The sequence below is a fragment of the Dermacentor variabilis genome, chromosome 1, assembly GCF_050947875.1.
Source record: "Dermacentor variabilis isolate Ectoservices chromosome 1, ASM5094787v1, whole genome shotgun sequence".
In the NCBI taxonomy this organism is placed as follows: domain Eukaryota; kingdom Metazoa; phylum Arthropoda; class Arachnida; order Ixodida; family Ixodidae; genus Dermacentor; species Dermacentor variabilis.
Genome location: NC_134568.1, coordinates 3239231 through 3373680, shown reverse-complemented (window position 1 = coordinate 3373680; position 134450 = coordinate 3239231). Strand labels below are relative to the sequence as shown.

The 134450-nt window shown below is 46.6% G+C and overlaps 1 protein-coding gene and 1 pseudogene across 1 annotated transcript; one reads left to right on the top strand and one right to left on the bottom strand.

The window, feature by feature from the left end:
- Positions 1–76532: 76532 nt before the first annotated feature.
- On the bottom strand, positions 76533–115480 carry LOC142569781 (uncharacterized). The gene is made up of 5 exons (XM_075678628.1): positions 115351–115480; positions 101724–101842; positions 101563–101652; positions 81389–81622; positions 76533–76811 (listed from the first exon to the last, which is right to left on the bottom strand). The coding sequence occupies exons 2-5, from the start codon at positions 101798–101800 to the stop codon at positions 76661–76663; spliced, it is 552 nt and encodes a 183-aa protein (XP_075534743.1). The 5' UTR covers positions 101801–101842; positions 115351–115480; the 3' UTR covers positions 76533–76660.
- A 6214-nt stretch (positions 115481–121694) lies between these two features.
- On the top strand, positions 121695–122580 carry LOC142574914 (NAD-dependent protein deacetylase Sirt6-like; annotated as a pseudogene).
- Positions 122581–134450: the final 11870 nt, after the last annotated feature.

The window sequence follows — 134450 nt, the reverse complement described above, 5'->3', positions numbered from 1 at the left end:
TGTTGTTGTGGAATGTATCATGTACCGACGTCGCCAGCAGAAGGAAAACGCAAAGCCGGATAAGTTGGACGGGGCTTCTTTTTATGTTGTATGCAAGAAACATTATCGGGAGGACCAACTTCTTGCCCCACCAGTTACGAGTCTGGTGCTTGCGGGCTTATGGCAACAGAAGTGAGACCACGATGACAGTGACGATGGTGATATGACGGCAAAGGAAGAACCTTTATTCCGGCCGTCCGACGTTAGTCTACGAAACGCTGACTGTCGATTTTTACATAGTACTGAACGTGGCGTACACTCCAAACTTCCCAAAGAGGTTGTTGGCTTTGGCACAAGAAATGTCTGCATGCTACCGTACAATATAGTGTCGAGGCCCAGGGCAAAGTTTTTTCAAGTTTGGAAGTAGCGAGGAACCAAGACCTCGAGGAGCACAACGCACGAGACTGACGTAGTGGCCGCGTCGCGGTAAAAGCTTGTCCTCCCTGCGTGGAGGGAGCCTAACCGATTCTGCAGCATTTTTAATAAAGTTGTTCTCTCTCTCTCTCTCTCTCTCTCTCTCTCTCTCTCTCTCTCTCTCTCTCTCTCTCTCTCTCTCTCTCTATCTCTCTCTCTCAAGTTTGTAAGGACTTGGTCTCAAACCAATTGTCAAAGCATGTTTAAATAAAGTGTACACTCACTCTAATCTCACTAAAAATGGCTTCAACAACGAGGATTGTTTGTACCACGGGCGAGAAATGACATGTTCTGCAGAAATCCTGTACAGCTGGAACATGTATTTGTCGAATGCTACGACTATATTTTGCACTGGGACCTCCTACAGCCGAGAATCAAAGAAGTGTTACCCATTTACTCATGCATATTGTTGCATGCTTAATGCGAACACAGGTGGAATTACATACGGTCTAATAGTATTTTTTCGCCTGCATATGTCGTGAAAAATGGGGCTGCAGATACGGCGGGGATATATAAACGTGCGCTAAGTTCATGCGAACATTGAAGAAAACATGGTCTTATGCGAGAAAACGACCGTACAGTTCTTGTACCATCCGAAGGGGTCATTTTTCTTGAAAAATATATTTTTAATGATTTCAGTCCTGTGCTAATAGTCTATCAACGGCGAAAGACTTATATTTGCCTACTGTTTATTTTATTTATCTGAAAGAAGACAATACAATACAGAAAAAGAAGCGACGATGGGCGAATAACTGGAACATTGGTCTCCACTGCAAGTTCTTCGATCCCACCGTCGTCCAAACATTTGTATCTTGAAGAGGTCCAAAGCAAGGCGATACTGGATGCTGCCTGTTTCCAACTCAAGTGCGTAGAATTAGCCATTCGCGATAATTGCCGTGTCGGGACTTCTTTAATACGACCCCTACCAGGCCAGGACGGTTTGATTATCTGACAAGGATGCTTTGTGTTGTGTGGAGGACTTATTCGTCGCCGCTCACGGGGATGTGGAAGCGGGCCCAGCAGTCTACCTGCACGTGAGTGAAGAAAGAACTTCTAATTAGTAATTCTTTTCTATTCTGTTATAATTACTATTTTATTCATAACTATTCTGTATACGTCCCCTCCCCGACGACGACGTTTTGATCATCTGACAACCTCCTTAGGATGTTTTGTGCTGTCTGAGTGCATAATTCCTACCCCTCACAGAGGACTGCAAGAGGACCATACAATAAATACAGTATACCTACACGTGAGTGAAGAAAGAACATCGGCGCCTAATTATTTTAAAGATTTTGTCAACAAAGCGACGCATGACTAAAATCACGAGATTGAACTGCTACGGCATCGGTGACCTCGTGTACACAGGGGCACCGATGTGCTCGTCCAACATGCAACAGACGATCAGTATTAATCTTGCGAATGCTGTAGGAAAGCTCTGCTGAGCACTGATCCTCGTTTCTTGGTAACACAAGCTGTAATAAATTATAGCCTGAGGCAATGATGGAAATCGAAAGCCGGCCACCCAAAGCCCTAACTATGTCAGCAAGAGAACCTCGTTTGCTGCAGAAACAGGTAATAGGTACAGCCTACGAGGAAAGCACGGCTTAATCATACCCCATTCTATATATTACGTGATCTCACTTCCTTCTGTTTACCGCTTACACAAAACGAGAAAGTTCAAGGGACGTATTCACAAAAAGTTCATACGCTCATACTGTTCGTAAGAGCAAATGCTAGCCAATTCTCATTCTTGACATATGTTAAGCGAAGTTCATCGGTCGATGGCAAAATACACTTTCGAACAGTTTTGTGAATTTGGACCCCAGTGTTCTATCTAGCTACCACGCAATGAATGAATGTGCTTTATCGCGCGCAGGGGGCAGGTCCAGTACGCCGTATATATATGGAACTGGAGAGCATACCTAATAACTGCTAAGAAAGTTTGTGGATTTGGTTGTTTTATTGAACGCCACGAAGAGCCCAGATACCGGGTGTTTCAGCAAATGCTTTCAATTTTTTTTAAATATTGCCTGTCGCAGCTAACACAATTATAGTTCATGAGCTGGTCTACTCAAAGAGGCAGACATTACTTGCACAAAACATTGAAATGCATAATCACTAATTTTTTCTCTAATTACCTTATGGCCCAAATTGCAATTTACACATTATAGCAGGGGAGCTCGCAAGGCGGATCCACTTGGAATGAATTCATCTAACTACAATATTTGAGAAGTTTAATCATTAAGACTAGTTATGTAATTAGTCAGAGCGCAAAAAATCATCTGTGCATCTCCAAGCCAACGGAAGACATTACATTTGTTCTATCCAACTACGAGGCATTTGCAAAATTTTAAACCTTGGTGCATGACAGTTGGGACGTCCTGTACATGCGATGTAATAGTGCATATGTGATTCAGGTACCAAAGGTTTAGACATATTATCATCATTACATTACAGATTTAATAAAATAATCCACTACAGCATCTTTATTAGTGCGCTAATGAATATACGAAAGTTCATGCTTTGGTTGAAACTATAAGAAACAAATAAACTTAGCGATTACAAGGCAAGCGACCACAAATCTGCTGCTGTATATAAAAAGACCAAAAAGTATGCCCACATGTATGGCTCTTTTAGCACAATCTCAGTAACTGATTATGTCACGTTCACAATTGTACCCCGCTATGTCGAGGTGCTATTCAGCGACCAGGTCTTGAAGAGATATCTGTGGCCGAGATGGTTGCCACCACGTTAAAGCGTTCCTGTCGACACGGTGAAACTCTGTGAGGGTCGGACTCCGTAGAGGAGAGTTCTTTGCCATGTATTTTGCGCATACTTCTTCTAATGCAATGGAACCACAAGTGAAGATGCAAGAAATATCGAGGCGCGCCTGTGTTCCAGCATCAATGAGTAACTCTTACTCGTCTCCAAGTGTGCAATGTCTCGACTGGTGAGAGTTGTACCTCGTATTGATAAAGTCACAACTGACCGCAATTCCACGTAAACCCTGTGACACGTATTCAAGGTCCTCTGATTTTTATCTGTCTCAGGGGCGTTATTCTAGGTCGCAAACGTGCTGTACGTCTAAATTCTCAGCAGTTGACTACCTTCTAAAGCTTGCCCTCTTAATTCTGTGCAGCAATATTAATAAGTGCATGATGGAGTGCAACGGCAGCGATGTAGTCTATATAGACGATAACAATGCATCTATGCTACATGTTCACTATTCAAGAAACACATGGTGGAGCCCCTTTCCACTTCGCTCAGTCCGTTTTCTTTAGCTCCGAAGCGCTTTCTTGAAACACTCACTAGCTGCACATTTCCTTCATCGTCATCTTGGTCCACCTCGAGCTGGAGACCAAACTTCCAGAAGAGGTAGTTGCATGCCAAAAGGTGCCGCGTCACATGGCAAACGCGAGTGTCCGCGGTTCTTGTAAAAGGCAACTGGAATTCTTTCTCAGTGTTGCATCCGTTGCCGAGCTGGTTCGTGGGCGGCCAATGCCGTAGGATATTCCAGCAGTTACACATGACTCGCATCTCGCCGGGATCCAGTCTTTATCTGGTCTTTCTGCTACTGCCTGTAGAAAGCTGACTTCTAGCACGGCTGTTCTGCTTCAGTTGCCGATGCACAGCTGAAGGCTCTTGCAGATGGTTTGTCACAGCAGAAAGACGGCAACTCGGAATGATCATCGGATCATCACGAAACGCTCGGCTTGAAGCGAATGGACGAAGATAGGAGAAGAGCCACACTCACAGACAGTTGAACAGGAAGGGGCCCCGCGTGGAACGCTTTCACGTGCTGCTCGCCAGATATGGACAAAAAAAGAGAGAAGTGTTCGAATGACTTCGTTGCTGTTCGGCCTGGCACAAGTCAAACAGGGGGCGAGGCACGTGCGACGCCGCGACAGCCGCTCTTCGTTCACGTCTTCGTCGAGCTGCACGCTTTTTCATGGCATCTGAGAACGTCCTAAGAATAACACATCTTAAAATGCGATATTTTGTTGCGCCATGTGGAAGCACCTCTTATGAGTTTCACGCGGGAAAAGCGTAGGATTTACTTTTTTTACGTAACGCTAACCACGTCCTGCAGGATTTTGTCTGTTCTCGTAACCGTTAAATTACAGAATATGTAATTTTTATACTTCGTCTTCATTTTTTTCATTAATGAGAATTTCCCAGTTCTGGATTTCGTTTTTACTGCTGATTTTTCTTTACTTTCTGCGTCTATTCTTCTATAGCCTTAATAGCTCAGCTAACACCCTAATCATCGGGGGTAGCAGCATGTCAGGCATTTGGCTAGGCTAACATCTGCAGTTCTTCAAAAAGACCTTGTGCCTTCCTTTTACGTCGATGGTTGAGTTGTCCATGATATTTGTTATCAAGTAACCAAAAAATGACGAATCCGCATGACCGCGCTTTAATGTAAGCATTCATTTTCGCATTGATGTAAAGGGGTAAAAGGACGTTGTTGGATGCAGGCGAATTTTCTTCAGTCAGCTCGTTTAGTATATTATCTTTAATGCGAAACCACTTCACCACAGCTGTGAGGTGGTGAGGCGACAAGAAATGATAAATTGTTTCGTCCTCATTACAGAAAAAACAAAGCGCACCAGGCGAGTCATCTGAAGAGAAAAATGCCTGGCAATTTAATTTCGCCAGGTATATTTCGCTACGCACAAGACATAAGAGATGTTGTCGATACTCAGAAAAAGCAGTGAGTACATAGTCAGACGAGTGGTATAGTTTGCTTTCTTGCTTCACAAACCATTGCACTTGTTCACTGAGGGGTATTTTTCAATTCGAAGACGGTTAAAATCACGAGGGGAGCGAATGTTTCAAAAACAAAGTGAGACAAGGGAAAGTGGTAATCGCTCAAATGATAACATATCAGACTAATTCCAAGACACTAATTTAGAAAGACTGGTTACTCAGAAAAACGTATAATCTAGTGAAGGATAGCATATTGCGAGTTATAGAATATGGAATTTTGTATGGCCAGCAATTTTGTTAAGGAATAATTGATTACTAAGACAGTGAACATACTACTCTACAGTGAGTCACCCTATCGGATGCACGAATGGATGGATGCCATGAACGTCCTCTTTGAAACGGGTTGGTTGGTTGCGGCACTAATCTGTTGTTATTATTTTGCCTCATGTCTTACCTATCTTTAGAAGAAAAAGAAAATATTGACCCGTCGTGGTTGCTCAGTGGCTGTGGTCTTGGGCTGTTGAGCACGAGATCGCGGGATCGAATTCCGGCCACGGCGGCCGCATTTCGATGGGTACGAAATGCGAAAATACCCGTGTACATAGGTGCACGTTAAAGAACCCCAAGTGGTCGAAATTTCCGGAGTCCTCCACTACGGTGTGCCTCATAATCAGAAAGTGGTTTTGGCGCGTAAAACCCCATTATTTATTTTAAAAAGAAAAATTCCCAGCCTCATATTTTCTGAACCACAATTGGGAATTTTTTTGTATGCCTCCATTGTTTGTAGTCTGCCTAGTTTTCTGTCTACAAACTTACAATCGCCTCTTACTAATCTCTATTGTGGACATGTTTATTTTCCCTCTGCTATTGCTGAACCCAATGGCTTCAAGGAGGCCAGAGTAACCTGGACCGACAGCTGGGCAGAGATCTTTACATTCTACTAAGACATGCTCCATCTTTTTCTCAGCTTTACCGCAGCAAGTAAATGGTTGTTCTTCCTTGGTGTACCTCGCTTTATAAGCATGCGTTTTAAGGCACCCTGAACTCACATTGAAAAGTAAAGAGCTTGCCTTTGAGTTATCATAAATTGTTTCATTCCTGGTTTCGTTTATTCCTCTCAGGTAATTACTCATAGCAGGTTACTTTTCCGTTGGCGCCACCCATGAAATTGTCTCAGCCTCGCTGACTATGCGTTTTACGTTATTAGTTGCCATGTTGAAGATTGGCCGGCACGAGAGGGATGCTGATCATGGAAAGAATGTAATTGAAGTTGCGAGGGAAGTAATGAACACCTATCAAGATAATGAATTATTGTGCGTACCTTTCGTCATGATGACCACCCATCAAGACAATAAATTAGTTCGTCCCTTTGTTCAAAATTATGCGTCACCTCCGTGTCGTGTGCTAAACAGCTTCCCTGGTCAACCACCTTCACAGAGTGGAATGGCTCATAATTTTTTTTTAAAGAACACGCTGCTTTATGCATTGAAGCACAAAAGTATAACTGGAATGCCGCGGCATATCGTTGGACACTTTGACAATTATATCTCGAAACTGGCACAGTCCTGCTAATTTGTTCTAAGACGATGTAGCTTGCAAACCCACTAACTACAATTCGTAGATTGAAATATGGACCCTAATGTAATTATTTATAAATTATAAACGTAATGTTAGTAATTATTCAATTAAGCATTTTGACTTCTCGTAGAAGTAATGGCTACCTCATCACGGGAGCAAAGCAGATGACGATTATTGCTGTGGGACAAGCTAAGCCCCAAAGGGTGCATTCTTTTTAAAGAGTACAGTGGGTGGTGCTTCCGGTGCTTTCCAAGAAGAATTGAATGCGACATAACAGTCCGAGGCAGTCCGAGACTGGCAGGGACCGATAACCAAAGGAGCCCACTGTTTTCATCTAGCCACTGTTGTGCCATACGACGTGCTTACCATCGAGGCGACGGGAGCTGCCATACTACGTGCCTATCATCGAGGCGACGAGAGCTCCCATTTCTCCGCGATGAATCAAGAATTGGACACGGGAGGGGACTTCAAGAAGCACCCAGCCACCTCCATCTGTTGACTTAATCGTGATGTGATTGACATGTCCCGTGCTTCACGGAGCACAACATGCGTATATATGTATATATATATATATATATATATATATATATATATATATATATATATATATATATATATATATATATATATATAGTGTGTGTGTGTTCGCAATCACAAAAGAGTGCGAATAAACTAAACGAATGAAGATAATTGTCGCGACATCATGTTCGTTTACACTAATTGAAATTGTTAGTTGCGGTGAAAGTTTGATCAGGTAGACGGTCGTATCGAAGCCGCAATCTGGTGTTATATATTGCGTGGAGCAAACGGATGCTTTCAATCTACATGTCTACTTTATTTATTTGCAGGTGTCGTCGGCGGTACATGTCAGATAAGGACCTTAAAACACCTTGTAAGACAGTATTATACCCAAGCAAAATTTGTGTAGTGGTGTGGTGGTTGCACAATACTCGGCTCGTTACTTGTTTGGGCCTCAGTTTAGCGTTAACCCTGCAACCATATCGCATATGTTCTCGACAGCCCAGACGCAGCAATAAGAAAGTTGTTTGAAGAAAAGTTTAAGCAAACGACAGCTGCTCCTCACTGAAAACTTGGGCTTTAAATTGGACAGCTCCTGCAAGCGGCGCACTTGCCAAATTTTGTACCCGAAATGTATGAGGGTAAACTAAACACGGCTTTTGGCCATTTGACCCGGTTGCATCATGAGGGGCAGACAAGACGATAGACACAGAGAGGGATGAATTTATGGCCAACTTTTTTATTTATTAGACGTACCGGCAACAAGCATTAGACGTGGCTATGATCGGCGAGGGATAGCAGGGTTGAAAGAAAGACGGAGGGGGGGGGGGGGGCACGGGGCTGACCCCGGGAAGGAAAACTCTGGGAGGATTGGGGGAGCTCGCCCGCCTCTACCCGTGTAGTCCCGGAGTCCCTGCCGTCGACAGTAATCGTGAGATGGGTTCCGCAGGAATTTTTGTCTGGGGCTATTGTAAGACACAGCATCAATATGGTAATAGCTGAAGAACTTGAAAAAAAGTTTTTCAAGTTCCACGCTGTGAAAGCTGTCAAAAGAACGAAGCTGGTGGTCGCTTTCTCAAGTTCGAACTCGTGTTCAGAGCGATTTTCACGGAAGCCTTTTGTCTCGTTGTCGTCGTTTTGCTAGATTCGAGCTTAGATTCCGGATTGCGCACACTCTTCAGTTGCGTGAGGTTGTGATCAAAGCACAGTCTCTCACACACCCAGCAGCTGTGGCCACACTCACGGTCGAGGAATTCCCTCTTTATCCGTCCATCGGCACCCTCCGAGGAAGTAATCTCTCTGCGTCGACGTCTCTGCTCGGCCCCCTACTCTGGAAGTTGGGGGTTAGCTTGCCTCTGCTGGTGCTTGGCTTGAGTTGCCTTCTCTTGAAAGTGGGGGCTGGCTTGCCTCCACCGGCGCTTGGATTGCGCTTCTCGCTTTTGAAGCTCGGGATTTGCACGACGCCACGCTGCCATTCTCGTACGAGCTTCCGCTGCCGCTCGTGCCGAGCGGAATTCATGGGCCAAAAGGGCGCTCACCGGCGAAACACCTGCTTCTATACCCCTATCCTCCCCCTTCCAAATCGCGCCCTCTGAGTGATCCGCTCTCATCCTAGCGGGGCTCCGCTCCTTAAAGCCCCTTAATAATTTGAAAGCAGCTACACTCGCCTGCCCACGGCGCTTTCCTCTTCGATCTCGTCGCGCTCCGGCTGCGCGCTCTGCGCACGCCACGCTTTTTCTCCTTGGCGCCCGCGGACGGGTCGAAGCATTCCATGCAGGCGAATGATTTTGGGCCAGTTGCGCGCCTCAATGGTGTAGAAAATTTTGAAAAATGGTGATAACAGCCATTAAAATGCTGAAGGTGATGTTTACGAGGAGGTTTGTCTTCTCCTAAATCTGTATAAATGGGGCACACTGACATGAAATGAGCTCTGAGGCTAATTCTATACTCAAGACATTTTTTCTGTCACGTGCTAAGAAACATTACATTGTGGATCTGATCTTGCATTCACTGTGGCACATCACTCTGTGTTTGGCTTTAATGCGAAAGCATTATTTTGCTCATGAGGCGGACAATCCGGTGTTGTCGCCGCTGGCGTGACCTCGATGGTCCAAAAAGTCAAATGAGCCAATCGAGGCAGTTGATGACGTCGATTAGGGCAAAGTAAATTCAGGTAAAATTAATCATGACAGAGTAAATTAAGGTGAGGCTAATTAACTCAGGTCTAATTAAGATATAGCTGATTATGCACTCGAACCCACGACCATTAGCGGGAGTCTAACCTAACCAGTTTGTTGTTAATAAGGCACAATTAATTAAGGCAGACTTAATTAAAGCATTCAAATACACGACCTTTGTTGGGAGTCGAATCCTAGACTTTCGGTGGTAATGAAGAACGTGTTAGTTAAGGCACATCTAAATAAAGTATAGTTAATTAAGACACTCGAGCCTATAACCTTTCGTGTTAAGGCGAAATTAACTGAAGACAACTGGAAGTGCATTGGCATCGCTCGATGGTCGTGTAATGCTTTCGCGTTCATCCACGTAGGGATAATTAAAGCCCCTTGAATTTTTTTCTTACCTGTGCGCGCACGTGCACCGCAGGTATTATTTCAGCATGCCTTAAAATGAATTAGTAGCGAGTGCATGGTCCTTCAATGAGATTGTCTCCTCAGTGTGCAAGTAGCCTTTGCGCTGCGGTCTCTAAACTGAATAAGACGGCTGCGCAATTTTAGTGCGAGCAAGCTTGCATGATCATGTGAACACCCCCTGCAGATTGCCTGTATCCGTCAGAAAACCAAATAATAATCGTGTCCCACTCATTCGTGCATGACAGCCCAATTCAAAGCGAATTCAACGACTGAAAAAAAAAAAACGGAATGTGGACTAGCTAGCGCCCATCATCCGCAATACCATGGGTATTCTTGCCAATAATTTTTTCAGGGCTTGCAGTCATTGTAACTAAGTGACTGAAGCACACATTGAAGTAAGCATGAAAGAAAGCTCCTTTACAAGCCGCTTTTTCGATTTTCAGTCAAACAGGTAAAGGATCCTAACAATCACGAAAAGTGCGATCGAGAGGCTGTACTTTCGCGCATATTCGATCACAGGGGAAAGCAGAACCAATGCTGCTGCATTTCCAACTGCATAACCGTTTACATCCGAGGTGATGGAGTCCAAGCAGAATATTCAGCATACTGGGGAAAACCCCATTTTTACGCAACACACAAATTATGAAGCAAAAACGATGATGAATAAAGCGGAAGTGTTTAAAAAAAAATGCAACCTTAAGGGATGCTTTGATGCGAACTATAACAAAGGCGCCGTACCTCGTGAACAAGGCCTTTGTCTCTTTGTCGGAAGAAAGTTATTTCGGCCATTGTTGGTCAGCCACTGCTTCTCGCGCAAGCCGTCATGCTTTCCTTGTGGTGTCATTAATACTGCATAACCATCTTCTGATTTCCTGCTGCAGCTATATGCGCTACCACACGGCATAGCGCCAACACAAAGCCGCTGGAGAAAAATGGTGCCATGCACCGAAAAAGAAAAACATAAGTAAAGCTAAAGAGCCGCGCGTTTTCAAGGGCAACGGCAGGGAAACCAATAGCCGTGCATGAAAACGGGCGCAAAACCTGTTCCCGTGGAGGAGGCGGGCAAGGGGCGAGGAGGAGGCGAGGATGTAGCGCGGCGGCGGCAGAGTTCAAAGAGTGGCGGTACTTTCAAACTATCGAGGTTCTTCATCGCCCTTTAAAACCCCTAAATAAAAAAAGTAACGACTTCCTCTGAACTTTGCCGCTTTCTCACTCGCCTGCCGCGCCTCCGGAGAGTCGACCCTCCTGTTGGCCGAAGCGCCGTGGTCACGCACTTTTGTGGTCAGTAGCAGACGCCGGCGCCATTCCGGGATATGGGAATCGCACTTCAGCTGGTTTCTGGCGGCGGAGTTTTCGCGGGAAGCGTTTCGCTAGCGCTGGCGCCGTTTACGTACTGCAGCGTTGCCAAGCCCGCGTTGTGCTTATGAGTGCAACAACCGACGCGGCTAATGGAAAAGACTTTTTTGTTATTCCGTCCAGAAAAAGCAACGCGGCTCGCCGAGAGGTATGGCTGCGCAGGATCGGCCGGACAAACTTTGAAAATGCGCGGAACCAGCGCCTTTGTGAGGAAAGTGGCCGCTCATCAGAAGTCACTCGTAATTTTTCGGACGATTTGGTGAGAAGCGCGAGCGTCTGCAGTCTTTGTTCGCACTAAATAACGTCCGGCATTGTTGTAGTTGGAGACGTGCTCTCGCTACTACGAAAGCCGTGCTTCATGTTGTCTGAGTCTCGCCCGTCACGCTTCTGGTTCGGCAGGCTTCATTATAATGTTGCGCACATTGCCTGGCGCATTCGTTTCGTTGTAGTTGAAACCGTTGCTGGGCTCAGACACGAAAGTGGCGCTTCATATGTCAGTTTGGCCCCGCCGTTCAGTGACGCGTATTGAGTACTGAAGTGTCGCGTATTGCTAGACGTTTTTTTTTTTTCTGAGTTGGACAGCGCGCTGCCGAAGTTGAGACTAAAACGGCGGTTCTCGTCGTTTGAGACCCCGCTGTTTATGCTATTCGCAGTGCAGGTCTAGCTTTTCTGTAGCGCGCATTGCTGCGCGTATATTGTATTTGCAGAGTTGTTACCAAAGTCGGCAGTTACTTTGCCTAAGTGGCAGCTATATCTTGAGTACGCCATATCTGCGCACATAATAAATCAGCATGCTAACTTCCGTTAAATACAACCGAAAAATATTGGGTTCAAAGATGTCATGCAAATCTAAGCTGGTTCAAACATATTTAACGCGGATAGGTCGGGTAAAAGAAACCTCTTACGAAGGGTTGCGCAATGACCCAGAGCATTTTTAACGTTCGACGTTGATAATATTTTGTGGCCGCGCACACGGCGGGCTGACATATCAAAAGCTTTTATTTTCGAAATTACTTGTGAAATGTCACGGTGTATATTTTTCTTACGTGCCTTGTATAATTTCTCAAAAATTTGTGATAAATCTTAGTTTATTCACCTTAGGATCACTTCACCGAAGACCAATTTCAAAGTCAAATTTCTAGTAAGTACGGCATCAAAAAATTAAGGCCAGATGCATTACCAAGCCTTTTTGAAGTACGAGCAAACGCGCCTTTGACAGAACATATTTTGGAATTACTACACCACCGTCTGTTCACATAAAGCCTAGACCAGACGTCTGTCTCTTAAAAAAGTAAAAGGTAAGCGTCCACATACAAAGCGTATGTTGCTCCAATTCCTCCTGGCTGCGTTCAAGTTCAAATGAAGCTGATCATAAGTGCCGTTCGAGAAAAAAACATTTCTTTAGCTCGCTTGCGCACACCACCTCCACCGTTGACACTACAATCGAAGTGATCGCAGTGGAAGGAGCTTCGATAAAGCAGTGCAGCGTGGATCCCAGCAGTTATTGGAGTAACTGATTTATGAAGCTCTCCTGTCATAAACGCAACAAGTAAATCCTTCAGGCGCGCTGTGCACTGCGCGCCGAAGCGGCGAACGCAGCTGTCGTCGGCTAGCTGCACCCGGCCGAGCTGCCGCCACCGTCGGGGTCAGGTAGGAGCCGAGAGAAGAAGCGCCGGCGTAGGAGGAGGAGAGTGGAGACGTCGTTACTGTTAGATCATTTAGGGGTTTTATCGCTCCTCATAGAGTTACTATACTGACTCTAGAGGACAAGCTACCCATAGGGCCCAATGCATTGAAATGAGGAACCGCAAGAGCGCCGCCTTGTTGCTACGAGCCAAGGTTACGAGCCAAGGCAGCCGTGTGGTGTGGGCTTTATAAGTTGGTTCTTTATTCTATGTTACGCGATGGTGTGGGTGTGGTCGATGTTGGCTGTGCAGGTGGCACTTATGCAACCGAAGGATGGTCCTGTTGAAGTTTCCGGCGCTATGCTGTTTTCAGCGGTCACGCCTGTTGCAGCAGTGTCACTCGACGAGGTTATGAGTTAGGAGCTCGAAGCTGCGGTCAGATCACCTCAAACTCTTGCCATTGCTTCGAGTTGTGGACAAATGCGACTTCGCCCTGCCATCTGCTAGACACTTAGTTAGCTCACATGGTAGAGCGGCTGCCCCGGAAAGGCGGTCGTCCCGGGTTCGAGTCCCGGACCCAGGACGAATTTTTCTTCAAGTGCGAGGCTTTTCTTTCGAGGAACCCGCATGGGTTTCCTTTGTAGCAATTGCTACGAACGGGTGGATCTCTGATTTTCCCTTTATTAACCTTCATAAAGACTTAAGGTGTGCATTTTTAAATGGCAAAACATCAGGTGACCTGTACTTGTTTACAGCTCTTTCAGTAGTAACTCCGCTGGCCAGACTGTCCAGTAGCAACACGGTGGACGCTCTAGCAGTTCCCACTTTTTCGGGCTAGCTTTTCTTCTAGAGTTGGTTATATTAACTCTATGGTCGCTCCTACGCTCGGCGCGCCCTCTGGTGGTGAGCTCAGGAACCTGCCCCCCTGTGTGACACCGCACGACGAAGGCTCGACTCAGAACAGCTACACAAGCTGCTAAAAGCCATCTTGTTGCATGGTCCTTTTTTTCGCGTGCTTCTTCGCAGCGAAGCAGAAACCTCTCATTAGACTCCCAAGTACCGGGTTATAGAAGCTCAACATGGCACGGCAGGGCAGAGATGCATGTCGCTATACCTCCCTTTTGTTCCCTAGCGAAATGCCGCAACTCACTCTGGGGGATCGGCCATGGATAGGGGTGTAAAAAAACTGTTATTTTCTTAATAAATTATAAATAATAAATAAAAGTTAATAAATATTAAATCAACTGTTTGAATACAGTTGAAAACCTCACAGATTTCTACTTTCTCGCGCATCCGTTTGCCCAGCGTGTCGGTGGCAGGCATGGCATTCAGCAATAATCGCCATAGTCAGGCGCTACGATACTTAAGACCACCCCTGATGCAATTCCTAGAGGCACATAGACTTGCGGAGTGTAAAATCTTTCGTAGGTTTGATGCTGCCTGCCTCTCAAGAGCAGCGTGGATTCTATTTAATATATCTAGTGGTGTACAGATAAAATTATAAACCACCGAGCACTTATCGCCCGAGTTTGACTCGAAAAGCCGAATCTGCTGTCTAGAAAAAAAAACGCTTTTCTGTCAAATCTTTGTGCAGAAACTTTACTAGTAATCGAAACTACATTCAGTGATTGTTTTAGGTGTAAAGCTTCTATTAGTAAAGCTGTACTCATCATCTTAAACCTTTTATTGAACGGCATAACATAAAAATGCGTTTAGCGCGTACATCATGAGCCCGACATTTAATACCACTTATACCATAGCGAAGTCGCCCACCTACGCAATTACTTCACAATTCACAAAAAATGGTCCTGTCGTTTCCGGTGATGGCACGAGACGTATGTTCTGTGTAGCGCGGTTGCCGCCTGTGCCGCTTTTGACGACACCGTCTTCCCGGGAATAAAGGCTGCGCTGTTCGGGCGCTGTAAAGAGAATGGCCAGTGCCACGCCAAGCTAGGGAGTAAGAGGTGCAAAGCCGGCCTTGAAGATCTAGCTGCAACGAAACAGCGCGCAGCAGTGAGGAGAGGGAGCCAAGAAGAAATACGTCGTTGTTATATATTCCTTCAAGTTTGCACTTCTCGGATTCCAAGGAAGCTTTCGACCTGGCTGGCCTGCTCGTGCTGCTCTTGCTTTTCCGCCTCGTGCAGTGCGCAAATCACGGCACGCTGAGCCTGCTTCTCCCCGACGGCGGGCATCGCAGAAGATGAGATCTCGTCGATGGTTCGAAGTGCGCTAGGACCAGTGCCGTCTGCTGCGCTGCAAGTGGCGTTGTATGGCGGGTTCATCAGGCTCGAAGCGGCACTCGCATTCATCGGGCGCTTGTAGTCGACGCCTTGTGGAGTAGTGTTCCTGTCGGAGTCATCGCCTTGCTTTCCAGCGCCACGTGGCTTACCCCAAAGCAGAATCGTCGCCTTTCCCGTTGGGTGTCCCGAAAAGCACCCTCGTGTACTTGGCTGCAGGAGGCGGGCGTCATGAGCAGCCCCACTGTTGCCAACGGGACGAAACTTTAACAGCAATGCGCTCCGTCCTCCTCGCCTTGAAGTCGCTTGCGCGGCTGCGTGATGGGCACGCCTTGTCGCCTTATCAAACTGGCGTAAGTGCGGGGGTAAATCACGTTCGCAGCTCCAGACTAGACAGACGTGATATGTGCTGCGCGTGCTTTGGAGTTGGAATGTTCCCGTGCTGTCCTGAAAGCGATGCCCTCCGTTTCCACTGACAACCTTCCAGCAGTGCCGAACTGGGCTAGGCATGAGGCATCGCACGTAGCACCTTCTCGTCGTGTTCTGTGCCAACTCCGGAATCAAGGACTTTGTAGTCGCGCTAATAGCAGAGTGGCAGCAGAATCTGAGCTTCACCTTTGCATCGGCGTTGCCTACCAATTCTAGAGGTTGAGCGTCGCGTCCACTATGCTCGCAGTGAAGCCAGTGAAAAAGGTATTCCACTGCGCCGTGGTCACCAGGTGCTTGTCTCTTGGAAAACGTGTCAGGTCGGCGAAGACTCAGGGCGTAGCGACAGTGGCGATGGTCGGTAGAAGTGAAGGCGCCCCACCATCTGGAGCGAACTTGAGAAACGAGAGCCGGTCTTGCACATTGCTGTGGGACGGCTTGCCTCGGTAGATGCCCAGTGGACGGTGCAAGAGTGGCAAGGCGACATGAAACAGCTTTAACAGGGACACGTCGCCGGCGACGCTCGCATATCCGTTGATGTGGCATTGCTTGGCACTCCTGATGCATGGGCAGCCGATCAATAGCCTGGCAGAGGCGGGCCGGATCTTCGCACCTCATCTTCGGGACAGCAGCTAGGGGAAGGGCACGCCGAGTCCGGTGGGTCCTTGAGTGCGCTCTCGTTCGAAAGCTGCGTGTCCTTGCGGAGTGGCTCGTGGCAGCGTCCGGTAGATGGACTGTATACGCGATGAACACGAGGCACGCGGAGGAAACGTCGTCGTCTCTCCTCAGTCCGAGTGTCACGTACATTCGCTGATTCCTTTCAGTTCGCCATCGGAAGAAATTCCGGTAAATTGCAAAAAAAAAAGACTGGCATTTTAAATCACAGTTTCTCGGCTAAAGTGACGAATGTATTCCTGTTATAAAAAATGACTGCCGAATTTGCAAAGAAAAAAATTCTGCTCGGTAAAGTCGCACAGAGAGAAAAATAGCGATGAAAAACAACCTTCGTGAGAACTATCCTTTCATAAAGCACACGATTTCCTGCGAGGAAAAAAAATGTCTGCAACGCTAGTTTGTATTATTTCTTGTACAATATTAATTTTAATCCGACCTATGCTTGTTATTTAATAATAATAATAATAATAATGCCTTTATTTTCCATCCCAAGGATGAGGGAGGGGGAGAGAAAAAGCTAGATATCCAGCTTGACGGGCTCTCGCCTCCCCGATACAATACATGATGTTTAGAAAGAAAAGGCAAACAGTACAAGCATGTGAGTACAGACAAAATATCACGATATCACAATATCACAAATGACAATTTTTACAAAAATGTACAATTCCAAAAAAACAAAGCGATGTGCATAATATCATATCGTATATTTCAAACAGAAAGTGCTGCCCTTCCACTTATAAGTGAAACAAAATGACGCAAATCTTTTGACCGGGTGCGTTGGATATTTAAATTGTAATGTTGGCACAGGTTTAAGAGATGTGGAAGAGTGTTTCTGAGCATATGTTGTCCGTAACCTGTTCTGAATGAATGTATGTGCCAAATATCGGTGTTTCTAGTTGCGTAAGCGAAATTTCTTATCTGCAGTGATGCCAGTTGTGCAATGAACGAGACGTTATTTTTGACCTCGGTAATGTATTTAGTGATTAGAAGGTATGCGTACAGATCATGAATCGGCATTATGTTGTCTTTCATAAAGAGCGGTTTAGATGGGTGGTCATATGCTACATTGTATATTATTCTGAGCATTCTTTTCTGCTGAACGTGTAATTTTCGTAAATTCGCGAAGGATGTTTCCCCCCAGACGAAATGACAGTAATTTAGATGCGAACAGAACAATGAATTGTGAAGGAGCAATTTCACTTTTATAGGGAGGATGTCCTTATGAGTGTAAATCGATCCGATGACACGTGACAGTTTAGATGCTACGTAATTTGTGTGGTCATCCCACGTCATTTTCTCATTGAAAAGTACACCTAGTACTTTAAAGGAATTTACTATCTCTATTTTAAAATTATTAAGAATGATATCATCGTTAATATGAACATCCTTGTTTTTTGGACGGTAAATAATGGCCTTTGTTTTGGAAGTGTTAATTTTTAGAGCGTTATATTTTGTCCACTTCTCAAGCTGCCTAAGTGCTGTATTTGCTTTCATGACCACGTTCGAGGCAGACGAGGCTGAAAAGAATAAGCTGGTGTCATCAGCATATATGACCATTTTTGTTTCTCTGTCTATTTGTGTTATGTCATTCACGTATATGTTAAAAAGAAACGGGCCCATAATGCTGCCTTGCGGTACGCCGGAAGTGAGAGCTTTAACATTGGATCGGTGACCATTTATTTCAACATACTGTTGTCGACTTCCGAGATAGCTGCTCAAAAGCATCAATGACGTTCCTCTAAAGCCATATACTTGAAGCTTTTTTAAAAGTAACTTGTGGTTCAGGTGGTCAAAAGCCTTCGAAAAATCTACATATACTCCTAATGCTAAATTCCTGTCATCAAGAGATTTTATAATGTATTCTTTTTGTTCTAATAAAGCGAGTTTTGTTCTCAAGCAAGTTTTCTTTCCTATTGCCCGTTTGACCACCGGTTGCCTTGCCAATCCCCCGTAGTGGGCACACGTCATATTTTAAGAAGCAAACAAGCAGTAGCGCAGATCAGCCCACATTTTTCTGCTGCACAATCTCTGGGATCGGCCCATGATAAGATGGTAGAAACATACCCAATACGGAAAAGTGGTGGTAACTCGCAAAGAAACACGCTGTCTTTAAAAACAAAGCGCAGGTGGATAGGTCCGCTTACACAGGTTACATCGTCCCCTTACATCGGCTACTGTTATCTCGTCACTTTGCTGTCATGGCTATAGTGATGGGCCCCCTCACTATAGTGAGTCACCCGTTAGAAACCGAATTTGCTTGATTTCTGGGCGAGTTGTGTTCAGCCCATTGTGATTACTGAGTGACGACTAAATGCATTTGTTTATTCGACAGTAGACCTAAAGAAAGTGTCCGCAGATTACAATACTCCATTAAGTGAAAAGCCAAGAACGTGTGCGTAAGATCTGTGCTCTAAAAGGAAGCCAATCTGAACAAAGTGTGCCACACAACACGCACGAGGCAAATATACGCCGAGTATATGCGAGAATCTTACAAACCAAGTATATTCGCAGGAATATGTATTTCGTGAATATATATATATATATATATATATATATATATATGGTCATCCGCAACACACTGCAGGCAGACGCCGGGCCAGGGTGGCAGCACTTCTTGGATCCGTCGCCGGTGATCCACGATAGTTCGCGTTCGTCGACGCCGCCCAATACGGTTCGTCCTACCCGCTCGTAGCGGCCGTGGTAGATCACAGGGGGAACCTCCTTGACGCCGCGCCGGTGCGGAGCTCGTCCCCAGCACTGGAGGAACAGATCACGGTGGCCCTCACCCTCCGGGAGGGGAGCAGACCGCAGGTCTACACGGATTTCCAGGCGGCGGTCAGAGGCTTCCCCACGGGTTCGGTCTCGAGGGAGGCGGCCGCCCTGCTTTGCGGCAGGCGCGTCACCCCCCACGTCATCACTTGGTTCCCGGCCCACATGGGGCCTCGGGTCGCCCTCGTCGTTCGCAACGCCAACGAGTTGGTTCACGCCCGCGCGCGCGAACTCATCTACCGCGCCGGGGAAACGCCGCCGGCGGGCAAGGTCGCGGACGGTGGGTTTCACAAGGACTCGCTCTACATGTTCAACGAGATTATAAAGCACTATCACCTCGGCAGGAGGGCCTATCCCCCGCCCAAGGCCAAGCCCTCCAGGTCTCAGTCTTCCACCCTTCGCACGCTGCAGACCGGGTCCTATCCTAGCCTAGCCAGGGTCAGCAGGTACGCGGACTCATTCGAGCCAGATTGTCCGGATTGTGGAGATCCCTTCTGCACTTTAGAACACATGCTCCGGAGGTGTCCCTCGTTATGGGACCCCACAATCACCTCACCACGAAAGAAAAGTGGGAGGAGGCGCTCAAGAGCTCCAACCTCGCCATTCATCTCCAGAGGGCCCGCGGCGCGGCTGTCAGACACGGCCTGCCCGTCCCAACGTGGGAGCGGCCCGCGACGGCTCCTCCCTCGTAAGGGGGTCTTGGAGTCGCTCCTCAGGACGTGAATAAAGTTCACTGCTTGTCTGCCTGCCTATTTTCAATGGACGTTTCAAATCCGTTGGAAAATTTGTCGCGACAGTCTTGAAGTACTCACGCCAAAATCACGACATCACCACTCGCTGCTCAACCTATTGCAACAGATACGAAGATGATCAGACACAGCGCATGTATATCTACATCTTCCGAGTCGAAAAATTCTGGCCTTGGCTAATATGCAACAATGTACAATGCGTATGGACGACCAGAAGGACAACAACAAGTAATCAGCCTGTCGTGCGGTAATTCGCCTGTCATGCTCGTGTCATTGCTACGCGGTCTGGTTGAGCGAGTGCTGCACGGGGATGCGCTTTTCTGCCCGTATAGTTAAGGTTGATTCAGCTTAGGCAAGGTGTATGTAAAACGCTGATCGGTCCCGGATTGTTGAAGGTATATTGAAGCAGCATGATGAGACGAGGCCGAAAAAGACACACAGTAGGACTAGCGCTGAGTTACAACTAAACTTCATCTGAAGAAAGCACCAGCCATATATTTTAATAATAATAATACTTCGGGTTTTACGTGCCAAAACCACTTTCTGATTATGAGGCACGCCGTAGTGGAGGACTCCGGAAATTTTGACCACCTGGGGTTCTTTAACGTACACCTAAATCTAAGCACACGGGTGTTTTCGCATTTCGCCCCCATCGAAATGCGGCCGCCGTGGCCGGGATTCGATCCCGCAACCTCGTGCTCAACAGCCCAACACCATAGCCATATATATTCTGGCGAAAAAGAAACAGCAAACGAAAATTCGAATGGGCACGAATGCGCACATGCGTGCTATCGTTGTGCTCATTCACAAACGTTTCCTGTGTGATACGCTTTTTCAGCGAACCTTCCTCGAAGTGGCTTTTGCTGATATTGCATTTAGTGTTTGGGACTTTTAATTATTTCACGTGCCTTCTTCCCTCAACTAGAGACAATCACAGTTTGTCAGTTCCTAATTAAAGTACTACCGAGTGGATTGCGCAAAGCGTTAGCGCCATAGCAATTAAATTTAGTGGCTTGACTCCGCACGATCAAGAGGCCAACTTGAGTTGTACTTGCTCCGATATATTTTTATAGGTTACGTTGTTTAGTGCTTGATCCACCCGAATGGCCAATTTTCTGTGTTATAAATGCTTTTATTGGCAGCAAAACAAGAACGTTAACGGATGGTGATCACGCGTCCTTGAAAAATAAAAAGAATATATTAGGAAGCTAACATGTAGAAAATAAAGAGCAGCTCGATATGGCCCCTTTGCTTACCGCTCAAGACGAGGAATTTCGAGCATAAATCGCTAGCGCCACCGGCTGGTAGCGGCTGCGCAGCAGTCGCGTCACTCAAAGGTGAACGTCTTTTATAAAGTTAATCAGTGTGCAACAATTTTTCGAGAACTCAATACGCTTGAGTGCCGTCACCTATACGACACTCGTTCACGAAGCGCCTATAGCCTCGCTTTATTGCAGATCTCTTTTCGGTTCCATGACCACATTTACATATCCAATGAAACTCTATAGTTATGGTTTTGCTTTAACGCTGTCATCAGTGCAATACAGAATCATCCGCTCAAGTAATTCTATGCCCAATGACACACTCTCAGTGCATGTCTTGCTTGGTTTTATTCGGGAATGTCACCAACGCGACAAATGTTGGAAATACGCTTTTGCGGCAAAGCTCTGCGTAGAAGCAGTAATTTACGCGAGCATCATCTGTCGAAGCGCAGATCAGCTAGCCTTCTTGAAGGCAGGAATGAAGAGCTAGCCTTCGCTCAAAATCACTTTGGGAAAGGAACTTTCAAAAGAGATTCATGAATAAGGCATCTCCATCGACTGCTGTGTGTAAAGAGGAACTGTGTCCAGACCTGTGCGTTGGAGCAGTAGTTAGCGCATCCATCGCCCACCAGCACTGTCGCCGGTACATTATTTAAATCCATGGGCGGCTATGGGGAACGAATTCACCAAGCTTTTCATTCGTAAAGAGTTGGTTTTTGGTTGGCCAGCTCCCATTGCTAAAAATGTGTCCAACGTCGCCTTTGGTTTGACAGTGTGTTTAGAAAATCTTATAGCGTAAAAACATTTCGTGAATAAGAGTCCTGAGTCTGTTATATATAGTAGTTGTCTTCAATATTGAAGAAGCAACAAGGAGTTCTTCGAAGTTTAACTCTATGCATGTGTGTGCTTTGGCATCTGTAACCTGTTTCTCTCGCGTAAGTGCAAAAGCTTGCCCTCAGCTTTTATATATATATATAATTATGTTGTTCGGGTTCAGACTGCTTACTTGCATGCATACCAACTGCTTGCTCCGTTCGAAAATAAAAAGCAGCACCGGAGGTGTGTATGTTCAGGTGTGCTTATTTCAGGAATTTTTTGTTACCCACGCATATGCTTTCTCCGCAGACACTAGGAAGAGAAAGAAATATACAAATCGCTGCAAACAGGATCCTAAACAACATACCGGCCCATGAACAGAAGCTATGAGCCTTGGAAGTAAATGATCGACTCCGTGCACTTAAAACTATCATGGTAGAGTTAATATCTTTAAATTGTCATCCTTAGCTGACCATTCACTGTATCTATAGCTCTGGTTCACTAAGTAGCTACTTTAGTGCGCTTTGAAGACTGCGTAATAAGATTTGTGGTCAAACAGTAATTCATGCTGTGCCGCATTCCTGACTCTGCGACGTCTCTTTCCCTTAGCACGCTTTCTGGTGCTCATGTCCCAGTGCCTTTTTTTTTTCATTGGCGGCTCCAGAGCCTGACACTCTTCCTGAATTTCTCTCGGGGAAATCAGAAAGATTTCCTCCTCCGACTTGACTACGTTTCGGGAGCTAGCTGTTTCGTCGTCTTTTGTTTTGTTTTTTTTTTTAACTTTGTTAATCGTCGTAAGTTATCTGCTAAGCTAGTTGGCGTGTTTTGGACTTCGCCAAAGCCATGACCTGAGCTTCACCGAATGTGCACCCACATTTATTCAGTAGCGACTCTGAGCTCTTCGATAAAAGGTAAGGGCAGCCTTGCGGTAGAATGGTAGAGACTGCTGCCCCTAACTCGATGGCTCCGGAAGGTCCCTCAATCTGTACCTTTGCTTTAGGTAGGCACATTAGGTCTTCGCTAACGGACACTCTTATCCACGCGTATTCCGCCCACGTAGTCTTCTCTTTTCTCGTACTTAGGATGGACGACATGCATGGTGGCCATGGATTCCCTGAGTACCCTACACCAGTGGGTCCTTACCATTACATCCAACATGTATGGCTTCAGAAGGTTCACGTTACTCGCATGATTGGTTATGCAAGCGAATACTGGCCTTTCACTTGGGTAGTTTTGGGCGAAGTCACCCGTCTCCTTACAGTTATAACCTGCCAACAGAACTCCCGATTCGAACTCTTCCGAACGATTTCCAGGTTGCTTTCTATCCAATTCGGGTGCTTCCGCTATGCCTTCAGTGCGCGCCCAACAGCAACTAGCATTCTCTCGTTCTATGTTTTATTTGCTGCCCTTGAGGGTAAGGATTTGGCCGTAGGGAGGGCTTTTGATAGTACTGTGCGCTACTGTGCAGTGGCCTGAAGCCACGGCTTGACACATACTCATCGGCCAGCTGTGTTGAGCTCTTCACAGACACACCTTGCTGCCTGTCCTTAACCCAAAAGGCGCACGTTATCCGCCATGCTCTCATAAAGCTGCTCTAAGCAGAATAAATACGACAGCTTACTGACGTTATCTGCCCCTGCTCGTTTCACCAACTTTGAAAGATTATCCTTCAGGCTACACGCAAACTCAGCAAACCTACTTTCTTTCTGCTTCCTTTTTTCCAGCCGAAATCTCCTTCGGAATTCCTACGTGGAAAGCTCGTACTTGGCTAGTAAACTCGACTTCACTAAACTGTACACGCCTGCCTCAGCTACGCTCAGTCGGGCTACGACTTGCGAGATTTCTCTCAGAAGCAGCGCAAGCAACCTCTTCGGTCATGTGTCTTGGTGAAATGATTGCTTCTCACAAAGGCGTTAAAAATTATTCAGGTAGAGGGCGATACCATTGCCTATATTGTACGGCTGACTCAAGCTCGTCATTTTGATGCTTTCCGTTTGCCACGACGCCGCATCCGCATCTCGAGCGAATCTCGCTTGTTCTCGTGTTTACAGCGAAGCTGGTAACGGCCACTTTCCCCATGGTCGTGTCCGCGTGTAGAAAAAAACTATCATCATCAGCAATGGCACGAGCGTCGTCGTCTTCTTCCACAGCTGGCTCGTTAGCGTTATTGCGACTCGGGGTTCGAAGACGTAGGTTCACTTTTCTCGTGGAGGAATTGAGATGAACGTTAGGCTGGGTGCGATATTCAGGACATTGGACAAGCACGTATATATTTACATAAGTACAAGAAAATGCAAAGTAAAACAGACAAATGCACAGAAATACAAAAAGTTGATGATAAAGTGGTAGTCGCCGATCACTCCCGTCGTCCGTAGCTCCTTTTATGCCGTGTGTGATCTTTGTTTAGTCACTTCTTCCAATCCGATACCAGGCGGTCGATTACATCAGGTTCCACCAATCTGGAGGTTGGCTGCCCTTTTCGCCGACGTTGACTCGCTCAATGAGAATGTCATACTAAGCGGGTTATACTGAGCGGGCCGGGTCATACTAAGCGGGTTATACTAAGCGCATCTCTGTCTTGGACACGTCAGTTTGTGCTGCTGACAGGTGACAGCCATATCATTGCTAGTCGCTGAAACCTTTCATGAACAAGGCATCCCGCGCTGGCCATGACTCATCCATGCCGAGAACCATGCCGACGGGGTCGTCGGCCCTTTCGCCATAATCGTGCGAGCCGTGACCGAGGGGTGCCGCGGGGCGAACGGCCGATCATAACAGCGCCCCTCGGCGCCACCGCGCGAACGAGCTCGTGCCACTGCTCCTGCGCTCGTCGTCGTCGTCGTATGGGGGACCGAGTGCACAGGGGTATGCGCCATTGCCTAAGGGGATATGAGCCGTTCATCGTCTTACGCGATGGACAGATTTAATTTTGAAGCAATTTAATTTTGAGTAATCTCAAGCGGCAATGCCCGGCGGATGCCGCTTACCAAGCCACCGAGCAAACTCGAGACCGAACGCAAGTGGCACCGGCGGACTGCGGGCATATATCGCCACTGACGTCGTTCTCTCCATCGCAGCCGAACGTGTGTGTAACCTATTTAAGAAACACAAAGACGTAACCAATAATTGAGAGATACTTTAATGAGTTGTTGGGATTTACCCAGTGATAACCACCGGGGCCGCCCGTTTCAGCCTCGCTGGTTAACCATCTGTACGGAGTGCTTGGACTGATAGTTTTATTTTCTCGAGCTCAATTTCTACCTGCCTTTGCCTTTCTTTCCACTCAAGATCCTTCTCTTCCTTCTCGTGATCCTTATTTTGCTCCGTTTCTTTCCTCTCCCGACATATATCTACTCGGGCATCCGCGAGCTCGTCCTCCTCGAAACCAACTTCGTCAATCGCAATGCGAATTTCGGACTTCCTCAACTTAAGATAATGATGATGAAGTATCAATTCATGGCACAAACTCACTGTGGAAGATAGGTTGCGATACGGATGGTAATATGATGGAAAAATGAAGTAAATTATTTAATAAATAAATAAGTAATAAAGAAAGAAAATAAATGAATTATGCATGATGAGAAATAAACCGAGAACAGTCGAAACCAATTAGTGTATAATAAGGTAGTCAGCGTTGCCTAGATAGAAATAGTAACATGAAGTTAATAATAAGACACCAACTAAAGGACAGACTTAAAATGGGCAACTAAAATATTGAATAATAACATTAATAATGTTCTAACTGTGAATTTGTGTTTTTATTGTTGAATATTCTAAATTTATAATTTATTGAAGGAGAAATAAATCAATCATGCAAAATGGAAAATATTAATAAGGCATTCTTTTTGTGTCACAGAGCAAATTTTAAATGGCTGGGGAAGAGTTCCTGTGGATTTATCCTAATACTGTTGATCTAAGTGAAAGTATAACAGTACTGCATGAAGGCGGTCCTAGATTTCGAAGCGGAATTTTCAAACATCGTTTTCAATTAATAGAAAACTGCCGACGCAATAATAAAAAGTGATCGATGGATTCCGGCACATTGCAGAGGTAGCATAAAGGGGATAAAACCCGACCACATCTGTGCAAACAAAAGATAAGTGGTGGAGTACGGCAACGGGGGGGGGGGGGGGGGGGCAGCCTTGCGAATGATACTTCGAATTGCCGGTTATCCCACCATTGTTGGTTTCAAGAATAATTGAGATACATAAAGTCCAGATTTTGCTAATGAGATGCTTCTGTGTTTTCGGTCAGACAAAACTACCTATATCTGGCTGCAGTGATATGCGCAGTTGCGGGCAGCACAGATATGGTTCATCTCCATATCAAGCTTTGCTGCCAAACGCAGCAGCGCCTCTTTCTTTAACACTGTAATATCTATGCTTTTCCCAGAGCCGACTACAACTTCCCCTGTATCAACCACACACCCGGTGGCGATCAATCAGAGCTAATTGCCCGGTAGAAACCTGTACTTATCCTCCGGAAAAACATAGTCGCTCTAGAACTCACCCAACATCGTGCTGGCGAAGGTCGTGTCTCCCGGAGCCACGTTCCCAGGTCTGTCTATTCCAGATCATGATTACTGCCTTCTTCTGCTCTTCCTTCAAGTTTTCTCGACTCATCCAAACTTTCAAGCCGTTACTGCGACAATTGTGCCTCCGTGAGCCACGAAGACGAACTCTGCTGACCCTGGATACACAGAAGTCGCTCTTCCGTCGGCAGTTTACGTCGAGCTTGCGAAAGTCATGTCTCCCGGAGCCACGTTCCCAGGTAGGCCGATCCCAGATCGTGAGGAGTACCTTCTTGATCTCACCGCTGCCAATCAGTTTGTTGCGGCTCGGGGTAGCGTTTAGGCCATGAATGCACCCAGTACAGGGATGAGTACGTCCATTAGTAGGACTGAAGGAAAAAGGCTTTATTTTACCTGACACTGGCTTCAGATATGGAAGCCCACTCAATGTAGGAGCATATTCAACGTTTCAATTCCCACCAAAACACGTCAGTACATCTCACACACCAAAGGTCCCTGCTTTTAAAACAGTCGTCTTTCCTAGAAGACTATACTAGAGAACATGATGACTGTATCTCGGTCAATCACAATTGTCTGATCGGTCTAAATATCCCTCCCATGTTTACGCACCGTTCCGCCGGATCCGCCTATGTTGCACCCTCGCGCCGCATATTAGGCAACCACGTCACAATCCGGGAAACTCGTGTGGACGATGGTCTGACGGTAGCCTTCGACGCTGGGCCCTTTCATCAAATAATTCAGCTTGTCAGGGTCAGGTTCCGGTAGACCAGGGTTCGCGGTAATTACCGCCTCCACGGAAGACGCCAGTTGTCAGCTCGAAGTGAGCTGCTATGTTTGCGCGTCACACTCTATGTCGAGCCTCGTTGCCCACTGGGCGCCCGTTCATAAAAGAACGGCTTCGTGAGAAACGTCCAAGGAATGCTCATCGCCGTATTGAGATGTAACAGTTATACTTTTTACGTGTTTCTGCAGAAAACAAGGTCTCTTGCTACCTGTTAGTCTGCGGATGGTATGCCGTGCTCGTTCAATAGATGATGTGGAGTTCCGAAAGCTGAGTTTCGACGACTACGGAGAGGAAGGCCCGACCTCTATCACTAGGGATTTGTCTAGGTGCGCCATGTCGAAGGATGAAGCGACATAGGACAAAAGGGGCTACATCCTGCGCTGTAATATTTAGTGAAGCTGCAGTTTCGACGTAGCTTGTCAAATGGTCCACAGGAAATGTGATCCACCAATTGCCATTCGGTGTCATTGGAAGAGGGTCGTGGAGGTCAATACCGACGCGATCGAAGTGTTTGGCAGGGCGCAGAAGTGGCAGCAAGGCGCCAGAGGCGCGTAAAGGTGGCGATTTGCGACGTTGACAGTCAGGACAACATTGAATAAATTTTCCTACGAAAGCGTACATTCCACGCCGGTAGTACCGAAGGCGAATACGTTCCTATGTCTTAAATACTCCGGCCTGGCCACATTGTGGATCGTCACGAAAAGAGGCACAGATTTGTTATATTAAGCTGAGCGGAATGTCTACGGCCTTCGGGAGCGTAGCTGTGTCGGTGGAGCAGCCGATTACGAATGGCGAAATGAGCAGCTTGGCGTCGAATGGATCGGGATGCAGGGATGGTCGATGATCCAGAGAGATCGGCAGAGAGAAGCGATCCACGGGTCATGGCGTTGTTCGGTGCAAATTGAATCAAGGTGGAGAGATGACATGGAGTGTGCGCAAGTGGTTCTGCATGCCGAGTCGGGAGGAAGAGGTGGACGGCACAGGGTATCTGCGTCAGGGTGCTTTCGTCCGCAGCGGTCGATGACGAGAATATCGAGCTCCTGGATTCGGAGTTCCTAGTGCGCAAGGCGGCCAGATGGATCTTTCCACGTGGCGAGCCAACAAAGCGCATGATGATCCGTTACAAGGTCGAATGGGCGACCATATAAGTGTGGAGAAACTTGCGAAGTGCGCATATAAGAGCCATGTACTTTATTCAGTCATGCTGTAATTGGCTTATGCTTTTGTCAGCATGCGACTTGCATACGCGACAACGTATTCGAAGTAGCCGGGATTTAGTTGCGTGAGGACAGCGCCAAGACTCCGCTGGCATCTCTGTGTACTTCAGTTACAGCTGTCGGGTCAAAATGGCAAAAACTAGCGGGAGAGGTAAGACGACGCAGCGTAACAAACGCGATGTTGCGTGTAGGGGATCAGAAGGAGACATTCGCACCACCGCGTAGGAGCTGGATCAAGAGCGGCATGATCGATGCGAAATCACATGGTAGTAGGCTTCGGGAACTCAGCGACTGCACGAACTTTCGCCGGGCCTGGTATAACGCCGTGTTTGGACACCATGTCGCCCAAGATGGTCAGCTCTCGCGCGGTAAAGAGGCACTTTTAAGGTTGATTTGCAGGCCAGCGTTGGTTAATTAGGCAGGTCAAAACATACCTAAGGTGAAGTAGGTGGGGAGGAAAATCAGAAGAGAAAACTACGACATCGTCGAGGTAACATAGACAAATAGATTACTTCAGGGCATGCAACATATGGTCCATGAGTTGTTCAATCCTGACAGGCGCTTTGCAAAGTCCAAAGGGCATCACATTGAATTCACATAGGCCGTCAGGCGTAATAAATGCAGTTTTCTGGCGATCGGCTTCAGACATCAGGACCTGCCATTAGCCAGAACGCAAGTCTAGGGACGGAAGGAATTCTCCTTGAAAGCTGTCAAGGATGTCGTCGATGCGTGGTAAAGGATAGATGTCTTTACGCGTTAACTTATTTAATAGATGGTAGTCAACGCAAACACACATAGACCCGTCCTTCTTGAGAACGAGAACGACGAGAGATGCCCAGCGACTGTTGGGAGGTTGAATAATGCCACGTGGTAGCATTCTTCGACTTGGTCGCTAATGACGTCACGCTCTTCGGCAGAGTCCCGGTACGGTCTTCCACGCAACGGCTGGTTTAAATTGGCGTCAGTTTAGCCCTGCACTTCCGACGTGCGGCCCATTTGCGGCTGAGAAACATCGAACGCATTTCTAAAGTGGTGCAGAAGCTGAGAGAAAGAGATAGAGATAAAAACTTTATTTGGTTCCTTCAAGGATTTAGTGTCTCGAGGTCTCCGTCGTCTTCTTGGGCGCCGGCGACTTGGAGCCTCTTCCGGCAAGCGTGGGCCCCTATTCCAGGGCTCCACTGAGCCTAGCTACCTCACTAGCGTGCTGCAGTAAGGCCTTTGGGGCCGTGAGCTCGCAGCTGGTAAGCCGACTCTCCCATTGCTCCGCACTCGGGTTATTGTGTTGGTGGAATGATTGATTGTGTTTACATTCCCATGTGACATGATATAGTGTGGGTGTGGCCCCGCACCATGGGCAGGTGTCCCTGTTCTTGTCTTGGCTACATTTTGTTTAGGATGTATAAATTTGGGAAGGAGTTTGTCTGCAATCTGCGCCAACTCGTTGCTTCCTCCTTCGTTAGAGCTTTGTGTGGTGGGGGATATTTGGCTCTCGTCCCTCTGTATAAGTTTGAAATTTCTGTGTATCCTCCTTCACAAGCGTGTGGGTGATACTCCGGGGCGTGCTACTGCTCTGCTCGGAACGTGGTCTCTCGAGCTAGGCGTTCCTCTCTTTCCTCTCGGCGAAGTTGGCTCCGCCAAGATTTCTGAGGGCGGCTTTGCTAATCCTGCCCCTCGTGTAATTTCTGCACGCTTCCTTCGAGTCTGTTAAGATGTTTAGAGGCCTGCCTGTCCTATATCCTTCTACTGCCGCCAGCGCCACGGCAATTTCTTCGGCCTCCGCTGTGCCGGCTGCCTTTGCCGTCGCACATGTGATCAGATTCCCGTCGCCGTCCACTACCACTGCCGTGGCCGTTAGCTTCCCTTCTCGCGGGTACGTGGCAGCATCCGTGTATACCGTGCTGTCTAGTAGCGCTAGAGTCTTTTCCACGTATTCGGCTCGCGCCTGCCTTCTGCTCTCGTGGAGGTTGGGGTCCATGTTCTTAGGTACTGGCCTAACGCTTATTGTTTTTCTTAAGCAGTCGGGCACGTCTGCGTATCTATCAACGTGTCCACTCGTGTCCCGTCCCAGCCTAGTCAGGAGCGCTCTCCCTGCAGGGGAGCTTTTGAGTCTGGTTTTTTGCGTTTCGAGCAGTGCTTCCGCCACTTCGCTGAAAGTGTTGCTTATGCCCAGTTGGAGCAGTTTTTCGTTTTACGTGTTTTTTTGCAGATGGAGAAGTGTCTTGTATGCTTTCCTGAGTATCGTGTCCGCCTGTTCCCTCTATCCTTTGGTCATCGCGTGGTACGGTAGCGAGTAGATGACTCGGCTTACGACCAGGCTGCCGACGAGTTTGAGTGTGTCTTCCTCTTTCATGCCGTATATATTTTGGGAGACCCTGTTGATCATCCGGCCCACCTGCTCCGTCACTTTGCTCAGCAGGCTGATGGTGTGGCTGCATTTTCTGCTGCCCTGTAGCCACATGCCCAGGATTCTGATGATGTTCTTTTCCGGGATGTCTTGACCGTCAAGCGTTACTTCCAGTGTTGCTTGGGTGGGGTGTCTACCTACTCTCCGTAGTTTGGATTTTTCTGTGGAGCATACCAGTCCCCTCTCTCTGGTGTACTTTCCGACACAGTGCGCAGCCTCTTGTAGCTTCTCTTGTTTTTCACCCAGTGAACCTTGCGTGACCCAAACCGTGACGTCGTCCGCGTACATCGCGTGTTGGATGCCCTGGATCTCGTCGAGTTGTTTTGCAAGGCCGATCATTGCCACATTAAATAGCACGGGCGGTATCACGGAGCCTTGGGGTGTGCCTTTACACGGTGTGGAGAAGGTGTCGCTTCTCAACTCCCCCAGCCCTACCGTTGCCGTTCTGTGGGTTAGGAAGTCCTTGACGTAGTCGTGTACTTTCCTTCCGCAGTTGGTGTGGCTGAGGCCCTCCATTATGGCCGCGTGGTTGACGTTGTCGAAGGTGCCTTTGAAGTCGAGCGCCATCACAAGGTTTTCACCCGCCTTGGGCATTGTGTCGAATACCTCCTCTTTGAGTTGTAGGAGGACGTCCTGCGTCGAAAGGTTGGCCCTGAAGCCATACATGCTGTCAGGGTACCACCTCCCGTTCTCCAGGTGCTGCTGGATCCTTCTGGTGACTATTATCTCACGCAGTTTTCCCAAGCACGACGTGAGCGAGATCGGCCTGAGATTCTCGATCTGTAGTTTCTTGCCCGGCTTGGGTATCATGACCACGACGGCGTGTTTCCATTCCGCCGGTACCTTCCGCTCTTGCCAGAGCGTGTTGAGGTATGACGTCAGCTGATCGATTGCCTCGTCGCTTAGGTTTCTTATGAGCGAGTTTCTAATCTTGTCCGCTCCCGCCGCTGTATTCTTCGTGGCCGCTCTCACGGCTTCGGTGACCTCCTCTCTCGTGATGGGTCGGTCCATGTTCGGGTTTTCATCACCGAGATAATCTCCTTTGTAACCTTCGATTTGGTCTTTCTCGTAGCATTTCTCTCGGACTTCTTTCAGGAGCTGCTCTTCGGAACCTTCGTACTGGTGGACCAGTCTTTGGACCGACTTGCCGCTTTCGGACTTGTTCTTGCTAGGGTCCATTAGGGCCTTGAGGATGCGCCACGTTTTGGCCGTACTTAGGGTCCCGTTCAGCGAGTTGCTAAACTGTTGCCACCCCTGTCTGGCCAGCTACGTTGCGTACTCCTCCGTCTGCCTAGTGATGTCCGCTATCTTCTCCTTTAGCTTCTTGTTTAGCTTTTGTCTTTTCCATCTCTTGGTGAGCCCGCGTCTAGCCTCCCAGAGCCTGAGGAGCCGCTTGTCTACCTCCGGTGTTTGTTCGGTTCTGTGCACTTCTTGGAGTGTTCGGCAAGGGTCAGTGTATCGGCGACTGCACTCGGGAACATGTCACTCGACGACTCTGATAGCGTGGAATGAGCATGTAATTCGTTGGAGTCGATATGGTAAGACTTCTCTGGCACGCTAACAAATAACGACGAGTCAAGGTGTTCCACGCGGCCGACACATTCGCCGACAAACTACGTAACAGACGCAGAAAGGGGATTGTACACAAAAATGTTGCTGAGGCCAATGGCGATGTCCAATACTGCAAAAGGCAATGGAACGAATTTGCGACTGATTAAGACATCGGACGGTGTTGAGAAGACCGTAGCGTCGGTGACGGCACCGCAGAAAACTGGGACACGCGGAATGACAGGCATAAGAAAGAGGAGGAATGCTGGCGTCCTCAAGCATGACCACATTAGGCGGCCGATCAAGATCTTTGTGGGAGGGTGCATCATAGAGCGGTGAAAACTCAACTTCGGTGCACGCGCAGTTGATGACGGCGTTACGACGGCATAGCCAGTCCCACCTGAGGATGGCGTCATGCGAACAGGCAGAGAGAACAATAAACTCGGAAATGTACATAATTTCTATGTGCAGATGGGCAGTACAGGCTGCTAGAGGTGTAACGTGATAATTATGAATGGGGTTTTATCGCGCAATGGGCCAGGATTGACAAAAGAGCGTCATGAAATGGATTGGGGAAGTCGATGACACGGTGAATGACAAGCGTGCGTTGTAACGAGGCTTTATAGAGGCCTATAATATTCCCTCTCGTAAAATGTACAAGTAATAAAACAATGTAAAGAAGCAGTACTGTGATCGCTGACCATAAATATATTCTAGAAAGAGATAATACAAGCAATTGTGTCGCTTCCAGTAGCACTAGCCTCATGGGGACACAAGGGTGTGAAGGCACATGCTCTACAAAACAATACGCTCACAGCAATATCCTCTACATAGAGGGACTGCTACGAATCTATCGGGCTAATAACGTGTGGAACAACATTATTTGAAACAGTTAAGCACTACTTTGGTCTCAAAGAAAGCTTCTGGGCCTAGAAATAATGTGCCATGCAAGGAAATATGTAGTTTTTATGCTAGAGGAAAGTGCTTTTTCCGTTGTGCTTCTGCTTCCCGGCACTCCAGTAAGACGTCGACTACGGTCAGGCTGCCGCCACCTCTACCAAATAGTAAGGGGGACCCTTACTATAGCCATAGCACTAAAGTGACGAGGCAACAGTAGCCGACGCAGAACCTGTGTAAGCGGACCTATCCATCTGCGCTTTGTTTTTTAAAGACAAATTGTTTCTTAGCGAGTTAACACCTCTTTTCCGTATTGGGTATGTTTGTACCCTCTTATCAGGGGGAAGTCACCGAGCAGCCTAAAAATGTGCGCTGACATCCACTACTGCTTGCTTGCTTCTTATAATATGACGCGTACCCACTACTGGGAAGTGGCCAAGCAGCCGGTGGTTAAACGGGTAGTTGGAGAGAAAACTTGAAATAACATGTAGATGTCAGATTAATGTCAAACTTGTAAAATAAATCATATAAAATAGCGTTGCAGACTTTTTTCCATGGAGGAAATCGTGTGCTTTATGAAAGGATAGTTCTAAATAAGCTGTTTTTCAACCCTATTTTTTTATCTCTGCGACTTTATCTAGCAGAAAGGATTTTTTCCGTTGCAAATCCGACAGCCATATTCGATAACGGGCAGATAATTGTCACTTTAGCCGAGAAACTGATTTAAAATTCGCGTTTCTTGTAATTTACCGGAATTTCTTCCAGTGACCAACGGACAGAAATCCACATCAGCGCATGTAGGTGACACTCGGACTGAGGAGAGATGACGACGTTTCCTCCGCGTGCGTCGTGTTAATCGCGTCAACAGTCCATCCACCGGACGCTGCCACGAGTCATTCCACAAGGACACGCAGCTTTAGAACGAGAGCGCACTCAGGGACCCGCCGGAGTCAGCCTGCCCTTCACCTAGCTGCCGTCCCGAAGACGAGGTGCGAAGATCCGGCCCGCCTCTGCCAGGCTATTGATCGGCTGACCACGCACCCGGAGCGACAAGCAATGCCACATCAACGGATATGCGAGTGTTTCCGCCGAGGCGTCCCTCTTAAAGCTGTTTCCTGTCGCCTTGCCACTCTTTCACCGCCGACTGGGCGTCTACGGAGGCAAGCCGTCCCACAGCAATGTGCCAGAGCCGTCGTAGTTTTCCAAGCTCGCTCCAAATTCTGGGTCTCCTTCATTTCTACTGATCCTCGCCACCGTCCCTACGCCCCGAAGCGTCAGACTTGACACGGTTTCCAAGAGACAAGCACTTGGCTACCACGGCGCAGTGGAATACCTTTTTCACTGGCTTCACTGCGAGTATAGTGGACGCGACGCTCCACCTCTAGAATTGGTAGGCAACGCCGATGCAAAGGTGAAGCTCAGGTTCTGCTGCCACTCTGCGATTAGCGCGACTACGAAGTCCTTGATTCCGGAGTTGGCACAGAACACGACGAGAACGTGCTACGTGCGATGGCTCATGCCGGGCCCAGTTCGGCACTGCTGGAAAGTTGTCAGTGGAAACGGACGGCATCGCTTTCAGGACAGCACGGGAACATTCCGACCCCAAAGCACGCGCAGCACATATCACGGCTGTCTAGTTTGGAGCTGCGAACGTGATTTACCACCGCACTTACGCCAGTTTGATAAGGCGACAAGGCGTGCCCATCACGCAGCCGCGCAAGCGACTTCAAGGCGAGGAGGACGGTGCGCATTGCTGTTGAAGTTTCGTCCCGTTGGCAACAGTCGGGCTGCTCTTGACGCCCACCTCCTGCAGTCACGTGCACGAGGGTGCTTTTCGGGACACCCAGCGCGAAAGGCGACGATTCAGCTTCCCGGTAAGCTACCTGGTGCTGGAAAGGAAGGCGAAGGCTCAGACTGGAAGGCTACTCCAGAAGGCGTCGACTACAAGCGCCAGATGACCGCGAGTGCCGCTTCGAGCCTGATGAGCCCACTATGCAACGCTACTCGCGACGCAGCAGACGGCACTGGTCCTGGCCCATTTCGAACCGTTGACGAGATGCCTACTGTGATGTCCGTCATCGTGGTGAAGAAGGCTCAGCGTGCCATGACTCACGCGCCGCACGAGGCGGAAAAGCAAGAGCAGCCCGAGCAGGCCAGCCAGGTCGAAAGTTTCCTTGGAATCCGAGAAGTGCAAACTTGAAGGAATATATAACAACGACGTATTCTTTCTCGGTTCCCCGTCCTCTCTGCTGCAGTGTTTCGTGGCAGCAAGATCTTCAAGGCCGCCTTTCCAGCTCTTACTCCCGAGCTTGGCGTGGCACTGGACACTAGTGGAGCCTAAACCACTGTCGCTGCATGTGTAGCTGCCCAACATGGCTGCACCGTTGTAGAGCCGACAGTGACGCATTTCGAATCTGCTGTGCTGGACAATTGCGGCTGCGGCTGAGTCATTAGCAAACTTGGCCATGCGACGTGATCAGGTTGAAGAGGGCGCTGGCCATCCTCTTTACAGCGCCCGAATAGTGCACCCTCGATTCTCGGAAAGATGGCGGCGTCAAAAGCGGCACAGGCGGCAACCGAGAAGCAGTCAACGTCGACGCTACGCTACCCAGAACTTTTGTCTGGGGCCATCACCAGAAAAGTAAGGAACAGTTTTATGGATTGGGGAGTAAAGGCATGGTTGGATGACTTCGCTATCGTCTAAGGCGCATTAAAATTGGGGCCCATATATGCAATAAAGGAATCCTTATAATATACAAATCAATAAAATGTTCAGGATAATAATGACTGCAGTTTTACTAATAGCCAGTTTATAGCTAAAATAATCAGTGAATATAGTTTCGATGACTAGAAATGTTTGCGTACAGAGCTTTGACAGAACGGCGCGTTTTGCTAGACAGCAGGTTCGGCTTTTTGAGTCAAACTACGGCGATCAATTCTCACTCGTTTATAATTTTATAGCTCTGGACCCTTAGTTATAATAATCCGCACTGCTCGTACGAGGCAGGCAGGCTCAATCAAAGATTTGTCACTCGGCAAGTGTATGTGACGCTAGGGCTTATATCAGTGGTTGCCTTTAAGTGTCGCAGCGCACGACTATGGCGATTATTGCCAAAATACACGACTCCCGCCGACACGCTGGGCAAATGAATGTGCGAGAACGAAGAGAAAGAAAACGGTAAAGTATCGCGAAATGCGCCTCTGCCCTGCGGTACCACGTCGAGCTTCTGTACTTGGGCGGCTAATGAGAGATTCCCACTGCCCTGCGAAGAAGCACGCAAAAAAAAAATAGACGGTGCAACAAAATGTTTTTTTTTTCAGGCTGTTCAGCTATTAATATATTGGGACGTGGTAGTGACGGCGAAGAAAGCAGCGAAGCTGGGAGTAACGAAACTAGCGTTTTATTGGACCAACCCTTGCCCTCAAAAATAGGCTACACTCAAGGAACAACGACAGCGGCGAAGACAGTCGGCGATCGTCGGAAATCTGATCAGAGGGTAAAGCGCGTCAGCTTTTATACATGAGCAGTCGAACGTTCCAGAGTAATCGCTGGTGCCCGCATGTCTTCCAGATAGTTCTACACCATTCGCGTCGCGCATACCTGCAATGAGATTGCACAAGGTTCGGCGACAACAGCCAGCAGATAAAGGCATCGAGAACTTTCCAGAAACTTCCCATGCTTCCCATACATGCAGGCGCGTCCTGCGCTGAGCGATGAGCGTAAAAGGTAAACAAGTTCACCTGTCAAAATTGATACTGTGTCTTGCAATAGCAACAGACAAAATTTCCAGCAGAACCCATCTCAGGATCACTGTCGACGGCAGGGACTCCGAAACTGCAGGGGTAGGGGTGCACAAGCTCCCCCCCCTCAGGGTTTTCCTTTCCGACGTCAGCCCCCTTCCTCCCCTCCTCTCCGTCTGTCTTTCAACCCTCCTATTCTTCGCCGGTCATAGCCACATCTACCGTTTGTTACCGGCGCATCTAATAAACAAAAAGTTGCTCATAAATTCATACCTCTCCGTGTCTCTCGTATTATCTGCCCGTCATGATGCCAGCGAGTCAAGCGGCCAAAAGCGGTGTTTAACCTGCCCTAATACCTATCGGGTACAAAATTTGGCAAGCGCTCCACATGCGGAGCTGCTCAATTTAAAGCCCAAGTTTTCAGTGAGAAACAGCTGTCTCGTTTGCTTAAACTTTTCTTAAAACACACAACTTTATTATTGCTGTGTCTGGGCTGTCTACAACACATGCGACGCGGTTGCAGGGTTAAGGCTAAACTGAGGCCCAAACAGGTAACGAGCTGTGTATTGTGCAACCGCCGCACCGCTCCCAACTTCACAAAGTTCGCTTGGGTATAATACTGTCTTACTAGCTGTCTTAAGGCCCGCATCTGGTATGCACCGCCGACAACGCGTAGAAATAGAGTAGGCGTGTAGAATGAAAGCATCCGTTTGCTCGACGCAATATGTAAGAGCAGACTACGACTTCGATGTGACCATCTACCTGAACAAACTTCCACCGCAACAAGCAACCTCAATTACTGTAAACGAAGATGATGCATGTGTTGCGTATCCTAGTGTAGCGTACCTCACCGCTGTCGACGAATCGCGACGCCTGTTTATCGAAGCTCGGCCGACGTTACTATTGCGTAACGTGGCGTTGTCGGCGGGCTGCAGGCATCCGGTAGACCATGGCGACCAGGCAAGCACGAGACGACTTCTAGTGCGAAACTTGCACGGTTTAATCACTGGTTGGTGAAAGATAAGAAGAGAATTATGTTATGAAGTACATTGCGGCGCCTTTTAAATAGGCCCACTAATGTCGTAGGCGGGATCTTGCGCACGTCAACGTCACCTGATATGCACTGAGTTCCGCGGTGCTTGGCGACGGCCCCCACTCATCCGGAGGTCTTTCACGAGCGCGCCTCTTCAGGTGGGAACCCACAGGTCCAGGATAGTAGACGCTTTTCCTTTCTTCTAGGCGACGTTGCTTCGCTGAAAGGGCGTCTAGTTGTGGATGGGCGGCTGATGCGCTCTCTCACTTGGCGTCTTCACGAGCGCGCCTCTGCAGGTGGCAACCCGCAGGTCCAGGATAGTAGACGCTTTGCCTTTCTTGTAGGCGAAGTTGGTTCGCGGATGTTGTCCTGTAGAGCTTGACAATTCAAAGAGAGGGTTCCTCTAAAGTCGCACACACACAATGGGGCCTGTAAGCACTGCGGGATGCCAGCCAGACCGGCAACTCCTCGAGACAACCACAAAAAATTGGGAATTCACCCTTCGTGCTGGTCGAGCATCCTTTTTGCACGGGGTGCTACACGCCAACCGAAACGCCGTTCAAGTCCGTCTTTCCTCTGGACTAAGGCGGCACTGAGGCCTAGGATACTGGCGTCAGTGTTGATCCCGGTATCGGCGTCCTCGTCAAAGTGCGCAAGTGCCGGAGGCCACTGCATGCGTCGTTTGAGTTCTTGAAATGCGTAGACCTGCGGGGTCTCCCACTTGAACTCGACATCACATTTCGCTAGATGTGTTAGCGGCTCCGCGACGCGTGAAAAGACCTTGACAACGCGCCTTAGTAAGCACACGTGCCAAGAAATCTACGCACTGCCTTCTTGTCGATGGACTGCGGGTACTTTGCTAAGGTAGCTGTCTTCTGCGGGACGGGGCGGACTCCAGATTTACTGATGACGTGGCGTAGGAACAGAAGCTCATCGTAAGCGAAGCGGCCCTTTTCCGGCTTCAGAGTAAGCCCTGATGCCTTGATGGCCTCTAATACTCTCGCAAGTCGCCTAAGGTGATCTTCGAAATTTCCAGCCAAGACAACGACGTCATCCAAATAAACAAGACACGTCTGCCACTTCAATCCTGCTAACACCGTGTCGATGACGCGCAGGAACGTTGCAGGCGCCGAGCACATTCCGAATGGCATGACCTTGATCTCGTAGTGGCTGTCTGGCGTGATGAAGACGGTCTTTTCGCGATCTCTCTCGTCGACTTCTATTTGCCAGTAGCCAGAGTTGAGGTCCAGTGATGAGAAGTATTTAGCGTTGCAGAGCCGATCAAATGCTTCGTCTATCCGTGGGAAGGGGTATACGCCCTTCTTAGGGATCTTGTTCAGTCGACGATAATTGACGCAGAAACGTAGGGTTGCCTCTTTTTCTTCACAAAGACCAAAGACTACAGGAGATGCTCACGGGCTTTTCGACGGCTGGATGATGTCGATGATGTAGTTGATGATGTTGTCGACTTGTTGCCTAATAGCGTCACGTTCTCGCGTCGAAACTCGGTAAGGGCTCTGGCGAAGTGGTCGAGCGTACTCTTCCATTATTATGCGATGCTTTGCGACTGATGTTTGTCGAATCCTCGGTGACGTCGAAAAACACTCTTTGTATCGTCGGAGAAGACTTCTGATCTGTTGCTGCTTACTCATGGGCAGACTTGGATTTATGTCGAAGTCTGGTTCGGGAACTATGGTCGTCAGGGTAGATGTGGCAGAATCCGAGAGGATAAACGCATTGCTGGTTTCCACAATTTCCTCGATGTACGCAATTGTCGTGCCTCTCTTGACGTGCTTGAACCCCTGGCTGAACTTTGTCAGCAAAACTTTCGTTTTTCCTCCATGCAGTCAAGCGATCCCTTTTCGAACACAAATTTCACGATCTAGCAGTAGACGTTTGTCACCTTCAATGACGCCTTCTACGTTGGCAGGTGTTTGGTGCCGATGGAAATGATAATGCTGGAGCGGAGCGGGATGCTTACTTGATTTTCGAGAACGCTATAGGCATGGTGACTACGAGAGCTCTCCGGTGGTATCGCTCGATCTTCCGACAGCGTTATCGACTTTGATTTGAGGTAGATGATTGCGCCGTATTGGTTCGGGAAGTCCATGCCGAGAATGACGTCTCGTCAACACTGTTGGAGGATAACGAAGGTCGCAAGGTAAGTCCGGTCATGAACGGTAATTCTTGCCGTACAGATTCAAGTCGGCGTGTTGAGGTGTGCTCCAGTGGTCCGAATTTAAGGACCTTCTCATGCAGCCTTAACTTTCTTCAACTGGGCGGCGATGGGTCCACTCAGGACGGAGTAATCGGCTCCTGTGTCTACTAAGGCGGTGACTGCGTGGCAGTCGAGAAGCACGTCGAAGTCGGTGGTTCTTTGTCTTGCGTTACAGTTAGGTCTTGGCGTCGGATCACGGCTGCATCGCATTGAGCTGTGGCTGGTACGTGGCGTCGTCAGGCCGTCTTTCGTTGGCGTATTCTTTGCTTCCAGACTTCGTCGGGACTGCAGCGTGTCGTTGTTATGTCGTCGAGGTAGCCTCTTCGGCGTCTTCGTCGGCGGCGGAGGATCTTCGTCAGTTCGACGAACAGCAAGAACCGCACCTCAATCGGTTGCTTCTTTTAGTTTTCCGGATATGGGGTGACAGACCGACCCGGGCAGGGCCAGTGTATGGTCGTTGTTGTGGCGACCAGTAGCGGTCTGGTGACGGCGAACGGGACGGTCGTCGAGTGTTCCACTAAGTGGCGGCTAGGTAATCGGCGGTGTCACGTGGGCGCTCCCCATGCTGTGGACGCGACGCGTTGACGGCGTACCCTCTCAGTCCCAAGTCGCGGTATGGGCATCGGCGATACACATGACCGGTTTCTCCGCAGTGATATCAAAGCGGGCGGTGGTCGGGGGCTCGCCAAATGTCCGTCTTCCTCGCGTAGGCGCACTGGGCGGCGGCGGGGGGGGGGGGGGGAGGGGGAGGTGCTGGTGGCTGCGGCGGCGGAGGACGGAACTGCGGCGTTACAGGGCCCTGGCGCGGTCGAAGAGGGGGACCTTCACGGCGTGCGACGGTGGCGTAAGTCGTCGCTTCTGGCTGGGGGTGCGGTAATTTAGGTTGCACCTCAGCAACTCCAAGCGATCGCTGAACCTCATCTTTCACGATGTCGGTGATCGAGGCGACTTGACGCTGCGACGAAGGCAAGACCTTGCGCAGTTCTTCGCGCACAATGGCCATGATTGTCTCTTGAAGTTCGTCGGAACCCAGTCCTTGGATGGCGCACTGCGGCGTGAGCACCTGGCGGTCATATTGCCGGGTGCGCATTTCCAGAGTTTTCTTGATCGTCGATGCCTCTGCGGAAAAGTCAGCTACGGTCTTCGGCGGGTTGCGAATCAGTCCGGCTAAAAGTTCTTTTTGACGCCCCGCATCAGGAAGCGCACTTTTTTCTCATCCGACATTTCCGGGTCGGCGTGCCGGAAAAGACGGGCCATCTCCTCCGTGAAGGTCGCTATGGTCTCATTGGGAAGTTGTACTCGGGTTTTCAGTAGCGCTTGGCCGCGCTCTTTACGCACGACGTTTGTGAATGTTTGCAGGAAGCCGGTTCCGAACAGGTCCCAGGTTGTTAAGGTGGCTTCTCGATTCTCGAACCACGTCCTGGCTGCATCTTCCATAACTATTCGGGCCGCTGCGGCTGCCACTGGGGCTTCTTCTTGGTCGTTTCTGGTAGAAGTCCGTGTTCCGGGGTCAGCTGCTGTTACCGGCGGCTTGGTCGATGTTCCGGGACGACGTTGGTGTTGTCTTTGCGATCCGGGCTTGTTTTACGGGTTGTTGGGGGCGTCCGGTACATGAACGTAAAGCACCTCCACCAGATGTCACGTAGCCGCACCGGTGAAGAAGGCAGCAAAACTGTGATTAACGAAACTAGCGTTTTATTGGGCGAACTTGTGCCCTCTAAAACAGGCTACACTCAAAGAACAACGATACGGCGAACACACTCTGTAATCGTCGAAAGTCTCATCAGTGGGTCAAGCGCGTCGGCTTTTACACATCAGTCGTCGAATGTTCCAGAGTAGTCACGGGGACCACAAAGTTCTACACTATTCGCGTCGCGCATACATGCAATCAGATTACACAATCAGATTACACAAGATACATGCAGGCGCGTCCTGCGCTGTGCGATAACATTTGTTATATGGTGAAACGTGGTCGCCTGATAAAGATAGGAAAGTACTCGTGTCAATACAGTAGAAATGGGAAGATACAATGGAATACACAAATGCTCTGATAAAGCTTGATAAAGGGCAAAAAAGTGCCACTGGAAACAAAGTTCATGGCATGTACCCACAAAACCTCGCATCAAGATGTTTCAATACGCGTATAGGTCTCCAATAAATCTACGTATCTAAGCAAAAGTCGCTATATTCAGGGTGACTCGGCTAACTTTAGCGAGAGTTTAAAAATATGCCTATGCATTCTAAGACGACGCGACCAAATGCAAGTTGCTCACTTTTGTATGCAGTGTGATGTGATAACTTTATTTGGAATCCGGCGATTTGAAGGCCCTGGCCTGGGGCCGCCTAGATGGCCACTGGGAGCTGCTGCTCCCGTGCGGCTTCCTTGACTCGCTGGACGGCCCAAAGTTGGCCTGGGAGTTCTGGGCTGAGCAGCACAGCCGACCTACGCGCCCGTAGATTTTCTGGGGAGACTGCCATTTTATTTTGGTATATTTCACATCCCCACAACATGTGTTGAAGGGTGGCACTAACAGAATTGCATAGCTTGCACATATCGCTCTCGTATATATCGGGGTAGAAAGTTTGTAGTTGCACGGGACTCGTATAAGTTTCTGTTTGTAGTCGCCTCCAAGTAACGGACTCAGCTCTGTTCAGTTTAGTGTGAGGCGGTGGTATTACTCGCCTCCGATTTTGATAGAATTTGGTGATATCGCTAAATCTTGTTAATATATCTTTTTCTCTCCAGATTTCCTCCTCCGCGTTCTCCTGACCGATGGAAGTCACTCTTTGCCCAGCTCGGCGAGTAAGACCTCGAGCTTCGCGGTGTGCTACCTCGTTGGGGTTGACTGCGGGAATGTCTGGAGTCGTATGCGCTGGGAACCAGAGCAATTGCCTGCCGTTCTTCTCTGCATTGGAGAACTTTGCTTCATTGACTCTGATGATGTGCCATGCCTCAGGAGAGATCTTACCTTTTGCATAATTTCTAATGGCCGCTTGAGAATCGCTAATGATGTACTAAGCATTCGTGGAGACCAATGCTAGGGCAATGGCTACCTCCTCTGCGGTCTCGGAATGTTTGGTATTAACTGATACGCTTGTAAGGGGTTTTTGGGTGTGATCTACGATTACTGCTACATAGCTATTTCTGTCTGGGTATTCAGCCGCGTCTACGAAGGTTGCTCTGTCGTCTGACCCAAAGCTTCGGATAATTTTCTATGCTGTACTCTTGCGTCTGCCGTCCTTGTAACCTGGATGCATGTTCTTGGGTATATTTGGTACTAGGAGTTTGTCACGAATTTCTCTCGTTATCGTCCTCTTTTCGCCGTATAGATTGCGGTAATTCATTCCAGTGTGTCACGCTATTTTTTATATTTTGCTTAATTAGATCTTCACTCAAGATTGCTTAACCAACTTGTGAAGTAACGAAGCTACGAAAAAAAATTCCGATTAGAAAGTTGCAGAGCGGTTTCTGAAAGGTCCAAATAAACAGTTTTTGTCTTTCTATCGATTAAGTATTAGTGTATTTCAGCTTACTGATAATGCCTGCGAAATACCAAACACCACGTGGCATGCCCGCTTGCACGTCGTGATTGCACTGTTGATTGCCCCCTTACGCTTTCACTCGCACATAAGGCATGCGGCGCGCGGTGACGTTGTTATCGCCCTTGGACTTCATATGGAACATGAGGGCGATGACGACGACAGAAATGCGCCTTCAGTGTTCATATAATTGCTATCGATATAATACAACAAGAGTATCCGGCAACTTAAGAGTCCCGTGGCCCATTGGTTTCCGCAAATGAAGAAGTAACAAAATCGAACTTTCAACATGCGACAATTCGCTGCACCACAACAACCTCTTTTTTTTTCTTTTGTGGGGCGGGGGCACTGAAATGAAAGAACGCAAAGGAAAGCATGTTAGCCTCAATGCAATGCCTACTTTCGGCGCCTAATGCGGCTACCGAAAGAATACCGAAGAAAACGTGGGAGGCTTGGTCCACAGAGAACCATACGCATATTGCTCGGTATCCTACAGCGGCGAGACAAAAACTTTCCGGAGAGGTTACGCTCAAGCGAACGCGTTGCAATACGTCGCGTCCCTGCAGTGATGGCGGCAAGAGACCATTGTTTCTTTTTGTCGTCTGCTAGCCAGAAGGTCCAAAACGCTGTGAGGCCAAAATCCACTCAACCAGAAGTGCGCCGAAGTGCGCCGCGCGGTTATCAGGGCAAAAAGTGAAAACGCATGTCCACTGGCTGGCTCTGAGATCCCGCGTTTAGTGAGAACAAGAAAATTGAAGAGGCTCAATGTGGTCGTCACGAATAAAAGTAAAAGAAGAAAAAAGAAATAAGAACGTAGTTACCTTTGCTGGCTTTAGTGTCTTGACATGGATGCTTTGGCGAAGGTGATAGAAATGTTGATATCCTTTTCTGGGACATGACGGCAGAAATGAACCATCACAACGGTTCGTCTCATCGGACCTCGCTGCGTGATTTGTAAGCTTGTCTGATGGTGTGTTGATTTGGCTTGTCTCGTATGGTTCGATGTACGACTTTAGAAAAGTCAATGCACCTTTGGCGTCAAATGTCTATATTAAACCCCCAAAGATTCGCAATGGAATATCTAAAGCACGACTAAGGAAATGTCAATGCACCTTTCGCATCAAAAGTTTACGTGATCATTGTACCCACAGTTTCGGAATTGAAATCCATGCGCTCCGTAGATTCCGCGTCATACGCGAGATGCCGCTACGAGCCTGCTCGCCATCCAAACGCATTGAAACTTTGTACTGGGATGGGGCTCTTTGCGTTATGTGACTGCAGGTGTATGGGTGTTGCTACAAAATCCAGCCCGAGTTCATAATCTTCGTGCCAAAATGCCTTTTAGAGCGTCAAAAATACATTCTAGACAAAATCCAGAATGATTTCCGGCGCCGGGGTCGTTTTGGTCGGCGGCGCATGACAGGACGAAAAAACTTGGGGGAAGAGGGGTGGCGGGGCTGAAGCCCCATAAGCCACTCCTTCCTTGGCTACGCCCCTGTGCGCCAGTTTCGTGATATTACTTTATATATGTAAAAAATACAAATAAATGGAAGAATTAGATCTTCAAAAAAAGTAAGTGGAACAACAGTACGTATGAAACCGATGCCATCCTCAGAATTTGTTCTTAGTCGAGATGCCTTGCATATTCACTAGCTACAAATAGTCGATTGAAGTATGTGCCGTAAAAATAATTGATTAAAATAATAATAATTAATCATATTTATTTCTCGTAGAAGTAATGACCGCCTCATCAAGTTTGAACCAACCGGTAAAATTGTGCTAACTGCCACAGGCAATATTAAACAATTTGGTGCAGCTAAAAAGAAACACCACGTGGAATCGTAACGTATACACATACATCGTTACGCCTCAACTCTTCCTTTTTCCAGTTAAATAGGGTGGCACCGGCCGCCATACCGCCCCCATTCGCTGCAGCGGGGTGCGCTGAGGCGCGTAGGAGGGGGGGGGGGGGGGCGAGGTGTTAGCTACGGAGGCTTCGTGACTGCTTGCACTGCAAGTAGGCGGGTAGACACATTATATGGGAGACGAGATGACTGCCCTTCAAGCCACTTAGCCTCTTTGTCCACCAGGACCACTGCATTTATGATCTGTGCCCCCCCCCCCCATTTTAACGTACCTAACACTTCTACATCCTACACTATGCTGGAACCGGAAGAAAGTATGAAATAAATATCAGTTCTTGTTTCATTATTATGGCTTTTCCATGTCTGCTTTTTCTTCCTATGCTTCCAGAAAAAGGTGTTCATTATTAGCAGCTTATTCTTTTCCGCGAATTATAGTAACATCTCTCGTCGAGTGCTCCTAGTCTATGCCGTAGTTGCTAATTTCTTGTTCACCAGCCTACTTATTCCCCCACTTTTCCATTCAAGTCGCCCCTTACTACCATATACTGAGTTTGCACTTTTCTCATCGCTAAGTCTACATCTTCATAAAACTGATCTACTTCATCATCATACTGACTGGAGGTTGGAGCGTAGCCTCGTACTAACTGTAATCTATACCTCTTGTTACGTTTTATTACGACTACAGCTACCCTCTCATTAATGCTGTAGAATTCTTCATTATTACCCGCTATGACATTATGGATTAGGAATCCTACTCCCTAGTGCTTCTTATCTGGAAGTCCTCTATAGCAGAAGACGTGACAATGTGTCAGCACGGTTATGAAAGCCTCACCAGTTCTTCTAAGCTCCCTAAGCCCAGTGATATCCGAAACATTGTTTGATAGTTCCTCAAAGGGTCCTGCTAAGCTAGCTTCACTCGAGAGAGTTCGCGTGTTAAATGTTGCCAGGGTCAGTTTCCATCGTCGGCCGGTCCGGTTCCAGACATCCTTAGCACCCTCAGCTGCGTTACAGGACTGACCGCCGCCTTGGTCAGCTGCTCCGCAGCTGCTGGGGACTCAAGGCCATTGGTTGATCGAATGAGTCATTTGAGGGGGAGTCGCCGAATGCTGCACCGGACAGGCCAATTCCTGTTCTGGTGCGGGAGTGCCTTTGGTTGAAGCTCAGTGGGTCTTCCGTACTTGGCTCTTCCTGTATTAGTATAGCCCCCCTGGCTCTCGAAATCTTTTGCCGGTGTCAGCCGCCACACCAAGCCTGGAGATGTAGTGTACTAGATGAGGTTAATTCGAGCTTGCCACCTTCAGATATGAAAAAAAACGACCATTGGAACTTCTGAATATGGCCACCGAGCATCCAAGCTAGCTCAGTCAGATAACCCTTTAGGCTTGAGGCCACCTTATGTCGGAGAATTCCAGCCCAAAGGAAACTACATGCCTGAAAATACGCGAGAATTATCCACCGTAGATAGGTTTTGCTTATCGCGACAGGTAGCACAACCTAATATTTCTCAATGGTTCTAACATCGTGGTTTCGGAATCTCCCCTACGGATTCGGCCATAAATTTGGCGAGGACCACGATATATGTTCGGCGAAGTTGGACACCACTTAAAACGTGCTTGAAGAAAAAAACGTTTCATCGCTTATCAAGAATTCATGAGTCGCGTAAGCCCGCAGACACACCCATCAGCTCACTGTCGCGTCTGCCTGCCTCTGGCATCGGAGAAGTCCTTTCAAAACGAGTGGATACTGCTACGCCCTGTCTTTTGCGCCGCCGAAGGCCAAGCCATGGGGTCTGAGAGGGTGCACTGGCATACACATATACCGAAATATAAGCCGATAATTTAGGTCACAGGCAAATCCTAATAATGGCGAGACAACAAAATAAGGAAATTGGTCAGCGTGCGTAAAGGGCTTAAGACGCACCACGTGGACCACTTCAGATCGTGCGCGGCGCCGCTGTGAATGCGAAATGCCGTCTGGCAGGACCTCACACTCTAGTTCGCCAATACGTCGGATGATCTTGTAGTGTCCGAAATAGCGTGGCAATAGTCTCTCACTGAGTCCTCGTCGGCGTATCGGGGTCCAAGCCCAAACACGGTCGCCGGGCTGTTACTCAACGTAGTGTCGTGGGTGGTTGTAGTGTCGGCTGTCGGTACGCTGCTGGTTCTTTATCGGTAGGCTGGAGATAGGCGGCGACGTCAAGATTCTCTTCGTCGGTGACATGCGGCAGCATGGCGTCGAAAGTCGTCGTCGGGTGTAAAGGCTCATATTTTGTCTCCTCTCCGATCTCACGCTAACCAAACAATACAAACGCTCTGTTGCACACGAAGCAGTGCTACTATTTTTACAAAAGAACAACCATGTTCACGAATGTATCAGTCACCAGAAGGCGGCAGGCTGGCAGATTTGCACACCTAGTTTTGGAAATCCAACCTCTGAAATGCTTTCTTGTAATAGGATTTTCTCTCTCTCTCTCTCGGTTTCCTAAAAGCGTGCTAAGCGGCCTTGGTTTGCGCTAATAGCGGATGCTCAATTCTTCTTCGCTTAATGCAAGCTACCACTTCTCTGACACAGACGTTCTTGTCCATTAAACGAACAAATTTCTATTGATAGACACGTGACTGAAACACACATATTTTTCCCATGTAACAGAGGAACAATACATTTAAGGCTAAAGATGTGTAGGTGTGCTTGCGCGTGTGTGCGTAACCTCAAAGTTTTCCCTGTTGTCTGCTACAATTAGTCTGCCAAAATGGATAACGAGTGAAGGATGCCCGTAGTACGTCAACCATATGTTGGCGGATAAATTCGAACAGCGCTTCTATAGTTCGATAGCGAATCACCACTTCAGAAGTTGATGCCAGGGAATCGCCTATGGATGACTGCGTTATCGAGAGAGCCTTGCCTATAGTCACAGGAACAATGAAGAGCTGTGCTTCATAGAGGACCCTGACTCGAGCAGCGCCTCATTTATGATCACAATCATGTGAGCAATCTGTTTGCACGCTAAAACACAGCCTTTCTCTCCCACGACCACTTCGAGCGAGTTTTCAGTGTCGTTGCAGGTGTCTTCTCAAATAAACGATAGAAAGTTACCGAACAAATTTTTCAAAAGAAATTATTAGGGACGATTGAACGTGTTAAATGCTGCAGTAAATAAATTATAGCGTTGTATGTGCCAAAACCACTTTCTGATTATCAAGCACGCCGTAGTGGAGGACCCCAGAAATTTCGATCACCTGGGGTTCTTCAACGTGCATCTAAGTACACGGGAGTTTTCACATTTCGCCCCCATCGAAATGCGGCCGCCGTGGCGAGGATTCGATCCCGCGACCTCTTGCTCAGCAGCCCAACACCCTAGCCAGTGAGCAACCACGGCGGGTGGCGAGGGTGTAGAATTGAGATAAAGGAGTACTGTGCACAAGGTCAGTTCTATTTACTGTATTCGCGCAATGTTAATAAAAGCCGGGCGAAAGTAACGTTAAAGTAATCGAGTACTGATTAGTGATGCTGAAGACCTTTTGTGTAAAGTAATTGGTGATTGGAAGAACTTATATTTTCGTAAGAAATTGTAATTGTAACTGTTTACTTTTTTATGTAACGTGTTCAAGTCTTTTCACAATACATGGGAAAGAGTAATTCGGCCGGGACATAATCTATCCTTCGTTATAGAGGACATTTCACTGTAGGGGACTTCGTTGAAGCGGAGTTTGACTGTTTAATTAGTTAGGCCTGCTTGTAGTAAACATAAATTTGAAAACAAAGAAAAACAAGGACGCGCGATGAGCGGAATCTCAAGGCGCTAAAGCAATATTTTTCCATACTTAGAAAAAAAAGGTTATATTCTTCGAGGCGTCGTTATGATTCGGCCTGTTTCCCTTTATGTATGTCGCTTGTCCCAAGTAAATGTCGCACAAACGTTGTTTCAGAGACCCAGGTACATACTACACGGACGCTAGCCCGTATCCCTCGTCGCCACGTCGTGGGCCCAAATACACACTCGCCGTCGTCAATCAGGGGAACCTGGTAGCCTCTGCCTCCATCCGCGCCACATGCAGCGCAGCAGCCGAAGCAGCAGCGATCGCTCTCGCAGTTCGCGACGCCGAGAGGAAGGGAAGGTGCGCCCTCGTTCTTACGGACTCACAGGCGGCTTGTCGTTTATACATGAATGGAACACTCCCTATACAAGCCATTCGAATCCTGGGCCGCTCACTAGAATTTACCCACGGTATCGTCTGGTGCCGCAGATCGCAGGGAGAGGCCTTTGTTCTACAAGGAACAAAAATGATGATGATGATGATGATGATGATGATGATGATGATGATGATGATGATGATACATGTAATGTAGGATTGTTAATTGAAGTAATACTCCATCTTAGAAATGAATTTCTAAATACAATTGGTGTTTCTCAATTTCAAAGAGGAGATTATTTCACAGGAAAAAAGGACAAACTTCCCTGTGGAACAACGCGAGATTAGCGGTCCAATGAGCTTAATGCAGTTAGTTCTGAGTGATTGACAGTGAGGCTCCTTTACACATTCGTTTTTGTCTATGTTTGTCCCATTGTAATGAGGTTTGTACAAAACACTTCGAAAATGTGTAAAGGATAAGTTAGTAAACACCATGCGAGAATATGTATTTGAGTGCAGTGTTAGTACCGATTTTAGAAGTCCGTTTGACGATAGAATAATAAATACTCAAAAACAATGGCGATACTTCAAAGAGGTTTCTTTCTCTCTTCTTTTCTTACCTTCTTTCTTTCTTTCTTTCTTTCTTTATTTGCTTAACGAGTGAGCCTGCCACCACGAGAGGTTGGGAGGCAGACGAAATGGCCAGAACCGCCGATCAGCGCACGGCGCATGCGTCGTGACGAGGTCGTTCCGCGCTGATGCCGCACCTGACAGTTACGAAGGGCGTATCTTAAGTACTGATTAGAAGATACTCTGAAAAGTATTTAAGTTTACTGCAAAAAAATATCGAGTTGTCAAAATTTCAAAACATGGCAGGTTACATTGAAAGTAAATGAGACACAATATTTTCAGGAGATAATTTAGGCTACGTGAAAGCTTGATCAAGTTACCGCATGAATACGAGCTTCGTGGATGCAGCTTCACGTCTACTCGCCAAAATGGGCACGCGCGCCATTTATTGCATAGCAATTATGCTTTTATGGGACTAGTACTTGAAATAAATAAAGCAGAGAGCTTTGTGCTGCACTTCTTGTGAGGTAAGCGTGGTGGGCAATAAGAAGTTATGCTCTAATCCACGCTTATGTTTGCGCCGCTGATGCCTGGGTATTGTACAGCATAAGGTTTTTTTTATTATCTATCTGTGCGTTCGACGCGAAAAGCGCCCTCATTTTAAGGTTCGAGGAGGATACTTTGCCCTGCATTATTCTCACATTAGCAACGAATTGTCACGCAGCACACTTGCTTTGCATATGCGCATGACACTGATCGTCTCTCCTTTTATATTGCTCTTTTCTTTAAGTACTCGTTATTTGATAGTGAAGAACGAAATGGGGACTTCGTCCGAAGGGAGCGGCTGTTGCGCTCGTGCCAAGCGAAGCATTGTGATCACACGGTGTTGCGCGTTGCATAGCTGATTTTCTAGACATATATATATATATATATATATATATATATATATCCTAAGAAGCCAACAAACACTGACACCAAGGGCAACATAGGGGAAATTACTTGTGCTTAATAAATGAAATAAAGAAGCGATAAGAAGTGTGTGTGTGTAGTGGGCTGTCGTAAGCCGATGGTCTTTCGATCGCACTCATTCCCGATCGTGGTGGCTATTGTGACGGTCGCTAAAGGCCAAAGCACGGAGTTCCAAGATATATGTAGAGTTAAGGAGCATTGGAAGACCAAATTGTTTCGTGCCTTTTCTGGCATGGATTCCGTTGTTGCCCGTGCATTGCTTGGAAACGTGTAACGCTATAGGTAACCTAGCATTAGTTTTACGAAAGCTTACCTTTAGGCATTGGGACTAAAAGGTTGTATTTTTTTACAAGAATTTGCTTGTATCAGTCTAAAGGCCAATACTCACGTTTGCTGCTTTACTTAGGCTTAGCGCCACATCGAAGAGCAACACTACGAGACAAATAGGATAGACGCCGCCACAGCCCTGCCCAAGCTGCTTGAGTTTCGGCGTGAGTAATGTCTGTACTGTGGCGTGTTACACATGTAATCTCCAGTGAGGGCCAAACAACCGCGTGTGTTATTCTTTTCTTTTCTTTATTTCAGCTCAGCCTAAGCGAAGACAAAGCCCTACGAGAAGGCCTGTCGTATGTGGACTCGCGGTCAAGAAAAGCCCCAACTCCTCCTCAAGTATGACTGCAGAAGTTGACCATGACATGCAGATGTCAGCCGACATAGTATGTCCTCTTTGAAAGAAACTACAGTCTAGCGTGAATGCAATGAAAACATCTCCATTTTTCTATGTGAAGTACGAAATCCACTGCAAGGTATAAAAAGAGAAAGCATGGAATTACATGAAAGCTACACGTCAGTAAAAAAGAAGTTGAATATCCCTACGAGAAAAACAAAAGGGCTGAGAAAAAAAAAACTTTCTGCGCTGAAGAAAAATGTACACTTTTTCAATCGGCAACACAAGGCTGCCTTGGAAAGACAGAGCCTGAAATGTAATGCATGGCGTGTAGAAACCATATGAAGAAAGCGTTCCTAATCAAATTTGACTGTGGCTCTGCTGGATATGACTTGCTATCAAAACAAGATAACCTTCTTCCGTCACGAAGAACGCTTTACATACGATTACAGCACCGGTCATTTAAGACCGGTGTCTTAATAATAATAATATTTGGGGTTTTACGTGCCAAAACCACTTTCTGATTATGAGGCACGCCGTAGTGGAGGACTCCGGAAATTTTGACCACCTGGGGTTCTTTAACGTGCACCTAAATCTAAGCACACGGGTGTTTTCGCATTTCGCCCCCATCGAAATGCGGCCGCCGTGGCCGGGATTCGATCCCGCGACCTCGTGCTCAGCAGCCCAACACCATAGCCACTGAGCAACCACGGCGGGTCGACCGGTGTCTTGAGTGAGATCATAAGCATAATAAATGGAAAAGTGGCTGCGATGCACGTAATTGGAAATGACTGCGTCATATTCCTGAACGGAATGAAAACTAAAATTCGTAAGAGTGCCGAGCGAGACGGCAGCGGTGACGGCTCCTTGGCAAGACAACACTCCCTAAAACTGACCAAGCCGCGTACTAAATAGTGGTCGTCATGGTTGGTGGCGTAAACACGCGCTGGAAGCAGGTAATTGATTATAACTACACGGATGCTTTTGTGAAAGGATAGAAGTTGAGACACTTTGTTTTTCATGTAATAAAGGTTTCCGCTGATACTTTATTGCGCGTTCTTTGCGTGACATTCGACTTGGGGAGTTCCATCCGCGCTATGTTGTGAAGCTATAGCTTTTCAAGTTCCCGCTACTTTGTCAATACCAGCGCAAAGCCCACGCCATGTGACAATGCTATCACTGTTTCTTTTCATTGCCGATCCTCCCCATGTTTCGCAAAAAAGATCTCTAAGGGCAGCTTTTGCGGAAAGATTCCATGCTCTTCAGTGACGAAATAGCGACCAGTGATGTGTCGATTGAGTACGTTCAAATGTTGGTAAATTTAAAGCTAAACGTGGCTCCTAGTCTAAGCACCCTCCGTGTTCAAACGACCTCTCATCAAATATGAAAGTAGAGGTGGCTGTTCAGTTGTTCCGTGAAGCATCTGCAGCTATCAGGTACTTTAAGTAGAAGAAGCTGCCGACCGAGACTGGAGGAGCAGCCTGATTTTTCGAAATAACTTTTGAAGTGGTACACAGTCATGACTACGTGACACCTGCTGTTGCTCTGAGTTTGCCAAATAAAATTAAATACGAAGGCGCCATTTCAACGCTGAAACTCGCTGTCAAGTCGGTGAGAGCTTAGGCATTGGCAACGAATTTTGTGGAAGCCACGCCAGGCTGGGGTGACTGTGGGTACTGCTGTATAGTGCGTCAGTTTAGGTATATTGTGCTAAAGAAACATGGCTACGCATACACTTCTGTCATCATTACTTATTTCGCGTTATGCATCTTTTCTTTTTCGTTATCGAATGCACTACACAATAAGAAATAAATCTGTTTTATACTTCATTAGGTTTGTTGACTGTACCAAACTGTGTTTACAGAGTCAAATTACGTTACACATTTGTTTGCAGGAGTAAGAAAGCGCCATTTTCACGTCGCAGTTACTTTGCCATCAGCCAAAACCTGGCACAACACAATTTTGTAGCTAAGCTAAGAAACGTGCACATAGATATCCTAAAAAAATTTCAGTATTTTGAACGATTTAGCCTTATTTAATGAAAGCGCGACCCCCAGTCAACTTTGCTATCGCAGATTAACAAAATTTTAGTGTGGTACATGTCAAAAAAAAGCCACAGTTTTGTCCGAAAGGCGAAGCGTCGACTGCGATATCAAATGTTGCCCAGCTATACGAAGTAAGCATAGTAGTTTTATCAGCCGTACAAACATGTAAACGTTCGCTTATTAACTACACTGACAAGCATTCGCAGAGACAAACAAGCATATTTCACTCGATGACCGCGCACACTCGCTGTCAAAACACTGGCGGGAGGAAGAGCGGCAGCAGCAGCAAGCGCCGCAGTATGACGCACCCTCTCCGCTCCCGGTGCATTGCGCGCAATAGAAGACCGGTGCGCTTCCTGCCCGCCTCTATCTCTCACGCGTGATCGAGCATCCATGCTCGACTCACTCTTCCGCGCTATCACTCGCACCCACAGCACACGGCGCGGGGTAACGATGCTATCGCACTTGCACTTTATACGGGACATAACGACGATGCCAACGGCGGAAATGCGCCTGGAGTGTCCACATATAATAGCTATCGCAGTAAAAGAGATTTATATAATTGTTTACAAGAAATAAAATTTCAAAAAAAATGTTTTCTGTAGGTATACATGCATGGTTTATTTATGAATGCGATGGGGTAAAAGAACTATAGCAATAACCAGTAAATAAACAAGAATGAATATTGTTCGCAGACGGAGGAATCGCTGCTCGACGATTTTGTAGCAGAGCAACAGGCGCCCACGTACGTAGCGGAAGTGAAGTGTGCGCGTGAGCACACGCAAAAAAAAAAAAAATCTCGGTGGCTGTGCGCCCGTCAGAAAAAATCAAACGAGTGAGAAACTTGCACTAACTTTTTGTCATATCGCCAACAAGGGGGTAATCAATTTTCACGGGAATGTAAAAGGAAACGCAGGGACTTTGGCTTCGTTGGTATGCGGCCCCATCGTTTTTATATACCAGCGCCGAACTGCAAACACATTTATTAGCACCCCTGTGATCAATAAGCAGACGAGCATCTCGTAGTTACCCTCTCGAAGATTGCGCACCAGGTAGACGTCACTGTTTCCCAGCGAAATAAACGGAAAGAGCACGCGCAACGCATGTCAAACTACCGGAGCGCGCGAGCGGCTGAATACAGCAAAGAAGGCGTGAAGTATTAAACAAAAGACAGCGGCAAAAAAAATAATTCCATATACATGTGGTGGCAGCATTTGCCTAGCAAACAAGCGCTAAAAAATGGTGATGTTTTCAACATATGCAGACGAAATAGTTAATTGTTTGACATAGGCCACTTAGGACTTGCTCGCGGCTCCGTCCAGTCACGTCTTTCACCATCGAAGAGTTAACGGCTATTGTGCAAAGAGATGTGCAGACACGATACCAATAAAAAAAAAAGAATTCACCCACGATTACGATCCTCCCTAACAGAAAATTTGAGCGCCGCTGCATACGTGTTTTCTATTCGCCATATGTATACTGGCGGGCGCGGACAATCTCTTTCGTGAGGCACGTTTCAAACGGAGCGATGTGTGGCGAGACTGCCTATAATCTGGAAATCGCCAGAGGCGGCGCGTGGGTGACACGTGGTAGAGGTCACTCCAGCGTGGGCGTGATCCATGGCAGCCCCACAGACAGACCTCCGCTCATGCAACGCTTGCCTCTCGGCGCCATCTCGTCGCAGAGCCAGTCTTGCGGGGCACCGCGCTTTTCTTCCCCCGCATTCGCCGTACCTCCCTTCTCCGCTTTCCTCCTCGCGCTCTCTCCGCTTTCGCAGTCTTTCGACTCCCGCTGCGCGCCGCGTTCGCTTTCATCCTTCGCTGTGTTCGTTTGCTCGGTTAAGAGGGACAACGCCGACGCTCGCCGCAGGAACGGTTGCCTAAAGACCGGCGCTGTAAAAAGACTCATGTGAAAACACTTACAAGCGCGTCGTGAGCAGGACTGTTTGCGAATACCAGCGCAGCTGAGTGACTTAGCTCGTGTGAGTAAATATGGCGGCGCCAGCAGGGTTATCTCCACCCTGTACAATGCAAATATGGCATAAAGAGAACATATTTAGGCATAAATTGCTGGCGCCATCTGTCGGTAAAGGGTGTCGAGCAGTCGCGTCACACGATGGCGTACGAATGTTAGAAAATTACCGATGGGGCAACAATTGTTCATGAACTCAATTCGTAAGGACACACCTAGTCTGGCTTTATTGCAGAATGCCTTTCAAATGTTTCAAATGCAGTTCAAATGTCTGGGTGACGTTAACTAAAGAAAAAAGAACACAGAAAGCACTCGACAAAATCATTTTACTGGCGCGTTAGCTCGACCCAATAGTCCGTTGCCGGTGCTGCAGCGTTTCGCTTAGTCCGACAGGAATAAGCGACGCCTCACAATGTCGCGGTCGCTCTGGAATTCCTGGCCGTCCTTCGGCCTGGACAGGCAGGTCCCCAATGGTTCCACAGTACGACGCCTGGGCGTTCTTGGAACATGAGGCACAACAATTGGATATCGCCTCGGAGGCGTGTACTGAAGCTCACTTTCTGCAGCCGTCGGTGGGCCCCCAGTTTTCTTCTTCCCCATCGTCCTCGCCGTGGCCACACCGCATCGTCTCCTCGGTATGGCTGGCTTTGGAACGAACGCCGAGTTCTCCGGAAGTATGCCGGCCTTCCTTAGCCTGGCCAAGCGCGCGCGAGTCATCCCCCCGGTGGCTTCGGTATGGGCCATTGTATGACCCGATGGGCCATTGCTGGGTACCGAGGCGACCGAAGGCACCGGGGCTGTCTTCTTATCCCTCGGCATTCTCAACCTGATGGCACCGCTCGTGGGTACAACTGGCCCCGGCGGAACAGCGCGTGAACTTTCTCTTTCTCCTCCACAGCAAATCTCTCGTTGGCACAAGTAATCAACAAGTAAAAAAATGATTGATCCTTGTTTAAACAAAATGGTAATAGCACGAAAGTGAAACGAGTTTTCCAAGAAGCAGTGGGCAACTCTATCGATCGTTCACATCGAGAAAAAAAACGCGTTGCGATCGAGACCTTTACCGGTATAAAATCGTCGCAGGGCCCCTTTGAGTTAGTCGGGCTTTTTTTTTTTTTTTTGTCGACATGGTCCACAATTTTTTCATTGAACCTTATCTATTAGGTGAAACAATTCAACGTTCAAAAATTAAAATTCATTTAGTCATCATCATCATGGTGATAAATCAGCCTATTTTATGTCCACTACAGGACGAAGGCCTCTGCTTGCGATCTCGAATTATCTCTGTCCTGCGCCAACCAATTTCAACTAGCGCCCGCGAATTTCCTAATTTCATCGCTCATCACAGGCTCCTGCCGTCCTCCACTGCCTTTCCCTTCTCTTGGTACCCGTTCTGTACCACTAATGGTCCAACTGTTATGTAACGTGCCCATTACATGACCTGCCCTGCTCTATTTTTTTCTCTTAATGTCAATTAGAATATCGGCTATACCCGTTTACTCTCTGATCCAAATCGCTCTCTTTCTGTCTCTTAACGTTATGCCTAGCATTCTTCGTTTCATCGCACCGGTACCACCGGTAGAATGCACTGATTGTACACCTTCGTTTTAAGGATAATGGTAAGCTTCCAGTCAGCACCTGGTAATGTCTGCCGTGTGCGCTCCAACCCATTTTGATTCTTCGCCGCGGGAAGTGTACAAACCATGTCGGACTGATCATCATAAAGATAGCAGGCGCTTTTGCTGTAGCCTAAAGGAGCCGTTGTACTGCGACGCAGAGCTCAAACCACCACTCATGTTTAAAATAATAATGACGTGCACAATACGCTCGCTTCGATCATTAAATCATTAAAACTCATAAGTTATTTACTCCTAAAAAGCTAAGAAAACATACCCCTCACCTTAGCGTGAAGAACGCCAATCAACAGGCATTGATTACCGCACGCATAATGCAATAAACTATTTTTTCGTTCTTGACGACATTTACTTGGAACAAGCGACATACATAAAGGGAAACAGGCCGAATCATAACGATGCCCCCAAGAATATAAACTTTTTTTTAAGTATGGAGAAATATTGCTTTAGCGCCTTGAGATCCCGCTCGTCCCGCGTCCTTGTTTTTCTTTATGTTTTCAAATTTATGTTTAACACAAGCAGGACTAACTAATTAAACAGTCAAACTCCTCTTCAACGAACTCCCCTACAGTGAAATGACCTCTATAACGAAGGATCGATTATGTCCCGGCCGAATACGCTTTCCCGTGTATTGTGAAAAGACTTGAACACGTTACATAAAGAAAGTAAACAGTTACAATTACAATTTCTTACGAAAATATAATTTATTCCAATTACCAATTACTTTACACAAGAGTTATTCGATTCTTCTCGAACTCGATTCCTTTAACGTTACTTTCGCCCGACTTTTATTAACACTGCGCGAATACAGTAAATAGAACTGACCTTCTGCACAGTACTCCTTTATTCTATATTCTACACGCTCGCCACCCGCCGTGGTTGCTCAGTGGCTAGGGTGTTGGGCTGCTGAGCAGGAAGTCGCTGAATCGTACCCCGGCCACAGCGGCCGCATTTCGAGGGGGGCGAAATGCGAAAACACCCGTGTACTTAGATTTAGGTGCACGTTGAAGAAACCCAGGTGATGGAAATTTCCGATGTCCTCCACTAAGGCGTGCTTGATAATCAGAAAGTGATTTTGGCACATACAACGCTATAATTTATTTACTGGAGCATTTAACACGTTAAATCGTTCCTAATAATTTCTTTTGAAAAAATTATTCGCTAACTTTCCATCGTTTATAAGAGAAGACACCTGCAACGACACTGAAAACTCGCTCGAAGTGGTCGTGGGAGAGAAAGGCTGTGTTTTAGCGTGCAAACAGCTTGCTAACATGATTGTGGTCATAAATGAGGCGCTGCTCGACTCAGGGTTCTCTATGAAGCGCAGCTCTTCATTGTTCCTGTGACTATAGGCAAGGCTCTCTCGATAACGCAGTCATCCATGGGCGATCCTCTGGCAACTTCTGAAGTGGTGATTCGCTATCGAACTATAGAAGCGCTGTTGGAATTTGTCCGCCAACATATGGTTGACCTACTACCGGCATCCTTCACTCGTTATCAATTTTGGCAGACGAATTGTAGCAGACAACAGGGGAAATCTTTGACGTTGCGCACGCACGCGCAAGCACACCTACACATCTTTAGCCTTAAATGTATTGTTCTTCTGTTACATGGGAAAAATATGTGTATTTCAGTCACGTGTATATCAATAGAAATTTGTTTGTTTAATGGACAAGAACGTCTGTGTCAGAGAAGTGGTAGCTTGCATTAAGCGAAGAAGAATTGAGCATCCGCTATTAGCGCAAACCAAGTCCGCTTAGCACGCTTTTAGGAAACCGAGAGAGAGAGAGAGAGAGAATCCTATTACAAGAAAGCATTTCAGAGGTTGGATTTCCAAAACTAGGTGTGCAAATCTGCCAGCCTGCCGCCTTCTGGTGACTGATACATTCGTGAACATGGTTGTTCTTTTGGAACAATAGTAACACTGCATCGTGTGCAACAGAGCATTTGTATCGTTTGGTTAGCGTGAGTTCGGAGAGGTGACAAAATATGAGCCTTTACGCCCGACGACGACTATTGACGCCATGGTGCCGCACGTGACCGACGAAGAGAATCTTGACGTCGCCGCCTATCTCCAGCCTGCAGATCAAGAACCCGCAGCGTACCGACAGCCGACACTACAACCACCGACGACAATACGTTGAGTAACAGCCCGGCGTCCGTGTTTGGGTTTGGACCTTGATACGCCGACGAGGACTCAATGAGAGACTATTGCGACGCTATTTCGGACACTGCAAGATCATCCGACGTATTGCCGAACTAGAGTGTGAAGTCCTACCAGAGGGTATTTCGCATTCACAGCGGCGCCGCGCACGATCTGAAGTGGTCCACGTGGTGCGTCTTAAGCCCTTTACGCACGCTGACCAACTTCCTTATTTTGTTGTTTTATGGCTACGGGTGTTTTTGTTTATTACTTTTGTTTCTTAGCAGCATCAGGTCGATGCTTTTTAAGAGGGGGGTATTGGCACGTGTACTTCTTTATCGTTTCCGTGTGACCGCTTGTCACCGCCTAACAAATGTTATCGCCCAGCGCAGGACGCGCCTGCATGTATCGGAAGTTTCTGGAATGTCATCGATGGTTCTATCTGCTGTCTGTCACCGAACCTTGTGTAACCTGATTGCATTTATGCACGACGCGAATAGTGTGAAACTATGTGGAAGACACGCGGATCCCATCGATTGCTCGGAAACATTCGACGACTGATGTTTAAAAGCCGATGCGCTTGACCCGCTAATGAAATTTTCGACGATCCCCGACTGTGTTCGCTGCTTTCGTTGAGCTTCGAGTGTAGCCTGTTTTTGTGGGCACAGGTTCGCCCAATAAAGTTAGTTTCGCCATTGACAGTTTTGTTGTGTCCTCGACCCTCACTACCACGTGACAATATATAGCAAAAAAGAAAAAAAAGTAGGGAGTCAAGCACTTCGCGGGACGCCAGACTTTACCGCAAGGCAGCCAGAGTGTTGTTTTTCCACCTGAACCTATTGGTTGCGATTGTTTAGATAGGCTGAAATCCAGAAAAAAAAATTAATTCTGGTGTATGCCAATCAACCGAAGTTTTACAATTAGTTTTGTCGCGGTTAACGGTATGGAATGTTTTTCTGTAATGTAGAAATATTACATCAATTTGACTGTTGGTATCTACACAAGCTGCGTAGGTGTGAACTTTAGTAACCAACGGTGTTGTAGGAGAAAATCCTTTTCGAAATACATGTTGATAATCTGTTAAAAGTGAGTGTTCTTCTAAGAATTCATTTAATTTCCGAGCTACTACGTGTTCGATAATTTTACTACACGAAGATGTTAAGGAGATCTGGCGATAATTTTGTAGTAATTGACGGTGGCCTTTCTTGAATATCGGCACCACTCGGGCCGACTTACAGTCATCTTGCGACTTCTTCTTTTTTTTTTTTTTTGTCCAGCGCCACCTGTTCATTTATTCTTGTTGCATCTTTATTTATTATATCTTAAAAACAGGAACCTGCTCCTATTAATGATTCCAGTGACTCCTAGATATCACGTATTTAAATATGCATTTGTGAAATGGCCCACAATACTTACACTGCGTTATATATACAAAGCTCATACTGCGTATTCTCGAAGTTCCAGAAGTAGCCATTATTAATGCATCATGTTTAACTATACAATGGAAGGACTATTTTTATGGCGGAGTATTTTGCCGCCTAAATGTTACTCTGGTGACAGCGATTATACAACGACTGGCGGTTTGCCAACCTTGATGCCTGAAATGTGTAACAATTACGTTCGAACAGAAAAACTGATGCTTCACTGAAACTAAAAAAAAATGGGGTGAGCAGCCATAAACGATGGTGTGTAATTATCAATAATATTAATAAATAATCCTATAACTATTCTTTAAAAATAGGCCAGACTTTGCATAGTCATACGTGTATTCTCAGATTGCATCCTCATCTGTGCCTGCAGGTGTTCCTTGTATTCTTATTTCTTATTATTTTGATTTTATTTTATTTTGTTACTCCACTCCGATCTATAAAGCTTTGCCCGCTTTTTGAGCGTAAATAAATAAAAAAAAATTATCTTGGCTGCGCAAGCATGCAACGCGCATCATCAGCTATTTTGGCAATTGGTTTTTATCCGACGAAGCGCTGCATCTCTCAATTGCTAGCCTGAAATAGAAAATCTTCTCGCTATGTGGACGCTGGGCATAATAACTAAAACATAAAAGTGCTCGTGTACGGCCAACCTAATGTAACCCTGAAAGATCTAAGCGCCAATCAGCATGAAATACTTGCGTCGACCACCGGCATCGTTCTGACTCGCTTCAAATATCGTAGACCTTAATTCACAAAAACATATATATACGTTAGCCTCGTGTATGACTCCGATGGCGTTGAACAACATAGCGATGACTGCGGTTTGTGCACTAGAGAGACACATAGAAGGTTTGTGCTTGGGCATCGTCTTTTTGCTCTGTAAAGCAGTACTACGCGAAAGGGAGCACATAGAAAGAATCCGACGGCCGTTCGTCAGGACACAAATACTGTAAAACAGGTGAGTGCGTCGTAGAGAACGAGATGAACAAGACTAAGAAAAGATCCTCATCTTCCTCATCAATCTCTTCTTTTGTAAAGCAAAAAGGAAAACTACACTGGCGAACCCTGCAGTAAGACCTCGCATGGTCATGCCGCATGCTTGGACGATGCGTTAACAAGCACAAAAAGATTTATAACCAAGCATGTACCACTGCCTCGGAGGCTCGCGCAGACCGCAGCTGGTAGTTCGACAGCCCGACAATTCGCACTGTACGGTATGCTGTTGACAGCAACCAAACCTCTTTTTATACGTGGGCGGAGACCTCGTGCAACAAATGGGGTAATCGTGCAGCGTATCTACAGATAACCATTTTACTGCAAGAGCTCAACCTATTCCGCAGCAGAAGGGTACCCACGCTGTTAGGATCGTCTTGTTTCGTAACTACTCACTGCTGCTGTACCACAGCATGGAATGACAGTGACAATGCTGCAGTACGGTCACATTCATGAAACGAATTTTCTGAAATACCCAACTTTTCTCCGAGGCTGACTGTAGGCGGAAACACGCGCGCACACATCGCGCTAGGTGCAGCGTTCGCCTCAACGCCAGTTGAAACTGCGCCCACGCCGACTTAAACCACTTCAGTACGTCTCGAAGAAGCGTTTCGCACTTATAAGACGCCACGTCATGCTAAATGGACTGCGCGAGCGCGAAAACAACAACCAAAAGCCACCTGGCATACAGCTTGGAGCGCTCAACCATGCCAGCATGCTGACTGCCTACAGATGGCGCCACCTCGTACGCAATATGGCGGTGCCTACCATAAAGGAAAGGTCCAAACTAATATACCATTCTAGCTATACACGCCAGTTTTCACGTAGTGGTACCAGTATATAGCCAAATATTATTAAGCATTGTGCACCAATATTTGCACTGAGAGCCACGTAAATTGTAATTTTGTCACGAGAAATGCGAATAAAACACAATGGGACTTACAGCGGCAGTCTTTTAGGGAATCAGCCTTACTCCCCTTCCCTTTCTAAAAGGTCTTATCTGTAGCTAAGGTGAGTACGCGTCGCGTTATCCACAGTGCTACGTTTGTCATTAAATGTCTGGAATCAGTTCAGCATACGGCAGCACTCGTTCCATTTTCATTTATTATATTCGTACACACTGTGCATGCCATCTGTGTAAGCAGCCTTTTTCAAGAAATATTCTGTCACAGTATAGAAGAAGTAAACTGCTTATGAAACGTTCTACACACCACCGCTATAAAAATTATAATTGTTTTTGTAGAACAAATCAGTTGTGTAATTTATCTGTTGCATCGGGATCGGATACCTCACCCGTTTCTGTTGTTTCAATCAGTTGCATATGTGTCTTTCAATCTGCAGTTGATAACTTTATTTTGTCATTTGTAATGGGGTCTCTTTGGAATTGCTTTATACTGCCTTCGATTTATGTTGCTACTTTCCTCTGCAGGAAGGCTTAACTCTAATCAAAGATTTGCATGGTTCGCTGTTGTTTTTTGTTGTATTTCTTATTTTATTTTTATTTCAGTAATACTGCCAGCCTACGTTCGAAGGCCCTTGGCAGGAGTGAGTGTTACATGAAGCACAGAAAGGTACCAGGCAATAATACAAGGCAATAATAACAAAAAGGATTGGGTGATGCCAACAAGCACAATACTTAAAGACAAAGTCACGCTCAAGGAAACACCAACTAAGGATACTGTGCACTTTATACAGGACCAAGCCTTGCACACGAGTGATACGACCAATGTTCACATGAAGTTGATAACATCGCTATCAACCAGTCGCTGTCATTTCGCTAGCATACAACACTAAAACGAACATTGTACGTACATTGTTTGCTGAGGAGAGATTAAGGTGGAGCGTACCTCGGCCATTCACTTCTATATATTATACTGCAGAAAAAATAAATATAATGAATAAATAATTAAAACTACGGAAACATAAATACTTAAAAACATAAGTAAGACACTGAAGATAATCAAAGGATGATAACGATGACGCATTTGAATGTTGACTCTCAATCTAAGATCTGTCCGCGCCGCTACCCAAACGCTTGATATATTTGTTTTGGTGAAAGACTTTTCTACGTAGTAAGATACACCGTAGGTCCAAGCAGACAGCTCATTTCAAGTCTGCAGTACAGATCACAGTTTCTCTGATGGTGTGTCTGCTAACAAGACCTTTAAAATATGACCGTCTTTCGATGCGGACTACTCGCTGACTACGGCCTAAGTAACTTGCCTGTTTTAAAGGAGCGCTTGTCCGATATGTGTAATGTTGTGGTTACCGCGCTTTCTACGGCGCCTTCATAGGCACGCAAGAAGGAAGTGGTAAACTTTTCCAATTTCATTTCCGCAGCAGCACTCAGAATTGGAGCGGCATATCCTGTCGAATCCTGTGTGTTGAAATCGACGTGTTACGGGAGTTCTGCTGCTGCATTCAATTTTTCACAGGGACTGACTTCGTACAGCAATGGGTGCATCGCCGTATATGACCATCGAACCACATCTCCACAGAAGAGCGGAAGACAATACTGAGGCTAACAGACTTAGGTGTGTCGTGCAATCGCGCAACGATTTTTATCATTCCGAACGGGTCACCGCAAACTCCAGCGCGGATGTGCAAGACCCGACTTAACGCATCATTGTACCCTGTATATTGCCAAGCAGGCGTTCACATCGACCATTATATTTTACAATGTCTCCAACTTAGAGAACTTTTCTGATTGGAAAAACTGGACAAAAAAAAAAACACCGCACGCACAAACGCGAGTGACGCGTTCTTGCCACGGTGACACTGCATACATATTTAGAAGAAAGGTGCTTTGATTCCTCTTAAGTTCCTTCGTGATAAAAAGTTAGCGTGAATTGCGAGTTCTGTCGTTCAACAAAGAAGGCTTGATGCGCAGCCTGTTGCGCTTCATGTCATTCCTGCTTGTACGTTACTGGATGCTGTGCTAACATATGGGATGTGACGGGCTTCAATTACTACCACATTTGATAAGTTGTCCACGGGCGGAGTGATTGCCGGCAGCTCTGACCTACTCATTTCTAGGTAATCCGATATACCTGGCATGCACTGAAATAATGTATCGCCGGCCTACGCTGAAACATTTTTATCATGGCTAAAACAATTCCGTGACCTGTTTCCCTTTATGACACGCTGCCTGGGCATTCATGGTGATTTCAAGCACTGACCTTCTGTCTGGCCAATTTATCCACTGTCTTATTTCGGTTCCGTTGTATATCAAGTTTACTGCTTCAAAAATCGCACAAAATACGAATGTTGTTCTAGATCGATGCGCTAGATTGCGATGCATTTATTTTCTACTAAGCTTTTGGGAAAAAAGCAGGCGAAGATCCTTCAACGCAGAAGCCGTTCGTTTAGCACACACACACACACACATACACACACACACACACACACACACACACACACACACACACACACACACACATATATATATATATATATATATATATATATATATATAATAACTTGTAAACAAATTGGAAAGCACAAGGTGTATCGTTTACAAGAGGCACTGTGCCAGATTTTCTGTGCACGCCTTCAATAATATTAAAAAGCGTTTAGTGGCGGCCATGTCCAAGATGGCTCGCATGGTGATTATTGTATATCCACCGATACTGTTGCTCTGCATGCTGAAAAGCTATCCTGAAGTACATTTGACATTTTTTAAGCTTTTTGTTGATGGGATCTATTTTAGCTTATTCATTCTTCGGCACATGTTGGCCGTACGCGTTAATAATAATCTCAGCCCTGAATTAAAAAATTCTTTTACCTTAGAATTGTTCCTAAGACAAAATTTTAGTCAATCCAAATGTGGCGCAGATTAATAGCCAACGCGGCCGGTACATGACAAAGTGCAATTGCGAAACGACAGCTTCGTAAATTGAGCCCGTCCTCTATTGTACGTGTACCACCTGCACTTCCTACCGCACAGCGATAAAATTTGTGATTTTTCTGGAGCAAAATCATTGCACAATTTGCAAATCCTTCGACGAAACGCACCACGCGCCTTGTTTCGAGGTGAGTGAGTGAGTGAGTGAGTGAGTGAGTGAGTGAGTGAGTGAGTGAGTGAGTGAGTGAGTGAGTGAGTGAGTGAGTGAGCGAGTGAGTCAGTGAGTGAGTGCGCGCCAGCGTCGGCGTGACGTGGCATGAGGCATCACGTGGACACAGCGGCCGCGTCGGCTGCTTCGGAAGCGCCGAAGCTAGCTGAAAACGAAAGTTCAATGTGCCACCTGCTCTGCGGTTCTGATTAAGTGGTGAGGGTTTTCCACCTGGGGTGTGTGCTTGACAACGTTTGAAAGCATTATAATAGGTAGCGGCTGCCTTCGGAAGCGTGCAGCATGGTAGGCTACTGTTCGGTGCCGCAGCGCCGGATGTACGCAACAGAGCCCGGTGTCAGCCTTATTCACACGCAGCCGCAGGACAAGAAACAGCGTGAAGCTTGGCTCGTGAAACTTAGAACCGGCAAACAGCCATCGGCTACAACTCGGGTATGCAGCAAGCATAGAAGCGAGGAAGATTTCTGCTACGGCGTCGGGACTGCGATGTTCGGTGAGTAGAAGAAAACGCGCACTGAGACGCTCGCCCGCGTCGGCTTCCCGGCTAATGTCATGACCCTTTATTTGGTCTACGAACTTGTTTAGGCTAGATTCTGGCAAGTTCACTGGAATGGAAAGGGAGCGCTAAGGAGCACATTAGAAAAAGGCATGGCACATGGTCATGTTTGTGTTAGGAATTAATGTACTGGATTACGAAAAAAAGAAAGAGCAGCGGGAAATCTCACGCTGAGAAGACCGATGAACATACAGTGCGACGCAACTTGAGAAATAATATTGAAACGTCCAAGAATTTACAAGAAAAAAAAGTTTGAATCGTCGCGACGGCACATCACAGTCGCTGTGGGCGTCGAAGTGTCTATAACGAAATTATTTTTGAGCAGCTCTGATAGCATCCACGCAACAATGGTTGCCTATGTACTGTTAAACGCTCATATTGTGCGGCCTAAAGCTCACGGCACGGTACGATAACGCGCCCGCAGCGAAAGCAAAACATTGTGCGCGGACGTGCATGCAGACGCGCAGTCGATCGCTGCGAACCCGTGCAATCACTGTGTTGAGGCTTCATTCTGATATGCCCCATTCGGTTATACAGACAGCCCATTAGAGGAACATATTTCACATAATTTATTCTCGCCGTTTGCCCACCTTTCACACAAGAAGCCAGTTCGGGAGACTCCATCGCGGCGACCGCGCGCAGTGGTTCTCACTGTATATATTCGGTAAAGATATAGCGTCTGTAAACGGTTCTATGCTATAAGTTTGCCCAATATTAATGTTTTGACAGTAAAAAACTTCCCTCGTTTAGAGAGTGCCTACATAAATGTCCAGGAGGGCTGCCGCGTGGTGTTTTCATCGAGCGCCTTAAGCGAAACCTATGAGGAGCGCGCCGCGTGATCCCTCATATTACGCAAGGGAGGCGCTTCCCACAGATGGCGACTCCGTAACTCCTCGCCCCCAATAGCCCGTCTCACGTGAAAATGACGGCGCGCACAGTTTCTTATTCCGGAACCAGCAAACCTCCGCCCGGGCCGTCCCACACCGCATTCGCAGCTACCGCCGCCAGACCTATTGCGGTAAGCATCTTCACCTTTCTTGCAGCGCGTGGTGCGTAGTGCCATTGCTAATGTACTGCACGCTTTTATACTGCGTTCTATACTTAGCAGTGAATGCTGTGGATGCTAGGGAGACTTCTTGCAGTGGCTTCGTTCGCACTTGGATATAGTTCAATGTTTGTTGAGCGCAATTGTGCGCAACTGTTGTTTATATAGGTTCAGTATTGAACAGAACAAGTTCCAATCCTTACAAACAAATACACTATGTCATACGGCTACAAATGCGTTCTTTGAGATCATTTTCATTTTCGTTGTTCGTTTCGGGGTTCCTTTTTTTTGTTTGCAAGCCGTCGCGAGGAGCTCCAAGTGTATGCTCGAGCGAGCGAACGCTGTTGGCGCCTAGCAAAGCATAGACGTAATGCGCGGAGTGATAACTTTGTTTGACCGAACTTCTTGACCGAAACTGCTATGTATGGAACTGAGTACAGTGAGCGGTAATCCAAACGCGCCGCCATTCTCCGCTGCAGGCGGCATGATGTGGGCACCACGTTTAACTTCTGCGGCACCCAGCGTCGCCCGCCAGCTCGATTTCGTTTCGGTTTCCCGTCGCCCTCTTAAAACACCGCGCAATAGGTAAACAACAAAACGCGTCTCGTGCTGCAAGATCACCACCAGTTGGATGTGCGGTGCTTCTCATTACGTAGATGTCAGCAATAGTTGAGTCAATTTTTTTATTAACTTCGGATTGTACGTTTTCCCGGTTAGTGCGTTTCTTCTCACGATATTATTTAAAATGTATAAATGAGGTTCTGCTGTATTTGTTTCAGACACAAGATTACGTGCAGTTCACGTTATGTTGAGTACAATAGTACTTGTGACTGGGAAATTATGTTTGAGGCTCCGTGTAAAAAGTCTATGACATCTTTTTCCCTGGAGGACCCCCAACTTTGTGTTAAAAATAAAGTGCTTTGATCTGAAAAAAATTTTCCGCTTGGAGAGATAAAAAAAAACTGTGTCGGCTGGCGGGACATCATTCCTGTGTATTGCAAACGGCAACGAACAGCAGGGAAGAACACTGCTTGTTCTAATTTCTAAACCTATTCTCTCCGTAGCACCACATTCTTTCCCTAGCACAAACAGAAATAGAAATAGGCTTACCGCTATGGCAGTGATATAGTACTTACTGAAAGGTGGTAAAGATTACATGGGCCGTCTTCTCGTGTGCCCCTTATGTAATTGGACATAACTCGTCGCAGCTGCCAGGGCTTCCCTTGAGGCCCTGCAGTGAAACCTGTTGCACGCAACACTGCTCAACGCCCTCGAAGGCTGTGCAAACAAGGACACATGACACTCATTTCAAGCAGAGTTGAAATATGTAGCATTATGTTGAATACGTTTTGCAGAGCTTTGAAAATAACTACTACGCAGTCGGCATTTTTACAGACTTTAGTAAAGCTTTTGACAGCCTCTATCACGAGATCCTTATTCGGAAGCTTTGTTTGTATGGAATTCGTGGGAAACCGCTAGAATTACTGAAATCATATCTGAAACATCGACCTCCAGTGCGTTTCCATTAATAAACAGAACTCGTCCCTCTTAAGTATTGTATGTGGCGTGCCTCAAGGAAGTATTCTTGGGCCACTTTTGTTTAACGTTTTTATAAATGATATCGTAACCATGAACAGTGAGGTTCAGTTCATTATGTACGCGGATGATTGCACATTGTGTGTCTCAGGTCCTGATGCGAATGAACTTGTGCAAAAATGTAATAAAATTATGGCAAGTTTGTCCGATTGGACACAGACAAATAAGCTTAAAGTAAATTAAAAAAACCGAAAGTTCTAATATTGCGCGCAACAAATAAACCACATAACATTAATCATGCTATTTATTTTCAGAGCCAACGCATTGAACTGGTTGAAGAATTTAAATTCTTGGAGTATACTTTTCTTCTAATTTACGTTGGGATGCCCATATCAAACATCTCTGCGGCACTCTCTGCGGTTACCGGTGCTATGGCACGTTGCCGCACATTTCTACCTACGAGAGCAAAACTTCAAATACACTACGGTCTCTTGTCGTATATAAATTACTCTTACCTTGTCTGGGCTACAACATCTAAATCTAACTTGCAAAAGCTGGTAATACTTCAAAAGAAAATCGCTCGGTATATAGAGAACGTTAATCGGCTTTCACCAACAGATAATATACTTCTCAAATACAGACAAAACCGCGTAGGTAACTTATACGAACACAGATTGCTAGAAACGATTTACTTCTCATCCGAATATGTTAAGAATTATTTTACATCCCTTGCTCAGCTAGAACTCTGCACACATAAGAAACATAGGACACGAAACCCTGAGGTGTGGAAGGTACCATGGTTTGGAAACAATTACAGCCTACAGTCCTTAACACATAATATACCGACTGTACTAAACAAATATAAGCACACAGCTACGGAAAATAAATATGGTTTGCGTGACTACTTTCTTTCTTTATAGTGACACTTTAGTATATTGCATTCAAGTGAAAAATGTCATTTTTATGCATACGTACGATGTGTAATGTTTGTTGTGTATAAAGACTTCAGTGTATATATCTTGTGAGTGCTACTGCCATGTAAGGGACCCTGGGCCTCCGTCAAGCTGCTCCGACAGCTTGTTGCCCAGGTGTCCCTCCAGTTCCTTTTGTTTCTGGTAAATAAAATTGGTTGATTGATTCATTGATTGATCTTGCAATAAACTTTGTTCCAATTAAGGTTTAGGCAGGTTTTAGAACTTTTGTAAATATGTATTTTGATTATTTATTGTTTATGTACCATTGTATAGGGGAGTATAGATGATAAATTACGAAGTGGCAGTTCAAGAAACCTTCCCTAAACAAAAGCTTCACGAGCGAGGTTGCCATCTATGAGATTGTCTTTCATACACTGCTCCTTAAGCATCAAACGTACGTGTTAAGAAAAAGTGACATTGTAAAGCTTTATAACTCCGCTGCCTGTATTTATTTTGATATACTTAAAATAATTTGAATAGTAAACTGAAACCAGGTCCTCTTGGAAACAGGAGGTTAATCTGCGACACCCCGTGCTCTGTCGCTTTGAAGGTTGAGCTCGAACCAGATCTTATTGGCCGGTGCATGCCAGCAGTTGTTGCTTGCAGTTCATTGGAAGTTAAAAAAAAATTATGGGGTTTAAGGTGCCAAAACAACTTTCTTATTATGAGGCACTTCGTACTGGAGGCACTCCGGATATTTCGACCACCTGGGTTCCTTAACGTGCACCTAAATCTAAGGACACGATTGTTTCCGCCCCGATCGAAATGCGGCCGCCGTGGCCGGAATTCAATTCCGCGACCTCGTGCTCAGCAGCCCTACACCATAGCCACTGAGCAACCACGGCGTTTAGTTGACTGGAATTGAAAGAACGTGACAGAATTCAGAAGTGGTCAAATCTGCAGATCGAGTGCCATAGTTCAATGCAATGTTTTGGTTGCTTGTTTTGAAAAGCATTGAGGCAGCATTGACCTTCTGTTTGTCCATTCTTGGTATATATTCATCATTTGTGCACATAGACATATGACATTTTTTACACATTTAACCTAAATTTAAACCTTTCACTTCATATGTACACGGAGTGCCTTATTTACGCAGTTGTACATTATTTACAGTGTACATTGTAGATTATTAGCAGCAGAAGGTTGCATCTGTAATTTTCCAGGATGGTCTATAATTTCCTAATTGACACTCTTTCTCTAATTATAGTTATATACTTTTTGTGTTTGCACGACTCTAACGTGCACCATATTTCAATAAAAGGCGTGTTCAAATTTGCATGCACGTTATGATCTTAACTAATTCTCCACCGAATCAAAAATCAAACCGATTTCTTAGTTAAAAAAAAAAACGCTCGATGCAAGCTAGCTAGCCACACTTCCATCGAACAAGTTGTCTGCAGAAAGCGACGCTCGAAGACATTGCGAGGTGGGTTCTGCGTGTGTGGAATGCCCTCCTACAGACGGTGGTTGCACGAGCCTTCAAGAAGTGTGGCAGTTATAATGCATTAAATGGAACTGAAGATGATTGTCTATGGTCGGTATACAGCGAAACGGACATTTTGTCGGACTCCAATAGCGACTAGACGCTAAGCTCACTTGTGTGCGTCTCCGTGTGCTTTTGTATACATATATATATATATATATATATATATATATATATATATATATATATATATATACATGGGTGGAAATACAACTGCACCACGTTACAGTGGGTGCCGCGGTAAAATCACGCAAATATGGCATGTAATTAGGCGAAATATAAAAGAGTAACTTTCTTCAAGAAACGGCAAACATTCCTTTGGTTCTGTCCAGCTATGTGGCAGTTGCGTATTTTTACATATTGCCGCTAGTTAGATGTGGCACATGGAGTAGGTGTATGCTTTCATGTATTTGAACATTTTTGTTGTGCCAGGAAATGAATATTACTACTACTTATTTATAAATTATCCTTAATACTATGGCAAGCCCACACTTTCCCAATAATTATTGCGCGTGTTGCTTATTTGTTGGAGTGCTTTCTCAACAAGTGTGCGCACCTAGTACCAGTTTTGTAGATATTGTAATAAATTCTTTGAGCACAACCCGTGTTTGTTGTTTCGTAAAGTCATGGGAAGTAGATAGTTCTGTGTTCACACAATAGTATGCAGCAGTTGCAATTTTGGCAGCCCGTCTCAGATCTTTAATACTAGCAGGTTATAGAGGATGCAACTTAAGAAAGCAGTAAGAGGGGGATTGTTGGTGTGAATCCATAGCTGAGTGTAAGTGTCCGGGCCGAACCGGACCAGTCAAGAGCGCATTATATACTCTAGATACTACCCAAACAAGTTACAAAAAATGGTGCTTCCGAGTTCTTCCAAATTTTTGTTCACAATGTCACTCAATCTATATCTTCTAGCTTGTTTGGCGCAAAACAACGGACACAAGAGAGACGACCGTGCCAAGGCGCTACTCTCAACTGACATCATTTCATTGCGTCACTTCTTTATAGAGAGCAGAATCTGGAAGAACATCCGCAGTGAGCACCATGTGCAGGAACCACCAACATCCGATCACCAGAGCGCACTCATGTGACACAATAAAAAAAAAACCACACATTCTGCATAGTCCAAGGTTAAAGAAGGCACACTAATGCACTGCGAACGCAATGACTGTATGAAAAAAGCGTCCAATAATTCTCTGGCTGTGGTATCATGGCTCTTTTTCTAAATCGTAGTATTACGAAACATAGCTTTGCAGTTGCATATTTTACAATGTTGAGCTAAATAGGAACCTGTGCCTGTCAGTATGGATCGCTCATGTTCCCTAAGGCGCTCGTTAACACAGCGGCCTGGCTGCCCTACATACACTTTGCCACACGACAACGGAATCTTATATACCACATCGACGCTGCAATCTACCACCTTCGCGTGGTTCTTCTTACAATCTGTTTTTTTTTTATTCTTTTTAAAATACGGCTGCACAACATTGACATTTTCTGAGAAGTAGAAGACACTACTGGGATTTGGTATCTAGTGGTGAGATTCTTTATATTGTAAGCCACTCTAAGGCTATAGGCACACTTTCAGGCCTCTTCTTTTGTGTAACACAGTTACTTTTGTGACGCTTCCCTTTCAGTTTCAGAAGCAATAGCTCAGAGACTGACGCCTGTTGTGCAGACGTATTTCAAAAACAAGTACAAAACCAGATTGTAAGAAGAATCACGCGAAGGTTGTAGATTGCAGCGTCGGTGTGGTATATGAGATCCCGTTGTCGTGTGGCAAAGTGTATGCAGGGCAGTCAGGCCGTGGTGTTAACGAGAGCCTTAGAGAACATGAGCGATCCATACCGACAGGCACAGGTTCCCATTTAGCTAAACATTGTAAAATATGCAACTGCAAAGTTATGTTTCGTGATACTACGATGTTGAAAACACGCCGTGATACCACTGCCCGAGAATTATTGGAACGTTTTTTCATACATTCATTGCGTTCGCAGTGCATTAGTGTGCCTTCTTTAACCTTGTACTGCGCAGAATGTGGTTTTTTGCATTCTGTCTCATGAGTGCGCTCTGGTGATCGGATCTTGGTGGTTCCTGCGCATGGTTCTCACTGCGCATGTTCTTCTATATTCTGCTCTCTATAAAGGAGTGACGCAATAAAATGATGTCAGTTGAGAGTAGTGCCTTGTCCTGGGGGGTCGTCTCTCTTGTGTCCGTTGTTTTGCGCTAAACAAATTATGAATTTGCACCAACTAGCGCGCCAACGAATTGTGCTGGAACTACTAGTACGCTGAAGTTTTATCTGTCATTTCCAAAAGGAGGCGACATTCAAAAGGCAGATACAGGGAACTATACACTTGACTGTCATCTTTGGCGTTGAGACAGAGTTGACTGTGCTCTTTTCAACGCCAGTCGTCCGTGAGGGCTGCGGCGCATCCGGCGCGCCGGTAGCGTCAGGGCAGCGTCCAAGCTCGTAGCGTCCGGCGCACTGCGTATGGCTGTTTCACCAAGACGAGACTCAATTGCAATGAGGTTCTGTCTGTGACAGGAAACTATTGCGTCCATATGGATCAGTGCACAGTATGGCGTGGTGCGGTGTGGTGTGCCGTTGCGAACATGCACAACACCCATTTTAAGTTTCATGGCTAGTATTATCTCCAATCAACCTGCTTTTCCGGTAGTCATTTCATGTTTGCATGTACTGTCGATTACGGGAGAGGCAGCATTTTTTTTTCTTCCAGCAACCCCTCACAATACTAGCTTCAGGTTTACAGGGCGTGCGCTAACGTGCAATGCGTCTAGTGCGCTCACCGCCACGGCTGCAGACGTCTGCGTAGACCGCGGTCGGACACGGAGCGGCGGGGAGAGAGTGGTGCCTCGCGCGAACTTGCCGTGGCCCTCTCGATTTCAGAACCTTTGACAGGTGGCAAACTACGCTGAACCCGAGAACGAAAATGCCTCTGCTTTTTACCGTCGGCGCGACTGCGGTCGACACGCGCAGTGCCAACGACGGGTACTCGCGTAGCGGTGACCGAGTCACGTGATGCGCGGTCCCTGGTTTCGTCTGTCGCGCAGATTGACCTTCATGAGCTGACGATAACACGTAAAACCCACCTTCCCGTAAAGTTAGGAAAAACCTTCGGTATTTTGGAGAACAAGGAAAGTAACGCTTTCTATACAATAAAAGATACCCGTAAAACAGACGTCCACAGAAAAAGATTCGAACAATATGTTTGGGCGAAAGAAAGGAATGAAAACTTTAAACCGACAATCAAGAGGTGATGAGATGTAATACGAATCTTCTGAAAGGAGTCCTGTTTAGGTGAGTTGTTTTTGCTAAAGGATACCCTGTGAAAAAGGCAGGGACGAGAAATATTTCTTCGAAGCTGTCCAAGTGTCTGTTTCTCCGCCACCTGAGCTTACAGTTGCAGGGAGCGTTCGCCGCCGAAATCTGCCGCGCGTCTCTTGCAGAAAGCGCTGTTTCGCGTTGCTGGCTCCCCAAGGCTTCGCTTAGACCTACTCGCAGAGTGCTTGGGATCTACATGACCTTAAGGTGAATTGTCCGAAGAGTGGCCTGCGTTGAGTGAACGAGCGGAGAGAAAAGCGCAGGTGGCGCAGCCGTTGTCAAGCCACTGTCGTCACGGTGTCGTCATTCACTCGACGCTACTGCGTGTTCTGATTCCCTTGTCGTTACGCCATCTTAGTCACGCCGTCGTCACGCTGTCATGCCGCCTATCAAAACATGTCGACGATAATTTCTGCCGCCATCATCAAACACCGTTATCCACATCACCAGTATAATTTGGAGGTATTGCTAGTGTGGTCCATTTGATTTCTGCGGCCCGCGTAAGACTGTTACATCTACAATCATCTTCGATGGTTTCTGCAACAATTTTTCTCTGTTTTCGTATTCGCAGATGCACTCGGTTGAATACCCATAATACCCGCGATACGTTTACGGGCATTTATATACGCAGTCACTCGGCGCCTTTCTTCCCTTTTGTACCGATGTGTGTTGACACAGGCGCCCTCTGTCCCTGGCCCTTTAGGAAACCTCCCAATATTGGCTTTCACCTTCCATTGAAGCAAGCGGGTGCGTGCTGGCGCAAGTTCTTGCTCACGAAATATTTACGAATCACAGAAATTTAGCAAGCTGCCGAACACGCTGCAAGGCGTCTAATAATGCGGAAAATAAAGAGTGCTCTGTAGCTGTACATACATACATGTCTCTCTCAACATTCTTTACCATATATTGCAAAATCGAAACACCTAAAGAGCTTAACGCTTCAACTGCGCCGCGGGTGGGCCCGGCATTGCGGGTCGCGCTCAAATGTCGCATTACGGAGTTCCGTACTCATCGGTGAAGCTTTTTCTTTTGTTCGGCCAATCATGCGTAATCAGTGTGTACGCGTCATATTAGATAGAGAGATTTCCCAGTTTTCGGGACATTGGGCGACAAACACTGAATTTTTTTTTTATCAACTTGAAGGGCTGATGGCAGAAACGGAATAAGAACAATTTGGAATAGCTTGGCCTTATAGTGCCCTAGATTCATAGAAGTGTATGGCTATTTGCTTAAATTAGGAATCATTGTCAACGGTTAGTGCACAATCCTTTTTATATTGAGTAATATTTTTATTGTAATATTTCTCCCACTTCAAACAAACACCCTTCCTTAAGAGCATTAATTTCAACACCCTTCTTCGCGGCTATGGGCATGTCATCATAAGGTTGCCAACTTGTTAACTAAAAGAAAGAAACAAACCAAATGCACCTTTGTAAACATTTTTACTTTACAGTGGTTGTGCCTGCCGGTGGCAGCACCACAATCACTCGCGGACGTTCCGGCTGTTCCCTCCGTTGACAGCGACCAGCGGAAAGGTGATGGAACGCACGCCTTGAGTCACCGACACTCTCGTGCGCATGCGCTGCACGATTCGAAACAGGACGAGTCCCCTGGTGCAGTCGTGTTCCCCTGTAAGTAGGGCTGGTTGACAGACGACGAGGACCCCGGCGGGAACGCCGTCGCTGGGGCATTTCCCTCGCGTTGCCAACTGCGAGCAGTGGTAGTGAAGTGTTTGTGAAATGGGTGTGAAGACATTACCGACGTGTTAATGTGACATCACGCGTACTGATAATGGCGAACTAAGAAAAGCAAGGAGTCTAGCTCATGCGCACCGAGTGTCTAGTTCCAGCCCCGCTAACGGCTGCAGAGTGGCCAATTCGCGTGTGTCTTCTTCTTGCGACAGTGCATCTATTTGAATTTATCAAACATTTAACATATAAAAACCAAGCGAAACATAATAACGTGTTACATAGACAGTTGGGCAAATTCGGCTGCTTAGAGTAGGCGCTATATCCATATTTGTGGCCATTATTTTCTCCATCGGACGGTGCAGACGACATCGCCTTTCGTTGAGGAATGTTAAAATGGCGACCAGTCTAGGCAATTCTCTGATGGAAGCAGAGATGCTGAACATCCGTCGCGATTACCGTGTTCTGTCGAAGTTGGAAAAAAAAGAAGTTTTATGGTTGTTACTTTACTTTTCGCACTTTAGTGAGTGAAAAATGCTTGAGACCGTCGCAAGAAAACATGTGATCACGAAATCGGGGCATACAAATGGCACTCTGGTAGTCTACTTCGTGTGAATGACCACATGCGGGAACAGTAAAATAAGGTCAATACACAAGCAATATGTATACCCAGCTAGCACTAGATTGTGCTTAATACGGATGGGAGCCAATTTTCAAGGTTTATACTATTGCATTGAATTGCGATGATGAGCTTGCATATTCTTAAAAGTGGCAGTACATGTGTAAATTGCCCATCCATGGCACTCCTTCCGAAGGAGATCATTTCTCTCCGAGTGATTTCATCCCATTCCTTCCCAGGCATGCTTGCTGGGAAGTTCAAGGTTGTACAAGCCTTACAAGCCTTCGCTAAGGAGTAGGTGTTCACAAATATTAGAAAATCTTGAATTTGATCGAATATTATATTTTGAATTCGAGAACTAAGAATTCGAAAATTTTCTATGTTCGATTGGATACAAATATTCGTGACAAATCGAATATATTGATAACTGTGCGGGAGAAAACGTGGTTATTAGCGTTTATTTTTATATAATGTACGAAGGTGTGTCTGATCTTGTGCTGACTTTTGAAATAATTTCATGTTGCTGCCGAAATTTTGCCTGTAAAACATGTTTAGCCCCTGGCCGCTGAAGCTGTGCAGCAAAGCCAGATCCTCCGCAGCGAGGGCTTCACCCTCAATCCTGAGCTTATTGCTTGACAGCAAACGCACTGAGTAACGAGTGCAACAGGGTCAAATACCTGTGATTTCCCAGGAAATCGACGCGGTATAATAAGGCACAGGTTGGTGAGAACAGAAACCTAGCGGAAGTTACTCAATTTCCCAAAGCAAACACAATCTAAGCTAATGTTAAAAGATAATAATAAGCTAATACACAATCTTTTATTATAGCGGCTTACTAGTTAATTTTTTTCACGAATAACAATGTAACTGCAATGTTCCAACATGTTAAAATAAGCCAACTTACTAATCTATACCTGCGCATATCATTATTTCATATTCGATTCGATATAGTATGCTAATTATTCGTATTCGATTGCGAGCTGGCATAACGTCGGAACGAAATTAAACATAAACACGCAAGTCACTTTCATGCAGATAGGGCAAACACGACTTATAAAATCTCTTGTCTATGGCTCATCGTTCACAATCTTCCGGCTGGTTGCTTTTCAACTTCACACCTCTAAGTGTAGTTTCGAGGACTGTCTTTTTCTGTCCAGGGGCATTGAACCCAAGTAAGGGTAAGGCGAGCCCAAGGAAGTGACCCCAAGTAAATGTGATGGCCCCTCTCCGAATTCTCTGCAGAGGCAATTCTTTCACAGGAGAAAGACTGTGTCGAAGGGCGCAATCAAACGGGGGAGGGGTGGCATATGCGTCCCGCTCAGTTATCAGCACGGCACTTGCGTATCCTTGCAACATCACGGCTGCTTGTAAGATCACGTTCAAAGCCTCGGAAAAGAGCATAATAAAGTAAAAAAAAATCACGAATTTACGTGGTTTCGAACGAGGAATGTAATGCCTCCTCGACGGGTGTTCTACCAATGCTCCACAAGCTTACTTCGTTGAAGGTGAAGAAAAGTTGCGTCATCGGCTGACCCTGTGAATTCGCAAAACGGTTTTTACTGGTTACAATAAAGGCAGCGTTTGAAAATGCAAGTTTCTTTCTTCCTTGGTTGACATAAGAGTACAAGGGGAGATGCGTCTGACAAACTTCATTTTAATCAATAATGAAACTAAGTGGGTGAAATCATGTATCGTAAAAAGTTGTATCTCCTACTTTTGGTTTCGTTTATTTGATCAGAGTCCCATTCGGTTATTCTTCAGTGCCCTACAAAAGTGAAAAAATATGGCCTCTTGTGCAAGTTTTGAGCATCATATTATGGGGACCATGAAAGGGTTATTATTCCACATGGTACACATATTGCAAGGCAAGCAATGCTTTAGTTTTGTTGTGTTTTATTATTTTAGGAAAATATTTTCTCAAGTGCCATTTCCCTAAAATTTGTCTATTGCTGTCCAAAATTAACGTAACTAGAATAAGCAGAAACTATATTAAGAACAAGGCACTCGCGTTCTACACATTTCTTTATGCATGCTAAATTTGTTTATATTTTCGCTAATGGCTAGATGCATTGTCGTTACGTCCATCTCATTATGAAAACCATAATTGTTCAAGTAGCTTATTGGGCTTGACAAAATCCTTTTAGAAGTCACATAAACATAGCATAAAACGTCAAATTCGATCTTTAGTTTATGAACTTAAAGAATGAGCCACGCTCCTCTTCGTCTCCTGCCGTCGAGTCATCCTTTGTTTAAGATCGCGCGACTTCCAGGCCAGCCAGGCAGAAAACGAAAGACGTATGAAGCGTGAAATTCGATGCTTCTCAAAAATTGGTCCTTCCATCCTAAATTGTTATAGCTTCAAAATGAAATAAGCGATGCTCAGGATTACTAGGGAGATTAAAAGTATGGACTCAAAGTTAGGGAACGCAAACCACCAGGCGTACACAAATGAACGCAAGAGGCATAAAAACCACTTTGGGGGATTAACTCCCTATTATTCGTTTGTGACTTCATATTGATTGGGTTACAAGATGTAAACGCACAGCTGTAGCACTCAGCCAAGCTTTGCACATCCCGCAAAAGAAAACAAAAAGAACAAAAAAATAAAAAATATGCCTGGCTCTGCTATCGCAAACACCAGAGACCAGTGAAGCTGGGGGAAAGCCACTCAAGTAGTGCCAAACCACGTACAATACACATGAGCGCCGGCAACGCGTCCCTATGGCGTCCGCCAAAGGCGTCTTCTACGGCGCACGCGATTCGCGTGGCATCGCCATAGTAGGCGCCGCGGTTGTCTCCACTCTGTACGGAGCGGCGGGCGAGGAGGACATCGAGACACCCTAGCAGCCACTCAAGAAGAACGCCTCTCCTCTCTCGCCTGATCCATATGCCTCGCGCGCCACAGGAGAGGGCACGCATCCGGGCCACGTTCCTCGCTCGCGCGCGTGGTAAGCTTCCAGTCAGGATATGACAATGTCTGACGTATGGCTCCAACAAATTTTTATTCTTCTGTAAATTTCCTTCACGTTATCAGGGTCCCCTGTGAGTAAGTGACTTACGTAGACGTACCCTTCTCAAACTCTAGACGCTGACCGGCGATCCTGAACTGTTCTTCCCTTGCCAGACTATTGATAATTATCTTTGTTTTCTGCATATTAATCTTCAACCGCACCCATACGCTCTCTCAATTAAGGTCCTCAGTCCTTTGTTGTAATTCGTCCCCAGTGTTGCTGAACAGGACAATGTCATCTGCAAACCGAAGGTTGCTCTGATATTCGCCGTTGATGCTTACTCCTAAGCCTTTTCAGTTTAACAGCTCGAATACTTCTTCCAAGCATGCACTGAATAGCACTGGAGAGATTATGTCTCCTTGTCTGACCCCTTTCTTGACAGGTATCTTTCTACTTAGGGAGAATTAAGGGAGCTTTGGAATCTCTAGACATTTTCCACGATATGTACGTAAGCCTCCTGTACTCATTGATTACGCAATTACTAATTACTAATGCCTCTATGCTGGCACTGCTGGGATCTCCACAGAATCAAGTGCCTTCTCGTAATCTATGAAAGCTATATAGAGAGGCTGATTGTACTTTGTAGATTTCCAGATTACCTGTTCGATGACAGGGATGTGATCCATTGTGGAGTATCCCTTCCTGAAGCCGGCCTGTTCTCTTGGTTGACTGAACTTAAGTGTTGCCCTTATTGTATTGCGAATTATCTAGGTGAATATTTTATACAATACTGGAAATAGCCTAATGGGTCTATATTTGTTCAATTTTTTAACGTCTCCCTTTTTGTGCATTAGTATAATGTTGGCATTCTTCCAGTTCTCTGGTACCCTTGAAGTCGTGAGACATTCCGTATAAAGGGCCGCCAGCTTCGCAAGCATTATGTCTCCTACATTTATGATTAAATCGACTGTTATTCCATCTTATCCTGCCGCATTTCCCCCTTTTCAGCGATAGGATGTAGGTATACCTGAAGGGTCGTCCAGTGGGCTGCCTTCGGCGACGAGTGCTAGGGTGAATGATTCGGAAACCCTCGGCGTCCACGTGGCTGCAAATTGTCCCCCTGCGTGGCGAAGAACCTCGGCCCTCATGATCCAAACCTCGGCCAGATTTCCGCCCAGTCTGCGCCTGTGCTGAACTGACGGACTGTCCTTGGCGCCGACTAGGAGTAGCAGCAGTGCTGTGCTGCTCCAGGACCAGCCAGCTGTTGGGAAATGGAATTCAAATCAAATCAAATGTTTTATTTCCAACAAACTTGTTGGGGGTCTTCCAGGCGAGAAGCTGCGACACACAGCTTGAATGTGCCTGAAGGCCCTCACATGGCAGCAGTACAAATACAAATACAGTATACAAATACAATACAATGTATTGTATACAAATAGAATGGGTCACATTTACAATAATTACAAGGATCCCATTTCAAAAATGGGTTTACAAAAATATGCTCTAATCTGTTTTCGAGAAGTTATTAAACTACCAGTTTTAACGTGGCAAAACCGATATATATTGTGACGTACGCCATAGTGAAGGACTCCCGATCGTTCTGACAAACTGCGATTTTTAACGCACACCCAACGCAAAGTACACGAATGTTTCTTGCATTCCGCCCTCATCGGAATGTGGCTGTCACAATCAGGATCAAACCCGTAACCTTGAGCTAAGCAGTGCAACACCATAGCCACTAAGTTATTGCGACAAATTGTTCGGACAGCCAGTGTACACTCCTAGTGATCATGGCTGAAGCGATAGAATCAGTGCAGAGGCGTCAGAACTTAATTGCGCTTGTTCGTTTCAGCCCGCTAGATGGTAACTTAAGAGGTGGATTCCGCTTACTGTACATTCTTCCTCAGAGTTTGTAGAGTGGCTAGGAAAATTTTGTGAGATGTTCAAACAAGGAACTCGTCAGTGCAGAAACAGCTGTTTCTAGAAGGCGGCAAATAGCGAAGTGTTTAAATGTTTAAATCCCCTGTAGTTGGCAGTGCGAGGAACTTCTTTCAAATGAGACAACATCGAAGCATCTGCATTAAATGGTATTTTTTCGAGCGAAGGTGTTCTTGAAACATTCACCTGGCACTACGAAATCTAGCATTGACAAGACTGCTGAGATCAGAATTAACCTTTGCCAAAAGAGGATTCAAGTACATCCACAGAAAGTTCTTTATGCTGAACAAAAAAAAATTGCATAGCATCCACAGCAGGCCGTTGAGCAGTTGAAAGGCATTGATCGTTACAGTCACATGCCTCAGAAAATGTATTTCTGTCATTAACTTCAACAGTCAAACAATTATTACCGTGTTACCACAAAGGCAAAAATTCTGGAGGTGAAGTGCCCTATTCTTTCTATGAAATGAAGAACCCTCAGTGGGGCCTACTCTACAGTTCTGCCAGACACTAGAATCATCAATTAAACAATTTGCTACAAATGTATTTTATAGTAGTCGTATTTTTATAATCTCAACCCCACCAAGAATAAATCCAGCCTTTAAAGGTAAACTTTGAAGCAAATGAACGAGATAATGCATCTAAGACTCGCCGAACTGCAACCTTGTTGCTGCAAAGGTAATTTCACAAGGGAGTGATTACCTAATTAAAGCGATATTAACCCGAGCCATTGATGCTATTGCGTGACTACTGATAACTGTTGAAAAATACACTGTATTGACATGTGCTGGTGAAAGAGGTCAAATAGATTTTAAGGGTCCCTCAAACGGTTCGCACAAACTTTGTAGACGTGTAGGGTACAGTTACAGTTAAACATTCGCGCCACAATTTAAGTGAAGCGCCTCATAGTAAGAGAGCTGCTAGCGATTACAAATTACCCTTCCCTGTAGCCAGGCTTATACTCCACTCGTTCGCCGAGGGACAGGGGCTAAGCTCCTCCTTCGCTGGCTTTGCGTCGTGATGTGACGTCGTGTCATCTACTTCCAGTTGTCTTGAAGCCAGCGCGCTGTCTCTCCAACCTCTCTGCCGACGGCCTGGTCATCGGTTTCCCGCGAGAGCTATCGAAGCAGCGTGCATTACTTTGCGAGCATTCTGTCGCAGCATCGAGCGTGTCCGGTATTCCGGTTATGACGGATGGTCGGTAGAGTAAGCTAAAGCCGCTCCGTACAATTGATGATTGATTGGTTGATTGATTATTGGGTTTTAATCACGCAAGGGCCAGTTCTGGCCAAAGAGCGCCAAACACATGATGCAGTCAGTTAACAATGGTTGATGAAGTCTAGGATGTACCATGGCTCCAAAGGGGCCTAAAATCAGTCAGTGTGTAAGTGCGTGAAATATATATGTTCCAGAAAGATGCGAATGACAAGTGAGGTATTCTATGACCTTAAATAAACTTTGCAATGTGATCAGGAGATAAAAATATAGAAATGTGGAAGTAGTACCAAAGCTGTTTCCGGGCCCTTGAGCAAAAGAACCGGGAGGCACATGCTTTAATACTATTATCGCAGCAGAAACCTCTGAAAATAGGCTGCCGTACGGATCACTTGGGTGTATAACCTGCAGGACACTTGCATCCTTCAAAAAAGTTAATGTTGATTTAACATCAAAGAGCGGGTTCTTGCTAACAAACACTGCTGGATGTAATGGAAGTTGTTGATGCTGAGGTAAAGGGAACTGTTTTTTCCTAAGAGCTTCTAATTCAACACATTCCAGCAACACGTGCAGGACCGTCAGCGCCCCGCCACATTTACTACAGGTATACGTGGCTGATCACCAGTCACAGAGTACGAGTGCGTACCATATGTGTGGCCGATTCTCAGTTAGCATGCGGTAAACTCGGTTCGTCTTATTTTCGATACTGGTGGCCAGTTACCTAACTGTGCTTTTGTGACATGCAGCTTATTGGACGTTTCAGTGTCCCATAAGCGTTGCAATAGCTCCTAAGCTTTTTCAGCAAAAGATGTTTCAAGTCTATGGCAGTGAAAGCTACAGAGATGTTGCAGGCTTTAGTGACCATTGATGCAGCGGTTCCGTCTGCAAGCATATTGCGCTAAATACCTCTATGACCAGGTACAGGTACCCAGCATATTGTGATTTGCTGGTTATATATATATATATATATATTGTTACGCATGAAGAAAACGAAGACCAGTGAACGTGCTTGCGGTCCCGAGTGGAAGAAGGAAGAAGAGAACGACGCTCAGTTGATAAACCAGCTGACCGCTCTTGCGCTCACCTTCGCGACCTAAAGTAAACGGTCCCCTTCATCCGTCAGGGTTACAAACGGTCTCCTTCGCGCGTAACAAAGTGGTGGAGGTGCGGGGTATCAAACTTCTGTCAGATGCTGGGGAGCGATTCCGGGAGCTGCTCGGCCAATACTCGTCGCCAGACGATACGTGCGCTGGCCACGGGGCACCGTGTGGCCGTTCGGAGGGCCGAAAAAACTCTGACGGCTGGCCATACCACGTGGTTATACGCTGGTTGCAAAACCGCGATATATGACCCGGGACACCACAGGAATAACACACCGGGAGAGGTCTAAACCTTGGTCGTTCGTCGATGAAGCGGATATTATTATTTTCCCGCGTGTAGTGGGTTGGTTCGTGGCGAGTGTCACGACGATACATCGGGCGTCGAGAAGGCGTGCGCTGAGTGCGTTGGTCATAGCGCGGAGTCGGCGGGCGTGTTGTCATACTCGACTGTGGGGCTGCGCTGTACTCCACGGCCGCTGCGGTAACCATCGGTTGCCAAGGGGCCGAATGTGGCGCCGTCATAGCCTCACGTGACGTGTACACGCCATGGTGGTCACCAGTGGAATGCAACAACCCTTCGCGGCGGGAAAGTTCCTCGCGGACAATCTGTCGGATGGTCGAAGGAAGGTCGAGGCAAGGACTCGTGTCCACACTGGCAACCGTCGTAACGTTTGCCAACCGACCAAACTTTGGCGCAATCCGACGCATCTTTAGCGTTTCAAAAGTTCTGCAGTGCCGTATGACATCGGACACAGAACGGAGGCTCTCCTTTCCAATTAGAAAATTGTACACATCCTCAGCCACTCCTTTCAGCAAATGCCCAACTCTATCTTCTTCCGACATGCGAGCATTGACCACCTTGCACAGCTTTAACACTTCTTCGATGTATATTGTGCATGTCTCACCTGGTAGCTGCGCCCGTTGCGACAGTGTCTGCTCCGCACGCTTTTTTTTGGCGACTGAGTCCCCAAAACACGCCTTTAACTCGTCAACAAAATGTTCCCACGTCGTAAGCGCGTCCTCGTGGTTCTCATACCACACGAGGGCGGTATCGGTCAGGGAGAACACCACGTTGGTGAGCTGAGCGGTTGCATCCCACCCGTTGGATTTGCTCACTCGTTTGTAGTGGACGAGCCACTCGTCGGCATCTTCCCCCGCTTTGCCTCCGAAGGTGGGTGGAACTCGGTAGTACGGCAGCAGACTGCTAGGCGCTGCCCTCGGAGTGGCTCCTTCTTCTGGCATGTCGAAGATGGTCACGGCTGATGGCGGGAGGCCGGCAAGTCGACGGCTTCGACGAAGCTGCGGCAGTGATGGTTCCGTTGTTGTGAGCGATACCCCGCACCTCCACCACTTTGTTACGCGCGAAGGAGACCGTTTGTAACCCTGACGGATGAAGGGGACCGTTTACTTTAGGTCGCGAAGGTGAGCGCAAGAGCGGTCAGCTGGTTTATCAACTGAGCGTCGTTCTCTTCTTCCTTCTTCCACTCGGGACCGCAAGCACGTTCACTGGTCTTCGTTTTCTTCATGCGTAACAATATATATATATATATATATATATATATATATATATATATATATATATATATATATATATATATATATATATATGTACATTGTGCAGAGAAGCGAGTAAAGATAATTAAGCAAGCAAAAGATTTTTGTATTTAGTGAAGGACATTAGGGGTCTACACTTAACGGGTGAGTAAATACAAGTTTTTGTGTCTTTGCTTTCCTGATTTGTTTAACAGGGGACAATACTGTGCACGCCTCTGCCGTAAATATACTCATTTCTGGATGTAAAATATTCGACTCCCAGAAGGATGGACCAATTTCTGCGTACCATACACCGGCATGTGACTTTGACGCGTCGGTGTAGTATTGAGAGCAGGAGTATATCGACTGAAGCTCCAAGAAATACATTCGTATTTCGACGTGTGGAGCACGCTTTCAGACTTCTAGAAAATGTATGTCACATTGTACCACCTGCCACTCCCAAGGCGGTAACAGCTTGGCTGGAGACATTCGGCGATGTTCGTGAAGTTGGACATCCATTTCTTCGCTCAGTTCCCTCACACGCAGGAAGAAAGGCTCTGTCACAGAAGGTCGATTGTGAAAAAGTGTAGCGTACGATATATCGTTAACTGTAGTATAACAAAAGTGTTCGCGATTGCAGTAAACATTTAGAAAGTATGTGAAGCTAGTGTATGTTCTTTGCAGATTAAATGACCACTCATTTGATTCTACATATAGACTTTCAATAGGACTTGTTCTGAAGGCGCCAGTGGCCAGGCGGATACCTAGATTGTGGACGGGATCTAGCATCAATAACGCACTTGGCGTGGCAGAGTGATATGCCACGGCACCGTAATCCGGTCGTGATCGAATGAAGCTCATGTAGAGGTTCATTAAACACTTTCGGTCACTGACCCATGTTGTGTGTGATAAAATGTTCAGTAGGTGCATTGCTTCCGAGTATTTTGCCTTGATATATGTGTTGTATGAAAGTCAGTTTGCCATCGAGTATTGTGCCTAAAAACTTGCGTTCTTTGTGCACAGGTATTTCTTCTCCATACAGTTCTAAACTTGGATCTGGAACCATATTTTTCTTTTTTGTGTTAGAAAAACACATGGACTCTTGTGGGAGTTAACTTTAAACCCGTTTTTGCCTGGCCACTTAGGTATTCTGTTCAAGCCCTGCTGTACTTGTCCCTCGCACACTGCAAGGTTACATGATTTGAAACCTATTTGTACGTCGTCTACGTAGACGGAATAAAATGTAGCTGGTGGCAATAAGACGCGGAATGTGTTCATCTTAACGATAAAGAGTGTGCAGCTGAGCACATCTCCCTAAGGTATACCAGTTTCTCGTATATATTGACGCGACAATACGTTGCCAATTTTCACGCGGAAGGTACGATTTCACAGCTAGCTTTCTATTATATTTAGCATATTTCTACGGATTCCCATTCCCGACAAGTCTCGCAAGATCCCGAAACGTCACGTTGTGTCATGCACCTTCTCCATATCGAGGAATACCGATAAGAAAAACTGTTCATGAACAAACGCATCCCGGATATTTGCCTCATTGCGCACGCGATGATCAGTTGCAGACTGATCCTCTCTAAAGCCGCACTGAAAAGGGTCAAGTATATCGTTACATTCGAGGAAATGTAAAAGGCGACGATTTATCATATTTTCAAAAACCTTACAGACGCAGCTTGTGAGAGCTATCGGACAATAACTTGATACGTCGGATGGATTTTTATTCTGTTTCAAAATTGGGATAACAATAGCTTCCTTCCATAAGGATGGCAGGGATCCGGCCGTCCAGATAGAAAGTGCAAGAAGTGTTATTATTGTGCCACTGTGGAGGTTTTTAATCATGTCATACATGATTCGGTCAGCTCCTGGTGCAGAGCTCCTGCACATGCACAGGCCAGCTCTCAGCTCGGCCTTATTAAATGAACGGTTGTTTGGTCCATTTGGTCGGCATTTACGCACCAGTGGCTTAAGTTCCGCTAGTTCTTTGTGTTTAAGGAATGATTTTGAGTTGTGTATGGAGCTTGATACACGCTCTAAGTGTTTTCCCAGGGCATCAGTCTGATCTTCCAAGCTACTCCCTTGGTCATCGACCAAGGGCAACGGGTGGATTTGCCGCTCCTTCAACTCCTGAGGCCATTCCAAATTTTCGCCTCCTGCGTGCAAGAATTTACGTTGGAGACAAACCTCTCCCAACTGGCTCTCCTAGCCTGCCACCGCGTACGCCTCCCCTTTGATTTGATGTGTTTGAAATAAACAAGATTTTCTGCATTTGTGTATCGACGCAGCTTTCCCCATGCCTTATTCTGTTTCTTTGGCGCCTCTATACACTCTTCATTCCACCACGGTACACGCCTTTTACGTGACTGACCTTTTCTTTCTGGTATAAACTTTTCTGTAGCATCAATAATACAAGTTGTAAAATATGCGACTTCGTCGTCGATACTAAAATTCTCTATAAAATCTCGTGCTAAGTAGCTTGATCCTTTAAAATGATCCTAATCAGCAAAGGCTAGTTTCCATCTAGGGGCATGCCGTGGATGCTCATACTTCTCGATCGTGTTCAACATTATTGGAGAATGGTTGCTGCCAGATGTTAAAATAGCAGATAGCTGCGCTGCTTAATAATTCAGAGTTCCAAATTTAATACAATGACACACCTAATAGCCTTACTTGCTTTGCTGTGATGTTCTATTTTTCAGTCTTTTTTGCTTTCGCAACATAATGTGTAATCTCACGCAGCATTTCATGTAGTCATGTGAACCTATCGTGTGTTTCAAGCGTAGTTCGTTTTTATTTTATTATTTCTTTTGTACACAATGATTCGTTATTATGATCTTTTTACTAGTATTTATGACAATAGAAGGTAATTTCAAACCGTACAAAAAATACACCTGACTGCTGTACATCGTTCGGTTTATTTCTGTTGGCGAGCTGTATTTGTTACGCGCCTTGTCTGCCAGTACTCGGGGGTGCAGAGCTCGTCAAGCCTGATAGATGGCTTTTTTCTGTACCCACCAAGTGTCTTTGACACTGAACTAATTCAGTTATTGATTGATTAATTGATTGATTGATTGACCAATTGATTGATTCTCAATAACATTTCTTTCTATGTCGGGAAAAAGTGTAGGCGATGCAAGCGATAAATAGACGGTGGAGTATGTATTATGTTGTAGCTTGTCATAGGTGGCCTCCTTCTTATTTAAAGGGACACTAAAGTGAAAAATTATTTCTTCTGCATCAGTAAATTACCTTTCTACAACACCAAGAACACCACTCTTACAACGATAAGACGTTTGGTAAACCAGAAAAAGCGCAAGAACAAAATACGCGTGGCGACGCCTACTTAGGTTCCCGCACATGGGGGCTGTGACGTCTTGGATTTTGATGGCATCTTCTAGGGCCTACTAATTACATATAGCGGTACAGATTGACTACATTGTGTTCTAAAGGAACCAAATATTAAACATGGCAAGTTTCAGGAACCTTTATTCAGCCAATGCAGCCTAAATGCGAAAACATACTTTGGAATCCCTGACATAACGCTGACGTACCGGCGCTAGGGTTTCGGTGCGAAATTCAAATACTGATACTTGGACCTTCATATCCTCATCTAATAATCAAACTATGTTTTTAAATGACTGCCTGCAGGGTTCTCAAACCATGGTGCATTAGTCTAAACTGATTTATTGTTTCGCTTTAGTGTCCCTTTAAGCGGCATGCACCGGAATTTATAATGAAGTTTTCTATGAGACGACCTCTCGCGTCGCACGGGGAGTCTCCCCACAAAGTATTGTAGGCGTAAAGATCCCGAACAAGCAAGTACAGCTCTGGCAGCTGGTCAATAAGGCAATAAAGATGTGTCTTAGTGAGCTTAAAATTTCGAGAAACATATAACGCGCTGACAGTGACCAATCTATTAAAAATTATTGTCCGAACTGGCCCTCGAGGGCTGTGCGTAGTGGCAAATGATGACACGCAACGGACTTGTCCACGATTATTGCTACACCACCAGATGAGGTAGTAGCCACATCACGGTCTTTGCGAAAGATGGCATATTACAGTAGAAAATTTGTGCGGGTTGGTTTCAGATGCGTTTCCCTAATACACAGCACTTTTGGATTATATTTATTGAGCAGTTCTCTGGTATCGTCAAGCTTACAGAGGAGTCCTCTTACATTCCATTGTAGTATATGTGTCTCCATAGTAAGAGTAGTGTTTGTGTTGCGGCTTCAGGAAACGGACATTAGCTCACGGGTACCTTTCCGGGCACCATGACGCGAGGTTTTTCTTTTTTGGAGCGCCCGATGGAATTAGGCCGCTCCTTGAGAGGAAGCTTTAGCTCGGGCCCAACTCCGACGCGGCCTATTCAAATACATGTAAAACGCAAGAACGTTTTTATGAGATAACCCCTGGACCAATTTTGATGAAATTTGTTGCATTTGAAAGAGAAAGTTAAATTCTAGTGACTGTTGGAAGCGGAATTTCGATTTAGGACTTGAATTTTCTTAAAACGATTTTCAAATATTTGACCGTTTGAGAAAAATAGAAGCACGAAGTTTACAAATTCATAGCTCTGCATCAAGAACTGATATCGCAGTTCTGTAAACGGCATCCATTAGATCATTCAAAGCGGACAAATTCAATATGTCATTTTACATCTTACGTGAATTTGTTACGTTGGTTACAATGGCTTTGCAAAAGTTGTATTTCCGCATGATTAAATTTTTTTATATTCATGCGTAACATATCAATTTTGTCCGCTTTAGACGTACTATTAGATGCGATTCACAGAATTGTATTATCATTTTTAGTGGTTGAGTTACAGAGTTGTAAACTTGATAGTTTCGTTTTTTGAAAATGTACGATTTTGCCAATTTTTAATAAAAAATTGACGACCTAACTCAAAAATTCGAAACCAACAGTCACTAGATTTTAAGTTTGTCTTTTAAATGCAACAAACCTCGTCAAATTTGGTGCAGTGGTTGCCGAGAAAAACGAAGTCTCCTTTTACATGTATTTAGATAGGAGCACTCGAGCTAAAGCTTCCTCTTAAGCGCTGAGTGCGCAGTCATGCTCCGTGTTGTTTCCATCGCCTCCTGAGAGGCACTGGTCTTGCGCTCATGCGAGCGGTTTGTCTGCTTAAGCCTCGCCTCGTAGGACGAGACCTCGAATCCCACCAGCCCGGAGCTTGATGGCTCCTTCATAGATGGCGGATCAGCGCTGGCTGCGTCCGCCGTGGGGGCAGATGGCGTTGCTGGCGGCTCACTGCGCGTGGGCCTGACAGCTGTCGGGCGCCGTTGTGGCGCTGCCGCCTGACGCGTCACTTCGGCAAAGCTGTTCTTTGGGAAGTATGAAACCCGCCTTCTTTCTTCCTTAATGGAAATGTTTTCTTTCACGTTGAACGTTACAATTTCTTTTTCTCTCTTCCAGGACGGGCAGGACCTCGAGTACGTGGCATGTTCGCCATCGCAATCAACACAGTGCGGAGTGTTTTTACATGTTTCGGATGAATGCTCACGGCAGCTACATTTAGCACATGTCTGTTGGCCTCGGCAGTTCTGCAAACTATGGCCGAATCAATGGCATTGGAAGCATCGCAGAGGATTTAATGTATGGCCTGACCCAGATCTTGACATAGTCTGCCTCAATACTCAAGGGCAGTATGCTCGAACCCAAATTAAGGATTAGGTGCTTGGTTTTGATGTTTGCCCTCACGCCTCATTTTAATTCTTTTAACCTTAATGACATTCTGTTCCCTCCAGCCTTCTAATAATTCAGTGTCAGTCAGTTCCATTAGATCCTCATCGGAGGCAACACGACGGGTGGTGTTCATGGTACGGTGGGGTGACATTGTTACTGGGATGTCACCGAATGACAATAGGGTAGGGAGCTTGTCATGTTGTTTATTATCTGGGAATACCAAGACGAGATCCCACTTGCCATCTTCGTTACTTTATAGCCTCCACCAAGAGCGTGCCATACATTTCGACACAATTAATGGTACGATCATCCTCATCATCTTTTCTGGTTGATCAGTATGTATCACGTGAAACCGCGGGAAGTTTTGTTTCTGGTTGCCAAAAAACTTAACACTGCCTCGATGCGCCCTCGTTTCTGAGGGCGATCAGGAAGTTTTGGAAATGGAATCTCCATAAGTGTATTTCAGGTTTCGGCAGTAACGCCAGCCACCCACTGTGGAGCCCAACAACGGCACACTGCAGGACTTGTAAGAAACAGATCCTGCGAACGCCAACTGTACGTTTCTGCTATAACCAAATCTATTATAACCAAGGTTGACTATCCCACACAAGGCCCTTGCTGCCTGGAAGATCGGAAGTAATAAAGAAGTGAGTAGGAGACAGGAAAGACGGCAAGTAAGAGAGAAAGACGAAGATTTGAGAGGAGGATAGGAAAAGGCAACCACCGATTTCCCCTGAGTGGGTCAGTCCAGGGGTGCCTCTGCGTGAAGCCGAGGCCAAAGGGGCGTGTTGCCGCCGCCGATGGGCAGTAAAGGTCCAAACACCCGGCATATTAGCTATACCCCCAGGATCCCCTTTTCCTCGGACACAGCTAAGCCACGTGCGGGTAAACGCTGAAGGGTCCAATCCTCATCTGCTCGGGTACGTGGCCTCGCAACACACTAAACGCCTGCTGATGCAGACGCCCCTGCGGGGTCCCTCGATACTACTACCGCTGTGATGAAGGAGCCTTAACGTAGACCTATGTGAGCGGCCTGGTCGGTCTGCACGGTCCAGCCACCTGGTGGTGCAGAGCTTAACCAGCAAACGCAGACCTAATATTGTTGTAACTAAGTGCAAAACATGTTTTTAACATTTAGGAAAACAACGTGTTCACGATTCCGCTCCTGCCAAAAGTTTACACCAGCTGCAAAGTAGAATACAGTTGGTTATTGCTATTATTAGCTCCTTGTTTGGTTGAGCTCCGTGCCACCAGGTGGCTGCACTGTGTAGGCATTTCACATTTGTGCCTCCACTCATTCCGTGAAACGCCCAGGCCCAGTCCGCTAGCGCTAGCGTTTACCTGAATACCGGACTTGCTAAACTCTATTTTGCTAGTAGTCCTTCGGCGTGAAGTGACGGCTGCAAACGCGTAAATGCTGGTGCCGAAAGGATGCCGACAACCAGGGCTACAGTCACCCCGCTCGCATGTTAATTGCCTTGCAGATAGGCCACGATGTAGCCGCTTAGACATGCCGCCGATCGCTACGTTTGAAGCAAGGGCGAACCATGGTGCTAGCGAAAAGACAGATCATGACGGAACACAGAGCGCGCAGCTCACGTCAACACGGAGCCACGTTGTAACACGAGTGCAGGACACTTCCTGTGCGCCAGAAATGCTTGAGTTGTGAGAAATTGTTCTTGTGCATTCTGTTTCTGTTACTTTCTTTTTTCAACCCTATTGCAAAAACCAGCGCCACTGGGACCCAGTGCGCCGGATTATGGGCCCAGTACAGCGCGCTGGACGCTGGGGCGCTGGGAAGGCGCGGCGTACTGGGAGGCACTGGCTACTCGTGCGAAAAACAGCTCTAGCGCGTTAAATATACGGTGCCTGGACACCGTATATATTTTTTTGAATACAGAAAGCAAGAAAGAGCGCTTTAGTGCAATAAAAAAAACGAAAAGAAAAACGAAAAAATAAACGTAGAAAATAAAACTGCTCCGACAAGGACTAGAACGTCCGACCTACAGTTCCCAAGCCCGTCATTTTACCACTACGCCACGCCATCAACGGGAAATGCGCGGATAATTTGCCATGTCAAAGCCGAGAAGCAGTTTGTTTCGCAGAGATACGTCTCGTACATACGTGCTTGATGCGCTATCGCCCAGCAACTAGAACTCACGCCTGTACCAGAAATAAAAAGTTGCTGTCCGTATTCAGCAGTATGCTTGGAAGTGCCACACCATCGATTTTCGCTTGCGATTGCTAATTTAACTACCCGCGCCGAGATCGCTCCCCACCGAAGCTTAGGCCTAGCGAATCCGCCGTGTCCGTCCTCTTGGCGTGTCTAGGCGGAGGAATCAAGAAATCTAACACGGATAAATCACTCTTTATTTCAGCTTTCGCATCGATATTCTTAAATAAACGATTTTTTCATGTCTACAGTGCCAGCACAAGAAGCGGTGACCGCAGATGTGACGCGTCATAAACACAGGTATGTGTGCTATCGCCGAAGGCTCCCAGCACTAGCCCGCGCTTCTCTGACGAAGATCTATGACTAGACATGCGTGTTGACTGAAAGGCATCACTGAACTAAGGAAACGGTGCATATCCTTTGCGTGAAGAACAAGAAATGGCTATCGAAATCGGCAGTAACAGGCCATACACCATCCCGGGTCGGCGGTTCATTTAGGACTTCTTTTCGAAATTAAAATAGCAATCGCAAGCGAAAATCGATGGTGTGGCACTTCCAAGCATACTGCTGAATACGGACAGCAACTTTTTATTTCTGGTACAGGCGTGAGTTCTAGTTGCTGGGCGATAGCGCATCAACCATGTCTGTACGAGACGTAGCTCTGCGGAACAAACTGCTTCTCGGCTTTGACATGCCAAATTATCCGCGTATTTCCCGTTGATGGCGTGGCGTCAACTCCGCGTTCGGCTTTCGAGGAGGAAGGACGCGTGATGGCTCGCTCCGTGCGAGGTTCTTTGGCGGCCGCCTTTGGCCGCGGTGACAGGTTTTCTTCTGCACCCTCGCATTATAGGATGTTGCTGCCAACATTGCCTTCAGGCGAGAGCATGCAGCAGTGCGTTTTTTTGCACGGGGACCTGGCAAGAAGACCATATCGGCTGGAAGATTTTCGCGAGCCATTGGAGGACGCTGGTATCATCAAGAACATCACGGGTATTGGAGCCTACCAGATGAATCATGTCTGGCTAGTCAAGTTGCGCAGCAAGGCGGACAAGGACGCTCTGGTGAAAACGGGTGGACTTCAGGTCAAGGGCGGCTTCTGCGCTGTCATTGACCCCGTCCAACAAGACGTCACCGTGAAAGTGCACTGGGTCGACTTTGCTGTCCAAAGTGAGAGCTTTCGGCAAGCGTTGAGCAGCTTTGGTGACGTCCTTGACGTGTCGAACGACAACTGGTCCGTCGCCGGTTTTGAACATGCGACATCCACGACGAGAGTCGTGCGAATGAGACTTAAGGAAGGTGTTGAGCTTGATGACCTGCCTCATCTTTTCAAGTTGGGAAGTGGCACCGTCCTTCTTGTGGCCCCGGGCCGGTCCCCGCTATGTTTGAGGTGCCGCAGGCAAGGACACATTCGACGGGACTGCCAGACGCCACGTTGTGGTGTGTGCCGGGCGTTCGGACACGAAAGTAATGACTGTGCAAGGAGCTACGCCAGAGTAACTAAAACCGTTCTCCCAACAGAAGAAGTACAAGAGAACATAATGGACGCGGAGGAGGCCGAAAGGTCTGCCCCGAACAGCAACACCAAGGAATGCGAAGACAAGGCCCGGGAGACTGACGCTGAGAAAACTGGAAGGACGACACCTGACAGTCGGGACTTGACGAAGGCAACTGAGGAACGTGCCGAAATAGGCTGCCCGCAACAGTCACTGCCCTTAAGTCAAGCAAGTGAAGAGGAAGACATGAGCGACAGCACCGAGATCACTACGGCCGAATATCAAGCAGACGCTACAGGGGCGACCGCGGGACGCGGGAAGCGTCCCAGAACAGGCATTCCGAAGTTGACGGAGGACAGCACCGAACGCAAGGTTAAACGCCTGGAGCGTCAGTGGCACCGCGTTGCTGGCGCCAAGGGTAAAAAATATGTCCCTGAAGTCCGGTCGGCGTCATCGCCGCCGGTTCGGGGTCAGGGACGCGATAAGTAATACCCTGGTATTTCCACTGCAGGGTATAGCCACGGTTAGCGTTGTACTGGTGGTTCGCGCTTACAATCACCATGATTAGTATACCTGCACCATTACGCGTCGGTACGCTCAATGTACGGGGTCTAGGGGCTAGTCGCAAGCAATATCAAGTTAAACGCATAATGCAAGAAAGAGACCTAGATTTGCTTGCGGTCCAGGAGACGAAGGTTAGCAGAGAGGAGGCGACCGAAGGCTTGGTAGCAAAATTTTCTTTGAGGTACAATGTATGCGTGAGCCATGCGGTGGGAACATCAGGCGGGTGTATGTTGTTTGTTAAAAATTCAATTGGCATTGTCGTTGAAACGGTTACAAGTTGCTTGCAAGGACGCTTTGTTTTGTGCGATCTTTCTTACGGGGAAACGAAATTTAGAATTATTTGTGTCTATGCACCTACAAAGCCGCATGAAAGATTTTTGTTCTTTCGCGAATTGAGTATGTATTTTGATTGTGAGAGGTGTTTGATTGTGTTGGGTGACTACAATTGTGTCCTTAATCAGGAAGACCGTTCAAACACTGCTTGTGTAAATGAAGAAAGTGCTGCGTATCTTAAAGAATGCGTGAGCAAATACTCTTTAAAGGATGTGGCACAGTTCGCAAGAGGTGGAAGTCGCCAGCATTTCACACACTTTCAAGGCACCAGCCATGCACGACTAGATCGAGTGTATGTGTGTTCGGAAATTGCGCCTTTGTGTCAGAACTACGATGTTGATGCTGTTTCTTTCAGTGATCATTGTTTAGTGACCTTCGAGATCGGCCAAAAGCAAAAAAGGAAGCTTGAATGGGAAAGATGGAAATTGAATGCCAAGCTTATCAAGGATGACGTGTTCATAGATGAAACAAAAAAAGAAATAAATAATTTTTTTAATGACACACTACGCAGTGCCGCAGAGAAATGGGAGTTATTTAAACAAAGGGTAAAATTGAACGCAATAGAAAGAGGTGGGCATATGAAGTATCAGGCTCAAAAACATGAACAGATGCTGCGGCAGGAGCTCGAAGACTTGGTGCGAATCGAAACAGCTAATCCGGGTTTGGTGACGCAAGAACTACAAGTCATTAAAAGAAAACTAGAAAGCTTAGAGGAGGATAAATACAGAGGTGCAATTATACGAGCACGAGCCGAAAAATATCTCGCGGGGGAAGTACCTACAAGGCGAGCTTTGTCAGATGAAAAGGCGTACGCTCGAGGAAATGAAATATTGGAAATAGAATATAATGGTAGGATATTCAGAGAACAGAAAATTATCATGACGGCATTTGAAAGTTACTATAGAGATTTGTTTGCTTGTCGTGAGCCAAAGGCGCCGGGCTACGAGGATGACTTTCTGGCAGAAATGCCGACGCTAGGCAAAGAGGAAACGAATTTATTAGAAATGAATATTAGTATGGAAGAGATTGAGAGGGCTATTGAGGAACTGAGCTCGGGCAAATCTCCTGGTCCGGATGGGATTACCGCGGCATTTTACAAGGCGTTCAAGACGGACATGGCAACAGCATTGCATGAAGTATTTTCAGAGGCACTCGAGCGGGGGACTTTACCACCATGGTTCAATCGTGCGCACACAGTACTAATCCCAAAAGGCAAAGAAAAATATATGCTACGTAAAGTAACGGGATACAGGCCAATTACGTTGACTAATGTTGACTACAAGGTTGTCATGAAAGTTCTTGCAGCAAGGCTGCAGGGAGTTATACAGAAGTTAGTTGGGCCGCATCAGACATGCGGCATCAGAGGTAGGAAAATATTTACGAATATTCATACAGCTAGAAGCATTTTAGAATATTGCGATAGCGCTCTCCTCAAGGTAGCGATGCTGCAAATAGATCTAGCTAAGGCTTTTGATATGGTACCACATAGTGTTCTCTTGTTATTAATTGATTATGTAGGGCTTGGTTCCGTCATGTGTAAAGGCATCAAAATGGCATATCAAAGCTCATGTACCAATTTAATTGTTAATGGTGAACTATCACAACGCATACAAGTACTCTCTTCCGTTCGACAGGGTTGTCCGTTAAGTCCTTTACTTTTTGCTGTATTTTTGGAGCCGCTTTGTAGAAAAATAGTTAATAGTACAGAAATCAGGGGGTTTAAGATACAGTCCTGTGAAGTACGTGTTCTAGCTTATGCCGATGACGTTGCCCTATTTGCTGCAGATAGGGAGAGTGTTAGCTCATTATTAAGAATTACTGAAAGGTTTTGCGAGAAAAGCGGCAGTGAAATCAATAAGCAAAAGAGTATCGGTCTCTGGCATGGCCATTGGAATGCCACGCCCGGTGTTTTTGAAAATATTCGGTGGCTCACGACACCTAGCACTTACCTGGGGGTACCTTTGGATGGGTATCGTGAGAACGAGTCACTTTGGCTCGAAAAAACGGATGAAATGCGTGCGATGGCCGAAGCATGGGGTGGACGTGAGTTGTCGATTTTTGCACGTGCCACTGTTTGTAACGTTTTTCTCGTTGCGAAAATTATGTATCTTCTGCAGGCACTGTATTGTACACGTAAGCATATTCAAAAATTTCACCGAATATTTGCCACGTTTATCTGGTGTTCTACGTGGGAGCGAACATCAAGGACGAATTTGTTTCGTCGAGTAAAGAAAGGTGGTCTGTCGGTGTGCCACTTGTTTCTTCAGCAAGTTGTATCACGTTTCATATTGATAAGGGACGAAAGAGACCCGTTTCTGTGTTGTTTTTTTTCAAACCATGTTAACAGTTTCTATGCCTGATTTTTTTGTTTCTTCAGCCATTGGCCCTCACTACACAATTTCAAGGTTCTTGCGTGAAGTTGTAACGTCCTATCGTTTCCTTAGGGCGAGATTTTCCCTTGAGTACCTCTCCAATGTAAAAAGAAAGCGTCTTCTGAAGGATCTCATTGAAAGTGTGTTCCCTGTTCCATTATATCGGTTAATTTTTCAACAAGGGCCTGGGCAAGACGTACTTAAAAGGGTTAAAAATATGTGTATACCGGCGAACGTTAAAACATTCTTTTTCAAGCTTCACACGGGAACCTTGCCTGTTAAAACGTGGCTAGAGGAAAGAGGGATTTATGTGCCATGGGGAAGCAGATGCTTTCTGTGCAACAAAGCTGAAACGATTGAACATGTTTTCATCGATTGTAATAATGCCATATTCTTTTGGGATATATTACAGAGAACGTTAAAGATAGACCTACCCCTCAATCCACATGGCATTCGTTTTTTACCGCCTGAACGCGATTTTGAACAGATGGATATGATCTTTTTACTTGGACTGCACGCAGTATGGCGTAGTCTGTTGGCATATAGACATTGCGATGTTAAAGGCCGAACTGTGTATGAATATTTTGTGGAAATGGTTGTGAAGGTACGTGACGTGTACAAGATGAATGACTGTGATGAAGCTGTGGTGTCAATGCTTGATACTTTGACACATATAAAACGAGTGTGATCTATGATCACAAACACTTTTGAGGCTTGTAGCCAAGCTGGAAATAAAGAAAAAAAAAAGATGGCGTGGCGTAGTGGTAAAGTGACGGGCTTGGGATCTGTAGGTCGGACGTTCGAATCCTTGTCGGAGCAGTTTTATGTTTTTTTTTTTTTATTGCACTAAAGCGCTCTTTCTTGCTTTCTGCATTCAAAAAAATATATACGGTGTCCAGGCACCGTATCTTTAACGCGCTAGAGCTGTTTTTCGTACGAGTAGCCAGTGTCTCCCAGTACGCCGCGCCTTCCCAGCGCCTTCCCAGCGCCTTCCCAGCGCCTTCCCAGCGCCTTCCCAGCGCCTTCCCAGCGTCCAGCGCGCTGTACTGGGCCCATAATCCGGCGCACTGGGTCCCAGTGGCGCTGGTTTTTGCAATAGGGAATAGACACAAATTAACTAACATTCCAAGTATTACGAACAACATAAAGTTGGAAAAGGTATCGATGACGCGCTCTGAGCAGCCAGTTGGATAGCACGCTCTACTGACGCCGTATAGCCACCACGCGCCACTTAGTCTCGGGCGGCTGAAAACTCGGGGGAGCGGTGCAACGGCGATCGGTAGCCATGGACATCTTTAAAACCTTACAATAAATTACACGCTTTATGCGGAGCGCTTAATTGCGTTACTTAATGATCAGAAGGTCCAATCCTAGCGACTCAGTACGTTTATACGGAAACGTGGCAATCGTTTCAGTGTCCTTTAAGAAAAAGAAAGAACAGCCAAAAAAGACGCACACAGGAACCATACAAGAAGACAGGAAAGAGGCACCAACAACCTGTTTTACTACTTTCAGTCTCCCTTTAAGCACAAAGTTTTACGAAGTGATTTTGGTGATAGGACTCAGGATTAGACATAAACATTAAAGAAAATGGTATCAGTGTGCGCACATGGAGCTATCAACTGCACCAGTTGTTACGAAGGAAATTTGGTGAACATTCATCAATACTTCTTTTTGAGCGAGTTCGTTCATCTTGAGACATATGGGTAACAGCGCAAACAGCCGACCACAAGAAAGGAGACACGTACACACAAGCACTCGGTGTATACGTGTCTCGCTTCTTGGGGTCGTCTGTTTGCGCTGTTTCCTGTATGTTTCTTGGTGAACATTTTCGTCATTTGCTGTTCGGCCCATATCGCGCGCCTAATTCTCCGCACTGAGGCCATGCTATTGGTTTCGATATAGTTATGTACTAGTGTCTAACGTTGACACAATTAAATCGACGTTTTCCCGCTGTTTATTGCGGTCGCTATACTAGTCAAAAGGGGACGCTGTTTTTAAGAAGCTCCGGAGGAATCCCAATTATTGGATTCTTGAGGGGTTACGATTTCCTTAAGAAATCCGCCAGCGTTCCGAAACCTCAATTGTTAACCTCTACTCAAAGTGCGATTTGCATACACACCCGCCTCTGCGGCGTAACCGCCGCCTTCCAAAGCGCCCACTTCACGTACGCCTGCCCACCTGAGCATCGTCTCTCATTCGTGAGACTCTTGGCTCCGTGCAGCCCACACGCAGCGCATCGACACCTTGGCTGTGCGCAATTTGTCCGGTACAGCAAGCTGCGTAGCTAGTTTTCTATTACTGGCGGCTTGCTAGTCTACTTGTGGTAAGCTTTAAATAGGACTGCCCCTAAGGCAATAACTTTGCAATATATTTAGTCGCATGTGGTGAAGCCTTCTCCTGATAAGATAATAAAAACTTCCGTATATTTTTAAAGTTAAAGCTTGTTTCTCTTGTTGATCTTTTTTCTTATCGTTCTTTGGCCATTTTCCGTATTTCTTAGTTTCATTCGATTTGCAAACAGGCTTTAGTTTCGCTCATCTTGCTTTGGCGACATCTCTCTTTGCGTTGGTACACGTGAAGGGAGGGGTCAAACAGAGTGGGGCATTTATTCAATGCATTTTACAAAGCCTCCAATTAAAGCTCCATTAAACACCTTAACAGCTTTTCATGTAGAATTTTGATTATATTGAGGGTGGCAGTAACGACGATGGCAAGGTGTCATGTCAACATCTCGTACAATTGTTAAGAAGCGTGCACCAGTAGAGTACCTGCGTAGCGGCGTCGCCTGTGCTTGGCTGCCAGCAGGAACACTTGAACGCCAGCTCATCTCGTAGGTGCTCCGACTCCTGACCCAACGGCTGGAAGCAGAAAGTTCAGAACCTTGATTGAGAGCATTCGATATGGCTCTTCCAGATGGACGCGGACATACTTGCGGGTTGTCGACGTGAGCTTCAGTCTGCCGCCGCGCTCTGCCTCTGGTAGCCTGCCTCCGGCTGCGTTATCCATCACTGTGTTGATGGCGGACCAGTCTGGCACGTGACCACTGAGCTACAGTGAATACAGCGGATACACTGGAAGAAACTGTGAGAGAATGGAGCAATCATGGCAGTGTAAATGAGAAGCCATGTTTTTTTCGCGACTGCTTCTAAAACTGATGCGGGAGGTACTTATTTTGTCTATATGGTCGCGTGGATCCAGCGACTAGAGTTCGCATGTGCTGTATAAGTGACTGACTGCGCAGAACAGCAAGTCTGGCAACAATCAAACGCGACACCTTCCCCCTCTGCTATCCAAAAGAGTCATTCTTGAGATATGTCGCTATAGACAAACGCCTGCCATGAATTTCTCACTGCAGACAAGTGAATGTGATCAATTATTTGGCTACGTATGTCAATTGTCAATGGCAGCAGCAACAGAAAAAAGGTGCACAGTTTCCCTGGGTGCTAATATTTCAATGAATGAGTACAATATGGCGCTGTGTTTTCTCTATATAATAAGGCATGTGGTCTGTATGAATCCAAGCAGGCGTTCGGCGTATCTAAGGCCCCGTGGTTATTAAATAATTTACACCCTTAAAACTAGTTAAGACTGTAAATCTGTATCTAACTCATGAACGTACACTGTTTGCAAGTTTAAGGGTGCGAGTTATAGACCAATTTACACCATTTCATTTTAAGGGTGTGAAATATTTTACAGTTTGGGCCAGTTATATGTAGCTTAATGTGGCGCAGTAGCCAAGGTAAAAGAACACGGGATGGTTACTGTTGTAAAGATGGACAAGTCATGCACCCTGACCACAAATTGTAATGTTGTCATGTTGCGAAAAGCAAGCAGATGAGAATTGTGCAAGGCTGACGCTGCGGTACAGTTAAGAAAATGCATTCCAGCCGCGTAAGATTTTCTTGTTACCACGAAGACTAAAATGTAGATCAATTTAAATTATGGAATTTTATATGCGAAAGCCACGACATGATTCTGAGGCACACCGTAGTGATGCACAGCGGTATATAAAGGGTCGTGAGCGTAAACGAGAGATTTAGAAGTGGCGCCAATTTACCCACAGCATAATGGATTTGTTTTCCCCTGGCCATTGCTGTAGAGAACTGCATAAAAACAGTTGTGTACACCGTGACTTAATGGGATGACAAATAAGGGGACTGCGGAATAATGATTGCCACCTGGAGTTCTTTAACATGCACCCAATGTACTGTACACTACCATTTTGCATTTAATCCGTACTGAAATGCGGCCGCAGCAGCCGGAAATATACCGCCCGCGACCTCTAAATCGGCTGCGCAGCACCACAACCGTTATGTCACCGTGATTTGGAGAATGAAAAGGGCATAAGTGCCCCCTTCGGACAAGAAAACAGACTGGTGGGCTAGTTACATTGCGCTAAAAATATTAAAATCCCTTAAGACAATTGTGATCAAGCAGTTGAACAAGTTGTCGCGTTATTGCAGGTTTCCTGAATTACCTCATTCAGTTGCTTTCACTTGCCATTCCAACAAGTTATGCAGAAACTCCCCTGGAGTTGTCTAAGTATGCGTAAGCATACCCCGAAATTTCGTTCGGCCAACCCGCAAATTTCAAGTTGGCCTACCCCCAAATTTCAAGCAGGCCCACCCCCAAATTTAAGTTGGCCCAGCCCAGAATTTCAAGTAGGCCGACCCCGCACATTTCAGCAGGCCCAGCCCCGAATTTGAGTTAGCCCATCGCCAACTTTCAAGTTAACCCATGCCTAAATTTCAAGTGGTCCACGTCCAAACTTCAAGTGGGTCCACGCTCAAATTTCAAGTTGGCCAACCCCCCTGTTCCAAACTCGCCCACCCCCAATTTAAGTTGGCCTACTCTTAAATTTCATGTTGGCCCACCCGCAGATTTCACTTGGGCCACCCCCAAATTCAAGTGTGTCATCACCCACATTTCAAGTTTGACCACCCCCAAATTTAGGTTGGCCCACCCCCAAATTTAAGTTTACCCATCCCAAATTTCAGTTGGCCCACCGTTATATTGAAATTGGCCCACCCCTACAGTAGGCTTGCCCATTCATATTCTGTGGAGCCCTATGTACCCCATGGATATGTATAAAACTGATCATATGAGTATTCTCCCTTATAATGATTTTTTTCCAATTGTTCCTTATCATTTATAAAGCTGTCAATATATATTTACACTATATTTACGATTTTGATGTTGTTCCCCACGCTGACTTAATTACCGAACTCCATGCTTACGGTATTAAAAAATATTGTATCCTGGATTTCATGTTACCTCACTAATAGGAAACAAAGTGTTACTGTGAATTCCTGCTCCTCTGAGGAATTGAGTGTTAATTCTGGTGTCCCGCAAGGATCGGATTTGGCGCCCATATTATTTTTAATTTATATCAATGACATACAATGCTGTGTTCACCCGTCCGTACATACACGATTGTCCGCAGACGACTGCGTCATATATAAGTCAGTGCTTAACTGTTAAGATCGACTTACGTTAAATGACTTTTTACATTCTATTCAACAGTGGTGCAAGATATGGGGTATGAGACTAAACAGTGCTAAAACAAAGTACATTCATTCACTAACAGAGGACAACCGCATGGCTTTACATGCACATTAGACAATACCCTCCTGACCAGAACTTCGCGCATAAAATATCTAGGGGTAACAATGACAAATAACCTAAGTTGGGAACCGCACATTAATGAAATTTGTCGCAAAACCCAGAGTAAATTATCACTATTGAAAAGAAAACTGCGCGGAGCAACAGTGCCTGTCAAATTGAAAGCTCACAAAAGTCTAGTAAGACCTATCTTAAAGTATGCCGATACAATTTGGAGTCCACATCAGAAATATTTAATTGACAAACTGGAACGAATACAAAGATTAGCGGTTCGGTTTGCCTTCTCAGATTATTCAAGATAGAGCAGTGTTAGCCAGTTAATTATGGAAGCTAATCTACAATTTCTAGCCCGTCGTAGAACCCTATCGAGTTTAAATTTATGTATGAGCTCTATCATGGCCACTTGAATATCAGTCGCTCTGCCTACATACCTGACCTCACGAGACATTCACTTCACACGGGTCACAGTAAAATGGCCAAACAAACCATAAGCCACACAAACTCGCCAAGTATTCTTTGTTTCCAGCTGCCATTGCCTGCTTGTATAAACTACCAGAAGTACCTTTTCGTCTACTCCGGCAGAATCCTTCATTAATAATATTGCCAACATCAACTTCGGTATGTAACATGTTCATTATGCAAGAGTACCCGACTCACAATTTCTGTTTATGTGTTTTTTCCCCTGCGACATAGTATTTTTTATACGCTTAACGTTCCGTTCATGTATTACGTCTTTTCTTGTGCTTCACTCCTGCTTGGACCCGAATGTGGCCTGCAGTATGTATAAATTAAAAAATAAGAAATTATAAAGTCCTAATGCCTTTGCAAATAGCGCATTTTTGTACAGAAACAGGGCAATACAGTTTCCGCGTCACGCACAGATTTTGCTAGCATACTCGACAAAGAATGATTGCGCATTAAAACCTGCACATGTACCACGAAGTAGGAATATTATGAGAGGTGTGCAAACGGCGTTCATCCCAGGATACCAGTTTAGGATGCGTTTCAAGCAGTTTCCGAACGACGGTGCGCTCGTGTGGACCCACTAGATAAAGTCGCTTGATAATTTTAAAGTACCGCCACTCTTTGAACTCCGCCGCCGCAGCGCGACCTCCTGGCCTCCTCCAGCGCGTCCCCCCTCCCCCCCCCCCCCCCCCCCGCAGCAGCTAGTTTCGCCCCCCGTTTTTCTGCATGATGACTGGTCTCCCTGCCGTTACCCTTGGAAAGGCGCGGATCTTGCGTTTTGCTTGTGTTTTTCTTTTCCGTTCACGCGATTTTTCTCGGCTGGGCTGGCTCGGCGCTTTTGGTCGGCGTAGCGAACGTGGTACGCTTGTTTCCTGCTCTATGTGCTAGCGCTATGCCGTGCTGTTGCGCATATAACTGCAGCAAGAAGCCTGAAGATGGTTATGCCGTTTTTATGATACCGCAAGGAAAGCGTGAACGCTTGCGCAGGAAGCAGTGGCTGCATAACATTGGCCGAAAAAAGCTTCGTTCCGACAACGAACAGCGTTGTTCGCGAGCTGAGGCATCTTTCTTATTGCTCGCAGGAGACCATCCCGTAAGGCTGCATTTTCTTTTCATTCTTCAGGCCTGCTCCACGGCGTTTTTATTGCGGCAATTTGTACGTTGCATGAACATGCGATTGTCCTCAGTATGCTTAATATGCAGCGCGGCTCCATCCCCTCGCACATCGCCAAATGTTTTTATTCAGTCGGAAACGCAGCACTATAGATTCTGCTCTCCGCTGTGAACAATTATGTGCGAAGATACCGCCTCTCGATCGCACTTTTTGCGATCTTGAGGATCCGCTGCCTGTTTTACTGAAAATGGATATAGCGGCTTATAGAGGAGTACCAGTGCCAGTATAGGGTACCAGTGACACCCTCGAAGATAATGGAAGAGGGAATAGTCTAGAGGAATTTGACATCCCACAAGTAGCGCCGGAAGAAGTGAAGAAAGCCTTCGGAGCTATGCAAAGGGGGAAGGCAGCTGGGGATGATCAGGTTACAACAGATTTGTTGAAGGATGGCGGGCAGATTGTTCTAGAAAAGCTGGCTACCCTGTATACGCAATGCCTCATGACCTCGAGCGTACCGGAATCTTGGAAGAACGCCAACATAATCCTAATCCATAAATAAGGGGACGCCAATAACTTGAAAAATTATAGACCGATCAGCTTACTGTCCGTTGTCTACAAAGTATTTACTAAGGTAATCGCAAATAGAATAAGAAACACCTTAGAATTCTGTCAACCAAAGGACCAGGCAGGATTTCGTAAATGATACTCAACAAGACCATATTCACACTATCAATCAGGTGATAGAGAAATGTGTGCAATATAACCAACCCTTATATGTAACTTTCATTGATTACGAGAAAGCGTTTGATTCCGTCGAAACCTCAGCAGTCATGCAGGCATTACGGAATCAGGGTGTAGACGAGCCGTATGTAAAAATACTGTAAGATATCTATAGCGGCTCCACAGCCACCGTAGTCCTCCATAAAGAAAGCAACAAAAACCCAATAAAGAAGGGCGTCAGGCAGGGAGATACCATCTCTCCAATGCTATTCACAGAGTGTTTACACGAAGTATTCAGAAACCTGGATTGGGAAGAATGAAGGATAAGATGGATGGATGGATGGATGAAAAACTTTATTAGGGTCCTTTAGGAGGCCGCTCCCACGTCGGGACAGAGAGGCCGAGCCTCTCCGCCGCGTCGCGGGCCCGTTGGACAGCCCATAACTGTTCTTAGAGGTTGGGACTGTGTAGGACCGCATCCCAACGTGCAGCAGTGTTGTTTTCATCGCCGCGAGAGTTAATGGAGAATACCTTAGTAACTTGCGATTCGCTTATGATAATGCCTTGCTTAGTAACTTAGGGGACAAATTGCAATGCATGCTCACTGACATGGACAGGCAAAGCAGTAGGGTGGGTCTAAAAATTAATCTGCAGAAAACTAAAGCAATGTTTAACAGTCTCGGAAGAGAACAGCAGTTTACGATAGGTAGCGAGGCACTAGAAGTGGTAAGGGAATACATCTACTTAGGGCAGATAGTGACCGCGGATCGAGATCATGAGACTGAAATAATCAGAAGAATAAGAATGGGCTGGGGTGCAATTGGCAGGCATTCTCAGATCATGAACAGCAGGTTGCCATTATCCCTCAAGAGAAAAACGTATAACAGCTGTGTCTTACCCGTACTCACCTACGAGGCAGAAACCTGGAGGCTTACGGAAAGGGTTCTAATTGAATTGAAGACGACGCAACGAGCTATGGAAAGAAGAATGATGGGTGTAACGTAAAGGGATAAGAAGAGAGCAGATTGGGTGAGGGAACAAACGCGAGGTAATGACATCTTAGTTGAAATAAAGAAAAAGAAATGGGGGGCATGGCCAGGGCATATAATTAGGAGGGAAGATAACCGGTGGTCATTAAGGGTTACGGACTGGATTCCAAGAGAATGGAAGAGTAGCAGGGGACGGCAGAAATTTAGGGGTGGACAGATGACACTAAGAAGTTTGCAGGGAGAACATGGCCACAATCATCAGATGACCGGGGTAGTTGGAGAAGTATAGGAGACGCCTTTGCCCTGCAGTGGGCTTAACCAGGCTGATAATGATGATGATGATGATGATGATGATGATTATGATGATGAGAGGAGCTATTATTTCTAGCTTATGTCGATCTGTGCGTCAGTCAGATACAGTGAATGCAAGCCCTGAAAAATTAGTGGCAAGTATACCTGTGAGGAGCGGAAGCGACGAGCGCTAGCTAGTCCACATTACATTTTTTTTTAGTTTTAAGGCGAAAGCCTTTAGATCTCTATGCTTCAAAGTGACGTTGTGAACAGAAAATATCACGTGGCCTAAGAAAGGCCAGAGGCGACCCAAAGCATGTCCACCCCTGTATAAGAGAATGATTAGCGAAGTTAACTAATGCTTTATTAGTGATGAAATTAAGGTGGATTAGAGTGTATTAAGGAGGATTAAAGTGTATGAATAAGGATATAGGTGTATGAAAGAGGATTAAGGTGGATGAAGGAGTACTAAAGCGGATTAGGGTGGATTATGATGATTTATGGTTGATGAAGCAGTATTAAGACCGATTAGGGTACATGAACAAGGATTAGGTAGGATTGAGGTGGGTGCAGGATGATTGAGGTTGATTAGGGTAGAGTAAGGTAAATTAGGGTTCATAAAGGAGGATTGAGACCAATTATGATATATTAGGGTTGATGGAGGTGGATTAGGGTGTATTCAGAAGGATTAAGGTGCATGAATAAGAATTAAGGTGTATGAAAGAGGATTAAATCCATGTAGGAGAATTAAGGTGAATTAGGCTTCATGAAGGAGTGTTAAGACCGATTAAGGTATTTTAAGGATAACTAAGGTGCACGAAAACGTATTAAGGAAGATTAGGGTGGATTAAGGTTGATAAAGGAGGATTAAGGTTGTAAAGTCTACTGTAATAAAACTTAATCCATGCTATTCATTCATCCACTTTAATCGACCTGAATTCTCCATATACCTTAATCCATTTTACTTCACCGTAATACACCTTCATCCTCTTTCATCTACTTTAATCTACTGTAATCCTTCTTCATGCACCTTAATCCTCCATAATCAACCTTAATCCACGAGAATTCTCCTTAATGCACCCTGATTCACCTTTATCGACTTTTGTCCACCCAATTCCCCTTTAATTCACCCTACCCTTTCTTCGTTCACTTTAATCCCCCTAATCCACCTTAATCTTCCCTAATGCACCTTTATCCACCTTCGTTCACTTTAATCCACCTTCATCGACTTAAATCCACCTTAATTATCCGTAATACACATTAATCCTCCTTAATCCTTCTTAATTCAATCACTAATCAATCATTCCTGACCTTCGTTAACCAGTAATGATCTCTCCTACACGGCTGCACATCCTCTGGTTCGCTTCCGGCCTTCCTTCAGTCACGTGATATTTTCTGTAGCTCACAACGCGACCTTGAAACAGAGAGGCTTTCGCTTAATAAGCCACGCACAAAGTGTTTTGCCACAAGCAATACTAGATCAGACGCACAAAGTAAAGCATCTCATCATGTGGCAGAAAAATTGTCTGGAATATATAACTCGCCACAAAGCTCCTTTTACATCAGTATAGCCCGTTCATACGACTTTAAGAAAATACCAGCCTCCTCATAAACGTTGCCTTCAGAATTATCTATGCTTTTATCAGCATTCCTCAAAATTTTCAACACCACTGGGGCGCGGAACTATCCCAAGATAACACGCCTCCATAGAATGCTGCGGACCGTCCGCGGGAGCGCAGGAGAAAAAGCGTGCCGTGCGCAGCCGGCGGGCGAGGAGAATCGAGGAGAGTTTCGCTACTTTCAAATTATCAAGCAACTTTACCATTAGAGTTGCTGTATATGGCTCCCACAGGGCGCCATATATGTGGGAGCCATATATTGTAACTCTAGGGGCCATCGTCGAGCGAGCACAACGAAAGATGAAAGAGCGAACGCGGAGCGGTAGATGAAAGACGCGAGCGGCGAACGGTGGAGACCAATGAAAGCGGCCCCTTCACTGAGGGGCACGCGAGCACTGCTGTCATGCGGACCCGCAGTTTCCTACTATCGTCTGCTAGCGTCAGCTCTAGCTCGCACTGCTCGCGTTTGTTTGGATTGGTTTGTTGCTTTCGTTCGCGATAGTTTCGATTGTCATCGTGGAAAAAGAAACGGGTGAACAGGTGCACAAAACAATTCATACTGCAAGAAACCGTGCAAAAGCAACACACGTATACCAGCATGGAGGAAGGAAAAGGATATGAGGGAGCATACCGCAAAGTGATTGAAGCTAAGCCTGTCGGCCCTACACATGATCGCGCGTCAAAGTGCGCGGCTGGTTTTAGTGTTCTCACTCTGCAGGGAGAGCCACGGCAGGGCAGCCGAATAAACGCGCACTGAATAAAAACTACTGGCATACCTACTGGGAGCAAAATGTTTTAAGAAATCACGGTGCTTGGTCCGTGATCTGGAAGCAAAAGGTCATATCTTGGGCCAGCATTGTGGCTTCACGGAGCGTTGCTTGCCAAGGCTGGCTGCGTGACGTAATGCTCCTTCCTATAGCTTTCCTTCCTCCATGTATACCAGCACAAAGCGAAGAACATGGAGGAAGGAAACTGAGGAGAAGCCCTACCCCCTCCGCGCGCTAGGAGAAAAGTGTGGAGGAAATGACGTAGTAGGTTCTCCTTTCTTTTGCTGCTTTTTTTATTTCTTTGCTGTAGCGGTTACGCCTTTCAGGCCACTATGGCGGCTTTTTTATAGTTCTGTGCGCTCACACGTGTTGCTCCGAAGGATTCGTACCGTGGTAAAGGCGCCGTGCGGGCAGGTTTGCATTGGTTTCCGTGTTTTGTTGCGCTGTGTTATCCGGACCGTGCTCTCCCGGATGTTGCCGTGGCCAGGTGGGATAGGAGGAACTAAAGTTCATGAAATTAATGCGCATGCAACTCTGTACGAAATGTACCGCGCCACGGCAATGGCGCGGTAATATCCGAGGGAATATCCGCGGTAAATTTTGTCCTCTGTGGCGGAACCATGCTAACGGGCCATCGCAGGCCGAAACCGATGCGTTTTAGAATCTGTACAATGAACGCCTTGCAGGTCAGTGATTCCTGCTTTCGACAGCGCATATGGTGCATCTGCGGCACGTAGACGTACGTTATGAATTCATAGTTCGTGTTCAGTAGCAACTTGCTTTTGTGCATATTAAAACACATGTTGCTTAACTGTTGCTTGTTCCTCGCAGTACTCGCGACAGCAGGAAGTCCTTTAAGCAGAGCGCGTTCGAGGTTCATGCACATCAGCGCAGGTGTACCTCAATACACGTGCTGACAGACCATTTTGGTACCCTCGGCACAGCGCACCTGCCAGCCGACGCTTTATCCTGGAAGATCGGAAAGAAGCGGCTGCTTTGACTTAAGGAATGAATCCTCCCTACCGCAGGCGTGTCTTATCTTTGCGCGCGAGAAGTGCTGGGAAGTGAAGGTTAGTGGATGCGCTGCAAGAGTCGGCAAGGCTCCACAGAACGTACGCCTGCGAACACATCAAACGGCTGTTCCATGGTCGCATATAAGCCGGTTCTACGCGCGTACTGTTCTGCACCGTGCGCTGTCTATCGCAAAACTTTGGTTCCGTGATGCTTCACTTACCGTGGGAAGAAGACACCTCAGGCCGGAGCCAATAAATCTAAACGCGTAGTCAGAAATGACATTCTTCCTCCTCGCCGGCGTGCTGTCGTAGTGGTGCGCGGCCACGCGAAGTTCGTTCCATAAAGCACGACGATTCCTCAAGCGAGAATGCGTTTGTGCTCACAAACTGCAAATAGATCGCAAGTAGGTCGGTGTGTCGTACGTGTACGTGTACGTGTACGTGTGAACGTATGCATTCTCACTGCACTTGCAGTGCAGTGAGAATGCGTACGTTCTTTTCGTATTGCCAGACGTCTAGCTCGCAAGACCGTCTGAGAGCCCCAGGAAGCCCAGACAGAGAAAAACGAGTAGAAGGCAGCGATAAAGGCGATCTTCTTAAAAAAAAAAACACGCAACAACTGAGCATGCGGCCCGTACCTGCGCTTGACGAGAACAAACAGTTCAGTTCGCTGCACCTTATAAGGCATGTTTATTTTAATAAAAGCAGGTAAAAGCAGCCGATTCGACCTCACGGCCCAATCTGCGAAGTTCATTAAGAACTTCTTTCAACGTGACTTCGGCAACGGTAATGCAATGAGACATCGCGATTCTTCAGTGGGCTTTTTCGATTTTCCACTTCTGGCTACCCGCGGGCTGCCAGAACCTGCTAGGACGATTTTGGTCTGGCTGCTCTCTGGAAGTTCTCTGGCTAGCGGACGACTAAAAGAGGCGATGGGCGCTCGCCGCCATCTTTACGGGGACTTCACGGATTGCAACGCGGGTGCTTGAGGACTTAAATTTACCTCGCTCAGCCAACTGTCTACCGTCATATTCGGATTTCCTTACTTCTAGCGTTATGCTTTTAGGTGCTAACGCACTGTTCCGCATCGCGAAGCGGTGTGATACGAGCCGTGGTGAACCGTTTGAAGCTTTTGTATGCGTGTCCCCAGTTGATTGCTTCTTCGCGGCGGTGAACAGCGCGCCGCGCTATCATGCGTGCATGTTATCTGCATCGTGTTCCACGCAAGTTGTAGACGCTCATTCACAGATTGCGGTACATTTTGGGTTCGTCTTTCTCTGGTGGCGTTCCTTTTCACATATCTCGCGTATGTATATCTCCTTTCTCTGCAGTTAGCGAAGGCTTTGCAGCTAGCCCGTGTTCGCTCCGTCTCTCCGTCGTATGCTGTGGCAGCACGAAACCGATATGTGTTCGAACTGCAGGCCGTTGATCTAAGAATACACTGATTGCACTCGGTACATTTAGACACACGTACATTGGCTTATTGCTCTCATGATTTCGACCAATGTTGTTTTTCGTGTGAAACGTTTCGCTCGTCACAGGCGACGTGCATTTTCATGCGCCAGCCGCATCCCCAGCTCCTTAAATGAGAAACACCATCAGCCACAACAAACTTTATGGAATCGAAGCCCAAGCAGGTCGGCGCGAATTTTTATGCGTATGAGCTAGACGTACCCGATAACCTGCTTTTTCATGTCTTGTGATGACACAACGCCAACTCATCAATGTCGCCGGTGGTCGACGTGATCGCTGCGAGCAGGTATCCTCCAGCTATCGCTTTCGAGTATACAATCACGATTTCGCGTCTTGTCATCCGCCGCGTCGGAGGCCATCTGTTGCGCTGCGCAAGCGAGGTTGACCGAGTACGCGTCCTGCGCCGAGTCGCGCGAAATCGCGCGAAAGTGATCGTATCCCTGAATGCAACAATATATTTTCAAGCTGGCAACGCATAAATGGGCCTACTACGCCGAGCGCGCGCCGGCCTCGACGGGAGCTGCCATGCTGGTAACATTTGGCCAGCTGTACCGGCGTTCGATTTTGCAAACTTCGGGCAGGTTCGGGTTGTCTTGGGATCCCAGCCCATGTGACTTCCTGTCAGAACCGGAACTAGCTGGCTGCCAGAATTCCGAAAATCGAAGAGGCCCAGTAGTATTGCTGCAGAGCGCGCGCGGCCGGGCAGCCCGGTTGCGCGCAGCGCGGCATTGTTTCGAGAGAAGTAAACAAGAGAGGAGAGCTGGCCCGATAGGCGGAGCAACGCCATGAGCAACGCCAACTTCCGGCTTCACCTTTAGCTTCGCAAAGAGTGACCTCAGGGCCTCTCCTGAGTTTCCTTCCTGCATGGCACAGGTAATAATGTTTAGCAGTGCAACGTATTTCACCCTAATCCACCTTCATTCTTCTTCATTAACCTCACTCCTCCTTAATCCTTGTTCACGCGCCTTAATCCTCCTTTATACACCCTAACCATCCTTATAAGACCCTAATCCTCCTTAATACTTCATTAACCATAATCCACCCTAATCGGTCTTAATCCACCCTAATTCAGCGCAATCATTCTTTATGCGTCTTAATCCGCTTTAATTCACCTTCATCGACCTTAATCCACCTTAATTATCCTCAATACACGTGAATCCTCCATAATACACCTTGATCCATCTCAATACAATCACTAATCAACCATTAATTAACTTTGCTAAAGATCTAAGGCTTTTGCCTAATAAGCCACACGGACAGGGATGTACCACAAGCAATACTAGATCAGATGCGCAAATTAAAGCATCTCGTCATGTGGCAGAAAAACTGTCTGGAGTATAGAACTCTCCTCAAAGCTCCTTTTACATCAGTATACCACGATCATAGGGCTTTCAGGAAAAATCAACCTCCTCATAAACGTTGCCTTCAGCATTACCGATGCTGTTATCAGCATTTCTCAAAATTTTCAACACCACTGGGACGCGCAACTGGCCGAAAATAACGCGCCTCCACAGAATGCTGCGGCCCGTTCACGAGAGCCCAGGAGAAAAAGCGTACCGTGCGGAGCGCGCGGAGCCGGCGGGCGTGGATAATCGAGGAGGAAAGCGCCGCAGGGGGGAGAGTGTCGTTACTTTCAAATTACGAAGGGGTTTTAGCGGCCCCGAAAATGTAGCGCCGCCCCTCAGAGGATGGCCTAAACATGCGCGAATCGTCGACGTGCTCTCAGCACGGCGAGGCACACCGCCGTTGGCACGCCTCTCATGATACTCCTACACCGTGACCTCGACCTTAGACACATGGAGTTGCGAGTTAACGGCGAGCCGTCACCGGTAAATTGACGACGACGAAGTTCAGACTCCGCATGCTCGGCGCGCTCGTGCCAGGTAGCACGCGGGAGAGAACATCCGGGCATCTAGGCAGCAGCGAAACAGCTCATAGTACGTTCGTTGGACTCGCGGCTCAAGAAAGGTGCGGGACACAATTCGCCTCCACTCTATCTCTCAAGTAGTTCACCTGTCTCCGAAAGCAAGGAAGAGAGAAAAAAAAAACGTTACCCCATGCTCATTTACTGGATTACTCGCATTTAGTGTGCCAAAACCACGATCTGATTATGTGGCAAGGCATAGTGGGAGACTCCAGATTGCCTTCGGCGATCTGAGGTTCTTTACCGTGCACGCAATGCACGCTACAGGGGCGTTTTTGCATTTCGCCCTCCTCGAAATGCTACCGTCGCGGTCGGCTTAAGAGAGCAATGTCAAAGCCACTACGCCACCACGGCGAGTAGGCTCATGTACTCGTAATACTTAATGCGTACATAGCTAAATGTTTTATAGCTGCCTGGTCGTAAGCCTCCCAAGCTGATGTACCGTTACAATGGTCAGAAAAAAAGATAGCGTCCAGCATCTGACGCTGGAGCTGATCATGCTTGACAAACAGTATTTTTGATTAAGTGCAGATAGTGTTTAATGCAAAGAACCACTTACCGAAATGCGTCGTATTGCAGCTCCTGACGAAGGTGAAATGTTCGCAGCAGATGGACGCCACAACAGCACGAAGGCGTCCGCAAGGTATCTGTACACATTAGACTGTACTAGACAACAGTAGATTGGACCGAACGGCGCTCTCCCGCTGAGGCGCTCAGTGTGGAAAAATTGTGCGAGGGCGCTGCGAGCGATCTGGATTGGGGGCGGAGGCGCGCTTCGCGGCATGTTCAACGTAATTTCGCTGCGGACGCTGAGATCCATTACGCACGTACGTTCTAATAATAGTGCTATATCGCAACAGCAAATTTATGTTGACACCTTTTGGTTACGTATACATATTTGTGACATGGGTTATGCAACATGACGCGCAGTTTTTCTCGCAGGAAGTCTGTGTTGTAAATTTTTTTAAGGTTTTACTTGCTTTGGTTGCGCCCGTGACTCTGGTCGGCCGGTACAATTGTAGGTTTAGCCTGGTGAACTGCTATCTTTAACATTGTTTTTCAAAGTAACACGTAATTTTTGCCACAGTAGCCGCCTATCTGTAACATGAAGCTACGAAAGAAAATTTTATTTATGTCGTGCCATTTTACGCGCGCTTCTTGTTGGTGGAATATTGATCGGAGACAATGATCACAGGAAAGAATATTATTATTTCAACTCCAGTTAATTATATTTTTGGTTTATTTCGATTCTGACTTATGGTCCCGGCTGACACCCATGCATATCTATGGGCCCAAATTTTCATTATCTAGATTCTGAAATTAGCCTTCGGCAGATAATTCTAACTTGGCCAGTCAGCATGCAAGCATGTGACAACTATGGTGACACCAATAGTAAAGTCTTTAGCGGCAGCATGTCGTGGTGGAGTTCAGGGAACTAAATGCATTGAAGACGCAGCATTTCTCATAGAAAACACCTATTTTTGGTCTGGCCTAGGAAGATTTCTAAGCAGCAACAATAGCTCACAATAGCTAATTACAATATTTACCCGACGCTAACGTGTACATTTTTTTTCTCAAGGAAATTTAATCGGAAGTTGCCTGTATGGTGTAATTGAATACAAAACCAAAACCGTGTTCGTGGCGTTTGTATGCTTTACCGCATAGCATGGCTGTATTGCGGCGAAGCTGATAATCGGAAACCAGCCTCTACTTTGCAACAAATATTAGACCTTGGCCATTTTTCTTGATGAGAAATCAAATGTGCATTAGATTTCTACTTTGGATGCATAGAAAGCAGGCACGAATTTTGTTCAGGGTCGTATTAGAACCGGGCAAATACATACTGCCTCAATGACTCGGCCCCGCAGGGGCGTCCGCGTCAACAGGCGCTGGGTGTGTTGCGACACCACGTACCCGAGAACACGAGGGTTGGACCCTCCCGCGTGTAACCGTGCACGGCTTAGTCGTGTCCTGGGAAGAGTGGATCCTGGTGGTTGAGCCGATGCCAGGTGTTTTTGACATTTACGGCCCCTCGGCGGAGGCAGCACCTCTCTTTGGCCTCAGCTTCACGCAGACGGTACCTCCAGACTGACCCACCTGGAGGAAATCGGCAATCGCCTTTTCCTGTCCTCCTCACCAATCTTCGTGTTTTTCTCCCACTTTTCCATCTTTCCTGTCTTTTCTTCACTTCCTATTACTTCCGTATTTCCTTTCGGCAAGGGTTAACCGTGTGTAATATATTCTACCTTGGGTATATACATTAGGTTATAGTGGCGGTGTATAGCTGGCGTCTGCAGGTTTCTAGGAACCTGTACGTCCCCTTGTTGGGCTCGGTGGTCGGTGGCTACCACCGCCGCCGAATTTTGAAACCATCCAATGGCAGAAGCGTTCCCGCGACTTTCAGATCGGCCTCTGAAAAGAGGTCGCACCGAAGCAACTTTTCAATTCTTTTTAAAACCAAGCGAAGACACATTTCCAAAATACCACGTTCTTCACAGTGAAGGCAACACCACCGTTAGAAAACTCACCAGTCATAGTTTCGAAATGCCTAGCAAACACAACTGGACCTGGTTATAAGGCCTCAAACATGGCTAGCGGTGACCTCCTCCTTGAACTGACCCAGAAAGATCAACTAGAAAAGCTCGCCAAACTCACCAATATTGGTGACAACAAAGTAACAATCTCTCCACACCGCTCACTCAACACTAGCAGGGGAGTTATATCAGAAGAAGACTTCCTGAACCTCAGCGATGAAGAACTCCTCGAAGGATTTCAGGGGCAAAACGTAATTAAGGTTCGGAAAATCACACTACGACGAAATGACAAACAGATCCTGACGAAACATGTGATTTTGGCATTTGGTAGTAGCACTGTCCCTAGTTCACTCGACGCAGGATATTTGAAAATCAACGTCAGACCGTACATACTAAACCCGAGGCGCTGTTTCAAGTGCCAGAGGTTCGGGCATGCATCTCAATCATGCAGAGGCAAAGAAACATGCGCACAGTGTAGTGCCAACGACCATCCATCTGACAACTGCAATGCTGCCGCACAATGTGTCAATTGCGAAGGCAATCATCCAGCTTACTCGCGGAGCTTTCCTTGCTGGAAAAGAGAAAAAGAAATAATCGCAATAACTGTAAAGGAAAAGATTTCATTCTATGAAGCGAGGAAAAGGCTAGGGCAGTTACCTCAAGTAAGCTGTGCCAGTGTGACGCGGCAGGGGGCAGCGCTACACCGGTTTCAGGAGTCTACAGGGTGGACGTCCGGTACTTCTGTAGAAACTCCAACTGCCCCCTTGGTGGCTGCAGCCAGTGCTGCTCCATCGTGAACGAAGGCGGCCCGGCAGACTACAGTGCCGCAGGGCCCGAAGTTGAACAGCATCCCACGGCCCGAGACGCGCGTCTCGGCGCCGGGCTCTCGATCATCCAGTGCCTCGGAAAAGGCGATGGAGCTCGATCCGAAAACCCCGGCGTCATTGACGCCAAAAGACCCGCGCTCCTTGGAGCGCTCCCAGAAGGAGAAACACATTGTAACTCCTCTGAAAAAGGGAAAGGTAACCTGAACGGTTACCGCCCTTCATAAGAGTAGTCAGACTTTAAATACATGTCACCTACAACTTGTCAGTTCAGACACATAAGTAACTTTTTTCGATTTCAATAAGATGGCTTTCATCATTCAATGGAATTGTGGAGACCTAATTCATAATCTAGGTGACATCAAAGACATAAATATGTTATCACTAGTAGCATTCTGCCTTCAAGAAACGAACCTAGGACCCAAACATACACATTTTCCTAAAGGTTTTACTGTCATAAGAAAGGACCGCGAGCACTCCAGTCGTCTATCAGGAGGTGTCTTTATTATCGTCCAAAGCGGCATCCCCACACGGAACGTTTCACTAAATATTGCGTTCGAGGCAGTAGCTGTCACCGTTTTATCTTTGAAGACTATCACCGTCTGTTCGTTGTACATCCCTCCTCATACCCATTTCACAACTCGAGATATGGACAATTTAATTGGCCAGCTGCCGGAGCCTTTTGTTTTATTTGGAGATCTTAATGCTCATTGCACTCTTTGGGGCAGCGATAATAATGACCAAAGAGGACAACTTATTGAATATTTTATTTGGCAAACAACATCTGTCTTTTGAATTCAGGTGCGCCAACACATTTTTCACTGAGTTCACGTAATTTTAGCTGCCTTGATTTAGTATTTTCCTCTCAGGATATTTTTACCGATTTTAAATGGGACGTACTGGAGACTCCATATGGCAGTGATCGTCTACCTGCTTTAATCCACCTCACATCAACACTACCCATTATATCCCACATACCACGCCACTGGAAGTTACAAATGGCAGGCTGGGCTGCTTTTACAGAAAGTGCCAGGCTGGAGGAGCTTATTTTAACAGACCTAAGCATTGAAGAAATTGTTGAAAAGTTTACTAACTTCATTATTTCTGCAGCTGAAAAGGCTATTCCGCAATCTTCTGGCGTTGTTCGGAGAAAGCTGAATCCTAGTTGGACACATGAATGCATCGTAGCAAACTAAACAGCAAAATAAGGCCTGCGTAATCTTACGCAGATACCCAACACATAACAACTTTCTGAATAATTACCTTTTTATAAAACTTGCCTATGTTTGGTTTACTAGAAGCTTGTGCAATAATAGCAAGTGCACTAACCCTGATGCCTTATTCACAGGAAAAGGGTGAGCTTGTTGAATTTTGATCATAACAGCTGCATTATCCAACCCTCCTCAAAACTGTGGGTAACTTATGAGTATTTTTATGTCACTTTTTAGCTAATGCACCCATTGCTCAGAAACAAGGTTACAGCTTTTCACAAGTACTGCTGGATTCGGAAGATGTAACAGTAGTCCTAGCCATTTTGAGTGGCTGAGTTATACTGCCAACAAGGCAACGAAGAAAGAAAAGAAAATCCAGCGACACATAAGCACTACTTATGAGTTCTGAACGCGAAAACATTAACGTCCAAGTGAACGCCACTGAGCGAGTGTGTTGAGGCACTTGGCCAAAGCCTGCTAGAGAGCACAAGGCCGGTGCACTTCGATCTGTGACATCATGCTACCTTGTCCGACTACCATATAAATTCATGGGGGTGCTCCTGAGTAATCCCAAGGCCTCCTAGATATATCTAGGAGGCGTTGGTAATCTGCGGCGATTTTGATGTCACCGCTTTCTTCACGTGGGGCTTGGGAATTAAAATATCGGTTCAAGTAGCAGGACATCATAAAGCAGAGTGCACAGGCCTGCTATCTAGGACATGCTTGTTTAGCCCTGTGGGTAAGACACTCGGCCTCTGAGCGAGGTGTAGTAGGCTCGAAACTCACTACCGCTGTTTTTCCTTTCGAATGTACTCTGTTTAGAAATACAGTAATTTCTTTATGAAGAGTACCAAGGAGCAGTTAGAACGCAGGTGAGAGCTTGCGTTGATAACAGGCTTCCGAGACTTGAGGGCGATGCCCTCTACCCTCACACAACACCTGGCACGCTAGTGCAGCAGCAGGTGTTCCCTTTCGCCCGCTCTACTTCGTCGAGGCGCGCTCATGACGTGGCATTGCAGCCAATGGGAACTTGTGTGCCGTTCTTCGCTTGTCCACACGACAGACGCCAGCTTTTTCACTCAATCGACCAGTTGATGCTTTGGCATCAAAAGACGGAGGTTCACTGATGTTGAACTGCCTTTTACGACCCACTGGATTGACGGTCATCTGGTAGATGAAAAAGCTGTGGTAGACTTATTTATAGAACAAAAATCTTGTCAAAATCAATGAGAATTTCGTTCAGGCTCTTGCGATGATTTTCCTTCTTTTTTTACTTTGCTCTCACTTTGCGACTTTATAGACATGCGCATTGCTAGATTCGTATACAACGCTTTTACTACAACATTTGATCATGTTGTGTATTTTGCTTTATCTCTTCACAATGAAGCAAGTTGAGTTACAAAACTTGAGAATATTATTTCACTGTCAGTTTTCAAGAGTATCATGTTTTGTCAACAACCTGCCCAGTTGGAGATGAATCCCACTCTCGAAATAGTTAGCAAAATAAAATTGTTCAATGGAAAGCTTTAGGCAATCCATGACACAGCTGAACTTGCTGGCCTCGTGCAAAATTATGTGCACAATGTACCTAACGATAGCAGCAGATATGAAATAAACAAAGGTCATAAAGGGGCAGGAAGGGACATAAAGGAGCAGGAAACATTCTGAGGTGTATTTTATGTGGAAGGTAACCGTCATTTGGAGCCCGCGTGAACTATCAGTGAAATTGTGCGTTGCTCGCTGTTCCACGTGGGAATAGTAGATGGGCCACTCCCGAAGAAAGCGCGTGTTGGCGCTTACGTTCGAAACGCAAGTCGCATGAGAAAAGATGCAAGCACATGTTTACAATCTTTTAAAAGTACCCTGATGGTTAAACAACGTACGCAGGATATTAAACGAGGCGCGTCACGAACTAAAGACGAGGATGCAATTTTTTATGCTTGTTTTTCCCTTAAAGCATCAGAGGGCAAAAACAAATTTCATGAGTTGCCTAACAAATGTGCTGCCAAGTTAGTGCATTATCTAATAACTGCGGCCGTGCGATTTGCTTGCAGCTGCCACGAAATCGGAAGCAAAACTTAAGATGTTGCTAGATTGTTTTTGTTGTGTCCTAGTGCTCTGTGACTGCTGTTTCCTTACCTCACGCTCTGTTGTAATTTAAAGCTGTGCAACGTTGACGTCATGCAGTCGTTTATTTTGTTGTTCAACATCTTGAGGCTTTCATAATAGCTCGGCCTGCTTCTGCAAGCCGCTTCATCGTATATAAAGCAAGCAGCAGCGGCATTGATGGAAGTGTGAGCGAAAACCACAACAAGTTGCCGCAAAAAGTTCGCCATGTCTTGCGATTATGCTAGCAGGCTGTCCGAATACGACAATAAAGGCATCTGCGGCCAGCCCAAGCATTTCGACGAGCTGTCACTGCTCGAAGACAAGATCGCGCGATTCGCTGACTGGATGCAGGCCTCCAAGCACATCGTAGTGATCACAGGCGCCAGCATTAGCACTTCGGCCGGGATCCCCGACTTCCGCGGTCCGCGTGGAGTCTGGACTCTGGAGCAGCAGGGTGAGATGCCGCAGGTCAACATTTCGTTCGACGACGTGGTACCGACTTCGACGCACATGGCCCTGGTTCCAGAACGTCGACGGCCTGCACCTGAAGTCGGGCTTCCCGCCGGACATCCTCACGGACCTGCACGGAAACATGTTTCTAGACCGACGCAACCAGTGCGGTCGGCAGTTCGTGAGGACTACGGCGACCAAGTCGGTCGGCCAGAAGCCCACCCGCGAGTTGTGTGCCGTGCCCAAGAAGAACGGTCGGATGTGTCGCGGTCACCTGCACGATTCTATCCTGGACAGGGAGCACGAGCTGCCCGAGGACGGGATCGTAGCGGCCGACCTGCACTGCAGAGGCGCAGACCTTATCCTGTGCCTCAGCTCAACGCTGCAGATCATGCCGTGCTGCGCGCTGCCCCTTCTGACCAGGAAGACGTAAGGCAAGATCGTCATCTGCAACCTGCTGCTGACGAAGATCGACAAGTCGGCCGACTTGATTCTGCGCGGCTACGTCATGGAAAAACTGACTAAGCGCCTGGGAATCGCGATACCAGCCTACTCTGCCGCTTGTTACCCGACCAAAATCAAACGCGAAGCCCCTATGAAATATCCAAAGTTGAGACTGCCGGACGCCAAGGCACCTGCACCTTGCAAGTACAAAAATTAACCCCCGAGGAGCGAAAGTACCTCGCTGGACGACACGATTACGCGGAAAGGGATCAAAAAAGAACGTCGTCTGTCGTCCACCAATGCGACCGGTTTACAGACGACGTGCTAGGGACTCTAATCTTACGTTTTGCAGCTTAGCGACATCTCTTGTTAGTCGTGCAGGTGTCAGTTGTTTTCCGTATCCATCGCGATTGTGATGTGAGATGAGGCGGTGTTCGGGACCACCTCTGTTTATGCTGCTCCAAATGAACGCCTAGTTTGTAACGTGCTCGTGTTATTTATAGCTCATTCCTACCTTGATATCTTGAACTTTTCATGTAATTTGCTGCCTATTGTGCATCGCATCTATTATCATTGTTTTGCCAAAACATACTATCCATGCAGAGCTAACAAATTATAAGCTTAATGGATTCATGTTTCATGATATTGAGTGATGAATCATTCTTCATTCTAAAAGAATGAAGTAGCCAAACTGTTGTGTAGCTGGGCACCATCCAATAATTACATGATTCTTGATCGCAGCAGTTAGTGTGACACCTGTTTATACATCTTTCACTGATTATGTGCCTGGAATAGAAAATGTTGCAGTCTTTTCTGCAAAAATATAAAGGCATTCATGTAAAATGCCTTTTGGACAAAATGTACAGTTAAACATTACGTTCATTTAAGTCCCCTGCTCATTCACTGCCGCATTTAGAGTAAACAAAACATTTTCTAGTGAAACAAGCTGCATTTCAGCGTGTTTGGGGGTTCATACAACACCTTCCATATTGACCTGCAGAGTCATTTTGAAAATGTTTGCTAAATATCGGGTTCAGAAAAGTGCTCGCCATTGCGCTAGAAAAGCTGGACAATCGCCCCTTCACAGAAGAAAAAGTTCGAAACTGGCCCAGACGGGTTTCGGCATTCAATGCCTTAAGGGCTCTGCTCAAGTTTGTAAAGGCTTGTGAATTGTGCGACCATCTTTGAATGCTGTAGAATGTAGCTAGAATGTAGCTTTTGCATTATTGTGTGAATTTTTCTAAAATTATTTTTCTTCTTTCACCTTTTATTCCCTTTACCCCTTTCCCCAGTACAGGGTAGCTAGCCGGTACTTACCCTGGTTAACCTCCGTCTTTCCTCCCCTTTTGTCTCTCTCTCTCTTAGCTAAATATCATGCGTGTTGCTTGAGAAGTTGTACTTTTTTTTTAAATAAAAATTATTGGTAGAAACTTTGCAGTGGAAATAGTTTTTTATTATACTTTTGTCCAGTGTATTTTGTTACAAATTATTTGCTCCTGTAATAGCTTATGGGCATTTATATGACCCATTTATGTCAAGTTATTCATAAATGTGCATATATAAATATGTGTATACCAGTCTTGCTTCAGTGAATGACAGTTCATAATGCAGCATCTAGCTGAGAGTAAATGACCACGAAATTCCACTGGAACCCACTGATACACTGCTTGTCAGGTGCCGGGGAAAGAAGCTGCTTCCAAAAATAAAATTAAATTATGGGGTTTTACGTGCCAAAACCACTTTCTGACTATGAGGTACGCCGTAGTGGAGGACTCCGGAAATTTTGACCACCTGGGGTTCGACGTGCACCTAAATCTAAGTACACGGGTGTTTTCGCATTTCGCCCCCATCGAAATGCAGCCGCCGTAGCCGGGATTCGATCCCGCGACCTCGTGCTCAGCAGCCCAACACCACAGCCACTGAGCAACCACGGCGGGGTGTGCTTCCAAGAGTCAAATTAAGAACAATACATGTTGAAGAAGTGGAGCGAAAGAAAGGACAGAATGAATAGAAAGCACTGCTTGTGAGAGGTTGCCTTATGGAACGAGGTGATGCACATGGTCCAGTGGATAAAGGAACAGCAGAAGGGTTGAATATGTTGACAAATGCTCACTTTGTCGACGCACTATCCAGGACAGCTAGGCAACCTTGTGGTAGTTGCTGCATGAAAACTCAACCCTTGTGAAGCAATGCATTTTTTTATATCCCCATTATGACCTGCTCTTAACTTATGAAGAAATGGAATCCTCATGACCCTGTCCGATGCCATCTGACTTCACACCATGCCTCCGAATTTTCTAATATTGTGCCACCTCATCTAACCATTTATTACACTCTACTGTGTTTTCCAACTATTGGCACCCATTCTGCTACTGTAATAGATACTGGTTACCTGTTCCATGCACATGACCTGCCTAACCACTCCTTCAATAAACAGTTACATGTGGGGTACTTGTTTAATGATCATAAATGTGCAGTTAATTGACGTGCCTAGATCTAAGAGAACATGAAGGAAACTTAATCATTGTGTGTGAGTGATTTCGTTTTTTCGTGTGTGTCCTGTTAAAACTGTGCAGTGCAACTTCATATCAATGATTCACTTCCTCTTAATTCCAACTAGAACATAATTCACCCATGTTTGCTCTCTCATCCATGCTGCCTTCTTTAGTTTATTATCTTCGTGTTAATCACTTTCTGTTCCATCGCCCATAGCGCCATCATTAGCTTCCTTAAAGTTTCTTAGTTATCATAGCTTGCTAGGGCGGTGCAACACAACTTGGCAGTGACTGCAGTAATGGCCTTATGGCAGACCATCAGCCTCATACGGGGTAGGCACGGGGTTCGAATACTGGCACCACCAAAAACACACTGGGTTTTCTCATGGGCTTTGTGCCCTTGTGCTTGGCTGCTTCTAGTGGTTCTCATTTAAAAAAGGGTCTTTTAGAAATTATTTGGCGGGTCATCTGGCAACCCTTCTCCATCCAGCCTTCTAGTAGGGCATTGACCATGGGTGTGGCAGGCAAACTAGATCCCCCGTAGATCATGCAATGCAAAGCCACAATGATCATCATTATCAGGCAGACTAGATCCTCCCGTAGATCATGCAATGCAATGCCACAATGATCATCATCATCACACCTGTGTTGCTGCCGGGGACATAGTGGTAAAATATGTATAGGCATGCTCCGGACCAGGTGCTCAGTCATCACACGACCTCTATGCTTGAAACGACAAAATAGCCGAATGACGGCTCATTCTTGTTCAGGAGCCTTTGCCCATGTCTCAACTCAAAGCAGGAACCCACTGCAGCTGTCGTGCCGCAGACATGGTGTTGTGTCACAATTTCAGCCTTGCAAATAGAGGGATCTAGTGTTTGATCGCTAGCTGCCACCATGTATTCTTTTGTGTTGCTGAATAATCTTCGTGATGCATGCAGGCGCCAGATTTTTGTTATAGCCAGTCATGCAAAATATTCATGTTAACGTGTAGGATTCATACTGTGTATACTCTGTTTCTTTTAATGCAATTAGCATTCTTAGTCTTATGTTCCCCTCTTTGACGTGCTGCTGCTGTCTCCTATCAGGCCCTTGAAATGTCGCTCTTGCTGGCGAGACAACAGCACATGTGCAGGGTCACACAATGCGAAACTACAGCTGCACACTGCAACCACTATGATGCCCATCCAGAGATGTGCTAATCCCCTTACAAGAGCCTCAAAATGAACCCTTTTGCTGTGATACCGATCGGGCTAAAATACCACCCAATGTAGAGAAACCCAGTGCCTTTACAGATCAGATTGGCGATATATGACTTGCAGAACATAAGTACAATGGGCAAGAAAATGTCCTGGCAATCTTGTACATCACCCCACATGCCTCTCAAGCACCAAATCGGCAACTAATTTCCTGAAGTTTAACTTAGTACACTTTGATCTCTCTTGCCCTAGTATGATAATACTGCTGATAAGATGCTAATGATTATAGCAGGGGACTTTAATGTCAGTGTATCTAGATCCGCACATGCCTGGTTTCCCAAAACTTGAGAGAAGCATTCGGTGTTGAAAGGGCCTTCAAAGACTTCATACCCAGGGTGGAAACATGAGGGGTCGTCCACCATGTGTTTGTTAGGGCTTACTGACATCAAAGCACTTAAATACGTATACTTAACCACCCACAGAACTCTATTTGGTGACGAACCCTGTGGGGGAACTTTGCTCGCGCGCCCCCTGATGTTGTTTCTCCCGCGTGGCTCTCGTATCTCCGGTAATCCGGCTTTCCCCGTAGCTAAGCGCCGGCGGTGGTTGGTGTGGTTGCAACATATTACCAGAAATGGCGCGAGTGTTGCGCTGCAAACGCCGCCCAACGGCAAACGCCGACCAACGGCGTGGACTTTGTGGCCGACGCCAGTTTCTCACTGTGTTTGGCTTGGTCCGCCTCGGCTCACAGTACAAAGTGCGCACGTTACCGTATACATGCGGTATACACTCCTCACCGTCTAGTATGCCGTACGAAAAGTCTTTCCGTACCGCAAAGTGCGCGCATGTGCCTTCAGCAGCCGGCACGGTATTAAAGAGATTTAACGGCGCCAAGTTACCGTATGGTAAGTGCGGTAATACGTTGTTGTTGGACCAAGTGTCACAAGATGTGGCTACCGCCTTTGTGACTGGCGTCCACGTTTGCCGCAACCCGGCACTTCCGTAAAGAGTAATACGTGCATGAGCAAGTTTACCAAAATGAATATTTCACACTCATCACATAAGTCTTGTATTCCGAAAGGCTTGAATATTAACCACTATCATCATTATCACGTTACCGTAGGCATCGAGTGAAACACGCAGCTAAATGTGTTCGGTCATCGCAGTAGGTTAGTACGGAACTGCAATACTGTACAGTATATCGTGCTTACCGTACGGTAACACGGTACTGCTGAAACTCTCTATTAGCGTACCTGCGTAGCCTCGTCGGTAGTGCTTGGCGGCCAGCAGGAAGACTTGAGCGCCAGCTCATCTCGTAGGTGCGGCGACTCGAGACGCAACGATGGGAAGCACGAAGTTCAGCACCTCGATTGAGAGCACTCGATGTGGTTCCTTCCAGATGGACGCGGACATACTTGCGCTTGCGGGTTGTCGACGTGAGCTTCAGCCTGCGGCCGCGCCCTACGTCTGGCCATCTCCCTGTGGCTGCGTTCGTCATCTCTGTGTGGACGGCGGACTGGGCGGGCACGTGTCCACTGCGCTACAGTTGAATATAGCAGACACACTGGAAGAAACTGTCAGAGAATGGAGCAATCATAGTACGGTAAATTAGAAGCCATATTTTATCGTGACTGCTTCTGAAACTGATGCAGGAGGTACTCGTTTCGTATAGATGGTCGCGTGGACCCGGCGACTAGAGTTCAGACATGCTGTATAAGTGACTGAGTGAGCAGAACAGCAGTTATGGGAACAAGCAAACGCGGTACGTGGTTTGGGTGAACGAAAAGTGGCACGTGTGCTTCCTTCAAGCAATTGTGTTTAAGCATTTTGCAAAATTCATCGCGTTATTGTACGTTTCGTTCGCTGCCAAAGTTCTGCGGTAAGTTCTGCACTAGGCTGCAGGGATACATTTTCTCGGAAGATGCAAGTGCTTTCGATTGTCATTGCAACAAACCTCGACGTCAAACTCATAAATGTGGAGTGATGAGTTCACAGCGAGCCGTCACCATCCGATCGACGACGACGACGACGAAGTTGAGCCTCCGCATCCTCAGCGCGTGCTCGAGCCATGTAGCACGCGAGAGAAAACATCCGGGCATCTCGGCAGCAGCGAAACAACTCGGTAGTCCGTTCGTTGGAGTGACGGCTCAAGAAAGATGCGATACAAATTTTGCCCCACTCTTTCGCACAAGTAGTTCTCCTGTCTCCGAAAGAAAAAAAAAGTGGTAAAAAGCTTACCATGCTCATTTACCTAAATAATGGCGTTTAGCGTATACCAAAAACACGATCCGATTATGAGACGCGCCTTAGTGGGGGACTCCGGATTAATTTTGACCACCTGAGCTTCTTTACCGCGCATTCAGTGCACGACGACGCCAAAGCCACCACATCACCACGGCGGGTCGGCTCATTTAGTTCTAGTACCCCATGCGTCCATGGCTAAATGTTTTATAGCTCTTCCTGGTCTTGAGGCTGCTAAGCTGATGTATACTTTCGCAATGGTCAGAGGAAAATGACGGCGTCTGGCACATGACACCCGAGCCGACCCTGCTTGACAAACACTATCTCCGACTAAGGGCAAATAATGTTCAACGCAAAGAATCGCTTACCAAACTGCGTCGCCTCGCAGCCGCCGACGAACACGAAGTGCTGCCAGCAATACACGCCTCAATGGCTCGAGGGTGCCCGCGCACCAACCTGCGCGTGCCAGAAACATTGGGAATAAATAAAAGAAAGGTAGTCACGTGATTTGAATGTCCTAGTCTTGACAGTGCACGTGCCATTAGCACAAGGGCACCCATGCACAGACCTGGAAGTTTCATGAAAATTCGAACAAATGGTGGCCACGTGATCTGAGATTTTGTAGGTGTGGTGGTGTTGAAATTGTGAAGCGAGCGGCAGACCGAACGTTCGCATCGGGACCGGAATGCGGCCTCCCCGCGGCTGTCACTGGTCGCAGCGTCGGGACGGCGAGTGCTGAGTGTCGGGAAGTAAAATATATTATCTACTTCGAATTAACCGTTCAGCTGTGCCAAGGAAAGTTCTGCGGCCACTTGCGTGAAGAAGCTTGCGCGTGAATAATATCAAGCACGAGTACTGAACGCGAATGGCATCAGATTGGGAAAAGCACAAAACGATGAAATGTCCTTTTTTGTTTTGTTTCTATTCTTAGCGCACATCTCATTTAGGCTACCTCCTGCCGTGCGCTTTGTGGCCGACTCCCTTTGTGCGAACTCGCCATAAATGCGGATGATTATCATAATCATATTGCTTCAAGGGTTCTCTGCCTTGTGATGGCTTTACCAGTGCTCTCAAAATGTATTTTCGTGATTGGTTGGAACAATAAATATTGGATCTTCTTGAGATTTATTCGCGTGTTCGTCTCTGTAGGGATGGCAGCAAACATACGCACATTTAGTGAATCAGGCGGCTAATGCAAGCTTTGCGAATTGCTCACATGACCACCACTCTCGGTTGTGCGCCCGGTTCCGTTCGAGTGCGCGTGGTATTTGACAGACAGAGATCAAGACCAGCTTGTCAACCATTGTCAGACACTGTGCCACAGCGGGTGGGCCATATAATTGCACACGTATTTACGACAGCTAAAATTACGTGTGTAAAATATGCGACCGACATTGTTTTGTGTTTAGTTCTGAACCTCTCGCAGAATAACGTTGCTTGAATTTTTGTAATATCGCATTCATTTCTCGGAAGGTCATATGATGCTAAACAACCTTGAGGATCCAGTGACGATTTGATTCCTTAACAGTTTTCCGAAAACAGCAGTTATTAACGTTGGATGAGCAGCAGGAGGAAATAAAATGAGAGAAGGCAGGGGCGTTAATTAGGGAAACGTCTGGTTAGCTTCCAAACGCTGGTGACGGAGAAAGGGGGGCGAATAGAAAGATGAGAGAGCGAGGAAGGAAAGACACGGTGAATTTGCGCGCGCGCGCGAAGGGCACCACTAAGCCAAAAGCGTTCACACAGGCCAGTCGCCCTCAACAACCACAAAACCGCCTTCCCAGCCTTGCGGGCCAACGAGACATGGGGACGCTATTGATGTAAGGCCTACACGGACGGCAGCCCACGGTCTAAAGGTACCTCCACACTAGCCTCAAAAACGCGCGCGGCAAGATTCACGAAAAGCGGCAGCAACGTGCGGCAAACGCGCGAATGGGTGCGAGACCCATTTTTTCGCGGCAGACGCAAAACGAGCACCAATAAAAAGCGAGCCGCGCTGTTGTGGCGCCACCTGTCGCATATGCACAGAACCATAATCAGTGGGCTCCGAGATTCAACAGTGACAGGCACGTCGTAAAACCTCAGAGGCCATTTCCAGTCAAGGGGGCTGTTTTTGTTAAGCCTTCCACACCGCCACCGAGACGTCGACGAAGAAGTCGCCACGCAATCGAGGCGTTTTTTGGAAACCGTTCGCGGATATGCATGCCTCCATGACAAATCGAACGTCGATTTTAAGGACAAGGAGCTTCGCGCCAACCTCTGGCACATTATTGGGCAGCAGTTTTGCATGACAGGTGAGTAAAGGTGAAGGCGGGGAAGCAGAGTATGCGCCTGGCCCTCAGTGTCCCTGTACTGCCATATAGAGTGCACCCAAAACTTTCTCGTTCGCTTTCTGGCACGTCGGCGAAGCACAAGTAAATAACAAATAAGTATTATAGTGTTGACAGTCACCAGTAGCTCCTCGTCCGTATCCGACATGCCTGAGGGTGGCCGGCAGCGGCGCAAAAAAACACAGACACTTCCGATGGAACGCAAAATTGGCAGAACGGAGAGCGCGTTGTCACGAGAAGTATCGAATGGAACGAGACAACGCGGGACTCCACGACCGTTGCCGCGTGCCGCAAAACACGACTGTGGACGTGCCCGCGCGCGTCTGCCGCGCGAGCACTTGCCGCGTGCATGGTGTCGCGCGCGTTTTTGTCGCTGGTGTGGACGTACCTTAATTGTCGCAATGCGTTGGAGCTTTGTCTTTGCGACTGAAATCGAGGACAGTGGCAAAATAAATGCTCGGATATTCTCTTCGCTGCCAGTAACGTCGCACGCAGCACTGTTGGTCTAGGGTGCCTCAATGCACTGGCATCGAGGCACCCTATACGTCGGCCATAGAAAATGCACCGTGTAAGCATTCGTGAAGGCCACTGCCAACCACAGCTGGCACAGAAGCGACGCCTCACGTCGTCTAAGCCCGGGTGGAAGTCCAAGTTGGAGGGAAGTGTTCAGTTCATGGGACCTATAGGGCGTCTATATTTGGGGTGTTCCGCTCTGCTAAAGAAAGCGTGCGTGCCAGGTGATGAAGCTGCTTTGCAGTATCTGTCCTGGGAAGGGAAATGGAAATTCTGTGTTCTTGATGTAACATGGAACTGCTCGATACGTTTAGAGACTCGCTCACTATGTTGAAAAAAAAAACATGGTATAGTTCAGGGAAACTCCACTGCGACTCAAGGAAATCCTGAGAACTTGTGGAGAAAGCTAAGACACCTAAGACGCTCCCGCTCAAAATGAGCTTCGCGCATACAATCAGATCAGAAAACAATCGCAAACCATGACAATCGAAAGAAGCGCGAACGAGACGAAAGCAAGCAAACCAAACGAGCGTGAGCGCGAGCTGACGCGAACAGAGGATAGTACGAAAGGAGCGGTGCGGCTGAGAGCAGTTACGAGCACGCATCGAGCGGTTGGGCTGTCGCGTATTACCGCAGTATCCCGCGCGCACGTTACTGAAGGGCCCGCTCTCATTCGTGTCCGCCTTTCATGGCTCGCTTCTTTCATATCCCGCTCCGCGTTCGCTCTTTCATCTTTCGTAGTGCTCGTTCGCTCGGTTACGCCACCGCCTACGCCCGACGCTCGCCGCAGGGAAATCTCCACTCATTGTTCAATACGGCAACCGTGCCTGTTAGCGGCGAGCTGTCGGTGTTTGCTTCCGCTGATCGCGAGCTGCCTACGCGTTGACCTGGTGGTTGCCGAGTGAAACAGGGAGTGGAGTTAGTTCCTTCGAATCTGGTGTCAGTGGCTTGCGGGCACTTGACCACGCGGCTCTTTTCATATTTGCCTACATGTGATGCGCTGACAACACCGTTATGTCTCAAACGTATGCATATTGGGACAGTTCTTTGTTTAACAGCTCGGCTAAGGCTAGTTTCGACACCTTGCATATCAAAACAGGAAAAAGGGAGATGGATCAATTTTCACCCGCTCTTGTGGCGTAGTGACTATGGCGTTGCGCTGCTAAGACCGAGGACGCCACAGCAAACCCGGCCACGACTGCGGCATTTTGATGTGGGCGAAATGCAAGAACACCCGTGTACCGTGCACTACATGCATGTTAGAGAAGCACAGGTGATGGAAATCAATAGCGTGGCGTGCCCTATAATCTTATCGGGGCTTTGGCTCGTGAAACCCCAGGATGTATTTGAAATTTACGAATCAACGTCGCCCGTCTGAGCTTGCTTCTCCAATAGGCTATGCTGCCGAAAGGCAGTCTACTAACTGTCCAAAACCGTGACATTACTGCACTTGCGAGCGGATCCATGCGAGTACATGTTTAGCACAGCCTACTATACACTATACTTTACTATACTATTCTATACTATACTATACGTACACTATACTGTTAGCAGGGAAAGGAACTGGTAAATCGAACTGCTACATAAAGCTAACAAACTCCTGACGCTTCCGCAGCTGGACCTTCGAATTCGTCGCAATGAGCTAGATCTGCTTGACATGCAATCTCGCAAAGTGCCGCTGACAGGCAAATATTCAAACGGCATGGTTTCCTTTTCCTGTCATGTTTACCTACATAAATTTCCAGCGCTCGCGAGCATAAGATATGCAATACAATGAATCGATAACTTAAAGGATGAAAAGTTTCTATTAGTTCCATTAAAGCCTTGGTTCAAGTTACGTGAAACACCCTGTATATCGAAAGCGAAGGGAATCAAACGCAATAGCAAGCCACCTGTTGCATTTAGTCCGTACAATTTGAGGTTTGTTAAAGAGTATTAGGTTTTTAGTTTGTACATTTGTTCGGTTTCTATATCTGCCGCTCTGAAACAGGCCCCATAACAATTAGTGGTAGAGGCGGCGCCTTATCTTAATCGAGCGGCAACATTTCCCTACCGCGGAGCAAATGGGAGTCGGAGCTATTTTTTCGCGACATGCCGCTCGCTGCAGTTTGGGGAGACCAATGAGGAGATGCCCTATCATTCACGTGAATGAACGCTGCAAGGAAATATACTCCCCCTTCACAGCATTGCTGATCACAGCAGCACTGATTCGATACGATAGCCAATCACTTCCTTGCCGCGGCGGCAAAGACCCCCGCAATTGTGTCCACGTCAATGCTGCCGCGCTCTGCCGCCGCCTTCGTCAATGTGCCTGCATTTTTCTCTCGTGTGGACGTACCGTACGCCTGGTAGAACGACGAACGTTTCACTGCATTCGACAGTAGTTGATAGCTGAAAATTGATTTTGTCGTGTCTACCCAGCCGTTACATTCAGGTTTTATCTTGACATTTTGATGACAAAGCATGCAATGGCTCATTGAGTGAAAAATCAGGTGTTCGCTAAACAGCCCCTAAATTACCTTTGGCTGCGACGCCATGTCACATGCGCACGTCGACAGAGCAAAGGGGGTGAAAGGGTACGCGTGCTGTGGCGCTGGCGCACCAGGTGTCGCGTGAGAGGAGAGGGAATCGCAGCGACTCCACGTCACCCTGGATTATCCGCGCCCGTATTATCCGCGCGTTCTTTGTACCTGCAAGCTCTCACCTGTGTTCCTACTTCGCCTCGGTAATCGCTATAAAGCGATTATAGTATTAGAAATCAGAATGCATTAGAAAGAAAAAAAATATTGGCGATAGGAAGTTTCGGACCTACGGCTTAGATAGCAGGCCTGTACAATCTGCTTTTTGACAACATTTCTACTTGGATCGAAATTTCCGAGCCCAGCATGACGAAAGCAGTGACGTCAAAATCTCCGCGTCTTACTCATTAGATTTTATGGCTGTCGGGCAAGGTGGCATGATGTGACGGATCGAAGTGTACCGGCCTTGTGCTATCTAGGCCAAGCGTCTCAACGCGCTCGCTTGCCCAAGAGGAGTTGATAACTCGAAGGACTGTTCAGCGGCGTTGAATCGGACATTAATGCTTTCGCATTCACAACTCGATCATTAAAGAGCTTAGGTGTCCTCGGACTTTATTGAGCGCGAACACGGGAGCCCGTAGTATTCGGTACTGTCAGCGCACTCTAACGGTGACGACTAAAAGCTTTGCGCATGCTCAGTCGGTGCTCTCAGCATGCGCAAAAGTGGCGCTGCGGTCGTTCAGGTGCCATGGGAAAGATGGGAAGTGCATAGATTTGTCTGATCTTCGTG

Coding starts and splice junctions, on each gene's coding strand:
- LOC142569781 (XM_075678628.1), bottom strand. CDS start 101,800: ATGGATAACGCAGCCGGAGGCAGGCTACCAGAGGCAGAGCGCGGCGGC. Junction 81,623..101,562: donor CAGGCGACGCCGCTACGCAG/GTACTCTACTGG, acceptor ATTTCCCAACAG/CTGGCTGGTCCTGGAGCAGC. Junction 76,812..81,388: donor CCCACTGGACGACCCTTCAG/GTATACCTACAT, acceptor CACTGCTCGCAG/TTGGCAACGCGAGGGAAATG.